The sequence below is a fragment of the Lemur catta genome, chromosome 8 (assembly GCF_020740605.2).
Source record: "Lemur catta isolate mLemCat1 chromosome 8, mLemCat1.pri, whole genome shotgun sequence".
NCBI lineage: Eukaryota > Metazoa > Chordata > Mammalia > Primates > Lemuridae > Lemur > Lemur catta.
In genome coordinates, this window is record NC_059135.1 from 50882318 (window position 1) to 51026496 (window position 144179).

General features: G+C 35.9%; 1 protein-coding gene across 4 annotated transcripts; it reads left to right on the forward strand.

Annotated features, from left to right (window-relative positions):
• Nucleotides 1-56426: 56426 nt before the first annotated feature.
• Nucleotides 56427-119827, forward strand: LNPK (lunapark, ER junction formation factor). 4 transcript variants are annotated; one of them, XM_045559016.1, is made up of 13 exons: nt 56427-56612; nt 62263-62351; nt 63861-63902; nt 64651-64838; nt 78422-78480; nt 87115-87155; nt 93342-93425; nt 93508-93559; nt 101643-101855; nt 108659-108764; nt 110435-110505; nt 111654-111824; nt 118032-119827. In XM_045559016.1, exons 2-13 carry the CDS (start codon nt 62325-62327, stop codon nt 118268-118270), a joined length of 1293 nt encoding a protein of 430 aa, XP_045414972.1. In that variant the 5' UTR covers nt 56427-56612; nt 62263-62324; the 3' UTR covers nt 118271-119827. The 4 variants fall into 4 exon arrangements, with proteins under 4 accessions (XP_045414972.1, XP_045414973.1, XP_045414974.1 ...); XM_045559017.1 differs by having other exon boundaries at nt 56492-56612; nt 108674-108764; XM_045559018.1 differs by lacking the exon at nt 63861-63902 and having other exon boundaries at nt 56492-56612.
• Nucleotides 119828-144179: the final 24352 nt, after the last annotated feature.

A 144179-nucleotide genomic window follows, 5' to 3' on the forward strand; every position in this document is an offset into this window, starting at 1 on the left:
TGCTGCTCACACTCCGCAGGGACGCTCATCTCCAGAGCCACCGCAGGAGGACGCGACACACAATGTCCCCCAACCCCCACCGCCCAGACGTGAGGACCAAGCAGCCGGAGAAGGCGCAGGGAGGCTGCTTGGCGCCGCTGAAGACAGCCTGGGATGCATGTTCCCTGAGGTTTCCAGAAGGGCTCCACGGAGGAAAGAAGCCGGGAGACGCGAATGAGAAAAAAAGCTTCAAGGAGGCAGTCTGCACAGAGACTGTTTGCACCTGGCCTTCGCCTGCGTGACACGCTCCCCACCCTCATACATTCCGCAAAAATTCTCACCCCCTCTGACTGTCCGTGTCACCTGGGGCGGGGTGATTTGTGTTTTTAAAAAGTTGAGTCCCGCCACTGAAATGCATGGGAATGGCAAGAGCCGGGCAATGTCTGTCCCTCTCCCGAGCTGGCCACCTCTGTGAGTCGGCTGACAGAGTTTTTGTGGTCAAATTGTAGGAGGCTACCCAGGGATGTGTGAGGTGACTAGCCCGAGGACAGAAGCCTGGGAAGGTTTTCGGCGGACTCCGACCCCCCGCGGCTGGCTTTCTGACTACCAGAGAGGCCATGTGGAAGCAGTGTCCAAAGGGCTATTCAGGAACGCCTCCATCGGCTTCTCTGGCCCCCAACTCCTATTTGTCTTTGTGGTCACCTCCTTAGGCAGCCTTCCTTGATTTCTTCTCCCCGCCTCTCAGAGACTCCCTTATTCTCCTCTCACCAGCTTGAACTTGAGTGGTCTGGGATGGCAAGTGGTGGGTTTTAGCTAGGGATCTCCAGAGCCCAGAACAGAGTAGAGACTCAATAAATGTTTGTTGACTGAACAAATAAATAAATGACTGCATGGAGAGGCCAAAGACTCCAGAAGAGTCCAGGGCTCTGTCAGGAAGGGCCGCTTGGGTGAGGCCAGCAAGCCTGTAGAGATTCCATTACCAGAAGAGGAAAGCGCCTGCCAGGAAACACCTGCCTCAACTTCCACCCTTAGTTGGTGGGCAAGGAATGGAGGGATAACCAATAGGCAGTGGCCCAAGTTCAGGGCCTGGTTGCACCCGGTCTTCAGTAGGGATGTGGTGCCAGGAAAGAGGGTGTCAAGAAACTGGGTCTGCCGGGTACTGAGTTCTCTCCTGGGCCAGGCTCTGTTCACATCAATCATCTGGAACCCAGAACTCTCTGCAGCTCTCCCTCTTTGATTAGCCAAGAAACAAAACCCCAAATAAATGCAAAAGAAATGCCCTGGAGATAGCGCTCCTCCTGTTTCTCCGCAGGGTCTTTGGAGGAGAGAAAAGGGGTGTGGCATGGTGTGGTGGTGGGTGGGGCACAGGTTTTCTGAAGCTGAGAAAAGAGCTCGAGGTGTGCAGAGTGAAGAGACCTGGGCCTAGAGAGTCCCCCGGGCAGTGACAGAATAGTACTGGTGAAAGATTGATGATGGGAGCAGCCCAGAGGTTAGCGGGGTGGACCAAGGCAGAGGAGGGATGGGGTTGGGGACAGCAAGACTGAAGACTCCTAGTGGTTTGTTACTAGCTCAAGGCCCAGGAACAAGGATTAGGCTGGGATGGAGCTGCAGCCTGAAGACGCAGCCTCCCAGACAGTGGCCCAGTGGGGAGCCTGGGAAGATCTTTCAGACTTAAGCTCTAACTGGCCCCCCTCCTCTCAGCTAAGGGTGCCTCTGCCCCTCCCACCTTAGCCACTCTCCCAATGCGAGAGGCTATATAGCTTCTTGGTTTAAATCCCTGTTCTACTGTTTATTTGTGGTATGAACACAATCAGATTGCTTTCTGACACAGTTTCTTCATAAAATAAGGATAGTAATAGTCCTACTGCAATGGCTTGCTGGGAAGATTGAGTTAATACAGCATGTTTAAAGTACACACTAGGGCCTGGCACTAGAGTAAATTGTACACGTTCCGATGATAGGAAGGAGAGGGGAGTGTAAGGGTCTGGTCCTTCTCTCTTCCTCACTTACTACCCTCACCTTCCCTTGCCTGCTGCTCTCTGAGTCCCAAAGGCTGAGACTGAGGCCAGTTCCCATCCCCCCCAATGCCTGTCTCAGAGACTTACTTGGTGCAGGGCTGGGGTTGGCGGAGAAGAGGCTGATTGCCTGCTCAGACCTGTGCCTGCGAGGAATCAGGCTATGGGCAGCCGTAGGGCAGAGTGGGAAATGCATGGTGCAGCCTGTGCTGCTTCTGAAGAAGCAGAAAGGAAAGAAAATACCTCACCTTGAGCATTCACTGTATTCGGGGCACTGTGCCAGGCATAGGGAAACCCAGGGGAAAGATGAGAAAAAAAATTCTCTTCATTTAATCCTCACAACACTCTTAAGAGTTGCCCGTTTGCCTTGTGCATTATTCCAGTTTTATAGCTGAGAAAACAAAGGCTGAGAGTGGTTACACAACTTAGCCAAAGTCACAGCTAAAACATCCAGAGCCAAGATTAGGATCCAGAGGAGATGAGTCTTCCATAGGCTCAGTGTCCTTAGTCCCATCCTGTCTTCTGCCCCCATCCTCTCCTTTCCCAGCAGGAACTCTGGAAGTCCTTGAGCCAGAGCTTGTTTGATGGGTGACCTTGGAGATGGGAGGGATCAGGGAGCCTAGTAGAGCAGCATTTTGCCTCCCTTACCAACACGTTCCCTCTCTCACCCTCCAAAATTAAAGCAGGGGGGAATGTTGGGCTCTTCTTGGCTGGGGCTCAGGTAATTGATCCATTAACCTCTCTGCACCTCGGTTTTCTCATATGTTAAATGGGTATAATAGAAACTGTTTCGTTGGGGTGCTATAAGGCTCACAGGAGACTATAAAACCTTTTGAGATTTGCTTGCCACGTAAATTGTGGCCATTGTTCCTGCATTCCTGGCACATGGCAGGCTGGAGAAAGCCGACTGGGTGGGAGGTAGGGCTTTGGGCAAGCTCGGATGTGTGAGCCTCTCACGTCTTCCCTGTCTGAGCCTCGGTCGCCGCTTTCGAAATTCAGGGGAAGTACTGGGGCTATACTTGGTGACAGCATAAGCAGGTTATCAGGTACCTCGACAGGGCCGGTTACAGGGCCTTTGGGCTGCCGGCGCCATCCCGGTCGCCAGCCACCCATTATGTGGAATGATGGTGCCCTTAAAGTCCCGTGGTCCGAGTTGCTGGGGGCGGGGTGGGCCCGGCTGGACGCATCCTGGGAAATGAACAAGCGACCCTTATGGGCCTGACCTTGGAAACGCCCAACGGGAGCAGTTCGTTGGGATGGGTGGGGCATGGGGAGGGTTACAGAAAAGGCAGAACGACTGACCAAAGGGCCTGGGGCCACCGATTGTGCCCAGCGAGTGCAGCTTGAAGCATCTAGACGCTTCTGTTGAAACCTTCGTTTCCCCGCATGGAAAAAAGACCATCTGTATCCACCCTCCTTAGGAGACTCTCGAAAGCCTCCCACACACTTGCTCTTGGCGGGCCTCACCCAAGTCTTACTTGCCCTAATGTATTCTTACTAGTTCTTTGGTGCTCAGCGTGGAGAGTGAACCCAGATGAACTCTGCATTGGAAAATTTCACACTTTGAACTGAAAAGTGGCGGTCGTCACTTGCGGTCCCGGAGTCCCGTCCGCCTGTGTGGTGTAACTGGGCGCACTCTGGACCTCTGTTCTCCTCTCGCCGCGCAAACCCCAGCCTTCCCCAGCGCGCAGGGGCCCGCTCGATTTCTGGGGGCTAGAGGGCAGTGGTGGCTGGCGAGTGGGGAAGGAACAGAGGCCCTAAGTGTCTAGGCCCCAAAAGTGGCTGGGTGCCCTGTCCAGAGCCCCCAGACGACCCTCCAATCCCCTACTGGTGTGCTCGGGGAGCCCCTCGGGAGCCCTCCGGGACGCGAGGCGAGCACAGTCCCGCAGGCGCCTGGCACGCGCCGAGCCCCGCCGGGGGCCTCTACCCTGCCTAGCGCGCCGCGCCCTGCTCGCTACTGCCTCGCAGCTGGAAGGGGGACGGAACCGCGGACCCAATCTCGGCGCCCCTGCAGGCTTCCAGACTTGAGACACCCGCGAAAATCACGGAGGGTTTCCGGGTCCTCGCACAACTCTGCCCTGCACGTCAGTGGCCTTGTAGGGCTAGAAGATTTTTATGTTTAAGAGAAAGGAAAGGAAAATAAACACTGGTTTTTGGCCCAATGGTCCCTCCTAGGCCCACAGCCCCTTTCAGTTCCGCCTCCCCTTTTCTTTGAAGAGACAAGCTAAAGAAGGTTACAGGCCGTCTCCTGTCTTGTAAGACAGGGGATGTCAAGGTGGGGTGCTCCAGCCAAGGGCTTGTTGGGAGCGGCCCTGGGCCCACAGACTTTGGCGCTGGATCTGGACTTTCCGCCTTTCGCGGCCACCCTGTCGGGTTAGTCGCTCAGCGAGGTCGGAGAAGCCGAGTCTCCCCCATAGGCGCCGAGGGGGACGAGGTCTGGGCAGCCGCCTAGAAGCGGCTGGAAAGGCCGCGAGCAGGGCGGGCTCCATGGCGAGCGAGGTCGGCCTGGCCCGAGGCGTTTTCCTTGCCGAGGACGTGCCGACCTCCAGCCCCGTAAATTCCGCGAATAGGGACCTGCGGCTAGAAAATCTTCCCTCAGGTGGAAATTTCCTAAAAAGGTGCGCAGCTTTGAAGTGTGGCTTCCCAGACGTTGCTCAGCGGAGATCAGGGCCCTGCCTTTTCAAAGAGCTGGGACCCTCGAGGGACTTTTCTACAGCGTGACTCCAGTGTTCATGGGAAACATGTCTCTTCGCAGCAGGCCCCAGGACCTCCATTGAGGCGGGCAGGCAGAAGCGCCCGCACACCCTCGCGACCGCGCGGCGAAGGTTTGGCAGAAGTTGGAAAGCTGGGGACACCTAGGTTTTCTGTCTAACTGTTTTTCTGAAATTCATCAGTAAATGGACTTAAGTATCAGAAACAAGCCCGGAGAGAGCCTGCCCCCAAGCACTCGCACCCGCAACCCTCCCCTCTCCCTCCCCAGCCTTCCGCCCCACAATTACTGGCTGCGTTGAGGGTTGAGGTCCTTGTATCAAGATCAAGCCAACACTAAGAAGAACTCGCCTGAGTGGTGAGTGCGGCCCCGGTACCCTTGACCAAGTCTGCAGTCCCCACCTCCACCCAAGTTATTTATTTGCTGTGAGACCTTGAGCAAGTTACTTAACTTTTCTGTACCTCAGCATCCTCCTCTAAATAATGGGTATAAATACTAGTCCAGCCTCAAAGATGGGTTGTAAGGATTTAATGAGTTGTCTCATGTCACACGGAAAGCTGTGCCTTGCTTATAGGAGATGCTCCGTAAATGTCATTTCTCTTTATGCACACACCAGGGAAAACTAAACTCCTCTTTTACATTCACACACACAGGTGAGTATGACACACACCGGACTCAGGATCTGTGTTATTAAGTGCTACAGAGAAATGGGTGGTCACAGGCCAAAGGACTTAAAAGTAGTAGAAAGGCCGAAATGATTTGAGAATTTCTTTCCATTTCTGTAACCCAAGGTCCCAGGTTTGCACCTATCTGCTCCCTGTTTGATGTGAACCCCCACTTTTTAAAAATAATTAAGGCAACATTAGCCACCTCTACCTTCCAGAAACCTATTTCAAAGGGCAGAGAAAAGCAATGTACAAATTTCTCTTTGCATATGGCCCAGTGAAAATAATGAGGGCTTAGAAGTGAGAGGCATGTGACTTGACTTCTGGTATCCAAAACTCTATAAGGACAAACCCACTAACTCTCTGATTCATTTTTTTTTTTTGAGACAGGGTCTTGCTGTATTGCCCAGGCTACAGTGCAGTGGTGTCATCATAGCTCACTACAACATCAGACTCCTGGCCTCCTCCTGCCTTTTGCCTCCCAAAGTGCTAGGATTACAGGCATGAGCCACCACGACTGGTTACATCTTTGATTCTTAATTTCCGCATCTGTAAAATGGGTATTATGATAATAATGCCTCCTTGAAGGGATCTTTGTGAAAGTTTAAGGAACTAATATATGTTGAAGCACTTGGCACAGGCAACACAGGAGGATAAGAGCCAACAATTTGGCTGGGTGCGGTGGTTTACGCCTGTAATCCTAGCACTCTGGGAGGCCGAGGTGGGAAGATCACTTGAGGTCAGGAGTTCGAGAGCAGCCTGAGCAAGACCAAGACCCCATCTTCACTAAAAATAGAAAAAATTAGTGGGCATGGTGGTACATGCCTATAGTCCCAGCTACTTGGGAGGCTGAGGCAAGAGGATCACTTGAGCCCAGGAGTTTGAGGTTGCTGTGAGCTAGGGTGATGCCATGGCACTCTATCCTGGGCAACAGAGTGAGACTCTGTCTCAAACAAACAAACACAAAAGAAACAAACAAAAAACAGCCAACAATTCACTAAAATCAATAACAATTCCAAGACAAAACCTAAGCAAAGAGGAGAAACCCCAAAGGACAGACATTTCCAGTGCAGATTAGGGCTTGTTTGAGATCAACAGAAGAAAAGGTTCAATCTAGACATGCAGCTTAAAATGGGTTTCAGGGAGGGGTTTAGGATGCTCTGTTACGAGAAGGGAAAACTGTGCCCAGTTTGTCACTTTAAAACTCAAGACATGTCTCCATCAAGCCTGGGGATGTTGTCCTGTAAATAGATTTTAGTATTTTCAATACCAAAGCAGAAAACTGTCATATATTCTCTGCAGAGAAAACATGGTCAAAGTATGATGTAACTGTAATTACTCCAAATAAGCTGAAGTGTGGTTTTAAAATGAAGAGAGAACCCAGAACCATTTTTTCTCATGCTATCACAACTATAGAAATCTATATTTGCTTCTCATTTTAATGTCTCTTTGCCCCACATGTATGTATATCTGTTTGCATATACATGCGTTAATTTCCATTTTGTTTTCCATTTTGTGTTAGAGGTTTTTAAGTTAAAGTACTGAACTCTCTTCAGAATTTCCATTCAAAATTGGAGATAAGATTTTTCTTTTTGTCTTCTTTAAATAAAAAACTCCTACTTGTTCAACAAAATAGAACTTATCACCTCTAGTTAATGTGTGAAATCCATTCAGTTATTCTTCGGGTTGTGCTTTCCATCTTCTTAAAAATATGAACCAATCAATTATATTAGCCATATGGCTTGATCATAACAGCTAATTTCCATTTCATAATGTAATTGTTGTTTAAACACTGACAATTTATTAGTCAAGGTGTTTAGGAAAGTTCTCTCTTGTTCTATGTCTTAAATGATGATTGAAATAACCATAAAAACTCAAAGTCATCAGACTATTAGTTTTCATGGTTTTAGACTCTGTGGCTTCCCAGCATTAAATATCTACAAGGAGAATCCTTTACTTGTTCTATGGTCCTGGAACTCACAACATGGACTATTCAGAGCAGCTTTGTTTTATTTGCCAAGCACAGGCTTTCAAAAGCAAGAATTTGATGTAATGGGAAGGAGCTCACAGGGCTACTCATGTTGGACATGAATGCTGGCTGCGAAGGCTGTGCAGTCACACATTACTGCAAACAAAACATGTCATCCTTCAGTGATCTTAATGCTTTGTCCATTAAATATACTCCCTTATGTAAATGGCAGTGTATTTAGCTGGTAAACAGATGTTCCCCACTGTCATCACAGAATTAAAAAGCTGTAGTTTATAGTTTGCATTAAGCTCTGGGTTTCTTATTTCCCTGAGTTTTTTTCATGATCATTTCTGTTTTCTCATCCCCTCATCCCACATCTGAGTTTTGGTTCTATTGTGACCTTACTCTCTTGGGTTAGGGATCAAATCCTCTTGACAATACACAAATATTCACATAAAAAAGATGTAGAACATAACATGTTATATTTAAGGTAATTTGGCCTTAATTCAGTCTGACTTTAATTGAAGGTATGGTCTTAATGAACTGCTCTGTTATATCCCTTAGTTTAAAATACAGGAGACCCACCATGTCAGGTTGTTTTCTAGAAGACGGTTTTTAAATAACAGATGAATAGGTAGCCTATCAATAGGCAAAAAGATTTGTCTGTCAGTTGAGGAAATGTGAAATCTTATAAGCTAGGCTGCTTTCAATTAACTAGAATTTAAGGCTTTTTATATTATCATACATTCCTTGTAATTTTTTATCACCTATTTTTATTGATTATATTTTCTGATAAAGACATCCCATTCAGGTATGCTACATTAAAAGTATTTGTTAAGAGTTTGAGTAGGTTTTGCAAATCTTGAGGTCCTCCCATCATCATTGTTTGTTTATTAACCCACGGATGGGAGGATTGACTATTGGCCCTTTCCTCTCAGAATGATGAACTTGCTGCTACTTTATCATGAGGACTAAGATTCTTTCCTTAAAGATCTTCCAAATTTGGTACAATAATAAGTAATCAAATAATTAAATTGACAGTATCTAACAGTGCCTTGTAATAGTAGGTGCTCAATCGTTATTTGTACATGGGTATATATCTTAGATCTTTCATTTTCCCATATTATTGTTATTTCTTTAATAAATATCATTGAAGTACAACATAATAAAGGAAAGTACACAAATTGTAAGTAGACAACCTGATGTGTTCTCACAAAATAAATACACCCTTTTAACCACCATCCAGATTGATATATAGAACACTACTACCATCCCACCATCCTATGATCTTCCTTTGTGCCTGCTGCCAGTTATTACCTCCCAAAGGAAATTGACATATAGACTTCTAACATGATAGAATCATTTGGCCTGTTTTTATACTTTACATAAATTGAACAATACAATGTATACTCTTTTTTTGTTGTTTTTGAGATAGGATGTTGCTTTGTGGCCAAGGCTGGAGTGCAGCGGTGCAATCACAGCTCACTGCAGCCTCAAATTCCTGGGTTCAAGTGATCCTCCTGCCTCAGCCTCCTGGGTAGCTAGGACAACAGGCATGTGCCAGCATGCCTGGCTAAATTTTTTTTATTTTTTGTAAAGATGAGACCTTGCTATGGTCCCCAGGCTGGTCTTGAACTCCTGGCCACAAGCGATCCTCCTGCCTCAGCCTTCTAAAGTGCTGGGATTAGAGGAGTGAGTAGCTGCACCCAGACTACAATGTGTACTCTTTTGTGACTGGCTTCTTTCCCTCAACATTATGTTTTTGATATTCTGCCATGTAGTTGCAAGTTGCAGTAGTTCATTCTTATTGCTGAATAGATTCCACTATATGGATATTACACAATTTATTTATCTGTTCTTCTGTGATTTGACATTTGGATGGTATCCAATATTGTGCTATTTTAAATAATGCTTGCATAAACATTCTTGTATATGTCTTTTGGTGTCCATATGTATGATTTTTTAGTGGGTATTATAATTAGGGTTGGAGTTGCTGAGGGTTACTACATATTATTTATTTTACTTTCTGATAAGGATTATACAATAATCCTCCAATGACATTCACTATAACTCTTTATTCTAAGTTAATGGCCTTACAATTACTTACAAAGACCTAAACCATTTGGTCCTGACACTATTCTCTTTCTGGATTCCTCCACTGCATCTCCCTGCTGTTCCTTGAACATACCAGGCATGCCTCTCCCTTAGGGCCTTTGCCCTTGCCACTTCTTTTTGCCTGGTAGCTCCTCTAGAAAATGTTTGCAAGACCTCTCTGCCTCACCTCCTTTACTTGACTCAAATGTTACCTTCTCAGGAAGGCCTTTCCTGACCAGTTATTGAAGCTGTAACTTTTCCCTATTACCATAGTATATGCCCTATTACCCTTCCTTGCATTATGTTTTTTCATAGCATTGATTGATATCTCGCATGCTATATGTTTTTGTTTGTGTGTTTTTCAGTCTCTTTCCACTAGAATGTAAACACAATGAAGGCAGGAAATTTTTTTGTTACTATTAATAGAGAGGGTCTCACTATGTTGCCCAAGCTGGACTTGAACACTGGGCTCAAATGATCCTCCTACCTCAGCCTCGTGGGTAGCCAGGACTATAGGCACATGCCACTACACCTGGCTGAGACAAGGATTTTTGTCTGTGTAGTTTTGTTTCCCCCACTGCTGAATCCACTGCTATATCAATAACTTGCTAGTCTTAGGACAGTTCCTGACACATAAATAGATGCTTAATCATTGTTGAATGAATAAATTGATGAATGATGAAAGGAGGCCACAATTTTGAAAGCAGAAAGTTGCTGAAGAGTCAGGACACCTGGGTGTTTGTCACTGCTGTGTCATTAATTGACTGTGTGACCTTAGGCAAGTCACTACCAGCTCCCTTACTTGTCAAATGGGGATAATAAAACATGTCCCTATTTAGGAATGTTAAATGGATCAAGTGCGATAATGTAGGTGAAAGTGCTCTTCAAAGTTTAAAGTCTACCAAAATAGATATTCTCACTTGGCATGAAAGAATTCTTCAGGAAAAATGAGTTAAGAATGATAAAACTAATAAGGAATGCACAATGAGAGCCACAACTATTTTGTCCCTCTTGTGTCTTATGAAGAAGGTTAGTGCATGTCATGGTTCAATTGCTTCTTACTCATATACCTAGTGTGTTTTTCTTCTTAGCAGAGAGGAGGTTAGGGGCTCCTGCATGCACCTGAGGTCTCAAACCTCTATTCACGGGTAGGGTTGGGAGTCATAAAGGAAATCCAGGATCAGCTTGAATGATGAGAGCAGTAATAACTGCTTGCATTCACTGAGTGCTCACCATATGCCAGGCAAATGGTGCTGTGCATCTATTAGCTAATTTATCATCATAGCATTCCTTTGAGGTACTGTTACTGCTTTTTTACAGGTGGGGAAAAACGCGGCAGAAAGAGGTAAAGTAACCTCACCAAGTTTGACTGGTAGGACCAGGATTTGAACATAAGTACTCAGGTTCAGAACTCAGGTAAATAACTACTCTGCCATGCTGCCCAAGTTCTGGAGCCTTCTATGTGCATTATAGAACAGCACAAACTAAGTCCATGGCCCCAGAAACTCTTTCCTGACTAGTTTACACAAGAGGTCAGAACAGAGTTGGTTTTCTCTGATGTTGCTGGGGACAGTGAATCCCTTGTAAATATATTGTCCCTTCTCAGCACTGCCTTATACTATGTAATTACTTGGATTTGACAGCCACATATGATATGGAAAATAAAACCCTTGAAAACATAGTAATGCTTTTCAAAGCTATTTGTCAGTGAATTAACGACTTTTTCTGATTGACAGAAAAAAATCATGAAAAAGTAACTGCAATGGATTGAAACACACCCAATATGTTTATATTAGTTTAACCTAATGATACCAAAAAAAAAAAAAAAAAAAAAAGCCCCAAACCAAGTGGTTACCATTGGAGAATATTAGAGAACTCATTATTTTAAAAATTGGTAACTAAAAGACCAGAATGAAGAACTTATTCTGCTTTTTAAAAACTTTATTGAAGTATCACTGACACACAAAGAACTACACATATTTACTGTGCACAATTTCATGAGTTTGAACATATGCAGATACCAGTGATATCACCATGTGAATGAACATTCTCTGAAAAGGAGTTTGGAGGAAAGAGACTTTATTCCAGTGAACATCTTGAAAATATAGCATTAGATATAAGAAAAGTGCATTGTAGAGAACAAAGAGGTTGGGGAGGTTATAGAAAAAGTTCCCGCCCATGTTCCCAATTAGGTCCACTTTTGCAAATAAAGAAAGGAACCTCCCCTAGTACTGATTGGTCAGCACAGCTGAGTTCTGATTGGTCGATATAGCTGAGCTCTGATTGGCCAGGGCAGGTGAGCTTTGAGTGGTTGGTTTCCAAACGCTCTTGCAGATGTGTCTTTCAGCTGGTGGCATACCGGAGCAGGGAGGAGGACAATTCGCTGCAGTATATCTTGGCACTGACAACAGGAACTGATTTGGCTTGACTGTAGAAAGGGAGGTCCTGCGACACTTTTACAACATCTGTCTGAGAACACGGAATACACGATCACTCCCTTACCCAGCCATGGCCACCTGGTTCTGTTTTATTGAGCACCTCAGTTAGCCATTTTGTCTGTCAGCTGGGGGAATACTTTAATGACCACAATCAAGATAATAGACATATCTAAAACCTCCCAAAGTTTCCTGGTGTCCCTACGTTTGTTTTGTGGTAAGAACACTTCATACGAGATTTACCTTCTAAACAAATTTTGAAGTACACATACCATATTGTTAACTACAGGCACTATGTTGTTCAGCAAATTTCTAGAACATATTCTCTATCAAACCTGAAACTTTAGTGTACCCATTGAACCACAATGTCTCATTTCCTCCACCCCAGCCTCTGACAACCAGTATTATGTTCTCTGCTTCTATGAGTTTGACTATTAAAGATACCTCATATAGGTGGAATCATGCAGTATGTATCCTTCTGTGATTGGCTTATTTCACTTAACCTAATGTCTTCCAGGTTCATCGGTGTTGTTGCAAGTGGCAGCATACCCTTCTTTTTAAAAGGCTGAATAGTATTCCACTGTATGTATACCACATTTTCTTCATCTGTTCTTTTTTCAATAGACATCTTGGCTATTGTGAATAATGCTTCAATGAACATGGGAATGTAGATATATCTTTGAAATTCTGATTTCCATTCTTTTGAATATATACCCAGAAGTGGGATTGCTGGATCATATAGTAATTATATTTTTATTTTTTTGAAAAATTTCCATAATGTTTTCCATAGCTATTGAACCATTTTATATTTCCACCAACAATGTACAAGGGTTCCAATTTCTTCACAACCTCATCAACACTTGAACACTTGTTATCTTTTTTTTTTTTTGTAATAACCATCCTAACAAGTGTGAAGGGTATCTCATCATAGTCTTGATTTGCATTTTTCTGATAATGAATGATGTTGAGCATCTTTTCCTATATTTATTGGTCATTTGTATATATTTTTTGGAGAAATATCTGTTCAAGTCCTTTGCTCATTTTTAGTTGGATTATTTGTGTGTGGGGTTTTTTGTTTGTTTGTTGTTTGTTTGTTTTGCTATTGAGTTGCAGGAATTCCATTTATATTTCAGAAATTAAACCACTCTCAGATATATGGTCTGCAAATATATTATCCCATTCTGTAGGTACCTTTTTCGTTTTGCTGATTATTTCCTTTGCTGACCTGACTTTCTTATATGAACTATCCCATGGAGTAATCAATTAGTAGATTAAGAAAGTTTCTCTACATAGAAGCATCCCAACACATAAATGAAGGCAGCATAGCATTGGAATGTCACCATTTTGCAACTCAAAATAAATTAATGATCTAGGCATTGAGCATTAACACTGAGAGACAGCAGACAATATGTGCCTCCTGTTGGAAGAAAACAATGCCAAGTATCAGGTAGTTTTGCCAAAAAATTTGAACTTGAATATGGTTAAGCTCGTAGATCCAAATAACAATTTACAGAAGATACAGAGGACAGAAGAATATGTTGAATAATGTAATAGCAAAATCCAATCCGTGGGAAACTTTAGAGAACAATTCAATTGATTTAACAAAAACATTGCAAAGAATAAAAGAAGGAGGAGGAACCTCTGAATTAAAAGATACTTATAAGACATATTACCGAATTGCAATATGTATACTAATTTTAATCCTGATTTGAGCAGAAAAACTGCAAAAAATTTATGACATATATTGACTGAAGATTTGATAGTATTAAGGCATCCCTGTTTTTTTATATAAGTGTAATAGCATCTAGGTATAGTAAGAGTCCTTATATTTTAGAGATACATAGTGAAATACTTTTAGATGAAATGATATGATGTGTGGGATTTCCTTCAAAATAATATGGGAGGAAGAGATAAATGGGAGTAGAAATAAAATCCAATTGGTCCTGAGTTGATAATTACTGAAGCTGGATGATTAGTACATCAAATGCTTTAGTAAATGTATGAAATGACCGAATGTTCAAATGTGTTATCAAGTACCAAAAAATGTATTATGTTTATTTCACTTGTCATGGGGCTAAAATGAAACATCTATATTGGTGACAATGTGAAGCAATTGGAAACCTTATACATTGCTGGTTGGCATCTAAAATCACACACCACTTTGGAAAACTGGCAGTTCTTTATAAAGTTGAGCATGTAGCTATCCTATGATCCAGCCATCTCACTTCTAGATATTTACCCAAGAGAAATGAAAACATATGTCCATAAATAGCTGTAAACAAGAATGTTTATAGCTCTTTTACTCACAATAGCTGGAAATTAGAAACAGCCTAAATATCCACCAATAGAAGAATGAATCAACAAATTGTGGTGTATTCAGACAATGAATACTACTCAGCAATATAAAGAAAAAAACTACTGATACAAGCAACAACATGGCCGAATGTTATAGACATGATGCTGGGTAAAGGCAGATAGACACAGAAGAGTCTGCCGTATAGTTTTCCTGTTACAAACTCTTAAACTGGCAAAACTGATCAATGGGGATAGGAAGGAGAAAAGCAGATGCCTCTGTGGGGGGGGGGGTTGACTGGGAAGTGCAGGAGGGATCTTTATTGGGGTGAAGGGTACATGGATATATATGTTTGTCAAAATGTATTGACCTATGTATTTAAGATTTGTACATTTCACTGTGTGAAAATTATACCTAGATTTAAAAATAACAAATAAAAAACAAAATCACTGAGAGGTTCAGGCAACTACTTCTCTGGTGTGAGGCACACAAGCAGAGCTGTCTGTTGTTCTAGCACAGCTGCTAAGGCAGCCTCAGCTTAGTAAGATCCCAAAGGCGAGGAGTCCTCTATGACTAGATCTTTCCATGTCTAGTTCAGGCTGAAAAGTTTTCTTTCCTGAACAAATTGGTCATGTGGGCCCTGAAAAAAACAGGCATTTAACAATGTAGTTAAGTTCTACCTGAAGGTCAAAGGCAAGTGCTTTTTTTTTTCTTTTAAAACAGCATCTTGTTTTGTCGCTGGGGCTAGTGTAGAGTGGCATCATAATAGCTCACTGCAACCTCACACTCATGGGTTCAAGTGATCTCCTGCCCAAGCTTCCTAAGTAGCTGGGACTACAGGCCCGCACCACCATGCCCAGCTAATTTTTCGGTTTGTTGTAGAGATGGGGTCTCATTCTTGCTCAGGCTGGTCTTGAATTCCTACCTCAAGTGATCCTCCTGCCTCGGCTTCCCAGAGTGCTAGGATTACAGGCACAGGCCACTGCGCCTGGCCAGCAAGTGCTTTTCAGCGAGCTCTCAGATCATCAGAAACAAGAGACATAAACACTAAACTAAAGCTGGGAATGGGAGGCTTGGTGCTCGGATCATCTGTGCTAGTGTCTATCTTGACATAGGCATGGCAGTTCACTTTTCTGAACCCCAATTTCTTTTTTCCCAAAATGAAGAAACTATATGGAATGGCTTCTGGGGCCTCTATTATATCTAACATCAGGAGACTCTGCACAGCTTTATCTTTCCCTGGAGTGCTAAAGAAAGGCCCAAACTGAACCCAGCATCATTTTCTCTAGACATGCTCCTTTTCCTGCATTCTTTCTCTCAGTTTCTCAGGTACCAGCATCATGCATGCATTCATTCTGTAGATTCTTACTGAGTGCGTAGGTTGCCAGGCCCTGCTGCAGGTATTGGTGATGCAGCAGTGAACAAAAGAGACAAAATCCCTGCCCTGAGGAGTCTCATATATTCCAAGGGAGGGAGATAGATGATAATGAAATCATACAAGAGAGTAGAGAAAGATGTAGAAGATAAGGGACAGGGGATGCGGGTGAGGATGATTTGCAGTTTTAGTAGGGTGAGTGAGGAAAGGTCTCACCGAGAAAGTGACACCCTATGTAGATACATGGAAACTGTCCCTTGTTATGGACTGAATATTTGTGTCGCACTTGAATTGATATGTAAAAATGCTAACCCCCAACGTGATATTTGGAGATGAGGTCTTTAGGAGGTGATTAGGGCTGGATGTGGTCATGAGGGTGGGGCCCTTATGATGGGATTGGTGCCCTTATAACAAGAGGAGGAGACATGAAATCTCTCTCTCTGCTCTCCACTGCATGAGGATATAATAAGAAGATGGCTGCAAACCAGTCTGCAAACCAGAAAGTGGGACATCACCAGACACCAGATCTGCCAGAGCCTTGATCTTAGACTTCCCAGCCTCCTGAATTGTGAAAAATAAATTGTTGTTTAAGCCACCCAGTCCTCTGGTGATTTGTTATAGCAGCCTGAATTGATGAAGACATCCCTGGTCCACCCCTTTTGATACCCCCCACTCCCAGACATCTGGGCATGGAGAGTATCAATTATACAGTATAATATTTCTCAGTTTTATTTCCTTCCCTAACTAGTAATGGCCAGGTTCAGGGTTTTATCATCTGGATTGGATTACTGCAACAGTCTCCTAACTACTCCTTCCTGTCACCTGTCTTGTCTCTCCAAATCAATTTTCTACAAGGCCATGTCAGAGACAGATATCTGAAAGGTATATCTGACCTTACTAGGTAAAGACTTCCTGTCAACTAGGTAAAGACCAGATGCCCTAACAAGGTGTTTAAACCTCTGTGGTCTGGCCCTTGATGACTGCTCCAGCCCCATCTCTCACCCAATCGGCCTTGACACCTCCGTTCCAAAGTAGAACTTCCCCCTCCATTTGCAACACCATCCAGAATGCTCATATTTCCCTGTTCATGCCAGTGTCAGTCCTATTTTTATTTTAAGAGCCATCTTAGCAATCACTTCCCTTGTGTAATTTTTCAAATCCTGCATTCTGTACCCAGTCCAGATAGGCTGGTGCCTCTCATCTATGGTTCTATGACACCGTGACACACCTTCTGTAATCACTGTTTGCCACATTGTTGTGAAATGATCCAGAATGGCTCCATTCTCTCACAGGACTATAAGCCTTCTGAGCATAGAATCACATCTTCTTCATTTTTGTGTCTTGGCTGCAACCAAATAATAAGTGACTTCATTTGTGTTCTGATCCTCCCATTCCTTCCTCCTCATGGATTTCAGTAGGCTAACCAGGATGATTTATAAGTTGTGACTGAAAGACAGATATGGGAAACAGTCCCATTTCAAGGCTGATTTCAATTCAAGTTAATTATCAGAGAGTCATAGAATCTTTGAGTTGGGAGAAGAATTACATGTAATCTCATTCAACTATCTACCTGACACTTGGAGGCCTTTCAACATTTCTACAAGTTGTAGGGTTATGGAATCCTTCAAGAATGGTGTAATGGTGGTAGAACATGGGAATATTTAGCTCACTGGAGGCTTCCCCTTTTCTCTTCTGTGGTTCAGGATGTTGTGTGTGAAAATGAAGAAGCTGGAAGTTATTTGTATTAGAACATATATGTGTTTATGCACAGAGGCACGTGCATGCACGCGTTCACACACACACACACACACACACACACACACACACACACACACACACACAGTATAAGTTTAAATCTGCAAGTTGTTTAAGATGAAGAACGGCAGGCTATTACCTAAAATGTTAAGTGTAAGTTGGGGACTGAGACAGTACCCAGAGAGAAAATTATTTGTAATTCGAAGTTAAAACCATCTGTCAAAGCAAGGGGCTCAGAGTAAAAAGCAAATGGGTTAGTAGACTCCACAGAGGGATGGCAGGAGACCAGATCTTACCCTGGCAAGGACTTGCCACCTGGAACCAGCAGTCTGGGCACCAGGCTGGCTCTATAACTGGAGGAGGGGACTGCAAACCTTGACTAAGCAATACTCCATTGGAGCAGCCTCAGATACCACACTGGTCTTAAGCTTTTGTGAGGAACACCATACTTACTTGTTGCTCACATCCCAATTGAACTCAATGTGCTCAAGCTGCTTCTGTTTGCATTTCACTTGTGGGGATCCTTCTTCTCCAAGTCAAGGCCTTCCCCCTCCCTATCTTCTTTTTCATTTGCCGCTCTTATGGGAAATAGAGGCATATCTTTGGGTGAAAAGAATAAAAAACTCTTAAAGAATCAGAATTTTTTAAATTCTGCCTTGGTCTCTAAGTTTGGGGTCAAATTTATTTTTTACGAAGTAAAGTGTTTAAGACGTTAAGAAGTAGGAAACTTACCTTGTCCAGAGGTAACTCAATCTATCGCCATATAGCCCGTTTTGAAGCTATTCCCTTAGTTTAGTTGAAATCTGCCTTTCTATGGCTCACTGACCCTAGTTCTAACGCAGGACTGCATAGAACAAATCCAAATCATCTGCCACATAATGATCCTTGAATATTTCAAGGCAGCTTGATTGTGTGATCAGAAATTACTGAACTAAATAGCATGGTGCTCACCCAGGGTGGTACCTCATAAACAGCGGTCCCCAACCTTTTTGGCACCAGGGACTGGTTTCATGGAAGACAATTATTCCAGGGATGGGAGTGGGGTGGGGGCGGAGCCCAGGTGGTGATGCCAGCATGGGGAGTGGCTGTAAATACAGATGAAGCTTTGCTCAGCTCACCGCCTTCCCACAACAGTTCACCTCCTGCTGTGCAGCGCCCCCCCCCCATAGCTCCCCCCATTTCTAAGTTTCATAGAAGACAATTTTTCCACGATGGGGGTAGGGGGCAGAAGAGCTCTGTAGTCCAGTTCCCTAACAGGCCATGGAAGGGTACTGGTCTGCAGCCCAAGGGTTGGGGACCACAGCAAAATGGTAACAGTTATTATTAGCTGTACTATCACACTGCCTTTGGCCATTTCTTTCTTCATACATCAAGCTGTTTTGGGAAAGTGGTTCACTGGTGTCACCAAAGTGGAGGTTCCCCTTGAATCACATCAAGAACTTTGTATGCAGATGTTAGATACCAGGGTACTGGACAACTGGTGATGTCCTTCCTCTACCTTCCACTACCTCTGACTTACCATTATTAAGTGCCAAGTCACCCTTGAAGACTCAGCTCATTTTAGCTCTTCTTTGAATCTTTTTCCCCTCCTCCAAGGAGATCTGACCACTCTATTTTTAACCTTGAATTGAGACTGAGTACTGTCTATGTTTCTATATGATCTATCTCACCCTTCCCATCTAGAATGCTGAGCTTCTCTTGGTATTTCTAGTGTCAAACAGAGTGCCTGGAACATGTGATGCTTTGTATTGTTGCAGGATCCCAGGCCCAAGAGATTTGTCTATTTCCCCCCCAGGACCAGATGGCTTTTGTTTCTACTCTTTCCCCAGAAGCAGTGGACCTTTGCCTGGGTCCCTGGTGTGGGAGGCTTTGCTACTGTTCCCCTGCTTTTCAGCTGTTTAAAGCTTTTGCTTTCTATGCGAGAAGGTTTTGCGGAGTGGGCTATGTTTCATGCCACTCCCCCAGTGGCAGCTGATTATTACTTGTGTGCCTGAGCCTCCAAAGAGGGCTTGCTCCTATCTCCTACTCTTTTCCCAATCAGTCCTGTGATCACCTGGTGGATAAGAGTTTGGGAAAAAGTGAAAAGTTCCTTGTTGAAGTTTGGGGTTCCCATTTATTCTAAACTGATACACTAGCCCACATCTGGTCTTTAAGAATTTGTTAAAAGTTTAGCTGTTTTCTTCTTACCTTCCTTAAATGGTGGTCACCCCTTCCTTCCATGCTGTGCCAAAGGTAAAAAATTATTTGTTCTTTTTTTCTCCTAGGGGTTTGTCACTCTTTGGAATTCAGTTCATTTAGTTGCCTTGTGTCTTCAGGGTCTCTAATGGGTTCAAGAAAAATTATGATTTTGTAGGTTATCTGGCTTTGGCTTATTGTTAGGATGGGAGTGATGTTGTCTTGAGGCATTCTAGATCTTAAGCAGAAGTGGAACTCTAGATGACATTTAAAAAAACCCTTTTAGGCCAGGCTGGTGGCTCATGCCTATAATCCCAACACATTGGGAGACTGAGATGGGAGGATTGCTTGAGGCCAGGAGTTTGAGATCAACCTGGGTAGCATAGCGAGATCCCACCTCTATACAAAATAAGAAAAATTAGCCAGGCATGGTGGTGCATGCCTATACTCCCAGCTACTCAGGAGGCTCAGGCAGGTAGATTGCTTGAGCTCAGGAGTTGGAGGCTGCAGTGTGGTATGATTGTGCCACTGCACTTCAACCAGAGTGACCCTGTCTCTAAAAAAATAAAATAAAATAAAAAATAAAAACAAAAACCCCTTTCTATTATGAAAATTTTCAAACATTCTAAAAGGCAGAGAGAAGAGTAAGTATTCACCACTCAGCTTTTGCAACAATTTATCCTTGACATTCCTTGATATCACCACATACAGATCCACTCCATTTTTTTTTAGCAGGGGTATGGTAATGTATAGTATCAAAATACTTTAGCTTTTATAACCTTTCCCATATTGGTAGCTATTTAGGTTGTCTTCCACCAATAATAATATTGCATCAAACATTTTTGTGCATATTTCCTTGTGCTCTAGTGTGAGCTTTTATTTTGGATGGGTTCCTAGAAGTGGAGTTAATAGCTCAAAGGTTATATATATCTTATATTTTGATAGATAGTGTAAAATTGTCCTTAAAAAGTCTTTACTGGTGGGTGGGGGCACAAAAAAAATGTCTTTGCTAATTATATTCCCACCAACATTGTATGAGTGGCACCCAAAATCTTAACTTAAAAAGCTGGGCCTGCATATTCTAAAGAAAAAGGATAAAGCAGTTAGGTTTCCAGTTTGATCCAGTGAAAGATATTCTCACTGTAAAAGTCTATTGTAAAAGAGCATTTCATAGAAGGAAGTAAACATTGGTGTAGGGTTCTTTTAGTCCAGTATTTATAGTTGAAGCTATTTGCTCTTTAAATACCATCTACCAAAATTTAGTGCTTAACCACATGAACAACATTTCTGGTTTCTATTAGCTCCATATCCTTGTATGTCAGTGACTTTAATAATAGCCGTGATGATTGGTGTCAGGAGCAAAGAATGTCTTAACTTTTGGCATTAAAGGAAAAGTGACTAACTGATAGTCTATATCTTCCAGGTTAAAAAAAAACAAAGCAGAAAAACGTCAAAACACATTTGCTTAAATCCTCATCCTTCTGATAATTTTAAATTTTAGCATCTCATATGTACATTTTTTCATTCAATAAATATTTATATTTAGTTCCTCCAATATGCATGTTTATGCTGCTATGTACTGAAGATTTAAAAAATTAGACATTAGTCCTTTTCCATAGAGTTTAAATATATACAGATTGAGTGTCCCTAATCCAAGAATCTGAAATCTGAAATGCCCCAAAATCTGAAATTTTTTGAGCACTGGTATGAAGCCACAAGTGGAAAATTCCACACCTGACCTCATGTAATGGGTCACAATCAAAATGCAGGCACACAACACACAGTTTATTCAGCGTCACTAAGGCAAAAATACAATTACCTTCAGGCTATGTGTATCAGGTATATATGAAACGTAAACGAATTTTGTGTTTATACTTGGGTCCCATCTCTAAGATATCTCATTGTGTGTATGCAAATATCCCCAAATCCAAAAAATCTGAAATACTTCTGGTCCCAAGCATTTCAGATAAGGGATACTCAACCTGTATATACATATCTATGTCTCTGTCTATGTATCTATCTATTGGAATCTATTCATCTATTTATACATCCATTTGACCATTTATTCATTCAATAAATATTTGTCTCTAATATCTACTTTATTGCAATAATGCTGTGGGAACTCAAGTTGAATAAAAGATGATTCCTGTCCTCAATAGAGGATAATCTAATGGAAGGGAGAGAAATGCTCACATCCTACAGGGGGATTAGAGAACACTTTCTGGGAGAGGTGGCATTACAGATCTTCCAAGGGTATGTAGGATATCAGTAGATGGCCTAAGAGAAAGTTCATTCTAGCCTGGGGAAATATGCTGGGCAAAGGCATGGGGGTGCAGAAGTGCATTGGGAAACAGGTATGGAGGAGATGTTGAGTAACACATCAGATGTTTAAATTGAAATTTGAAACATATTGGCTAGGGTCAGTAAGGAGAGGGGGGTGTCATTATGGGCAAGAGTAGTTAGGGAAGCGTTTGTAGGGAAGGAAGAAGTACTTAAATAGGACTTTGGAGGATGGGTAGGATTTGATAGGCAAATTGCAGGTGCAAAAAAATACCAGAGGCAGAGAGAATAGCACAAGCATAGCCTTGGAGTTGACTAAGAGCCCAGCGTTCTTAGGGGTTCAAAGGAGTGAACTTACGTGGGTAATAAGCAGTATCCAACATTGTGTGTCACATTCTTTCCTGCTGTGGGGTTTTCATATAGACTGTTTCCTCCACCTAGAATCCTCTTTGCCAGTTAGAATGCTTCGGTGGCCATTTACAGAAAATCAAAGCTGGAAAGACTAGGGAGTGTTTCAGGCTTCAATTCATAATGTCGTAAGGGCTTTGTTTCACTGTGATTATCCTGATTCTGCCTTCTCCTGTATGTTGGCTTTATTTTAAGCTGGATCTTCTTGTGGTACAGGGAGGGATGCTGCTAGCTCCCAGGCTGCACGTCCTTGTTCACATTCAAGACAGAAAAGTAGTTTTTGCCCGATCTTCAAACAGAAGTGCTGTGTTTCATTCTGACGAACGGAACTTGGGTCATGTGCCTATCCATGAACTCATTATTGTGACTTGTGGAGACTGTCATGTGTTGATTGGCCTAGGCCAGTCCATCTTTGAACCAATCGGCATGGTAAGGAGATTAAATTAGGCCAATCAGACCCAATCCTTGAGGTGAGGGCAGGTCTATATGAGCCCAAACCCAGGCATGTAACAGATGTCTGGGATGAGGAGTAGGAATGGAGGCAATGGCAAAATCCACTCTGTTGCTCCACTTAGGAGCCCAGTCAGTCTATGCTTTCCGTTCTTTCTTTAGTCCTCACTTTCGATGTCAGATCTGCTCAGAGGCTTGCTCTGATCCCTTAACTAACAGTCTTCCTGTTTTGGCTCACATTACCCTATAATTTCGCTTCACAATGCTTCTCTCTTTATTTTATTTTATTTTATTTTATTTCAGCTTATTATGGGGGTACAAAAGTTCAGGTTATGTATATTGCCCATGCCCCCCCATCCCCCGAGTCAGAGCTTCAAGCATGTCCATTCCCCTGACAGTGTGCATCGCACTAATCATGTAGGTATACACCCATCCCCTCCCCCACCCCCAACTCTGTCCGATACCCAATTGGTCTTATGTCCATGTGTACACTTAGGTGATGGTCAGGGAAACCAATTTGCTGGTAAGTACATGTGGTGCTTATTTTTCCATTCTTGGGATACTTCACTTAATAGAATGGGTTCCAAACACAATGCTTCTCTCTTGTAAACTACAGTAGTCTACCCTTAGCCACAAGGCATACATTCCAAGACCCCCAGTGGATGCCTGAAACCCTATGTATACTATGTTTTTTGCTATACATACATACCTATAATAAAGTTAAATTTATAAATTAGGTGCAGTAAAAGATTAACAACTAATAATAAAATGGAACCATCATAACAATATACTGTTATGAAAGTTATGTGAATCTGGTCTCTCTCTCTCTCTCAAAATATCTTATTGTACTGTACTCACCTATTTTCAGACCACAGTTGACCATGGGTAACTGCAACTGTGGAAAGTGAAAATTCAGCTAAGGAGGGATTACTGTATATGCTTATTTGTATGATTATTTGTTAAAAGTCTGGTTCCTCAACTAGACTCTAAGCTATATGAGAGCAGGGACCATGACTTTTTCTCCACATAATAGACACACTATAAAAATGTATGAAATAAATAATTGGATTCATCTCAACTTCTATTCAATAATGAAAAATTTTACTTCAATCAGCTTCAAAATTGGCATGGTACCAGGGGAGGGAGAGTATAAAAGTGAATACTAAGCTCAAAGCTGTGTTACAATGTGACCAAAAACTGGTAAGTACCATGCACAATAGAAAGATGCTCCAGGAATTACATGGATTAAAAAACTCAGTTATTGTAAATGACACTGTCAAATGCCAGTTCTGCATAAAAAATCTTGTCATTTGTAATAATATTCATTCCCACTGTCTTTTATTATCAAGGTTATATCTCATAGCAGAGTAAATTTTAAATGCACTTACACAGACCAGGACTGTCTTACTTTTCTTATAATAAATTATCTGTATCAGAGATGCACATTCATGGAACTGAGGCTATAAAGAGGTTTCAAAAGAGGCTAAAGAAATGATTATAAGCCAGTGGAACTGCTGTCATTCAAAATATGCATTTGGCTCCTGCTGTTTTAAATTTTATTTTCATATCAATTTTGGTAGTTTTCAAATAGAGGACTTTAGGAAAAATCAAGTTTCAACATTTTCAAACATTTATGTCATCGAAAGTAGATCTACTTTATCCCACCAAACCTCAGCATTCTAGTTAATGATGTTTGGAAATTCCACTTATAAAGCATCAATTAAATCTTGTCAAATTATTTGGACAGCCTTAATGTGATTACTTTCTGTTCTTTCAGTGGGAAAAAGTTTCATTGTTGGATTGGTTCTGAATAAACAATGAAGTGTTTTAATGACCACTATGTATTGATTTTGTTACTTTTTCATATATGCATATTTTTGTGCTGTTATTCAGAAACATCCAAAGTATTATATGGTTAGATTTCTATTAGAATATGTGAAGAAATTTATATTTACTTCTATTTCACCTTATAGTCTTTTATCTTGTCTTATATTGTTTTGTGTTTATAGAGGCTAAAATTTTCAATCAGTAGTAATGATATGGAAACTAAAGATCTCAGTGACATGTCTTCCGTAAGCAATCTATATTCACCATTTACTATGGTGGATGTGGGCTAATCTATTTAATATAATTACTTTGTTAGGCAATCTTTGGACATTACCACTAATTTGAGAAAATAAATAATCATCTAGATGAACCCTTTCTCCTCCTGCCCTTCACCCACTGTTTATCCTTAGTATTGATTAAAATTTATAAGAATTCCATTATATGAAGAAATAGAGACAATATGTACAATTAAAGAAACAAAAATTCCAGGTCCTTACTTGACAACAAAGTTTTTTTGTTTTGTTTTGTTTTTTTTTTAGATTTTGCAGGACATAGGTAAAGCAGTGAGGTGGATGTTTGTGTGGCTTAAGGATTTGTTGGCCTTTGTGTTGTGGATCACATTTACATCTCAATCTTACTTTGTTTTGCTCATGAAAACAAAGTAAGATATGTTTGAAATTATTACAACCTTCACAAAACCAAAGCAAGAAATTGACTTTTCTTTAAACTGTTTCATTTTTTGAGAAGCTCCTGGATGTTTTCTAAATGTAAGTTAGGTTTTTAATAACCCATTAAGAAAACCAGCTTAGCCTAGTGAGATAAAAATTGACATTAGGACATCAGTGTCCCAGTCCTATTTTAATAGTAACTTTGAATAACTGCCCACCATTTCTGTGGCTCAGTTTATCCACCCATAAAAGGCTTTGCAGTACGTGCTTGATGTTTGTTGAATGAATGAATGAATGAAATAATAACAACCAACACTTACTGAGTGCTAACCATGTACCACTGGGCACTTTACCGGCATTATCTCACTTAAGCCTATAAAGCCAATACTGTTATTAACCAACTTGCCCAAAGTCACCAACTAGCAATGTGTGAGATTTGAACCAGGCTTTCTAAATTCAGTGCCAGGGCTCTTAAACATGTTATGTATGAATCTTGCCCCTAGCTCCAGGAAGAGAAAGTCAGCTAAAGGCAACTAACACCCCAGCTATCCTTTGCTTGATGAACTTGTGTCTGTGCTTTGTCATGTCACACCATGTGAAAAAGCAACTCAGCAGGGCTGGAATCTCTCACTTTGTGGTGTCCATAATCTTGGATGCAGGAAAACTACTTTACCTTTTGTGTCTTGAAGAGTGCGTAACTAAGGTCCTTCTAAACCAAAGAGACAGAGTAATTGACCTTAAAATATGTACTGCCCTTTGACCTCTTTGGGGGTAAGTGAGGGGCATAGAGCTAAATATTACTGCCATCTCATTCAGAAATCTAAATATACACTCTCAAAGGGATATTTGACACCTGATGAAACAAATGGTCAATGGGTGCTTCATACTCATATGGCAGTGGTTGGAAGCTTGGAGGAGGAGGCCCCACTACAGTTTCTTGAAGCCACAGATGGTATCCTAATTAATATTTAGAAAGTGTATGCATGGACACTGAAGTTGAGTTTATATAACTCTGAAACCTTCATTTCATTTTGAAAACATTCAGTGCCACGTAGTGACCTGCCTATGTGGAGTTTGAGATGAGATTCTATGTATTTCCTTAAATTCCATATTTTGGAATCATATTGAAATCTTATTTATATAGTGAACAATTCTAGGGCATAACCTGAATATTGTATGAAGCTGAAGTTAAGTGAGAGTGACTCCAGTTACATCGTGGGTGTCAAGGGTATGCTGAGGCAGAGCTAAACCCATGCGTCTTAAACAAAATTGGAGATGCTGCTGCACGTGTCAAAGGCCAAGGGGAACTGCCAACCTATTAGGTCACGCATGAGAAGCAGATATCACAATTGCACAAGTTTTTATCTTCACCAATCTGTTTTTCAAGTAGCCTTTAAAAAAGGCAGAGTGTCTGGGAGGAAGAGAACAGATAAGCTACCCCAATAAACAAGGAGGATGGGATAGACATAGAGAAAAGAACTATAAACAGAAGAAATGTGATTTTTGAGTGTTTTCTTACCCCAAATCACATATCTAAAAGTGATTAATGCTTTATAAACTCTCAAAAGTACTTATGAAAACATAAGGCATTTTTAATTCCCCCCTACTCTTCAGAAAAACTATATTAAGACTGTGATACAAGCCAGTAGGCAGCAAAATACTCTGTTAATTTTGGAAGCCTACCATATGTCATCATAACACAACATAATGCTGCTTTAATGGCTCTCTTAGCATATCCTGTGGTGTTTGAGTATTGGATGACACAGTATCGTTCTGGTTTAATTGTGCATTTCCTTGCCTCCTTTGGTTTCTGTCTGTCAAAACAGAGATATTCTCATGTTGTTGCATATATATTAAAAAATTAATAGTTAATAATGGAACAATTTAATATGTTGAAATATTTTTAAAACTCAAAGCAAAGCATACTTAAAATGTTTTTCAAATTATCAATTAGAACCTCTAAAAACAGTTTTCTATGTAATAATTTACCTTCCAAATTAGATTTAGGGAGAGAGGTTTTAAGGTGGTTATTCAAACCATGTGCAATGCATCATTTATTAAAATTGATGTAAAAAATAGAACCAGCTCTGAAAAAATTAGTAATAATATGTAAAAAGTGGTGAATAGTATTAAATTTTTAACTCATAAAACTGAGTGCCATAAATGTTCAGTGTACATTTATGATATCTCAGCATAATTATTTGTATTTACTAAGGAGTATTTTACCTTGTACAAAATATCTAAATAACTGCACTTCAATCATTTGAAATATATTTATATGCATTTAAGATACTATGTTCATCATATGTATTAAGAATCAAAATCTATTAAGAAAGTATCTGAATATTTGTTTATATGTAATTTGTTTTTGGGAAAAACTGATAAAATTGCTTAGTATACTTTAAAACAATATTAATACTAATTCACTCAGGAATGAGGACAGACTTCCTCTTATAAAGCCCTATAAGCAAAGATTGTCTTTTCTTCTCTCCACAAGTCCTCTTATTTCCATATTAAATTTAAAGAAAACTCTCTTTAAAGAATTTGAAGATAATGAAATATTATGATTTCATTAAAATTCTGGATAACAAAATTCCTACACATATGAAATTTTTGGTTCTGTATCATAAATTTCAAGAAAACAGAATATAACAAGATGACTTTAATATTAGACTAAATCAAACAGTTGGACTGCTTTGTAGTTCGGGGGCACTTTCATCTCACAGAGTCTTAGGGCCATCCACAGGAACATAAATTATCCTTGTCTACGGCTACAAAGAATTCTGGTTATTTGAATCTAGTTAGATTAGGAACTTCTAGTATTTGCTTCAATTCTCTTTTTGACTTCATATGTATAGTACTGTCAGTGAAATGGTTTTCAGAGCTTCTCTTAATAGTCTATTTATAGTACAATAGACTCTTCTAGGGTTAGATATTTTACTCGAAACTAAAAATCACAAATTAAAAATCTTAGTAACTTATGTCCTATTTGTTAATGTACTTCTGATTTAATCTATTGTTTTACCTAATATTATAACATTAAATATAATATATAATAGTACTATAAATATTAAATCAGAAATAAAAGTTTCTATCTATCTAATCTATCTGTCTTGGCATCAGGTAAATCAATGTAAAATTACATTTATAATGTGTATGATGGAATAATGCCTCAAAGTTAAGAGACAAGTTTAATTGGTATACCCTTTAGAACTTTTCAACTTTTTTTTTTTTTTTTTTTTGAGACAGAGTCTCGCTGTGTTGCCCGGGCTAGAGTGAGTGCTGTGGCGTCAGCCTAGCTCACAGCAACCTCAAACTCCTGGGCTTAAGCGATCCTTCTGCCTCAGCCTCCCAAGTAGCTGGGACTACAGGCATGCGCCACCATGCCCGGCTAATTTTTTCTATACATATTTTTAGTTGTCCAGATAATTTATTTCTATTTTTAGTAGAGATGGGGTCTCGCTCAGGCTGGTCTCGAACTCCTGAGCTCGAGTGATCCACCCGCCTCTGCCTCCCAGAGGGCTAGGATTACAGGCGTGAGCCACCGCGCCCGGCCTCAACTTTTGATACTATGTACATGTATTAATATTGCTGCTTCAAAAAATGAAAACAAGACAATTAACATTTTGTTAGGCTAGAATGGCGCAATAATATTCTATTACCACATTCTACCTCACCCCAGGTGAGATGGCTTATTTTAAAAAATATCATTCAGAATCAGAATTATAAATCTACTCTATTCTCTCTCATTGCTTTTTTCTGGTAATGCTATTTCACTTTTAACTATTATAATTTATAATAAAAATCATCCATTTTATAAGAACATTATGACTAAGATTAGAGAATCCTGAAAACATCCTTTAATATTTTGGAAAAAACACATAACATCAGAAAAAACATTATTATGTGACATTTGGGAAAATGTACTTAAAGGCCAGTTTCACAGTGGTCTTCTTAAGGGAGTCGGCATTTTCCACATTGGAATATGTAGAAACAGGTGCATGGATGTAGAGGAGTTTATTTTCCCAGGTGACCTAATAAAACCATACATATCCACTTATGTTGTATTCATGGGAAGACATAGGACATATATATACATTATTGCTGATTTTAACTCAGCATAGTTTAGGGCAAAAGGTAGAACCAATAATCTGGTGTTTCAGTGAAATTATGAAGACAAAAAGATATTAAATACTTGATTTTTGCTCTAGAAGTTGAGATTTGGAAACTGGTAACATCTCCTTAATTTTTTGAATTGGCCACCAGGCAGCCCAAGAAATGGTAGTCACATAATAACTTATTTGGTTATTTCTACAAATTTATTAGTAGTTCTAAATAAAAATATTTTATTAACTTCACTAATGAGATGACTTTGTAAGATAACGTCCTTTATCCTCCTAGAGAGTTTTGCTTGCATCTGAATGTTTAGCTGAGTATATAGCTTAGCAATATTTATTTATATTGAATGTTAACCATGTATAAAACATTTTACATGAGTTATCCTCACAAAAGCCTTATAATATAGGCATCATTATTAATAATGATATTATTATTAATAAGGAAATTGAGACTAAGAGATGTAAAGATCCTACCCAAGGACCTGTTCATGAATGTCAGAAGTGGAATTGATTCAGATCTGTCTGATTCTAAAACATGAGCTCTTTCTACTAATCCATTATCAGACTCTAGACCTTAAATTCATAACTGATTAGACAATATTTTGTTAAAAATCCAAAATCTAGTAAAAATTAAACATCTCTAAATGCTTTGACACATTGTCCTTAATTACTTGCATTAACTAATGTACTATCTATTTCTTCTGAGGGTTAATGTTCCTGTTCAATATAAATTCAGGTTTATTATTTATAGTTCTTTTTATTTTTTACACTGTAATCTGTACAGTGATGTTTCAGATCTTTAAAAATTACTTACACAATAAAATATTTCTCCTTTGTAGTTTCTTGCAGATTTTTGTGGGAGTCGTTGTCTTTACATCATCACAGAAGACCCCGATTTCATTGTTATGCTTTTCCATAGAAAAAACAAATTCCAGGAAATGCTTCCATCTGTAAGACACCATTCATTTGAAAAGAATTAAAATCTGAGTTTGTTTTCACAATAAAATGATCAGTAATATGGTGAAACAGCTTCTGATGATGGAAGTAAATGAAGACAATAAAACACCAGCTACAGTTTATGACCATCATAATTTACCATATTCTATATGCCCTGGACACTTCTATATATAATTTCTGCTGCTTAATTTTCTACTTATTCATCTGTTACTTTGTCACTGTTGTATAGTTTCATACATTCCTCTTTTGTCATCTCAACTACTTCATAATTGCAACAGAGCAGGATCTGATTTTCAAGTTTTGTTTTTCTAGATATGATCCTGAAGATTTCAGTATTATGGGTAAATCAGCACTTCATAAATGCTGACTGAAGGAATATTGAAATAATCATTTCTGTGAGAAGGGAAGAACTGACACCACTAATTAAGAAATAGCCTTTATTTTCAAGTCAAAGTAACAAGATGGAATTAAATACTTTTTTGTAATCTGAAATCCCTATGTACTTTAAAATGTACAAGAACAAAAACAAAGGAATTAAAGCTATCAACAAACCTAGTTTTCCATGACAAAATCATGAGGAACAAAAACGTTTATTAAATTTTATGAAGGTGAAGCCTCACGCTGCAGGTGATAAGTATTTCATGGGCCTCAGATACAGAGTTTTTGAAGTGGAAATGGAATGAATACAAACATCTCATTGCCTTGTCTTGTGGCAAAGAATGGCATGCTGGCTTCCTGAGATGTTGTTAAAGCATTGGTTTGTGGGTATGTTACTGAGGCTGTTAGTCCTTCATTAACACTGGTTTTACTATGTAGTTTGTCTTTATGTATTAGATGTATTTGGGATTATTTACAAACTATTGTAGATTCAATATTTGGATCTGGAAAATCTGGACTAAACTTTTGTGCCTGAGAGGAAACTAAGTCATAGAAAGAATGAGTGACTTGCCCAGAGCTGTAGAATTGGGAGCAGAACTCCTTCAGGTACAAACTCATCCCTCTCTCGTTCTTTACATTATTTGTATGTATTACGCTTGTAAAACATCTAAGTAAAGTTCTTTCTAGTGATATTAGTTTATGGTGACTTAAAATTATCCAACTAGGAAGAAATTTAGCAATCGTACCATACAGAAGCAATTCAGAATAGAATTTCCACCTGGCAGATAGATTAAAAAATATCAACAACTGCAGGAAATTATTTTAAACAGTATGTAATTATTACTCAATATTTCCCAAGGTATTGATATAGCCTACTATGATTTTAAGAGTGATGCTTATAGAAGTAAGTGGTGACTACTTCCTCTATAGAAGCAAGAAGATTCTTAATAGGTTGGTATCCACTCTTTTCACCAAAGAAAGAAGTCAAAGTGAACTGGTTGTTGGAATTTCATTTGCTCACTGAAAATATATACATAATTACGACAGGAAGACCATCATTGACATCCTTGGTCTCTTTTTCACTGGAAGAGGAAATGACTCCTTTTCCTAGTTAATTTCTATAGAATTTTCAGTAGCCCTTTCTCTCTGCTTAAATCTGATCCTTTCTGTCCTTGAGCCTGGCTTTGGGGCATAAGATAAACACCAGGTGCAGCTAGCAATAAAATATACCTCTCAAGACCACAGAAAAGATGCATGGGTTCTACTGGTGGGTGTTTGATTTATAATTTAGACATAATTTTCTGTTTTGGGCAATGATTGAAGTAAGCTCTTCTGAAAAGGGCCCAGCATATTCCCAACTCTTATAGCTGCCTCCCACCCGACACCCCACCAAAGTACTTGCTGAATTTCCTGAAGCTGGGACAGCAATTAGGACCACAAAAATGAAGTTCATTAATGAAAACTAATTGAAAATTAATTCACCATGACTCCAGGGAAGAGCTTGCATTTAAAATGTTGTGTTGTTAGGGAGCAAGTCTCTAATCATCAGAGCATGGCAAAATACTTCAGAATGACACATAGGTTAATGAGGTGGTGAAGCATCAGAAGAACAAAGTCTTGTAATATTAAAATAGCCACCATGCTTAAAGCGGCTGCCCTGCCCCTCCCTTCTGGCTTCCCTTTCTGCCTCATTCTACCTTCTTATTTTATTATTGCTAGACAGAGCAGATGCCACCTTAGTTCCATTCCCCCAACAGATCTTTCCCAGAGAAAATTTCCACAATGATTCTCCAAGTTTTGATTACTAAATGCAAACTTTGCAAAATGTCAATTTATCTATTCTCCAAACATTAAGGAATCTGCTTTTTTAAAAAAAACTTTTTTACTATGGAAAATTTCAAACATATACAAAAGAGAAAATGCTATAATGAAACTCCCTTATCTGACTTCAACAGTTATCTACTAGGAACCTATTTTAAACCATATTTTAGTAAGCTTGAAACAGCAAATATTTAGACTTATGATATTTCCTTTCTCACAAGATAGATATTGTGTCATGACCAGCTTGCTTTTCCCCTTTTTTTCTCATTCATCTAAAAAATTTATTGTAGTTATTATTGTACGTGCAAGATGGAATGTAAGAGGGATGGGACATTTATTCTTTCAAAATTCCACCTATGTCTCTTCTGAGAAACCATCTAGGATCCTTTTGAAGTCTTTTTTATGCAAATAGTTTCTAATTTTATGTTTACATGAAGGGATTTTTAAAATTATATCAATAAAATTTTGGTCACTTTAAGTGTGATTGTTTTCCATGGAAATATCCATTTTCATTTTGCTCTTCACACAATTCATAGTTATGTCTGATATTAAAAATATTGGTAAGCTGGTATGTGAAAGAATCTGATAAATCACTACCTTTCCTTTCCATAGTGTTATTTTATATTTTTGAAAATGAGAAATTAAGGGAAGAATTTAGATGACAAATTCTTTTTCTCCATTTGGTTGCTACCAGAGTCAATTTGTATTTCCTTTATCATCAGTCCTTTTAGCAAATCTCATCTTTCAACTCTTCCAGAATTTATGATTTGAGAATTCTATCTTCAATTTCAATCCAAAGAAGAGAATAAATACATTCTCGTTTCTATTATCTTTCAGAAAGTTTTAAAAAGCTATTAAAAACTATTGAACTGTTCTGGAAATCTTTTTTACCTTGCTTTCAAGGTATACAGTTTAGACATACCTTTGCAGTAGAGCAAGTCTCTCTTAAAACCCCTCTTTCTTCATGTGCTCCTACACCTGAGAGTTTAATTCTCCACTTCTTGCAAATTATTTCAGAACAATTCTGCTTTTGTATCTGATGTCTTAAATTTCTATTCTTTAAAGGAGTTTCTCCCATATTAATATTATTCTGATTTTTTTCAACTAAATCATTGGGCAAATATATATTTAGTGTATTTCGGTAATGCTGTAATGTTTTGAAAGGAGACATTTTTAAATGAAAAAAAGAAAACCTGACAGAGTAAAAAGTTAAACAGCTGATGAAAACAGCTAGCAGTGTCCCAGGTGAGGAAGAGATTGGTGATTTTTTTTTTTTTAATTTAGTTGCTAAGGAAAGTTCTTGTGTTATTCAATTTTTAAAAGAATATTTGATATAGTACTAGCATCCATACTAGGGCTGGAGCCAATTTCAAAGGACACATAGAGACACACACACACACAAAAACCCACATGAATTATTTTAATTTTGAGTATGTCTATTAAATTTATCTGACATGTTTGGTCAGATATTTTCCTTCTCTGGCTGAATTTCTTTTGCATTTACAGCTATTGACTTTAAGAAATATTATGTAGTCTATTTTGTGTTCCTTTGTTGCCCTGCTCTGGGATGTACAAATATACCATACTTAGTAAAAAGCACAACATGATGAGTTAATAGGAATTGGAGAACAGGAAAGGAAGTAGACTGTTTAACTGAAGAGATCCATTATGAGAGAGGAGTCCAACATTGAATACAAGCAGCAGCACATAAAGTTGTCTTCTCTTTTACAGAAATATGAGCATATACGTAGCACGTGTGGCATCTGAGCATTACCAAATGGAATACATGTACACATTTCTTGAATTTCTGCATGAGTCTAAAAGTCATACCGATTTTCTGTACATCAAGGTCTTTGACAGTTGCCAGTACAAGAAATTTTAGGACATAAGTAGAGTATTTGAATGATAACATCAAAGAAAATATGGCTGTTTTCCTTTATTATTAACAACCATCAATGAAATATCTCCATTTTTCCTTAGATAACTTACAATGGAACTTATAGTTGAGATTTAATCTTGTAAAACTTTTTTTTTAACTATAAATAAATGAAAAAACGAATCCTTGGCTTAATTTGAGTTTGAGCATTTCAAAGCTGGTATTTGCAAACTCAGAAAAAAAGAGCTTTTCATTAAACCATGATTTTGGAAACAGTTACTCTAACCCACAACCACATACAAATACAAAAATCCTAATGGGACTATTTTCTTACTAAGCCTGTAACAGTTTACATTCACCTAATGGCCTCGGGTTATGAGCAAACTACTCAATTAGAGAATTTAGGCTGGTTGCCCACATATTTTAGAGCAAATTATCCCTTCACAAATGCAGAACCCCCTATATAAAACGCCTAACCAGTATTTCCTGTAAAAAAATACTATTCCCTAAATTCCCACCTTGAACCTACTAAGAATTTCTCTTTTTCTAGGGCAAAGATTTTATGGAAATATTTGTTTTTATATCACATACCTTAGTGTTGGTCTTCCTGCTGCCTTGTGTTTTTGACCTTAAAGCAGCTAAGAAATTATAATCAAAACACTTCTAAATAAGTTATTTCTTTTCTAAGTACTTTTGCTAAGTACTTAAGCTGAGAACCTTAAGTTGGAAGGTGTAGAATCCTGCCAATTCTTTGATAACAGATCTTCTGCTTGGGGGGTTAAATGAATTTCGTGGTTATCCTTAACACTTACTATTTCTTCTTAGGCCTCTTTCATTTAAAAGGGGGTCGGTGCTTCCAATCTATAAACACCCATTAAAAGTTCTCCACCCTTTTATACTTGGCTGCTGGTCTTAATTGTCTGCAGATGGGTGGATCACTGCATTTTTATTTCAAAGGTAGAGATTTGCAAAATGTAAACGAGCCTATTGAAAGTTCTAAATCAACACTCTCAACATCTATTAAAGAGATCCATGTGTAAACGGGAATAGAACTCAATTGGAAAGTGTATTTTTTGTAACAAACATTTTCACTCACAACTAAGAAAAAGTGTATATCATCAGCAATGCATTACAAATGTGTTCAACGCTAACAGTGCTTTGCTAGAGGGCTATTTAAATTTCCTGCAGAACTTTGAACCAGGAAAAATGTGTTTGCAAAATATTATTGTTTTTCTTTTATAATAGTTGCTAGATAAGAGATGCTGTGTAACTTATCCTACATCATAAATTGTCATCTGGCTGAAAAGAAGCAAAAGCAATTGTTTTATTTTACACAACAAAATAAAATTCAATACAGTATAGTCCTACACCACTAAGAAACATATTTTATTGTACTTAATATAAAATCTTAAAATATGACTATTTCTGGTTCACCTACTGAATTATTATTTTTTATTTTGGTACAATTTTTTTTAAAAAAAATGAACCAAAATTTACAGTATTGCTTGAGAACCAACTGAGAACCAAACTCATGCTAGCTGTTCTTGGCACTAGCTTATCTTGCCTAAGGGACTGACAGTTTACTTCAGATTCTGTAGTTTCTTCCATTCTTCTTTCACTAGCTTTTCCCCTTAGTCTTGCTTTTCATTAGCCCACCCTGATGGTTGACCACTTCTAATCCATAAATTAAACAGACAGAAAACACAAAAGCATGCTTCTTTTATCTGTGAAAATCAAACCTATCACAAACTTAATTTTTCTTGGGTGTAAAATAAAATATTCTAAGTAGCAAAAAATATTGCTAGATTCTCTCCCCTTAAAAACAAGTCTTATATATTCACCTTGCAATGGAGGATACAATGGAATTGCTTTGGACTATCTTATTCAGTTTGGCTTTGAGCCCCATAATCTGTGCCCAATAGTCAAATCAAAGTTTGAACATCAGACAACTGTACTTCCCTCATCCTTTCTCTAAATGCAACACATAATTTAATTTTAGGGAAATGTTTTTTCCCCCTAAACTCCAGTTTTAATACACAGATTATAGCAACAATATTTAAAAGATGTTTCAATCTTTGAGATTGCATTTTCTTTTATATTTTACTTAATTTTTCTGTGTGTGATGAAAAGGGAAGCCGAAGTTGGGTATCTACATAGAAACAAAAAAACAATTTAAGTTACTCTCCAGCTTGCAAAAATATATTTACAAGCTCTCAACAAAATTTTACTTTTAAAAGCCATTTTAATATTTGTTATCTTTTACTGAGTAAAATAAGCTGATGCTTTTACATGTGGATCTTATTATGTGAATAGCCGTCTAAGCCCGCTATTGAACATAATCATATGAATTACGAACTGTGACTTTATTTCTTTTATAATCTTTGTAGTTCTTGCCATTACTTTTACATGTCTATGTCTGGCATTATGTAGCTTTGAAACTATGCCAAAAATATTTATTGTCGTATATCTGGCATTCTCATACTTTGTGGCTGAGTTTGGTTTCCAAGCTGGGCAAAACTTATTAGCAGATACAGTTCTTGGCATTTGTTTGAAAAAAAAAAGTCTTAAGTAATTTTAGTACCCCCTGAAGTATAACCTTTTGGACTCCTTGAAACATGTATGGAGTTGAAATTTCAATGCTTGAGCTATCTCTTTTTCTAATTTTAAGTAATTCTCCTTCAGTTATAAAGTATGAAAAATGAAACAAAATGATGACAAAAGGAAACAAAATAAAAGAATGAATTTAACTGCAAACTGGAACATTTTGAAACATTTGCATGGATGGTCTGGATAAAATACTTCCCTGGTATGCAAATCCCAGAAAGCTGAGGCAGAGTACCACTGCTACAGTGCAGTGCTAGTACTTTGTGGTGGCATAAATTAATAATAATGATGAAAAGAAAAATATGTATGAACAATTCTTTTACTAACCTCTTTGCAGCTTGAATAGAGAAAATTATTTAAAGAAATGTGATGAAGATATTTACTTCCTGCTTTGGATTTATATACCAGCCTCCATCACCACATTGTGCAGGTATAGCACAGTATTCTTCCTGTAGTTCATTCTTCATATGCTTTTGTGTATGTAGATACAGTAACCTTTTAGCATTATTTAAGGTATTATGAAGGTATCATTAAGCTATTAAAGGTTATTTTATAAACAGATCAAATCATGACTGTCATACAAATATAAAATGAACCCATATCAAATATTTTATTTAATGCATAATTAATAAGGGAAACAGTAAGATGTTAGAACCAATTCAAAAAACAATTCAAAGAGCTACATATGTAAGGGCAATAAGGAGTGCTCAAAATAGATGCAAATACATTTACAAATAGATGTACAATTGATCTATCCATACAGCAATAACCAATTGCATTCTACTGGGTACAATCATTTGCATTTCTACAGACAAGAATCGTTTGTATTATCCATTTTCTATAATTTACAGAGTCCGTAAATAATAATACTTGCACCATGTATTTTAGATGGTAAAGACTATTATTTTGAGAATTAATATGATTTTTTCTGTATTTATATATTCAATAATGTTTTCCAGCCAAATGTTTTTTGAGAACCTACTGTGTGTCAGGTACCATATTTAGTGCTGGTGATCAAAAACAGCCCTCCTTCATAGGTCTACAGTTTAGTGAGGGATACAGACGTTAATCAAATGATTACAAAAATAAATGTACAATGGTAACTGTGATCAGAGCCACAAAATGTCTGCAGATCTCTGAGAGGGCCAAATTTGTATAAGGTAATCTTAAAATAAGTTAATTTTACTTTAAGAAGCATCTATATTTCCTGATTTTTATATTTTTCAAAAGTGATACTTTAAATTAAAAATCTATTTTTAAAAAATTCTCTTACTGAATCAATTACTCATATAAAACCTAGTAATTCTGTGGCACACAAATGAGTCTAATATTTACATACTTCAATCTTACCCTAAAAAATACTGTGTAATATAAACTTTTTAATTTTTTTATTTTTATAGATTCAGGGAGTACAAGTGCATTCTATATTGCTGTGTAGGGAAGCCTGGGCTTTTAGTGTACCTGTCACCCTAACAGTGTACCTTGTACCCAACAGATAATTTTTCATCCCTACTCTCCTCCTACCCTCCATAAATTTCTATATTATTAATAATTTATTTGTTAGGACCAGAGAAGGAAATCACTGTTGGTTAAAATTAGTAAAGTCAAAATTAAGTCAGCTAGTCTTTTGTCAATTGCTCCTTCTGGAGTCTTACCTGCCTACCCCCAACCCCGACTTCATTATGGTTCTGCAGCAAGTAACCTTGTGCAAAAAATTAAGTCTGATGTATTTGCACTCTTCAGTGTCTTAGTTGCTTCAGAATTCACGTTGTCCTGTGTTTTGCAACACTCTGTCTGTGTTGGGTGATGCAGTGCTGAGTATTGCTGAGCTGTCTTCTTGCCCACTCATTCCATTCATTTAACTGTATTCTCCCTGTAATCCTGGCACTCCGGGAGGCCGAGGCGGGAGGATCACTCGAGATCAGGCGTTCGAAACCAGCCTGAGCAAGAGCAAGACCCCGTCTCTACTAAAAATAGAAAAAAATGATCTGGACAGCTAAAAATATATATACAAAAAAATTAGCCGGGCATGGTGGCACATGCCTGTAGTCCCAGCTACTTGGGAGACTGAGGCAGAAGGATTATTTAAGCCCAGGAGTTTGAGGTTGCTGTGAGCTTGACACCACGCCACTCCAGCCCAGGCAACAGAGCGAGACTCTGTCTCAAAAAAACAAACAAAAAAAACCTGTATTCCCTTCATCATCAAAGATTCAGTTGGAAGATAATTGCTTTTATGAAGCCTAATTTGATAATGTAGAATATGAAACAGATGCATTCATTTTTTATTTCTAAAATCACAACAGTGTGGCGCATAAGTTTATCGTGTCTTCAAGACACTGCAATGACAATGCAGACTCCTCTCCCAGAGATGGGTCTTTCAGATGAGTTGCTCATTTGTCATTTTCTTGGGTAGCAGGATTCTTCCTCTTGGATTTCTCAAACTCCTGGCTCTCCCGTGTGTAGACAAGATAAAACACTACAAATGTTGGCACCATGTTAAGGAAGGACGCCTGAGTGTGGCTGAAGTAGCGCAGGAAGGTGTGCTGTTGGAAGGGCGAGGAGCCCTGGGTACCCCCATGCTACATCCATGTCATTGGAGTGGTGGCCCTTGCCCTCCACAGTAGAGGATCTACTGCATTCATGTTTGGAGCAGGATTAGATATACCCATTATAAAAGATGATTTGACCCTAGCAAAACAACAAAAATACACATTTTAGGGTTTTTTCTTATAGTAGTGGTGAACTAAGTCATCATCTTCTATCACACTTTCTCCTGTGTCTGATTAGGTTTCCTAGAAGCAGACCATCAGATGAGGATTCATGTGCGAGTGATTTGTTAAGAAAGTCCTCCTGGGGGAAACCAGTAAGAGAATGTGGAAAGCAGGACAGAAAAGAGAAGCCAGCCAAGCAAGGATGAATCTCAGGCTAACTTTTGTAGATGGTCACTTCATCCTGTGTCTGCAGAAGAATTCTGGAATGTAAGTTATGCCTCAAATTGTTCTGACCAGCTCCCTTGGGGATGAAGTGGAATGGGGGAAAGTAAATTCTCAGGCACTTTCCAGTATTGGCAAAGTGGAATCCAGTGTCTTCTCAAAAACAGTTAAGTGTTTTCTGTTGGAAGCAGAAACACAAAAAGACGGAAAAGGGGAACTGAGGATATTGGGGAGAAATATTGATAGTGTTTGCAAAACTCCACCTGGTCCCCCCAGATCCATTCTCTTCTTCCTGGTCACATGGTTAGACTGCATTTCTCAGCCTCCCTTGCCAAGTGTGGCCATGTAACTGTGTCCTTTCCAGCAGAGTGGAGTGGAAGTGATGTGTCACTTCGGAGCGTAGAATAGCCTTATCCATACTATTAATATCTTTCTCCTCCCTGCTGGCTGGGACTCAGGATGACTCAGCTTATGCTATAGAGATGATGAAAATGATCTTAGGAATGGTGACACAACATGATGGAAGTAGTAGGGTCTCTGAATGACTTCATGGAGCACTTTCTTGATGATGCAGGACATTCACTTTGGACTGTTAGGTAAGAGAAACACACCTCTTTTTCAAACCACTGAATTATTGTTGAGTTTCTTTATCACAGCAGCCTAGCCTTTTTCTAGTTAATACAAGATGTTTTATTCTTCTTATAACATTTTATGGTATTATAGATCCATTTTTATAGTTTATTGTTGATTTCTCTACTAGAATATATATTAATATATATGAGAGGAGATTTGCCTATCTTTTTCTTGTTGGTACAAATACTCAGTAAGTACTTATTTAGTGAATAAATATAAGTGTAGTTTTACCTTGGCCTATAATAATTAAAATAAAACACATTACAATTAAAAACTTACTATAATGGCAAGTTAGAAGTTATATATAACAAATAGGAAGAGTTTAATAAAAAGTAACCCAAATGATTAGTGAGGTAAAATACTGATGTATTAAAAATGGAGAGAAGATAAATTATATACTTGTGAAAAAACAAGGTTGAAGGGCATCTTGGTAACTGTCTTTGTGTATTGGAAAGGTGATTATAAAGAGGTTGCTGCCCAACTGTTTTCCATGTCTGCAGAGGAAAAACTAGCATGAAAGAGCTTAAACTGACCTGACAGTAATAGTGATTAAACATTAGAAAAGGCTCCAGAGTAATATTGTAGAATCTCTGTCCCTGGTGAATTTAAGGACAAACCATCTGTCTTAGACATTTCAGGCAGAGCCTTGCAGGAAGTGAGAGGTCTGGATTAAATGACTCCTTGAGCTAGCTCCCTTTCAATTCCAGGAGTCAGTGCCACCATTCAGGGTACACAGGGGATCTGGCAGTGACATCTTTCACTCCATTGACCAGTCTGGCAGATTACTTGGCATCTCTTATCTGTAACTTGGGAGAGTTATTTTTCTCAGGAATGCTAGTGGACTGGGGAGTAGGGTGTAGAAAGACTAACCCCCCAAAATAAGATATTAAAAAGAACATTTTGTAACTAGAACTCAAAGATATTAAGTAATTTCTACACAATCAATACAAACTAACTGGAAAAGTCCTAAGACTTTTTAGAACATTTCAAGTCCTTTGTTTTACTTAGTAAGATTAACTGATATACCAATGATGGAAAGATAATAGTGTAATGTTGACAGTGAAATTCCACAGAACGAAAAAAAGTATTATCATTGATGTCCATTTATGCTATTTATTTACACTGGTGTTGCAATACTAACAACAATGTAATAATGCTATTTATGGATACTGCATTAAAATGTGTACTATTTTTATATTACTCATAAATAATCATGTCAGAAGGTCCCTAAAGACAATCTTTCATTAGAAGACAGATTTAAGTCAGTTTACTTTTTTTTATTACTAAATAATATTACAGCTATTGTTTTAAAGGTAAATATTTTTTTGACTTGTAAAACAATTAAAATTGAGAATCTATATATTTTGGGGACTTCCAAATTTATTAATAAATGATTTTAGTGAAACTTTACATGTTTGTCACAAGTCCAAAGATAAGTTTTTATAATTCTTACAAAAAAGGTGGAAAGACCCTGCTTTTGTATTCTAGGATGGTGCAGTATTCTATTTATGTATTTGTTTTAATGGTATAATAGTAGATGCAATAAAGTTAAAACTTGGTGGAGGTTCTTTTTTTCATTGAGGGGGAAAATCTAGTCAGATTTAGAAGGAAATCATTTACTACTCCTCAAGCAATGAAGCCTGAAAGTAAATATTGCTCTAAAACACACAAAGTGATGATCTGCCTCACTCATGAGTAGAAAGGTAAAAATTAAAACTACAATGAGATGCCATTTTTTAAATCTATCATATTGTCAAAAATAAAAAAATTTGATCATATACTGTGTTGTCCAGGATGGGGAAAGACGTATCTTCCTGACAAAAATGTAATTTTGTACAACCTCTATGGAGGGCAATTTGGCAATATCTATTGAAATTATAATCGCATATAATCCTTTAACCCAGCAATTCTACTTCTAGAAATTTTTTGCTACAGATGTATATGGACGCACAAAGAGATGGCACGTGTACAAGGTTATATACTGCTGCATTGTTTAAAAGACCAGAAACAACCTAAATGTCCACCAATAGGAGACTAGTTAAAGAATGCTACATCCTTTCAATTGAATATAATACAGCCACAAAAATGAATGAGACTAATTCTTAAGAAATTAGTCTCTTTGTCTTAAAAAATAGAAAAATATATACACATATGCACAAAATATATCTGAAAAGCTACCCAAGAACTGGTAACACTGGTTGCCTTCAGGGAGAGGAACTCTGAATCCTGCGGATGAGTGGGAGAGAGACCTAATTCTCACTGTCCACTTTTTTGCAGCTTTTGAATTTTGTATCACATACATGTATCACTCATTCAGAAAATAAACCAAATAATTAAAAAAGAGAAAAATATTGTGAATTGGATAACAGCTCATTTATTCTTCATTTGAGGATTTATTTACATTTAATATAAAATTATCTTCAATTTCAAAGTGTAGAATTAAGACTATTCTAAATCTTTTAGACTCTGCTCACACTTTCTGTATGGGTTATGACTGATATTTAAAATATGAAAACATGTCCTCAAAACAGCATTAAAATATTGCCTTATGTAAAAATCACAAGTTATCATTCATTTCTCCTTTATCTTTAAAGTATGAGGTCCTCGAAGCTAAGAACTCTGTACCTTTTCACCTAGCAGGATAAAACAGGAAAAATGACTTCTTAAAAAATTGTTTTAATTATTAAAGTAATATGTGTTATGTTAGTTAAAATTTATAGTTATTTTCAAATTGACCTAAAGCAAGTATCAGTTTATACTTCCATCAACTGTACATGAGAGTACTCCTAACAGAGCATATCTTAAGTAGAATATGTGAAGTGTTTTACTTCATCATCTCAGAGAAATAGACAAAAATAAATTTTGGCTAAATAATTTAGAAGGAAAATAAGAACTTATTGATACATAGGTAGAACTCCTAAAGAAAGTACCTAGTGTCTGAAGTGCTATGAAATGAGCCATTTTGAAAAAGGTTGAGAGAGAAACTTAAATTGCTTCAGTGTAGATAAAAGTAGACTAGAAGATTCTAGAGTGAAGTTATTGCCAATAGAAATTGTTAAAATTGTTAAAAGATTTCCAAAGCAAGAAGCTACTTTTCAGTAGCACAAAAATTATTCTAAGATAAAATAAAGACAATTTTCTTATATTCATCTGTTGAAAAAGATTGAACTTCAGTGCTAGAAAAATTAATATTGGAGGTGTTAAAAGATGACATATATATAAAACAACTAAATATAAAGAGAATAATTGAAGTTTTCTATGAAATAATTATAAGGAGAAATCATATTCCAAATTCTTCCATGAAGTTTTGATTACCAGTACCAAGCAGAGCCTGAGGAAAAAGGAAAAATCAGTAGTACTGATCCTGCCTTTATTTAGAATTTTGATATTTTGTTCATCATGGATTTTTTGCACTGATTTTAAAAATATTGAATTAAAATATTATTTATATTGATTACTGAGTTTTTTGACGGCCTCTTATATTTTGTACCTGAGGCAAATGCCCCACTGGCTTAATCCTAGTTCCAATCCTATTGATCACTCAAAGAATAAAATTATGTTATAAGGAGATGGGCATGGTGGCACACATCTGTAGTCCCAGCTACTTGGGAAACTGAGGCAGGAAGATTACTTGAGCTCAGGAGTTCAAAACTACAGTGACTTCTGATGATGCCACGGCACTCTAGCCCAGGCAATAGAGCAAGACCCTGTCTAAAAAAAAAAAAAAAAATTATGTTAGAAGGAGAAAAAGAAATATTTTAAAGCCTCTCCCCTAAGCACAATTTTCTCAATATTTCAAATATTCTATTGAGAGATATTAAGACCAAAAAATAGAATTGATTAAATACTACATTTTAAAAAATTCTGACAACTCAGCAAGGTATATATTCTATCCATATTTTATAGGTGAAGAAATTGAGACTCAGAGAAGTTACTAATTTGCTTCTTACACACAAACCAAGGTTTTGCATGTCACACAACCAAGGTTGAAACCCAAATCTGTCTTTTATCAAAGCCCCAAAATACAAGAGGTCCCTTCTCAGGGAATTATTTACATTTGAATCAACCTCTGAAAGAAGAGTCCTGGATTTGCCACAAGGAGAAAAAGGGACAGGACATTCCATGCAGTGAGGGAAATTGTGAATAAAGCCTGAAAGTAATATCCAGAGGCAGATTTACCCCGAAGCAAAGGTGGTTGAAATGTTAGGGTCACTCAGTAGAAGTTCTTACAAAGCTTCTTGGCAGGGACTCTAATGATGTATTTATAAGGTCCCGCATTTTTGCAAAATTCACCCAAATAAGATATTTTAACTCCAATTAGTGACAACTGCTGTTTCTTTCCATTCTGGCTGTCCCTTCATCACATTTCCCCTTGCGTTGGGTGGCTTTGGAATTGCTCAGTTATTTTGGGGATCCAGCTAAGAGGTAGCTGATTTGGAGATATGCTATTCTGGGTTTAGTGGGATATATTTACATGGTTAACAGCCACTCTGTGGTCATTGCTAGCCTTTTTAGGGTAAGAATAACTTCTAGGGATATTCCAATTGCTCATTGTGCCAACTCACCTGGCATTGTGGTATGAAAGCACGAGGAGTATCCTTATATGAATGATACCTGGATAGTGGGAATAGGTTGGCAGTGGAGTGGAAACAAGGTTTGCAATGTACAAAGCCAGAAGCTAGTCTATGGAAAAATTTTTCAGTCATCAGATGAGTAAAATTGTAAGTTGTAGGTTGAGTTTTCATTAACATATAGTGAAATTAAAAATTCTCTCCTATCAAGAAGATACTAGATAATGTAGCCTATGCAACTATATATGCCTCACATATTTTTTTTTCATAGGAATTGTGCAAAATAGAGTTTATCAGAATTCTTGTGTTTGTGGGGCCCATACACTAAAATAATGAGTGTTCTGTGCAAGAAGATACATGTTTTATGCATCCTAATGTATTATAAGATATATCTTATCTTGAAAAAGTCTGGCAGTTCAGGGGACAAGGCAAACAAAATTACCACCAACACAGTGAAACAGCCAGAGGAGTGATCCAGTGACAAAATTCCTCCACGTATTCATCAATAAACCAATGTATATAATATGGGTGATCTGGTTACCCAGTTTTCTAGCTCATCACATCTTGTAGCAAATTTTAAAAATGAATTTGAATTGTTCCTTTGCATGTTTTAATTTCAGGCTCACTTTATACATCTTTTCAGAATTATTGGTTTATACTAAGATTCAAATTTACCTGAAACAAAGTACCCTTTTGGAAGCCAAAAATTTAAACTGAAATTAAAAAGATTCACAAAAGCTTCAAAATACTGAAAACTATCTGATTATATTGAAATGTACACTAAAACTCTGATTGTCAAAATTGCGAAGAAAAGAAAACATTCATGATAGCCAAGAAAACATAGATAATTAAAATGACAAGAGTAAAGATTAGAAGAATGAAGACACTCCCAAAGAAGAAATGAAAGAGCAGAAGAAATATAAAATCAATTGTAAAGCAAAACATAATCTGTATGCTCAAAAAAGATCAGCAGCAGCTCTGCACTGATGACTTCATTGACTTTTATAAGGAATATGGTCTTTCATTATGGCCTGTTACAAAAAGTAATAATATCACTTAACACTTCAGTTAACAATTTTTTTCTTCAAAATTATGATTCCAATTATATTTATATGGATTCAAACAATGTAAAATGGGCATATTAGTCTGCTAGGGCTGCCATAACAAAATACAACAGAATGGGTGACTTAACAGAAATTTATCTTCTCACAATTCTAGGGGTTGGAAGTGCTGGCAAGATCAAAGAACAAAGTTGGAGGACTCGAACTGCCTCATTTCAAGACTTACTGTGAAGGTATAATAGTCTACACAGTGTGGCAAATGGCAAAAATATGGAACATAGCTCAATGGAAAGAATAGTGAGCCCAGAAATAGACTCACGAATACACAGTCAACTGATTTTTGACAAAGGCAATTCAATAAAAAATGGCAAATGGCAAAAATATGGAACATAGTTCAATGGAAAGAATAGTGAGCCCAGAAATAGACTCACGAATACACAGTCAACTGATTTTTGACAAAGGCAATTCAATAAAAAATGGCAAATGGCAAAAATATGGAACATAGCTCAATGGAAAGAATAGTGAGCCCAGAAATAGACTCACGAATACACAGTCAATTGATTTTCGATAAAGGCAATTCAATAAAAAAAGGATAATCTTTTCAACAGATGGTGCTGAAACAGTTTGACATCCATATGCAAAAAACAAAAAACAAAAAAACAAAACCTTAACCCAAACCTCACACCTTATATAAAACTAATTCAAAATGAGCCATAAGACCTAAAAGCAAAATCTTAAGGTACAAAACAACTTGTATATGAAAACATAGGAGGAAATGTTTGTGATTTTGGGTTAGATAAATATTTCTAAGACATGACACCATATGCACAACCAATTAAGGAAAAAAATGTTAAATTCCTTTCACCAAAGCTAAGACCTTTTGCTATTTGAAAGACAATGTTAAGTGAACGAATAGACAAGCCACAGACTGAGAGAAATATTTGAAAATCGCATGTCTGAAAAAGAATTAATATTCAGACTATGTAAAGAATGTTCAAAACTCATTAAGACAAACAATCCAATTAAAATAGGCAAATTATTTGGACAGACAATTCCGAGTGTGACCCTACTTCAGGAATAAAGAGAAGTCTGATGCAGCTTCTGTGTCCACAGAGGTAAAGCCTGGAGATGACACAGACCCTGAATATATTGTACAGAAAGTTGGTTTTCATCTTGTAAGGAAATAGTGGGACTGATTTCAGCATTGCTACAGCATTGGGAATTTTCTATAGCATATGTATATATTTAAAAAAACTACTGCCTTTGAATATATCTTCTAAAGTGAAGTTCCTTTTACACTATAGCTGAAAAAGTTCTTAAACATTTAAAGTTCTTTACAATTTGGCTATATACAGATCTGTATGAAATTTTATCTATATTTGCTGTTATAGATGGATTATGGCTTGAACAAAAAATTTCGTATAAGTGTCTATTATTTGGGAAAACTACCTCTTAAATTTCGTAAGAAATGAGTTATATAATTTCCAGCTATCTAATTTTAGAAGTTTGTTAAATAAATCAATCCTACATTCTATAATTCATATATTGGTTTATGTCTCACAGCACCCCGAGTCTTTTTGTCCATTCTTTTGTTCGTTTTTCCTCCAATTTCTCCTCTTTCATCATTTCTTAGAACTTTGTTCTGTCATCTCTTTTTCATTCTTCCTTCAAGCTTTTGCAATAACATCTTTTTAAAAATCCCAGACATTTTCCTATTCTTTGTAAGGCATCTTTCGTGTATCCAGTCTTCCATTGGTGACCACTTTGTAAATCATGATGACTTAATATTTTTCCTGTTAGCTACTGCCTGCACATGTTTTACTAAGCTCCTCAGGGCAGGGAACCTGTCTTCTATATTTTATGCTTTGTGAAACACTATGCACTCTTATGACTCCTATTAACAATAAATCTCAGCATGAATTAGCTAAAGCTACATCTTCCTTGTTTTATGTGTAAGCATTACATGCACACTGGAGAAGACTCAAGTTTCACCAGATTTGTCATGTGTATCATTTATTTCATAGGAGGCATTAGAATGCCACCTTCTGAAGTTACTGGGCACCAACCCAAGAATGTATTTTTTTTAATCTGCCTAGCTTATATATATATTTTTCCAGAATGAGGAAGTTTCTTTTTTTTTTAATTGTAAGAAAGAAATGTTTCTCTCTTTCAATAACTACATTGAGCTTACATGGAGTTTTGAAACAGTTCTACATGCCAGGATACCTTGTGTTCTAATTTTAAATCATGCCTTTCAGACACAAATGGTCTCTGGAATTACGCACAATTCATGATAACAGAAATCTTTCACGTTAGACTTGATATATGTCAATATTAAGATACATTGGATATTTTCTGAGTTATTTCACGGAAGTCTAGACTTTATTTTGTCACTTTTTATTAGAACATGGGGAACCACATTTAGCACACATTTGATTCAGGAGAATGTGATAGACAAGCCCAAGTCTGAAGTGAGCAAACAGAGGCTAAAGAGCCACACTATTCATGCTCTTGGCTTTTGGTGCTATGCCTCTATTTGCTGTCCCTCTCCTTCCAAGTAGTGTCTTGTCTACCAAACCCACCTTCAGGAGGTAGCCGATAGCACCTTCAAGTGCCACCTCCCTTAGAAATACAGTATCTACATTTTTAGTGTGGACTCTAACACGTGAAAATCTTAGCCACAGGATTTGAGCAGTGTGACCTTTTTGGAATCATTCTGCTTAGAGTAAAGGCCTACCTGATGAACTCCCCAAAATATTTTTGCTTTCTAAGAAAGGTGGGTGTTAGTTTTCTTTTCCTGCTGTAACATACCACCATAAATTTCGTAGCTTAAAATGACACCCATTTATTATCTCACAGTTCTGTAGGTTAGAAATCCAGGCACAGAGTGGTTCAGCTAGTTCTCTGCTCTAGGTTTCATAAGGTTGCAGTCATATCAGCAAGCTGTGTTCCTTCCTGGAGACTCTAAGAGAGAATCTGTTTGCAGGCTCATTCAGGTTGTTCACAGAATTTAATTCCACGAGCTTGCAGGACTGACTTCTCCATTTGCTTGCTAGCTGCCAAACAGTAAGCATTCTCAGCTTTTAGGAGTTACCTGTGTTCCTGGGCTCAAGGCCCTTTTCTTCTACTTTCAAAGTCAGCAATGATGTGTCCAGTCTTTCTTATGATTTGAATTTCTCTGACCTCCCTTTCTGCCTCCTCTTTTCTCAGCTTCTCTCCTCTGCCACATCTCTCTGACTGACTCCAGCTGGAGAAATTTCTCTTCTTCCAAGGACTCAAGTGGTTAGATTGGGCCCACCCAGATTATCCAGGATAATCTTCCTATTTTAAGGTCCTTAACTTTAATTACATCTGTAAATTTCCTTCATAGCAGTGCCTGGATTAGTGTTTTACTGACTAAGGGTGGAAATTTTAGAGAGACTTCAGAATTCTGCCTACTATTAATATAAAGAGAAAGGAGACCTATATAACGAAAATGAGAAAAATTTTTGGAGAACATATGAAGACACTTGAACAAATGTTGACTCATACCATATTCCAGAAAGGAAAAGCACATATGGAAAGATATTATTTTCCCTGAAATTAATATTTACACAAAGAAATTTTAATAAAAATCCAAATGTTTTTTTGGGGGGTTCTTGATGACTTCACTCCAAAGACAAGAAGAACAAATGGTTTAAAGTAATAACAATTGTCTAGAAAAAAGAAAGTATATTCACCAACTCATTTTATGGGGCTAGCTAGCATAACTTTGGTACCAAATTCAGAGAAAGACATTACCAGAAAGACAAATTACAGGTCAGTCTCATTCGTGAGAGCCCTCTAAATCTTAAAGAAAATATTAGCATATTAAATCCATCAATATATTAAAAAAATAATAGGTCAATGGAAAAGAATACCGAGGTCACAAACAAATCCATGCATACACGACCATCTGGCTTATGACCAAGATGACCCTGCACCATTTTTTGAAAAAGGACTGTCTTTCAATAAATGGTGCTGGTTTAATTTTCTACATGGAGGGGGATAGGGAACTATAGATGCCTCCCTTTCTCCATATATAAAAAAATTAATTTCACTTTTTCCTTAAACAAAATTTGAAAAGCAAGGCAACAAAATTTTAGAAGACAATATAAAAATCTTAATGACTTCAGGGTAGGAAAAGATTTCTTAAAGAGGATATGGATACCACTAATTATAAGGGAAAAAGTGATAAATTTGACTCCATTAAGAACTTTTTTCATCAAAAGACATTATTGAGTAAAAAGATATGCCACAAAGTGGGAAAAATTTGTAGTACATATAATCAATAAAGACTTGTTTCCACATTATATAATGAATACAAATAAATAAGAAAAATACAAACAACCCAACAGAAAAATGGGAAAAGACCTGAACAATGAGACAATGCTCATATGAAAAGGTGCTATTATTCTTCATTGAAAATCAGGGAAATGCAAAACAAAGCCACAATAAATTGGCATTATACATCCCTTAGATTGACAAAAATTAAAATGTCTGACAATATCAAGTATTGGTGAGGACATGGTACAACAGAAACTTTATATATTGTTGTTGGTTATATAAATTGGTACAATCATTTTGAAAAATTTTGGCACAATCTTACAAATCTGGAGATATATATGTCCTATAAACCGGGAATCACATATCAAGATAAAGACTCCAAAGAAATATGTGTTTATGTGTTCTAAGATATATATATATATATAGTGTGTGTGTATGTACACAAACTTTCACAGAAGCATTGCTGATAATAGCCTAAAGCTATAATAGAAATAGCCTGTATGTCCATCCCTCAACAGTAGAGTAGATAAATTATGGTATATCCATGCAATATAGTAACCTACAGCAATAAAATGAATAAACTACAGCCATATCAACATGGATAAATCTTAAAGACATAGGTTGAACAAAAATATTCAAAATGTGTTAGCAAAACACTCTATGATTCCATTTACATAGAACTAAAAAGCAGGCATAATTAAACTATACTGTTTAAAGATGAGTAATTAGGCAGTAAAATTTAAAGAAAAGCAAGAAGTGAATGATAATAATCATGATAGTGGCCATCTCTAGGCACTTGAGGGCCATAAAGGAAGGAGCACATTGGGGCCTTTTGGGGTATTGGTAATGTTCTACTTCTGTGGTCCTCAGCCCCAGACTTGTGGACCTATACTGGTCTGTGGCCTATTAGGAACCAGCTGCACAGCAGGAGGTGAGCGGTGTGGGCAAGTGAGTGAAGCTTCATCTGTATTTACAGCCGCTCCTCATTGCTTTCATCACCACCTGAGCTCTGCCCCTCCCCATCCATGGAAAAATTGTCTTTCATGAAACCAGTCCCTGGTGCCAAAAAGGTTAGGGACTGCTGTTCTACTTGACCCAGATGGGGTCACATGAATGTTTGGTTATTAGTCTTAAGTAGTACACACTTCAGTTTTATAAACTTTTTAGTATGTTTGCCATCATAAAATTATTAAATATAATCTAATCTTCTCATTTTTATCCATACTTCCTGATTCTTCCCCTTTTCAGAAGCATCTACATGTCTCACAGAGACTTGGAGTTGTTACAGCAAGACTACAAAGAGAACTAAGAATTATAGGGGTCCAGAATAAGCCACCATGGCATAAAAATTATTTTAAACTGAAAGCATTTGAATTCTTGAAATACCTTACCTGCCCAAAAGCAAAGCTTCTCCAAAGAACTCAATTGTTACAAATCCTTCCAGGGGAGCAACTCTAATATTCTCTTCTGTAGAGAAGTGGCACCATACCCAGACATTGTTATAAAACTGTTGTATCTTCCAGCTATTCTCCTGAAGGCCCATGTATTTTTCCAAAATGGCATTTGTTTTTCCCTTAGTGCTTTTCCTTTCCCTCCCCTCCTTTGAAGAAGTCGTATGTTCTCCCAGAAGTGCCCCTCTGCCTCTTCATGCCCTATTAAGACGGGACGTAAGCTCCAAATCCTGATCACCTTGAGTCACATTTATTGGTGAATTTCCATGTGTGTACATATGTAATTAAATATGTTTTTTCTCCTGCTATCTGTCTTTGTCATTTTGATTTGCAGGCCCCCAAAGGGAGAATACAAGAGGGCAGTGGAAAAGTTTTTTCTTCCTGACACAGTGCAGTATTTAAAAGCACTTCCAAAGTAGGTTATCGAGAATAAAAAAGACTTGGCAGGGCATGGTGGCTCATGCCTATAATCCCAGTACTTTGGGAAGCTGATGTAGGAGGATTGCTTGAGGCCAGGAGTTTGAGACCAGCCTGGACAGCATAGCAAGGCTCTGTCATTACAAAAAATAAAAATATTAGTCAAGCATGATGGCACGTGCCTGTAGTCCCAGCTACTCAAAAGGGTGAGGCAGGAGGATTGCTTACGCCCAGCAGTTTGAGGTTGCAGTGAGCTATGATTGTGCCACTGCACTCTAGCCTAGGCAACAGAGTGAGATCTGGTCTCTTACAACAACAACAACAACAACAAAAGAATAGAAAAGCCTTGCCAAGAGTGAAACAGCATTTGACCCTATTTCCCTCTCATACTTGCCCCTGAAGATTTGCTCAAAAACATCTGAACTGGAGGCAGTAGAAGTACAGGGGTTTGGAGCCAAACACTGAAGAAGACTGGGTGGGGGGAAAGGGGGGGAAGGATGGGCCTTGATGGGCATGGTGGAGAAAGAGAGTATCTGAGTGGGCTGAATGCTATTTCACTGGACAGGGCAGGAGGCCTGGACTAAGAGCCAGGAAAGCTGTTATCACTGCAACCTGTGAGGGCTGCCTGCTGCCTGAATAATACCTCATCCAGCAAAGGATGCCTACTTTCCTCTGAGCTGCCCAGTGGAGAGCTTAGGACACCTCTGTCAAAGATGAAGGGTGAAGTCTTAGACCACCTAGTATGGTACCATTTTCCTTTTTTCCATTCCTCCCAACCCTTCTATCCCTAGAGATTTTAGTCTGCAGGGCCCAAGAGTCTACATTTTAATAAGCACCTCTCTCATGTGACTGTCATGTAGGTAGCCTCTGGTACTGCTGTGTCACTGCTCAGTGATAAGAAGAACCACCAGTGGTACTTGTTAAAAATCCAAATTTCTAGGCCCCATACCAGACAAGGGAAATCAGAATCTCTAGGGGAGAGGTCTGAGAATTTGGATTTTTAATAAGGGCTCCTGGTGATTCTCAGAGAAGTCTGGGAAACTGCTCTAGAGACTTTTACTTTTTAATTCTATTCTTCTCAATATATTTAAAAACATCTTACTAATAATAAATAAGGATATTTACATTTTGAAAAAATAAGTACCCTGCAGAAAAGAACAGATTACAAACTATAACATTTTTTTTTCCAGCTCAGACTTTTCAGTGCTGCAAATTCATAGATCCAACTGTTTCCACCTGCCCTCGGAGTCCCCAAAACATCTTAAATTCAACATGTTTAAATTGAAATCACCCTTTTCCCTCAAATCTGGCTCTTTCGGTATCCCCATATCTCAGTGATAGCATGACTAGCCACCCACTGGACCCACCAGAAATCCTAAATCATCTGACTTCTCCCTCTCCTTCATGAAGTCCCCATCCCACCCCACCATATCTGAATCCATCACCACGACCTCCCATTTTACTTCCTACATTGTTCCATTTACCCCACTTGTCTCCATCTCCTTGTTCCTACCCCAATTTACTTGAACTCCTACCAGCACTAACCACCACTCATAGATTTAATTGGTCCAATGCTGGCTCTGCTTGTATTCCCACACTGTACCTGGAATGATCTTTCCAAAACACAAATCTGATCATGTCAAATATTCTCTCTCCCTTTACTCTTAAGAAAATATTAAGGTTCTTAATATGGCCTATAAGACCCTGCTTAGTCTGGTCTCCAGCTTTATACTGCAGCATTCTGTAACATGTGCTCCAGCCACAATGGCCTCCTTTCAGGCCCTCAGGCTTGCAATGTTCCCCACTGACAAAAGCCCTTTACACATGATATTCCCTCTGTTTCCCTTTCTCCCTTCTTCAGTTTCTCATCCTTCAGATCTCTATTTGAGTGTGACTTCCTCAAGGATGCCTTCCCTAACCTCTCCGATCACATTAATGAATGCCCCTACTGTAAGTTCTCATAGCACCTAGATAAATTCAACTTGTTTAATTAGACCACTTAGAATTCCATTGGCTTGAGCAGTTTGTTTCCTCTCTCAAAGTATTCTCTGGTGTTCTTCTGATTTCAGTTCCTTAGATTCTATCCTAGAACAATTTTAGGATCAGTAGGGGATAACTCTTGACACTTGGACTCTGCTAAAGCAGCACCTTCATTGGCTTTCACACATCCCCTTTGACTGCTGTTGCCTTATCATTTTCTAATACCTTGAACATAGCCTCCATCACAGCACTTACGCTGTATTATATTTTTCTTTCCCTTTTTAAAAGATTTCTCCCACTAATATCAGCTGCTTTAGGACAGTTGTTTTTATCTCTGTATCCTCAGCACTTAACACAGGGCCTTGGCAATAAATATTTGGAATCACCCTGTAGTCCAGCCACATAGGACATAAGTTGATTTCTCTGCTTGTAATGTCTTTCCCTAACTTTATTTGCTTGACAGACTCTTACTTCTTGATATAGAGAGGCAGTGGTTTACAGTTCCTTCAACAATGTACATAATCTTTCCACTTTTCTCACTTGAAAAATGACACTAACCTTAAAAGGTTGTTGGGAAGATTAAAAGAGTTAATGATTAAATACTACTCTCCCTCCCCTTGCCGGGTCAAGTCTCTCCTCTTCCTAGAGCAATTCCCTAAGGAATTTTAACTCAAGATTAGGTTTTTGGAATCTCTTGCATCCAGGTAGTTCTGTCTCCCCTGTCTCCTGTTTTTCCTTTTCTTTACCATAGACGTTGATGGCTCAATTAAAACTACTGGACAATCATTAGCCAGTGGAAAATTATTCTTCCTGGTTCTCTTAGGAAAGGAGATCTTCCTGGGGTGAGATGTACTTACATAGTTACATAGGACTTTGATAGTTCGAAAGAGCAAAGGTTGAAAAACAAAATGGCTAAATGTTCACATCAAAACAGGTGAAATAATTCTGTACATTTTCTTCTACATTTGTAAAGTGCCCGATCCACAGTAACATACTAAACTTTAGTTCCCTTGCCTTCATCCTTTCAAGTTTACAGAGCTGTAACTAAAGATTTTAGCATTTAGGGCAAGGAACTCCAACAGTGAATTATTTGGTAGCTTCTAATACAAAAAATTATTCTTACCAACTAGATACTATGCTCAGTTTTTCTTACTTTACCTGTTTGTGTTGTCAAAATTTAAACACAGCATTTTAAAAATATTATGCTCTTTAAAAGTCATAGGAACTTTTTATTTTATAATGTATGTATGCAACTGAAGTAGGAAAAAACCATGAAAAATGTTTGCACACGGGATAAAACATGTCAAAGGTGTAAAACGTGATAAAAACCTTCGCTGAAATTTCCCTACCCTTATCCGCGTTACCATGTGCACATCTCTAGTAATTTTTCTCATTCAAGAATCGTTTGTTATTTAGTATTTATCTTTTCTTGTTGACTAGGAAACTTAACATCGTTTAGTCAATGTTTCAAATCTCAAATATAGCCTGGGTGGTTTTTCGTGGGCCCACGCATCAGGACCCCTGGAGAGTGTTCCTGATGTTCAAAGTTTTAACACCAAAAACTCAGCATACGTTCTTATCCACGGGTTTGAAATAAACATCATTTGGCGTCTGAAGCTTGTGAGGTAAGCGTCCAGTCAGCATAGGACCCTTTCTGACGTCCGTGAGTGACAAAAGCCTCCAGCACTCGCGGGGTCCAGGCTGAATTTTCTCCACCGGCTTGTTTGGGAATTGGCCTCCTGCAAGCTGTGCAGTCTTAACCAGCGCTGCAGCTCGCTGCCTGGCCGCTCTCCCGGGACTCTGCAGGAGGCGCTCCTTTCAGACGCACCCATCTCCACCCTCCTCAGCTCCCCAGCCTTTGTCCCGCCCCCCCCGCGCCCCTCTTTTCTCTGACGGCTTTCTGGGATCACCAGGACCAGTTTCGGGGGTTTCTTCCTCCAGCGAGACTTGGCAGAACAGGCATTAAAAGAAAAGGAGGCATGAAAGGCAATATATGTAACCTAAACGTTTGTACCCCCCGTAATATTCTGAAATAAAAGAAAAGGAGGCAAAGGAAGAGTAACAAATAACTGCATTGTAAAAGTCATGACAAATGGCACTACAGCCCTGAGAAGACGAGCAGGGTAAGGGGGTTGCGGGGCACACACCGACTGGCGTCCCTACGCCAACCGCCCGGCCTGCCCCGGCCCAACTGCCCGCCCCGCTCCCAGTCACGTGACGGGGAGCGGCGCGCGCCGGCCCCGGCGCCAATTGGCGGGCGGCGGGAGCGCGGGGTTTGATGGGAAAGAGCTGGCCGGGCCCAGCGTTCTGTCGGTGGCGACGGCTGCCTGCTCTGGAGGCAGGCTGCGCGGTGGCCGCCGAGGCTGGCAGGGGCGGACGCCAGGGCCGGGCTGTGCCCACTTCTCGCAGGTAGAGCGCTCAAGATGAGGGCGGTTGGGAGGGCTTTGCAGCGGGGAGGCGCGCTGAGCTTTCCCCGGGGGAAATAAGCCCCCGGTTCCCCTGCTTGCTTCTCCCGGGTGCCCCCGCCGCATGCCAAGTGGCCTAAGCTCTGCGGCGGCGGCCGAGCAGACTCCGGTTATGGAGCGCGCTGACCCGGTCCTGCCGCCTGGTCCCCTTGATTTCCTAGCACAGTGGCAGAGGTGGTTCTGGAGTGCTGGAGACCCGGTTCCGCCCCGCCAAGCGCTGGTAGTTTCCCCAGCTCTGTTCTCAGAGATTCTAGGTGGTGACTGGCTTGAGCCCCAGCTCTTTGGCCCACCTGTGTCGGGGAGAAGGATCAGAAGGTCTCAGACTATCAGATCCTACGCTAAACTGTCCGCTTTGAGTGTTCTGTCCATCTCTTCTTTTTCTGGGTTGTGCGGAAGCTCCAAGAACTGGAAAGATCAGAAGGGACTGAAAACTGTCAGTGTCATGCTGCTCGGCTCTGGCGTGTGGGCGTGGATTATGTGCTACTTGAAGAAGCAGCTCTACACCCTTTGTCCTTATTTGAAGAATGGTGGGCGGTGTGAAGGGTGGAGGGGAAGGGCGAAGATGCGCAGTGTCATGGGAGTGGCAGATGGAGAAAAGCAGGTCTAAACTACATCAATACGTAGTTTTAATTCTTTAATGTTGTATTTGCGGGTAGAGAGAGTGAGAATTGGTGAACTCAGTTTTGCTGATGTTACTGTCACAGTACCAAGCAGGACCTGTGAGTCACTCAGTTTTCCACGTTCTGCTTTTCCCACTTGGCCTATGGTTTGTGGTGCTTAGTGTCTACTGTTTTCTCCTCTCTCTGTGGCCTAGATGTCACATTGACAAAATCGACCCTATTCAACAGCGGTTTGGTGGGTGTGAGTAAACTTTGTTTCCGGAATATGTTCAAACTGGCAGGGAATGCCAATCCCTTGTCCTCAGCAGCCCCCATAGTTTGTTCTTAGGAAGACCAAGTTGACATTTTGAACACATTTTCTTAAACAAGAGTGGTGCATTTAAAATTAGAATTCTAAGGTTCTCTGTCAGATATTGAGATCAGCTCAGTAATGCTCTTAATAACTTTATGTAGTGTTTATATATTAACTTGAAAGAATATAAGAAAAGGGAGACTTATATGGCTATCAAAAAGGTAGGATTTCATAATAGAAATCTTTCTAATCAAATAGTCATTGTTTGGTAGTTCAGAATGAAAATTCACTTACCACAAAGGGGAGCACTTAATGATCATCTATTAAAAGTGCTGTTAGAAGTGTACTTCTTTTTATTAATATTTTTTGTTGGGGGCAATAAATGTGGTTTGGGATATTTCAGAATTATCTTTCATTTGGGAGAGTTCTAGAACAAATCACCTTTAATCTTAAGTTGTATAGTACAATGTGTTATGGAATTACTATTGATGGTGATTAAATAGTTTATACTTAAGTTTGGGACTTGATAAACACAAAGCTAAAACTTCCTTTGTTTTTTTCTCTCCAAATGCCTACAAGGTTTTTAAATGGAGGAGTGCAGAATATTTTTATTTTGCTTTATTTTTAATGCTAGAGAAAATGAGAGCAATACAATTTCAGTAAAAATATAAACTGTAATTTTATTTTCCATTTTTAAAATTATGAAATAGGTGTTTTCTTTATAGGAAGTTAGAAATGTGTTCCATATAAATACATCAGTTTTCTGGTAAAGTAAAAATAATGGCTCCAACTTATTAAGCACTTACTATGTGTAGGAGACTGTACCAAGTGATATATAATTTCATTTAATTCATACAAGTCTGTGAAGTGTAAATGTTTTTTACAATTTTATAAATGCAATAACAGAGAGAGTTTAAGTAATTTGCCCAAGATCACATAGCTAGTATGTGGTTGAACCATATTTTGGATCCAGGTCAATTTTAATTCATTATTTTAATGTGACTTCAAATGAGCTGAAATTTAAGAAAAACATTTGCCAAGATTTTAAATTCTGACCCCCAAACCTGAGTGTGAATAGCAATTAGTAGAATATTCAAATAATATGGTGAACATTACTGTTTATTGCAAAACATATTTAGATGGCACCCATCTCTTAAGGTCATGACAAGTCCCATTGTGATATCACAGTGGAAAAAGACTCTCTGTACATGTTCATGGAAGAGTTCTTGGAGACAAGCCACTTGGGGTTGAACCATCTGTCCAATCAAGGGCAAGCGAATTGATTTATGCTTCAGAAGGGAATTCTATGGTTATTTGGTTCCCATGTATTTGAAAGGAAGCAGAGATGGATTAGAAAACAGCAAGGACCACAGAAATAAAAACAGTTAAGTTGTACAGAGCAATTACTATGTGTCAGGCACTGTTGTAAACAGTGTAGAATACATTATGTCATTTAAGCCTTTCAACATTTAACAGGTTCCTTAACTACATATCCTTCTTTTGCAGTTGAGGAAATTGAGTAACAAACAAGTTAAATAACTTATTTGTCTAAGATTTCATAGTAAGTGATGGGCCACAGGAATTGGAATTTAGATGTTTGGGTGGAAAGGAGAGAACCAGTGGTTGAATATAGAAGCAGTATGAAATTAAAGTTATATTTAGATCAGTCTGATCCTAAGAAAAAAAAGAAATTACAGTTATAGAGAAATATGTGATTTAATTACTTAATTTTGTTATGTTTTCATGTCTGCTGGAGAGTACCATCCATTACATGTGCATTGTGGTATATCAGTTTCTTTCATACCAGGATTTGATGGGAAAAAAATGCTGAAACAATGAGGGTTGACTGTTTCTTTGATTATGAACCTGAAAGCATGGCTATGGCTATTTAATGACTATCACTCTAATGTTGTTTTAGAGGCCAAATTTAAAAGCACAATCCCTGCTTCAGGGATCTTAGAGCCTAAGCAGTAGATTGTTTCATTTATACAAAACAATTCTCTAAGCAGCACTCCAAGACGCCAATAATTAGTGTCAAAGTTAGTATTAATTGTGATACTATGCATATATTTCATATTATACTTATTTTAAAGTGATATGCAGTGAAAAAAGGCTGTGGTTGCAGACATCTAGTACTAGGTCTGCCCCTAGCTGGAGCTACATGATTTTGGCAAATCATTTAACTTCTCTTTAATGTAGATTCAAGCATTCAAATTTAATCAAATACAGGAATTGGGCTACATGATATGTTGTATTAATACTGTGTCTTGTGTTTATTACTTACTTTCCATTTCAGTAGTTATGTATATCAACTATTTGAGAACATCAGAGGTGCCTGCATATATTTTTTGTAAAAATATTCCAGTATAATCTATATAAAGCCAACTTTATTTCTGATTTTGTTTTATTGGGAATAACTGAGTGCTTTTAAAAAAAATCAAAACTAAAATGTTATGTCTGGCTCTGCTACTTAATGTCTTTGGGACCTACTTAGCAAATCTTTTCAATTCTCTAGCCTCAGGTTTCTCATTTGTAAAAGGGAGGGATAGCAGCAGCTAAATGATAAAATTCGTGTAAAGCATTTGTTTTAGGGCCTGCTAGAAATGAAGAACTTATCAAATGTTTATATTGTTGTTGCCATTAATTTCAAATATTAAAAACTCCGATCAGAGTCTCCGGGTGTGTTGGTTACAAACTTGACTTGAAGGGATATAATTCTGTTTCAAACCAAAATGTGTAGGTCAGTTGTGTACAAAATACTATGCTACATACCATAAACTAGTTCTAAAATAGTGGAATGATGTATATATACTTTGAGAATAACAAGTGGTTTATATGAATCTCTCCCCTCTACCCACCTTTCTTGATGATTATTTTTAGCATCTCAAGAAGGTTTTTAGATTTAACGTCCTGACTCAGATAGAAATTTAAACTTTTATTCATTAAAATGCCTAGATTTCCTGCAACCACATTTTAGAAATTCAAATACTGAGCTGATTCTAAATGATTAATAATATTTAGATTGCAACTTAAATGTGACTTGTAACATTCATTTTATTTATAAACTTCAGAATTTTTCAGGACATATTAAAGTTATTTCTGTCCTTAGAAATCACTTTGTAAGTGAAAGTATTTTATAGTTAGGCCCTTTGTTACCTTTTTAATTAAGTAACTCCAAGATAGGTATACTTTATGTTAAGTCCAATATATAAATTGTGTTGCAGAGTAAATGTTCTTATTTGATACTGGTATTTTGTGATTGCATTTATGGTTAAAAAATGTGAGGAGTGTGGCCTAGATAATTTTTTTTTTTTTTGGGTAGAAATGAAGTAGTTTCACATATTGGCAAGTATCTAACTATAACCTGGTAAAAATGTTAGTATGAAAGTATACTTTTGCCATTTCAACTTAAAGGAATAACAATTTATGTAATTATTGACTGATAATTGATTTAGAATATAATATTGCTGAGTCTATTATAAAACACTTGAGAGTCACAGAAAAACAACTAAAGGGAGGGACTATACAGCTAGCTGAAATGAAGGCCACCTATTTTGAGGGACTCAGACAAAATTTCAGAGAGAATTGTTTATTTGGGTTTTGAATAGTAGTGTTTAGTAATAGAGACCAGAAGTCTTGGAGATAAAGGGGCTTTAAGCCATGTTTCTTCTGAACTACTGGGAATCACTAAACCTTCTTTTCCCTTAGTTTTTTTATTTGTAAGATGATAATAATAAAGACTATCCTGTCAGGAAGTGGTGGTACTATTAACTCTAATGTACAGAAAAGAAAATTAAGGCTCAGAATCATTGAATGATTTGTCCAAGGTCACAGGTAGCCTTGTAATTCTTATTTTCTTTTTTTTTTTTTGAGACAGAGTCTCACTCTCTTGCCTGGGCTAGAGTGAGTGCCGTGGCGTCAGCCTAGCTCACAGCAACCTCAAACTCCTGGGCTCAAGTGATCCTCCTGCCTCAGCCTCCTGGGTAGCTGGGACTACAGGCACACACCACCATGCCCCGCTGATTTTTTTTTCTATTTTTAGTTGTTTGGCTAATTTCTTTCTATTTTTAGTAGAGACGGGGTCTTGCTCTTGCTCAGGCTGGTCTCGAGCTCCTGAGCTCAAGCAATCCTCCCGCCTTGGCCTCCCAGAGTGCTAGGATTACAGGCGTGAGCCACTGTGTCCAGCCAATTCTTATTTTCGTATTCAAAATCCAGTTGGCTTTCTGTTATTACTTGTAAGGTGATGTTATTCTGAACATTGTAAAAGATTCCTAATTTCAAATAAATAGTGTAGTTGGGAGACAACTGACTGACAGAAATGGTTTTATTTAAGTATGTAGAGTGAAAGTAGTATAGTAAAACTTTTGTTGCAAGAACAATATAGAGAACCTACTTTAAAGAACAAAAAATCACAAAGTGGTATGAATGTACACTTCTAAAATGCTTTGTCATTTAAAAAGTCTTTCCAGCTTTATTTTCACTCTTAAATATGTTCTGGCTTTGAAGAATGGATTTTAAAAAGGTGGACTCTATCTGAATGACTGTCTGAATTTGCATTTCATATAAGTAGAGTCCAAAGAAATTAATATTTCATAGTATTTTTAGTATTGCAATATTTAAATTTTATAGCAGGTATGTTGCATGTTTAACTTAAATTTTTAAAATACTTGCCTTATTTCTAGCTGTGAATTCCTTTGAACAATTGATGATATTTATCATTGTGCCCAGTTTCTACAAATAAAAGATGGGTGGATTATTTTCTCGGTGGAGGGTAAGTTACTTTTCTTTATAGTTGGTTCCTAAATCTAATGTAAAAGTGACATAAAGCTGTTTGTAAAAGTCTCCTTTGGTGGTATAGCCTTGAATAGTAGTTTGATATTACCCTTAACTCTATTTAAATTTCTTTCTTTCTTCTCTTCTGAATTACTTTTCTATTTGGAAAAGTTCTTGTTCTATAGGTGTCTGATAGCTCTGTTAAACCGAATTATTTCACTTTCACAGAATTATTATTTTTATATTTATGTATTTGTGTGCAAATGGTTATCTTTTTTTGTTTTCTTCTCATACTGCCTAAATATCAAACTTATTTGGAAGGTAGTTGAAAATAAGTATTCTATACCATACTTAGGTTTTTTATAGACTCTATCTTTTTACTTAAAACTTGTCACAAATATTGACTAAAATCACACTGCATATGCTTTTAGGAATTATAGGTTAAACAAAATAAGAAACGTAGTTTGATTTTATTGGATAAGTCCTTAGAGGACTAACTCAAATTTATAGCTAGAAAATATAAATTATATTGATAAATGCTCTTTTGTAATCTAAGAGGAGATAAAGTAGTCTAGGATAAATTTTTGACTCCTTATTACCATAATAATGGAGTCCAGCTATACTTGGTACATAATGTAGTTCTTGGACTCTTGCTGGAACAGCCTTGTTTTGGATTGGTGTTTTAATGACTCCCTTCTTATGACCTTATGATAGTCTGCCTGCAGTTCAAATTTATCTCTTCTTTGTCTTTCTTACTAGGTTGAACTGTATGAAATTGCTAATATTCAACTACTTTGACTTACAAAAATGGTAATTTCATATGGTTTAGCCCAATGTTAACAACTCTTACGGGAACTACAATGAATTGATATTTATTACCCTCTTGGATTGTTGAGGATGTAACTGGTAAATATTTTCTCAAGTGTTACATGAGCCATTTTGGCTGTTTTTTATTTTAGGTGTGTAAAAAATAAATTTGGCAAATAAGCTTTGCTATAATGAGGTATTCTAGATGCCATTTTAAAATCTGATCTTCAAAAAAGTACTTTAGGAATTCAGAATGAAGGGTAGCCTGTTGATTTTGACCTCCAGAGTCCTAAGGGAACTCTTAGCAATAGCAGATCAGACCATTTTTAGACTGCAAATTCTTTTGAATAATCTAAGAAAATTTTTCTTGGAGGAAAATTTGTTTCTCTCTATAAAATTATGTTCAATTGAGGTTAAGAATGGTAAAAGTTGAGGTAGAAATTAAAAGTCCTTCTAGGATTAAAAATAAAGTAAGTAGGAAAATGCTTATTTCTTTACGCTTATGTAGTTCTGTTTATAATTACAATTCTTATTTAAATAAATCTTAGTTATATATAAATAGAAATACATGTTGCTTGACAACATTTGAAAAGACTAAATTTTGAATTAAAGTGGTTTTTTATGATTATGGAAACCAAAATATTTCTAAGTTTGCAGTAATAGGTTTTAATGCCATCTCTTATTTCTATTTCCATAACAGACAAAACCTTCAACTGTAGAAGTTCTAGAAAGTATAGATAAGGTATGTTCTTTGGCTGTGAGGTATTTTAATTTATTTTAGGTATTAAGTAAATATTATTTTAGTAAATATTATTTTGGAGACCAGATCTGGTATGTTACATGATCTCAAAATAGTAGAAGTCTGTCAGTGACTTAAGAAGTCTGTATCAAGTAACAGAGCCTGTTAGAATGAAATTAGATCTATAGCATGGTGTAAATCAATGTTACCGATAGGATAAAATAGATTATAAGATAGTCTGCAATGATTTTTATTAGTCTCTAAAGTATCACAGCTTTTTATATTTTCTATCATTACCAAAAATGGTTATTCCCTGGAAATATTGATAGTAATGAATAGTGTGAAAGAATCTAGTACGGGTTACTGTTTTAATTTTTATCAATTCTGTTTTTTATTGCTAGATTTTTCTTTGTTTAGGCCTATATAGGGAGAGTTATTACTTGTTTGACTCAATAATTATTTACTGATGCCAATTTCATTCCTCTAATCTTTGCCAATTTGGTAGGTTAAAAATAGTATCAAATTTTGCATTGTAAAAAGTGATTTGTCAGGAATAGGCATTATACATTTTTAACTCCATTTTTTAGTTTTCATTTTCATGTTATGCTTTGTTTTAAACAGAGTTATATTTTATTGAGTTTTAAGGGTTCTTTCTTAAATATAACCTTTTGGTCATGTTAAAAATTTTTAACATTTTAATTTCTTTATGAAGTTTGAGCTTTAATAATATGGAATAATTTTCTTTTAACAGGAAATTCAAGCTTTGGAAGAATTTAGGGAAAAAAATCAGAGATTACAAAAATTATGGGTTGGAAGATTAATTCTGTATTCTTCAGTTCTCTATCTGTTTACATGCTTAATTGTATACTTGTGGTATCTTCCTGATGAATTTACAGCAAGACTTGCCATGACGCTCCCGTTTTTTGCTTTTCCACTGATGTAAGTAAATTTTTTTTTTTATTCATTTTTCCCTTTTCTGACAAGATAGTTTGAATATATATTTAACTTACATAATATATTCAGTCTCTTTTTATTATTAAATGGTAATGTCTCAGATTAAATAAATTTGGATTTTTTTTACAGTTTGAAATTTTTTTTTAAAACAGTAGAACAATTGTTTTAAGTTTTTATTTATAATTCAACATACCTGAGGAATCTCACTAAGTGATATTAGTAATTAGTAATGACTCTATATGGCAATGTTTTGTGATTTTCTGATAGATAGCCATGCATCCTAGGGGCATTGGACATGAAGTGAGTGAAACCAAAAGAATAACTGCTCAAATGCTTCTGAATATATTCCATTCATCCCAACTCTCTTCCCCTCTTTTTAATCACTGCTATAAAGCAATTGACCCTTATTATAGAAATATTTTATAATATAGCACTGTACGGGAAGTATATCATAATTAAACATTTTAAGAGTTGAATAAAAAATTTGTTCATTCAATCAACAAACATTTATGGTATATGGTACACAAAAATACAAAACCTCTACAGATCTTAGACTGCATACATTAAATAATAAGTATGATGAATGTTGTGAATGAGAAGTGCAAAATATTATGGGAGCATTTAATAGGGGCACTAACCTAGCCTGGGTGGGGGTCAAGGAAGAGCCTTTGTATTAGTTTTCCATTGCTGCCACAAATTTAGTACCTTAAAACAGCACCCATTTATTATATCAAAGTTCTGTATGTCAGAAGTTCAGGTGGCTTGACTGGGTTCTGTGCTTAGAGTCTCACAGGCCTAAATCAAGGTATCGGCTGGCTTGGAGTCTTATCTGGACTCTCTAGGAGGAGAATCTGCTTCCAGGATCAATCAGGTTGTTGTCTGAATTCTGCTGCATCTCTCTGACTTCCTGTTCTACCCTTAGTTGGGAGAAAGCTCTGCTTTTGAGAGCTTAAGTGAATATGTTAGACCCACCAGGATAATCCAGGATAATATCCTTATCTTAAAAATCAACTGAGTAATAACCTTAGTTACATCTGCTTGGTCCCTTCATAGCAGTATCTACATTACTATTTGATTGTGTAACCAGAGGATGGAAATCTTTGGAATAAGGGTAAGGATTTCTTTAGATTTCTGCGTACCAGAGACTACCCAAGGAAGTGATGTTTGAGTTTGAGACCTGAATGATGAGTATGTGTGTCTAGGGTGGTGTGATGTGGTGGATAGAGTGTTTAGGTGGAAGAAACAGCACACTTGAAGACCCTGAGGTGGGCTAGAGCAAAGTAGATTTAAAGAATTGAAAGAAGGAAAAGACTGGATTATAGAGAAAAGGCTGGGTAGTTAGGCAATAGATATTTCATGTGAGTCTTGTAGTCCATGATAAGGACTTTAGGCTTTATTCTAAGAATAGTGGGAAGCCATTGTAGCCACTGGGGGGCTACATTGGGGAGCAGTGAGAAGGTTAGTATAGTTGTCTAGGAGGGAAATGGTGGATGGTGATTTGCACTGGAGTGGTGGAGTTGAGAAGCAGATGGACTGAATGAAATAGACGGATTGAAGAGATTTAGGAGGTAGAGTTGAAGTAATATGGAGAGACTTTTGGTGGCTAATTGGATATGGGATGAGGGGGAAGAATCACATCAAGGATAAAACTCAAGTTAGGACGTTTGGTTGATGGTAGTGTCATTCATCTAAATATGGAGTTACATGAGGAGGGGCAGGTTTGGTGACCCACTGAGATTAAAATAACCGTGTACTTTCCAGATGGAGCTGCCAGGGGACAGTTAAGTATGAGTATGAAGCTTAGGAGAGAAATTTGAATGGGAGATATAAATTTAGGATTTGGAGGCTTATAAATGTTAATCAAAGCTATCATCTTGTCATTCATTAGATACCAGGCACCTGCAATATGTTAGGTATTAGGCTAGACCCTAGTGATAGAAAAAATAGTGCCCTGGGTGAAGACAATAAACAGGGTGATATGACAGAAATAGGCTACTTTGAGGATAGTCCTGGAAGGCCTCTTTTGAGGAATTGGTATTTGGGTTGAGAACCAAAGTACGAGCAAGAACCAGTGTGGAAAGAGCGGGAATTTATGGAAGATTATTTATCCATGTAATGTATAGGGCACATATAATCATAGATAATATGAAAGCATTATGCTCAAAATATTAATGGTAATTCTCTCTAGGTGGTGGAATTTCAAGTAGTTATTTTTTTCCATATGCTTTCTGGTATTGTTTGAATTTTTTATACTAACGTGTTCTTCAAATCCTAAAAACAAAAACCAAAGTCCAGGATTTGAGGGAGATCTTTCCAAGAAGAGAGAACAGAAAATGCAAAAGCTCTGTATTAGGAGCAAATATGACTTGAGGGCCAAAAAGATAGGTATATCTGGAATGTGTGATTGAGAGGTAGAGTGATCTGAGGTGAGCTTGCAGAATCAGGCAGGTTCCAGATCATGGAGGGTCTGGGTTAGGAGTTTGAATTTCATTTTGGGTGTAATGGGAAGCTTGTGAAGGTTTAGTGGAAGAATGACATAATGAGATTTAGGAGGATTATGCATTCCACCATGTGGAGATTAGGTAAGAGGAGGACAAGAGTAGAAAGAGGGGGCTGTTATAGAAATTTAATATAAAGATGAAGATGGATTAGACTGCCCAGTGACACTGGGGTGAATAGATGATCTGGAGATATTTTGGAAGTAAAACTGATACAATTTGATAGGAAGAAATTGGAAAAGAAGGAATCAAGGGTAATACTTTGGTTTTTGATTTGAAATTTAGTGGAGGCAGGATCTTTTTCTTTGGGACTACCATAAAAATTTTTGTTTACTATTTAGTGCAGGATATATTTTCAAATTGGAACTGTAGTTCATAAAAATTTAACTTTGTATGTAGATACAAGAGCTAGAATTGAGTGCATGCATAATATTGCAGAATATTAATAATTGTCTCTGCTAATTTGTTTTCCTTCTCTTTTGAAAACTTTTGGAATGCTTTTTATCCTAGATGTAGTAGTGAATTTTATAATGCTGAGCCCCTTTCCTGGTTTCCCTTATATTTTTTCATAAGAGAAGAGAAGAGAAAAGAAATTTAGAAAGGGAATAAATATGAGATGTTTAGTTGACTGAAGTATTTTTAAATGCTTAAAAAAACCCACTTTATATTTGTTTCCATATAGAGATTGCTTTTTCTGATTATAAAAGATTTGTATGTAGTTGCAAAAAAATGTCTGATAGGGAACTCTACTGCTCTAATTCTAATGGATATCACAAATTGTGATCTACTAGGTATACTATTATGACTCATAAGAAATTTTTCTGGCAAATAAATCATATACTAATTGTTCTTTAAAACTAGAAAAACTTTATTTCTTTAAAAATATAATTTCTTACAGTAAAAATGTGGTATAAATAATAAAAGAAAAATGTAATTTCTTCAGTTTGATCTTTCTACTATTTTGAGTACAAAGCTTTTATTATCCTTACTGTATCTGTCTGACTGTTCTGCATCACCTGCATCTCATATTTCTTGGCTTGGTAAGCTTCAGAGCCATTTTTCACTTTGTGTCATTCACATTTGTGACCTCGTCCTCAACTGTTGTAGTTTCTATTTCAGTGAGCTTTTCACTCTTGGAAGCATAGACTGCTTATCCAACAAAGAATAGAATTGTCCTTCTGATCTATGGCAATCAAAAAAGCATGAAATAAAACACAACAATGTGAAAATGGATGTTGAGGTAAATAGAAAGAAGACTTACTACATGATATTTTCTTTTGTGTGTAATGTGAGCTATGGCCCAAGCTTATCCCTGGACTTTTTTATTTTGGAACCAGTGTCTTAGTGCATTCAATGTTGCTATAAAGGAATACCTGAGGCTATAAAAGGTAATTTATAAAGAAAAGAAGTTTATTTGGCTCATCGTTCTGCAGGCTGTACAAGAAGCATGCCACCAGCATCTGCCTCTGGTGAGGACTTTAGGCTGCTTCTACTCATGGCGGAAGGAGAAGGGGAGCCAGCATGTGCAGAGATCACCTGATGAAAGAGAGGAAGCAAAAGTGGGAGGTGCCTGGCTTTTTGTTTCTTAAAACAACCAGCTCTCTTGGGAACTAATAGAGCCAGGACTCAATTACCTCCTCAAGGGAGGGCATTAATCTATTTATGAGGGATTCACCCCCATGACCCAAACATCTCTCATGAGGCCACATTTCCAACATTGGGGATCTAATTTCAGCATAAGGTTTGGAGGGGCAAATATCCAAATGAAAGCAAATAGTTTTGAGGGCTGGATTAGGATTTACTTAAACAATTGGAGGCAGAAGGAGCAGTGCTCATCACTGTTTATGTTGATTATATAGCTTAGAAATCTACCTGATATCTGCAAAAATTGACCGCTGTCACCACATTTCTCGTTTGCCAAATGCTTTTACCGGAGAGGTCATGGATCAGGACTGAGCATATGTTGTATAACTATTCCAAAATAATCCTTTATGGTAAAATATAATGTTCTATAATAAGAAGCTTTGAGATGTTATTATATTCACTTCAGGATATAATATGGAGGAACTTGGTATAATTCTATGCATTGTTTTTCTATCTTTCAGATTCTATAGTGTATTTATCTCTCTCTGATCTTCTCATCTATTACTGAAACAAATTATAATCTGAATGCCAAATTTATTTTGTAGGAGTCATTAAGGCTTCTGTAATGAGGGAAGGTTTGGGTTAGAGTTACAATGTGATGTTTCTGCATTATGCTGGTAGATCTACATTACCTTGGAATTGGTTCATTTTCTAAGTGAATAACCATTAAGTTTTGTTTCTACCATTAACTAACTCCATAAGCAATCTTATGTAGACTTTTACTTCTGGATACCTTATTTTTTACAAATTGTAACTTTCTAGACATTTTGTATCTTGCTCTTGGGTGAGAGGACTCAGTATTGTAATGAGATCAGTTCTCTCTAAATCTAAAAAAGTGTGATCACAATAAAAATACCAACAATATTTAAAAAATCTAGGCACACATATTCCATAGTTTTTAATGGAAAAATAACGTGTAGGAATAGCCATGGTAATTCTGAAAAAGGAGAGAAATGAAAAGCAGAGGTCTACCATGCATCAAATGCTTTATAATACTTCATTAATTGAAATTGTTTGGCACAATGTATAAAGAGGTACACAGACCATAGAAAGAGATATGAGAATTCAGAAATAAACTTAAAAGGAATGTTTAGATATGGTTTTTATTTATATATGGTAAATATGACATTTCAAGTCAGTGGGGGAAAATGTTGAGTTTTATGCCAAACAAACAAAAAACAAGAAAAATGTGATTCCTACCTTATTCCTTACACCAAAATAAATCATGATTAGTTTGCCTGAATGTGAAGGTAATTCTTGCTGATGCATTTGTCAGTTAAATAAACTGATAAAATAGTTAACATAGTTATAAATATTGAGACCTGTATATCAATTCATTTTTAACTTTATATATTACTAAATCTCATCTAAAAGCATTTTGGTAAATTGGATAGAACTTATGTGGTTGTTTGAAAGAGAACACTTAAGTTTGGCAGGAAGGGTAAAATATAGGTAAAAATATGTTTCAAATCTGAAGGTTGGTGAAAAACCGTCAGGTTTATCGAATATTAATTATTTAGCAAAAGTGAGGAAGATTTGATTATATTGATTGAATTTTAGATATTCTGCTATATTTCAACTTTTTAGCATTTTTAGTTTGAGTATAGTAAAACACTGAATATTAAAGTTTTAATGTTTACTGTATTCTTTGTGTGATTCTGTTATAATTGAGGTTCCAAGTATTTCCTGCTGGAACACATTTATATTTTTTTATTTCAAGTTACTAGATAATATTTAACAAAAATTCATGCTTTAATAATGTTGCAGATAGCATCAGTTTCATTCAGAAAAGGAATGCTTTGATGAATGTGAGTTGAGTTTTTTGTATCTTAGAACTGATTGTATATATGAATGTAGTGATTTTCTATACTAATTTTATATTCAACTATAATAATTGTCTTATTCAGTTTTCAAGTATATGCAATCATATCATCTATAAATAGCAATAATTTTGCCACCTCCTTTGGTTTTTTGATTTTTTTTTCCTCTTGGCTAACTGTGTTAGCTAATACCTTCAGAACAATTTAAATTACAGAGAAAATAGTGGACATCCTTGACATGTTTTTTGGGAGTGCTTCTAATGTTTTCCCATTGGGCATTATTCTGACTTTTGAGTTGAGACAGATATATTTGATCATGTTTAGGAATTTTCTATCTACTTTTATTTTAGGTTTTTTTTTAATCAAGAAAGGTTGTTGAATTTTGTTAAATGTAGTTTCATCATCTATGGAGATAGCCATATGATTTTTCATCTTACATCTCTTGATATGAGGGGATTATATTAAATATTGAATCATTCTTGAATTCCAGGAAAATTTCTATTTTCAATGTTGTGATCATTTTATAAAAACATTTAAAAGCTTTATTTTTTAATGCCCTGGAACAGTTGAAATAGTCTTGACATGATCTGTCCTTTACAGGCTTGGTATTAATAGAATTCCCTTAGAAACCTTTTGGGCTTGGTGTTTCTTATAGAAGGTAGCTTTTGACTACTTTTAAAATTAAATAGTAGTTAATCTTTTAGGTTTTTTGTTTCTTCCAAGGTTAGTTTTGTTAAAAATTATATATATAATATATATTCTATATATAAAATTACCCATTCTGTAGTTTTAAAGTGTATTTGCATAAGTATAATAGTAGTAGTCATCTTCTCATGATTTAAAAAATTTTCTTTCTATTTATGATTATTGCTTCCTTACTGTTTATTTTGTGTTTCTATATGTTTCTTTTTTCTTTGTTTTTATTAGCTGTTTACATATCCTTTTCCTCCAAAGAATCACCTTTAAAAAAATTGTTGCTTTTTATTCTCTTATTCTTTTCCTTAGGCTTGTTTTATTCTTGTAACTTAAATTGGATGTTTAATTCATTTATTTTTATTCTTATTTATTAACACAATATACTGTACATGTATTTGGAACTGACATTTTCTGATCACTGCTTTAATTTTATGCCACAGATCTTAATATGTGGTGATTTAATTTGTTTTTTTTCAAGATATGATATTTTTTTGAGGGGGTTGTAATATAGGAGTTATTTTCAGGTGCCAAGTGTATGTTTCTATGTTTTTGTCTTAGTTACTGTTTCTAGTTTGATTGCATTACTTTCAGAGAATGTTGTTAAATAATATGTCTACTTTGAATTTATTGAGTTTTTTTTTTTTGGATGGTATGCTATTTGGCCAGTGTTATAAGTGTTTAATGAACACTTGAAGATGTATTCTCTTTTTTCAGGTACACAGAGTTCAATGTTATCAATGAGAACTACCTTATTATACTATATAGATCTTCTGTATCCTAATGTATTTCTACTTTTCCCCATATTTCTTTTAGTTTTGCTCTTTGATGCATAGATATTTCTGTTATATTTTCATTGTAAATCTTATTTTTTGGTTTGTTTTTTTTTTTGAGACAGAGTCTTGCTCTGTTGCTCCAGCCAGAGTGCAGTGGCCTCATCATAGCTCACTGCAGCCTCAAACTCCTGGGCTCAAGTGATCCTCCTGCTTCAGCCTCCCCAGTAGCTGGGACTATAGGTGCATGCCACCATGCCTGGCTAATTTTTTCTATCTTTTTTTTGCTTTTTGTAGAGATAGGGTCTCGCTCTTGCTCAGGTTGCTCTTGAACTCCTAAGCTCAAGCGATCCTCCTGCCTTGGCCTCCCAGAGTGCTAGGATTACAGGTGTGAGCCACTGCACTCGGCTGTAAACACATCTTTTTAAAAGAACTTTTAATTTTGAAAACATTATAGATTCACAGGAAGTTACAAAAAAAAGGTATAAGCAGGTACTGTGTCGCCTCACTCAGCCTTCCCTAATGATAGCATGACTATACTGTAGTACCACCTTATCCACTGTTTTTCTTTTTGTGGTTTTGGTTGCCTGTGATCAACAGCAGTCTGAAAATATTAGTCTTTTGGTAAAGAGAGAAATTAGATTCATATAACTTTTAATATAGTATATTGTTATAATTGTTCTGTTTTATTGTTATTGTTAATCTCTTACAGTGCCTAACTTATAAATTAAATTTCTACCTATATATATAGGTGTGTATATATAAGAAAAAACATAGTATATGTAGTTCCAGTTCCAGGCATCCAATGGGGGTCTTGGAACCGACTGCCAGTGGATAAGGGAGGACTACTGTAGTAAATTACCACAACCAGGGACTTGACATTGGTTCAATCCACAGAGCCTATTCAGATTGCACCAGTTTTGTATACATTTATTTGTGTGTATGTTATGCAATTTTATCACATGTGTAGCTTTTTGTAACCACCCCACAATTAAAATCCAGAACTGTGCTATCACCATAAGGCTCTTTTTTGCTACCCCTTTATAGCAATACCCCTCTTCCTCCACTTGCCCTTGCCATCCACTAATCTGTTTTCCATCTCTATAATTTTTTCAAAGAATGTTATAAAATGGAATCACATAGTATATAGCCTTTTTAAATTGGCTTTTTTCACTCAGTATATTGTTGAGATCCATCCAAGTTGTTCAGTGTATCATTTGTTTCTTCCTTTTTCTTATTGAGTGGTAAGTGATATGAGTGATAAGTCATTTCTTATCATGATTTTAATAATGTGCCACAGTTTGTTCACTTGCTGAAAGGACATTTGGGTTGTTTCCAGTTTTTGGCTATTACAAATAAGGCTAAAATGAACATTTGTGTACAGGTTTTTATATGACATAAGTTTTTATTTTTCTGCGGTATATGCCCAAGAGTGGAAATGCCTGGGTATATGGTAAGTACATGTTTAGTTTTGTGAGAAATTGCTAAACTCTTTTTTAAAGTCTGTACCATTTTACGTTTCCACTAGATACATATGAGTGATTTGGTTTCTCTGCATCCTTGCCAGCATTTGGTGTTATCACTATTTTCTGTTTTGACTCCCTGATAGTGATACTTCATTGTGGTTTTAATTTGTATTTTCCTAATGGCTAGTGATGTTTCATGTGTTTATTTACCATTTATGTATCTTTTTCAGTGAAATATCTGTTAATGTCTTTTGTCCAATTTTATGGTTGGATTATTAGTTTTTTGCTGTTGAGCATGTGTGTGTGTGTGTGTGTGTGTGTGTGTGTGTATGTTTAAAAAAAAATTCACTTGCCCAGGCTGGACTTTAACTCCTAAGCTCAATTGATCATCCTGCCTCAGCCTCCCTGAGTAGCTGTGACTATAGGCATGTGCCAGTATACCTGGCTACCGCAGAGTTTTGAGAATTCTTTATATATTCTAGATATAAGTTCTTTGTTGGATATATGGTTTACAAATATTTTTTCCTGGTCTTTAGCTTGTCTTTTCATTCTCTTAATACAGGATTTTGCAGAGCAAAAGTTTTTAATTTTGATGAGGTCCAAGTTATCAATTTTTCCCTTTATCAATTATGTTTTTCTTGTCAAGTATGAAAACCCCTTACCTAGCTATAGGTCATGAAGGTTTTCTTTCATTTCTTCTTCCTATGCCTTTAAACAGAACATTTTACATTTAAGTTCATCATTCATTTTGTGTTAATTTTTGTATTTTCATATCAGGTGAGGTTGAGGTTAAGGTTTTAATTTTATTTTTTTGTTGTTTTGTTTTGCCTTGTTTTGCCTGTGGATGCCTAGTTGCTCCAGCAACATTTGTTGGAAAGGAATCACATCCTTTTTTAACTCTATAAAGTGACCTTTTTCTAGTTTAAAGCTTTTTTTTTTTTTAATTCAGCTTTTTAGGTATTAGGATCACAGCGCTTATTTTATCTGCATTTGATTGGTATACCTTTGCCCATTGTTTTGTTTTCAGTCTTAAAAAACACTTAGTTTTAGATGTATCAGTTTACATTATAGAGTTGGATTTTGTTTCATGATCCAATCTGAAAGTCTTTTTTCTTTTCCTCTAGTAAGTTTAGTTCATTTATATTTAGTAATATGAAAGAAATTGGTCCAAGTTTTGAAGCATAATTTTATATTTTGCTTTTTATAATTAATAAAAACCTTTTTCTATGTGGTATGTTAACTTTACTTTGGGCCAATGATTTGTAGATTTATGTGGGTATAAACGTATGTCTTCCTATGTTCCAGGCTAACTAGAGTTTTCCTTATGATTCAAGATTTCATGAATTTGTTTAGCTTTTATCTTTCTCTAGCCAGTGGAGTTAGGCAACTATATTTTTTCATAATACAAAACTTCTTTTCTCCCCCCCCTTGCCATAGAAACAGGATCCTCTTTATAAATAGGGTATTTCTGAATGATTTCTTTTTAATGTCTGCCTTCTCTTTCCTTATTGCAACCAAACTAAGGAATTTCTGCCTGTAGTTGTGCATCTTGTTCTTACTGTTAACAAACGTGGGTTTTAGGCTTTATACTTGGAACAGTTTACTTTGTTACCTCCTTGTGAGAAATACAGTTTTCTTTTTCTGCTTCCACTATATTGAGCTTTCCCCTCTGTGATCTCTGTTGATTTTGAGAGCCCTTGCACATATTTTGATGGTTGGATTTTAGCTATATCTCTGTTTTACCAGAGAAGAGTTTGCATTTTTGTTTTTGTTTTCTTTGTTGTTTGGATGATTTTTAAGAACAGAAGGGGGAAATAGAGATTATGCCACTTTTTAAACTAGAAGTTAGTAATAATATCTTTAATATCTTCACAAAACAGGTTGCTACATTTTAATAAATTATATTTAATTATTAGGATAGCAAAACCTTTGTTGGGATAACTAGCACATAAGTTTCCTGAAGTACTTTAGTTCTTTCTCTAAATTTTATTTTAAAAATATGAAAGAATTTAATTTAGCTCTAAAGAATAACAAATTCTGTATGTTCTACCTTTTCAATTCTTGAAGACTTAACACATGGAAATGTGTATTTATTGTTTGATAGCTCATTTTCCCCAGGAGTAGTTCTGATAAAAACCAATAGTTTATTGTCCACAAAGGGAGATCTAGTGAGTTTTATTTTGAAGAGAGTAAATTTCAATTGTAGTTTTTATACTTTGAAAATTATATATACTTTTTAAAAAGCATTGACTCAAGAAAATTTACTAATTTCCTATACTATCATTAGTGACTTTTTTCTAGAAAGAAAAGACTTTCAGACTGTATCATGAAATAAAACCCAACACTATAATGTAAACTAACATATTTAAAACTAAGTGTTTTTTAAGGTTGAAAATAAAACAATGGGCAAAGGCAAATAAAATAAGAGTTGTGATCTTAATACTCCAAAGACTGAATTAAAAAAAAAAAGCTTTAAAACTAGAAAAAGCTCACTATACTAATTTCCCACACTAGAATTCTAGCCAGTATCTCTGCAATACTTTCTCTCTTGTTCCCTATTTTCTTTCTTTGTAGTCTCTCACTAAAACTTCTCTCTCAGCTTGTTACTATTTCAGTGGGTTTGCAGTGGAAAAATATTATAGGCTTTTTCTACTATAGTAGGATCCTTAAAGGGTTATGGATACTATGCTTAACTTTCCTCTCTCCTTACCTCCCTACCCTTGTTAAGGACAATGCTCAGTGTCTTTTTTACTGTGAGGTAATTGTGCAAGTACCATGTAGGAATCTAGTGCTACTTATTTTGATGTTTTCATATCATAAAAATAAATTATCATGATATAAAAAATGTGTATTATCTATTGCTGTGTAACAAATTACCCCCAGAACTTAGTAGCTTAAAACAACAAATGTTTATTATGTCTCACAGCTCCTGAGGGGCAGGAATGCTGGGAGCAGCTTAGCTGGGTAGTTCTGGCTTAAGGTCTTTTGTTCTTATATAATTACAGTTAAGCTATTGGCTGGGGCTACAGTCATCTCAAGCCTTAACTAAATCCACACAATTACTGCAGATAAAATCATTGTAGAATCTTTACTCCTTCTGCTGTTACTCAATCTCCAGTTCATGGCTAGACACTTTATTTCTTTTTGCCACCATCAACAATGGCTTTTGCAACCCTCCTGACTTTCTTCATTGTGTTCTAATATTCCTTTTGCTGTTTCCTTGAGGTCTTTTTCTGTTCATGTAGGCTGTTTCTTGCAAGTCAGTATTTGGCTTCATTTTTTTTTTTGTATAATCTGAGGAACTGTAAATCATGCCAAAGCCAATTGTCTTGCCACCACCAAAATGGGTTCTGAATCCAAATACAAAGATGATATCTGGTGTGGTCTTGTATATTTTGGCTAATTTTTCCCTAACCTACTTCTAAGGTCACACATGCTAACTACTAATAGTAGTTAGCAGGCATCAGTTCTTTGTTGAGTGTTTGCCACATACCTCTGTTCCTCACCACATGGGCCTTTCCATAGATTTTCCTTACTGTTCTGATGTCATGACAGCTGGCTGCTTTCAGAGCAAGTAATCTGAGAGACAGAGAGAGAGAGAAAGGCAGCAAGTGAAAGAGGAGGCCCAAAATGGAAGCTGCAGTCTTTTATAACTTAATCTTGAAGTGACATACTATGACTTCTGCCATATGCTGTTGGTCACACAGACCAACACTGGTGAGAGGGGACTATACAGTGGTATGAATACCAGGAGACAGGGATCACTGGTGACTGCCTTGCAGATTGAGTCCCCAGAATGGTAATGCCATATTTTAGAGTGAAGAATTAATTTTCATACCTATATTCTGAACTTATATCCTGATATGTATTTCTTTTATAAAATGATTAATAATGTTTGTATACTTACTTCTGCCATGCTGTATGGAGAAAGAGATATTTTGCTATTTTTACATTGAATTTAAGAAATGACTTTGACAAGTTTGTGATTAGGGTCATTCTTTGAATTTCTTTTAATACTTTTCATACCATTTGATGTCTTAATGCAAGGCCTAAAGAATTATCCTTGTAAAATCTTTGGGAGGAGGTATGTAGCTAAGTTTACTTAGCAAGTATTTATTTAAAGGTAAGGTTTTTTGTCCCCCCCCCCATAATTTATTCTACTGAGTAGAGAAGATCTCTATAATATTAAATAATAGGGAAGGAGTAGCAACTTATGTTGGTTGGTATAATGCTCTAACATTTATAAAAGCAAACTATGCTTTTCCCTTAATGTATAAGAATAGAAAAGATAAATTTTTGGAGTTGATGCTTACTTAGTAAGAAGGGATTCTATAATATTGTTCTCAATCTTTTGGAGGATTCATAGACTCCCTTCAGATTGATGAAAGCAGTCTTTTCTCTAGAGGAATGAACTTTCGTACACAAAGACAATTTTACAATTTAAGGGGACGCTCAGAAGGTCATGGATTTGATGTTGAGAATTCCTCTTTTCAAAGCACAGGTAGACTTCTGATGTTTTCTGACAGAAGTATTTTTTGGTTTTCGATATATAAAAGGAAGCAATGTACCTAACTCTAATTGGAAAAACATAATATATTTGCTTTCATTTTATATGGCTTCTAATTCACTCATCCTAATGATGGTTTTTGTTTCTGAATTTTGCTTCCCCTTTAGCATCTGGAGCATAAGAACAGTACTTATTTTCTTCTTTTCCAAGAGAACAGAAAGAAATAGTAAGTTTAATTTCCAAGTTTTTATAAATATTAAAGAAAACTATCTTATAGTATGTTGGTTTATAAGGCAGGTTGTAAAATATATTGAAATGACAATGTGGTTAAATAGTGAAGAGTTGTTTATTGTAAAACATAAGAAAGGTTTTGAATGATCAAAATGGTTCTATTTTTAATTTGTGTTATTTCCATCTTTTTCAGTTAGAATTTTTCTTACACAAAACAAACATTTCTTTAAATCAAGAGAAATTATATTTGTTAAACTAATCCTTATAGAAAACTTGTTTTATTATAGAGTAGAATACAATTACACATCTTTTGATTTGTTCCATTAATTGCATCACTCTCTTTAACCTCACAGCCCATTGGCCCCTTGTTTTTATTGAAAATTTTGATAAAATCTCCTTCTGTATTTGTTTAATTTTTGTACAAGTTTTAAAGGTTTTCAGGTCTTAAAACTATGAATTATAACTAACCAGACATATACACATTTCATTTTAAATAAATTTTACGTATAACTTGTTTTTTCTTGTTTTAATTTTTTTATTATTGAAAATTTCAAATATATACAGAAGTAGACTAAATAGCCTAATGAACCTTCCTGTATCTCTTACCCAACCTAAACAATTACCAGCTCATGGTCAGTCTTGTTTCATTTTTACCACCTCCCACTTTTTCACCCCCTGTATTATTTTGAAATATATGCCAGATATATCTGTCTATAATATACATTTTCATACCTAGAAAAGAATTTTTAATATCATAAAGTAACAAATATAAAAATACTAAATTTTCAGTTATCTCATAAATATCATTTGTTTTAAAAAATAATTTGTTTGACTCAGGATCCAAATAAAGTTTGTATAAATATATGACTTTCAAATTGCCCTCCTTACTCACGATCACTCTTTTCTTCTGCTGAGTTTAGGCCCTATGCTCTAACCCAGTGACCATTTGCTTGACTCCTTTGCCCCTTCTTCCCATCCTACTTAATCTGGCAACGCCTACCCTGTTTAACACATTGACTGCCATGTGAGTTGTATTTAATTTAGGCTAGTTTTGAGCCTGGGGCCTCGTGAAGCAAAACCCTGCATTGGTTCATGAAAATCTTACTTGTTGATGTTCTTATTGTTACAATTAGTATTGACAATTTAATTCTAAAAATGTGGATTGCGTTACATATAACTCACAAACAGGCCGGGCGAGGTGGCTCATGCCTGTAATCCTACCACTCTGGGAGGCCAAGGCGGGAGGATCGCTCAAGGTCAGGAGTTCGAGACTAGCCTGAGCAAGAGGGAGACCCCGTCTCTGCTAAAAATAGAAAGAAATTATCTGGACAACTAAAATATACATATAGAAAAAATTAGCTGGGCATGTTGGCACATGCCTGTAGTCCCAGCTACTCGGAAGGCTGAGGCAGGAGGATCCCTTGAGCCCAGGAGTTTGAGGTTGCTGTGAGCTAGGCTGACACCATGGCACTCTAGCCTGGGCAACAGAGCGAGACTCTGTCTCAAAAAAAAAAAAAACTCACGAACAGAAAACAATAAAAAATAACAAATTAGAAAGGATCATTTTGTTTAATAAAACTCTGTGGCTCTAGGGCAAAAAATTTTTTTTCTAGTGTGGCAGTCAACGTGTTAAATACAATTATATGCTTGACCTGTGGCTGGCAAAACATTATTTTAGTTAAATACATTTATATGCTTAATTTTACCAGAACAACTAAATTTGTTAGAAGAAAATCCATAAAACATGCTGACCAGACTTATTTTAAATCTATGATTGCAGATATCAAATGAACATTCAGTACGGCTGTATGGTCCTATTATAGTTCCTTAGTAAATTTACTTTTTTTTTCTGTTTGAGAGCATTGTTTGATATTGTATTTCTCCTCATATCACTAATACCTACCTGCCCAACAAAAACCAAAAATCAAATCTTACCAAACCAACCAACAATTAAGTATTAATAAAAAAAAAAGCCACAAACAAGCAAAACTCCACAAAATCTGCCATCTACATGGCCACTCTTAACTGATAGTCTCACTTTATACATAAAATGGATGTAAACAGATGAGAGCTACCTCTACCACCAAATCCATCATCCCTCAGTATCTGCAGGGGACTGGTTCCAGGACCTCTAAGGATACCAAAATATGAAGATGCTCAAGTCCTGTATATAAAGTGGCATAGTATTTGCATCTAACCTATGCATATCCTGCAGTATATTTTAAATCATCTCTAGATTACTTATAATCCCTATTATAATATAAATGCTATGTAAATAGTGGCTATACTGTATTGTTTTAAAATTTGTATTATTTTTTATTGTTGTATTGTTATTCGTTTTTCTGAATATTTTTGATCCGTGGTTGGTTGAATCTGCAGATGTAGAACTCTCCCGTATGGAAGGGCTGGCTGTGTATCAATAAAGTATTGTACTCAGTATGTTCTCATCATTCATTGTATTCTGGAAGACTAGCCTTGATCTCATCTATGGCCATCCTTATTTATGCTCTGAATTCTAAATACTCTGGCTATCTCAAGAACTTTGTTCTTATGGCTATCTTTTGCAGTTATCTTCCCTTTTGCATCATCTGTTTCTATTGGATTATTCCTATTGGCATATAATCCTGCCTCAGTAAACCATCTGGGGGGGACCAATCCTGACCCCATCTTCCTTTTAAGTTACCACTCGTTTCTCTTTCCTCTTCAAAATAAAATTTCTTAAAAAACTGTCTATAGTTAGTATCTCTTTTTTCCCCCACCTATTCCTTATCAAACTACTTTGTTTGATTTTTGTTTCCACTACTTTTTACTGTAGTTGCTCATTTCAGGGTCACCAGTGATCAGTGTCTTGTCAAAGCCAGTAGTCAGTTCTCTTTTTTTATCCAGCTTGATTTCTTAATAGCCTTTGAATGAATTCAGTTATTTGCTCTTTTTCTTGAGACATTTTTATATTTAAGCTTCTTTGACAGCACTTCACTGGTCGTTTCTTTTTAGTTTTGTTTGCATATACTTCCTCTACTAGAAGTTTGTCCATGGCTTTCTCTTTTTGATAATTTGTTTAGGTCTATGCTGCATAATCAAATCTTCTGTGATGAAGAAAATAATCTGTATCTACTGTCCAATATGGTATTTGCTAGCCATTTGTGGCTACTGAGCACTTGAAATGTGACTAGTGCAACTGAAGAACTGGATTTTAACTTTTATTTAATATTAATTAGTTTAAATTTAAATAGCCCCATGTAGCCAGTGTCTACTGTATTGGACAGTATATCTCTAGGTGATTTTATCTATTCCCACAGATTTAAATATTGTGTATTTGTTAGTGTTTCCCAAATCTAAATCTCCAGCCAAGACTCTTCCCTTCAGCTACAGGCTTGTATACCTGTGTAATTGACATTTCCACTTGGGAGTTTAGTAGGCATCTCATACTTAACATGGCTAAAATAGAATTATTATTGCTTTTCCCCTTTACCCCTACTCCCTCATATCTGCTCCTCCCCGTGTCTTCCCCATTTCTATAAATAGTTAATCCTATACAACTAATTTTTAAGACTTGTATTAGGGTTCTCCAGAGAAACAGAAATAGGAGATATTATTATTATTTTTATTATTATTATTAGGAATTGGCCCATGTAGTTATGGAGGCTGAGAAGTCCCAAAACATACAGTCAGCAAGCTGGAGACCCAGGAGAGCTAATGGTTTAGTTCCAATCTGAATCTGAAGGCCTGAGAACAAGCAGAGCCAACAGTGTAAGTTCTAGTCTGAAATCTGACAGGTTCAAGACCCAGAAAGAGCCGATGTTTCAGTTTGAGTCTGAAGGCAGGAAGAGATGGATGTCCTAGCTCAAGGCAGGCAGGCATGGGGAGTTTCCTCTTACTTGAAGGGAGATTAACCTTCTTAACCAATCAACTGATTGAAGGCTACCTTACTAGGGAGAGCAATCTGCTTTACTTAGTCTACTGATTCAAATGTTAATCTCACACCAAAACACCTTCACAGAGTGTTTGACCCAGAATAATTTTTGATCAAGTATCTGGACACCCTGTGGCCCAGTCAAGTTAACACATAAAGTTAACCATCACAGACCAAAAACCTGGGAGCCATTTTTGATTTTCCTTTCATATTCATCCATTTTACGAGCAAGTCATATCATCTTTACTTCCAGAATTATCTTGAGTCTGACCAGTTCTCATCTTCTTTACTACTACCGTTCTAATTCAGGTCATTGTCATCTCTTGCTTTATAACTGCACTGGCATCCTAACCCATGTATTTTTAAGGCATAAATCAGATCTTATGTGTCTTTTGCTTGAAATTCTCTAATGGCTTCCCATTGCAGCCAGAATGAAATCTGAATTCTTACCCTGACTTCTGGCTTATGCTTATTTCTCTGACTTCATCTTCTTCCGCCCTCCTTTTTTTCACTTTTGCTCCAGCCACACCACTGGCCATATTTACATCCTGCAAACAAGTTCTTTAAACCTCAGTTTCCTAATTTATAAAATGGGAACAGAAATATTTGTTTTGGTAGGACTCTTACAGGTATTAAATGTAACTATGTGAAAACATATAAAAATTGCAAAGTGTTATACAAATGTGAGCTGATGGTACTGATTCTTGTTTTCCAATCCTTATTCTTTCATTTTGCTTGCTTAAATAAATTAGGACCCAGTACAATATTCACTAGAAGTGGGAATAGCAGATATCCTTGTCTAGTTCCTGATTTCAGTGGAAAAGCTTGCTGTGGTTTTTAAAAATATTAACACTTTATCAGATTAGGGAAATTAAGCCTATGGTATTGTTTTCAGTGATATTTACTAAGATGGCAGATGGTGGGAGGATAAGAAGTTTATGACAAATATGCTCTCTGATGTCAAGGAATAACAAAATAGTAGAAGATGTAAGAAGTCTTATTTCAGAGTCCTCTGGAACACTTCTTTAAGAAAATCAAATGTATGAATATTTCAATTTATAGGCAGATCTGGATGTGGTTATTATATAAAGGGATTTTTTGCTTTAAATTTGTTAGAGGTCCTTTTTATTTTTAAAATTTTACTAATTGATTTGAATAGGCATTGTATATACATTCAAAGTAGACTTTATAAAAGATTGTCTTTTAGTCTTATACTTTTTAAAGCATAAAAGTATTTTTTTAAAGCCTGAAGCTATTGGTGTTTTCCTTGCTTTTTATTCATTATTACTTTTAGCTCTTCTGTTTTGCAAGTTGGACCCAGTATAAATTAAAGCAGGGGTTGGTAAACTACAGCCTGTGAGCAAGTGTTGCCCACTGCTTTGCACAGCTCATGGTCTAAGAATGGCTTTTACATTTTTTAATTATTGAAATAATTAAAAAGAATAATATTTTGTGACATGTAAAATTTATATGAAATTTAAATTTGAATTTTTATTGAAACACAACCATGCCCGTATTTGTTGTCTTCAGCTGCTTTCATTCTACAGTGGCAGAATTGAGTAGTTGTGACAGACTGTATGTGATGCTCTTCTCAGTTCAGACTCTTGTTAGACAAATCACATCTCATCACTTCAGACTGTTGCACGACCAATCACAGTGATGCTGTTGTAACTTGACAGCATTTTAAGTGCCATGAGTATTGAACTGTGACAATTTTATTTTATTTTTTTATTCTCAGTACAGATCCATCATATGAAAACAACAAAAAAAGAGAAGAGTGAAGTTTGCATGTTGCAATTTTAGGGCACAATGGAGTGTGTACTGTTTTGTTATCAAAATGTAAATCATTATGTTTATTATGCAGTGACATTATACCTGTGCTAAAAGAGTACAATATATATTGACATTACCAAAGTAAGTTCTCATCATTATATTCCCAACTCACAGAAAAGCAATGGTCATAAAAATTAGAAAATTTAAAATGAAATATCTCATCATTGCAGAATTTCTTCATAAAAAGTGAAAATGGGGCTTTGGCCAAAGTAAGTTTCTGAGTGGCTTGTTTGTGAAGTTTAGGAAAGCCATTTACCAATGGTGAATTAATTAAATTGTGTGTGATTGCTGCAGCAGCAGAAAACATTCAGAGAAGTATACTTATTTAACACTAGTAGCCTTTCAGCAAGAACAGTTGCTTGAAGAATTGAGAAAATTGGGAGCAACGTGAATAGTCAATTAAAAAACAAGGCAAATGATTTGAAGTGATCTTCCTGTCTCTTAATGAGTTGACAGATGTTACTGATACCACTCAATTGTAGTTTATTTGAGGCGTCAACTCTGAGCTTGAAGTGACTGAAGAATTAGCCTCTGTAAAAAGTCTGTGTGGAACACCATCAGGTGAGAATATTTTCGAAGAAGTTGAGAAAACACCAATTTACTACAACCTGAAGTGGAACTGCAAAGACATATTATAACTATTGGTGGTAAGAAAGTATGTGTAGCAGAAAAAGGCTTAGTTGGACAAATTTACAAAGCTCATGAAACTGTAAGGTGTTAAATTCTATGGGTATTCATTGTACGATTCAACAGCATGTACTTTGCAGAGCATATTTGAGTTTGTCATTGTGTTTTTGAACTACTAGTATCAAGGGGAACTTAATTTACTCTCATGGACCTTAACCATTGTCAGTTACGTGAACTTTTATCAGAAATAGAAGTTGAATATCTTGACTAGCCCTACCACACAGCAGTTTGATGGCTTAGCAGTAGTAAAGTTTTATTGTATAATAATATTTAGAGCTCAAGAGCCCAGACTGAAATATTTCTGAATGAGAACCACCTCAACCTCTGTATTTGAATACCAACTGGCCTTGGAAATTGGCTTCTGCTACAGACTTGAAAATGGTTCTTAATGAATCCAACCTAAAATTGTAATACAAAGCAATGTGTATATCCAAAACCTATACTGTGATAAAGTCATATGGAAAACAACTAACATTGTAATGACAAAAAGTAACTTTAAAAAAGTGCTATGAAAAGTTAAAACAAGAAGCAAGATCACCATTCCCACCCAAATTTGCAGCAGATGTGTTATCTGAGCTCAAAATATAGTTTCAGCAGCATTTTTTAGACCTCAGTGCAAGTGCAAAGGAATTTTTCATATTTCTAAACCATTTACTTATATAATTGAGGAGCTTCAATCTTTGGAAGTGATTAATTTGCAATGTAATGACAATCTAAAAGGCAAATATCAAGAGAAGACTCTAATAGAGTTTTATAAATGTCTTCCAAATGATGAATCTGCTCAGTTAAAATCATTGCTCATGGATTGATACCAATATTTGGCAGTGTTTACCTGTGTAAAAAGACATTTTAAAAAAATCAAATGTATAAATTCTCATTACAGATCAGCATTAATGGATTATCATTTGCAGTCAATTTTGATGATGGAGAACCCTTAACTTTGACCCTCAATTAAGTGAAATGTTATCCATCCCCCAAAATATTCCATTCTTTTCACTGGTAGACCTAAATTACAAAAAATTGAACTTAAGTAGTATTATTAAACAGGTTGAGCATCCCAAATCTGAAAATCTGAAATGCTGCAAAATCTAAAACTTTTTGAGTGTTGACATTTTTAAATCAGGTTATAACTCTTTTTTATTTCTATATGAAATAGTATTCCTATTTGTATTAAATATTTTTAGATAAAACCCAGAAACCTAAATAAATTTGTAAAGCAGACATTGACATTCATAAATGGTATCCTCTGAAATGTGTTCCACTATGCCAACCTATAGCAGCAGACAAATCTTAGAAATGTTTGATTTTGAAAAGTTATTAGGGCCGGGCACGGTGGCTCATGCCTGTAATCCTAGCACTCTGGGAGGCTGAGGCGGGCAGATCATTTGAGCTCAGGAGTTTGAGACCAGCCTGAGCAAGAGCGAGACCTTGTCTCTACTAAAAATAAAAAGAAATTATCTGGACAACTAAAAATATATAGAAAAAATTAGCCGGGCATGGTGGCGCATGCCTGTAGTCCCAGCTACTCTGGAGGCTGAGGCAGAAGGATTGCTTGAGCCCAGGAGTTTGAGGTTGCTGTGAGCTAGGCTGACGCCATAGCACTGTAGCCTGGGCAACAGAGTGAGACTCTGTCTCAAAAATAAATAAATAAATAAATAAATAAATAAATAAATAGAAAGTTATTAGTATTACTTTCCAAGCCCTGCCTCAGGTACAATAATATAGATTTTCAAAAGGTTTTCTTTATTAAGTGCTCAATATCTTGAGGGTTAACTAACTCAACAAAGTATGTATTTCTTTCCTTATAAACAGAGAACATTTTACTACCAATGTATAAAATATAAAAATAGATTTGGTATTAATTTTGTAAATTAATGTGGGTAGGGTATTGAAAGAGAAGTAATAGAAGGTAATGTTCCTGGAAACATTTAAAAATATATTTTTAAATTTGGAAAAGTGTGTTATTCTATATGGTCTATTTATTTTTTCCTAAATGGTTTGTAATATATAATACAGGCAAAAATATGCCCTGTATGTGGCTAAAGGTTGAGATAATTTTTGTCTTTACACATTAGTTAAATTTAGAGAAATCCTAAAATGAGAAAGTCTTCTTGTGTTTGCTTAATGTATAGCATTTGGCATGATTTTTTCTTATATCTAAGAATCTTAATATTTGATTTAAATCTTGTTTTCTAGATGAAGCATTGGATGATTTAAAATCCCAGAAGAAAAAAATAGTAAGTTAACTTTTATTTAAAGTTAATTTATATAAAACGAATAAGTTAAGAACTGAATAATTAATGTTTATATGTTGTAAGTTAATGACTGTCCAAGGAACAAGTATGCTTTTAGATAGCATTTTAATGATGAAACTAAATTATGAATATTTTTGCTAGTTAATAATGATTGACAGGAAAAAGTAGTTTATTTGGACTTTTGAGATTCTGAGGCTCTGTGTCAGTTGGAAGCTGAGAAGTAAGTAAATGAATCATATTGGAGGACTAAATGAGGCAGAGAGGGTAAAAGGGTGGGTACCCAGATTGTTTATTAGAGCCAAAAAAAGGACCAAATATCTATATATGTCAGTTCTCAGGTTTTCTTGATACCATAAGGCCAAGAGAGAGGGAATCAGGAAATTGATTGTAAGAGACAAATTCAACATGAAAAGATTGAACAAAGGAGGAGAGAAAATTTTTTTCTTCAGTGTCTTCCACTTTCTATCAGCAGCTCTGATCACATGGATGTCTACTGTGGGGCTAGTTAAATGCATCCTTCAGATGCCTTGGAAAGAGGGCCAACAGTAAGAGAGGAAGGGCCCAAGCTGGGTGCGGTGGTTCTCCTAGCCACTTAGGAGATTGAGGTGGGAGGATCCTTGAACTCAGAAATTCAAGGCCAACCTGGGCAACATAGCAAAACCCAGTCTCTTAAAAAAAAAAAAAAAGAGAGAGACAGAGAGAAAGGGCTGTAGATGTTTAGAGGTTGATGTATAATAGTTTATAATAAGTGAATTGGTCTTAGAATTACTTATGTTTTTGATATGATTATTTTTGAAATGTGAAAATGATAATTGCTGAGAGTATTATATGGAAACTTATTTAATGAAAATCAGATGCAAGTGATCAATTCAATATATTTTAGTCTAGTATGTAACAAGTAATTATGTATGAAAGTAATAAAAATTATGACAGTTAAGACTAATGTTAAAAATTGTACTGCAAATTGGTGATAAAAGACACTGGTCTTGAAGGTTTTAAGTACCTGAAAAGTAAAGGAACTTTAATTCTGGAGGGATTCCTTAGCTTTGTTTGATCCTTCTTTGGTATTCTGTGAGGTATTTGTCAAAACTATATTGGCAATTTTGATAGTCCTAAATTCAAACATAGAAACATTGTGTTTCTGTCATTCTACACATTACGGAACAGCCATAAATTCAAATTGAGGGGATACTGATGGTCTTGGTGATATAGAAGTTGTGATGATTGGTTTGGGTTGCTGATGAGACATTAATGAAAAAAAGATCTTGTAGTGGTGACCAGAGCCAAGCCCTGGTTGTATCAAAATAGAAAAATATTGGTTAAAGTAGAAAAGACAAAGAGGAAGACAAAAGAAAAACAGAAAAAAAAAAAAAAAAAAAGAAAAGAATTTAAGTGATGAGAAGCAGCCCCATGTTAGTGACATCACATGACCAGAAAACAGAATGTGGAAAAACATGATTGGGGAAAATCTCTTAGTAGAGTAACGGAGAAGACTTGGAATATTCTGTGAAAGGGCAGCCCAAGCTATTTACTGCTTTTTAATAGCCCTTGAAGGAATCACAACATAAAAGATGCTCCATCTAAGTCTGACAACTGTTGGGAAATTCAGTTCAAGGTTCAGTAGCTCTGTATATCTAAATGATTCATGAGGCGTCAGTTTATAGGATAATTCAGTATAGCATTTCTCTTGCAGTATAACTAAAGAAAAATGTATTGGCTCTAATTCACTTTATTAATTAGAGAACACAATTTGCATTGACTTGATTGTTGTTGGTTATAATACTGTTGCTATTGGAACTAGTCCCTGGTCTTTACTACTCAGTCCCTTAACAGAGCTGCTTTGTTTGAGTAGCTTTACACTTTGGGAAAAATAGGCGTTGAGGATAAATTAGTAAGGAGCACAGTGCTAACTAATGATCATGCTAGTAGTGAGAAGCAAAAGAAGAGACATTACTTTTGAGGAACAGCCAAACATAACCAAAACTGATCTTGTTCATTGATGTTTAGGTTTAAATGCTACAGTTGTAGTTTTAAAATACTTTCATTATTGAAATGACTGCAAGAAAAATAATTCTTAACAGTCTAAAATTATCTAAGTCCCAACCTTTGTCTTTCACTAACAAAATTAATACAATTAATACTACTACTATTTTGTTATATGTGGTTTCCTTAGGCATGCATCTCTTTGATTTGAGTAGATTTGTAAAATAATTTGAAATTTGTAAAATTATAATTTATAATGATGAATATGAATTAATCAATTGTTTAAAAAATTGAATTAGGAAAATGAGTAGCATCTTAACAATGTTGTAAATTTTAAGAGCTTACTATAAGTATATACTTATTAAAATAAAGTTAGGAATGAATTTTCAGTTATCTAAGAAATTTCCAAGATTGAATGTATAGATTTTACCACTCACATATTTTATGGTCCTTTAAAAAAAATCATTGAGTAATCTGTGCAATAGATAATCCCTCTGCATCCATGAGCATTCCTTTAAAACAGTTTAAAATCAAGCTCCTTCCAAATGCACAAGTCAAAATTACCTCTTTAAGTGCTTTCATGAAAATTCTGTGCTTTATCCAGAGTAGTATTTCTATGTGATAATTCCTTTCTGGCATTTCTCAGGAAATTTATATTTTTGTGAATCCTGAGAAAAATCAATTGAGAATCTGGGAATATGGAGAAAAGTGTTGTAATTCTCTGAGAATTAAAGCTTAACAATCAACTACAGATGTTACTGGTTCAAAGGAAGCCACTCATGTCAGTTGAAAGCAAGAGTACGAATGCCGAAGTCCTGAGCTACAGGTTAATGTTGACATTTCTGGGAACCTGACAGAAGCATGTAGAAGGGAAGTGGTAAAATCTAATCAGTTAGTCTTGCTTTTGTGGCCATGTTACAAATGTGTTTTTATGGCTCTCTCTCTTATTAATGGTGAGTCATTCATGCAAATAAATGTTAGTACGTTTATACACATACTATAATTTATATAAATTTATAAAGTATACTTTATACAAATCCTATGAATGATATTCCATGAAATAAGTTTTAGAATCAAAAGAAGTTTTTAAATTGGCAATTTTAGCATGTGATTCTTTGTAGGGCTGTTAACCTTACTAGTAGTTTCAAATATTATACTTTTATAACAAGCCAGTAATAGTTGCTGGCTTTTTCTGGTGTTTGAATATGGTGATATAGGCTATAGAGTAACAGAAGAAATGCAAAGAGGAAAGATGTGACTATTATTGAGGAATACTCCTATATGAAATCAGAAAATGATATAAAATCTGAATTAGTAAAAACATTATCAATTTCAACAACAAAACCAAAATCAGGGTAAGCAGAAAATATTTCAGCATGATAAAAGGATGAGTTTATATGATATAACATGTTCCCTAATACTCTGAATTGAAGATGCTTTTGGATGCACTCTTAATAATTTGATGAATGTCAATGCAAAATGAAAGAAAGTCTTCTATATCTGGAATATTTGTCACGAATAAATGTTGGATGTTGGATAGGACAATTAATGTTTTGTGTGTTTTAAAATTTTATTTGAAGAATGATAATTTCAATATCAAATATTCATAGACTTATTAAAAATTTAAAAGATTTTTTGAAATTTATTTTGTGTTAGTGTTCCTTTCTTTTAATATTTTCTTTGATAAAACGGCTATTTTCAAGTAGAAATAATTTTTTACATGTTGTTGAAATATATAATCTCATCACAATAATGCTGATTTATAATACTCAGCCATTTATTTATTATTCTATCTTTTTAAATAAAAGGGCCCTGAAACTTTTAGTATAATCATACTACAGAAAAACAATTCACTTTGTGTAAAAATAATTCACTCATTATGTTTAAAATACAATATTATAAAAAATACAGAATGACTCATGACTTAGGGAATTCCTGAGAATTCTAATTTCTCATTCCTGAATCTTGTGATTAATATATTGAGTATTAAGAAATACTATTTGTTTCAGACCCACTCTGAATAATTGAGATGTCATTGAAAATTAGGTTAGTGTTTTAGCAGCTGTTGTGGACTCTTTCTCATATACTATTTTATTTAAATTGCCCAATAGTGCTATGAAGAAAATATTAATATATCTGTCTTACAAAAGGAGAAACTGAGACTAACAAATGTGCCCACGATCTTTCTGAGAATGGAAATGTGCTTTGAGCCTAGATCTTTTCTGACTTAGAAATTTCAAGTTCATGTTCTTTCCCTTAATCAGAGTGTCTGTTTAACATATGTTATTAACTTAAAATTTTGTATAGATAAATGTGTTAATTAAGCTGTTATGTGAAAACATTTTGTTATAAGTAAATGCAAAAGAAAAGGGGAATAGATTTGCATCTCTTAGTGCTTTTAGAAATTTGATTTAAGATAAATAAATAAAACATAGACACATGAATACTCGCTGAATAATCTACCAGAAATTGCAATCATTTGATGAGGTAGCATTTTGGTTTTGAGTTTTGGGTTGTTTTAAAGATCACAGTTGTGTCTAATCTTCTTTTAAAACCTAGTGGTAGTCTTAGTCTAGAGCTTTGCTTTCCAAATCAGTGGCCACTAGCCCCACATAGTTGTTTAAATTTACCTTATTTAAAATGAAATAAAACTACAAATTCAGTTCCTCAGTTTCACAAGCAACATTTTAAGTGCTCATTTATCGCATGTAGCCCAGTGGCTACTGTTATGCTGACATAGACCATTTCCATCATTATGTAAAGTTTTATTGCACAACACTGGTCTAAAACATCAAACATCTAATTTGTAGAGATCAGGGATTTGGTATTTTGATATTTCATGTAGATTGTGGTGATTTGGGGATATATTCTATCATGCCCTCTCTCTACCTCCATTCCTAGTTTTTTTTTTTTCTTTTTTTTTTCTTTTTACCAGCTGTAAAGTGATACTGTAAACATTTTCTTTACATCAGAAAAGTCAACTTACTTATTTGGAGAATTTATCATAATTTTGAAATAATTAGGAAAATATTGTAGTTTCACTAAACTAAGGTTAAAAAATGATTCATCTAAGCACCTAGCATCTTGTATGTTGAATTGACTGTTTAATGAGGAAACTGTTAACTGCTATTGTGGCAGCATATTAATATTTTAAACTATATTTTTAACTCAGTAAATGTATTCTGGGATACATTTTAAAATAAAAGTCCTTTGGGATGAATATGACATTTAATGAATCTAAGTGACTATCAGTGGTCACTGAGAAGGAAAAGGTTCTGTTCCAGTTTTTGTAAAAGCACTTTGTCTACATGTTAGGTAATTTGTCATAACTATGACTGTCTTGTACTACAGTTCAACTTTTTTTGATGTTAGGCCATAACTGCTAAAATGATACTTTACTAGTGATTATATTTTAAGTTAAACCCATGTATTAAGCTATAAAGTGATTTGATTACATTGTAAATAAAATGCTGTAATAATAAAGTGTTTTAATTACAGTCCTTAGTATGAGTGTAAAACTCAGTAAAATTTTTACTTAAATACTGCCTTCAGTTTTTTCCTCTAAATTTGCTTGAATCTAAGTAAAAAAAGCGGGGGGGGGGGGTTATCTTTTGAAGTCATTTGAGCAAATTCCATGGCTGTTCTCCCAGTTAGTGAGTTTTCATTGCATTTACAGCAAGCTAATTGCTTATGCTAATAAATAATCTAAAATCGATGCTGACAGCAGTTAATTGGCACAGAGATTTTATTTTGTAAAGCTCTTGGCTAACGACCTTCTTTAAATTAATAGCATTAAGTGCTATGAGGAAATAAATCTGAGGAATTGCCTGTCATTTGCTTGTCATGTCTAATAACTTCCAATAATGATGGCTGATAGATTTTTGCACATTCCATTATTGAAGTTGGTGCATGTAATTATTCTCCTCATTATATGTAAACAATTAGCAATATTTGGTATTTCCTTGCAGTAAAGCTGTTAAATACAAGTAACATATTAGAGGTTAGAAACCATTTTAAAATCTGGATTTTAATTATTTGAATACAGGAAATCTTTCATTCTATCTGGATATATTATGTGTTACTTATTTTAAGCCTTATACTTGAATGCTTTTTGAATAGGACTTATAAAAATAAGTAGTATGTGTGTTTTAAAATGTGACAATTTGTGGAAATTTTTGTTCATAGCTTGAAGAAGTCATGGAAAAAGAAACTTATAAGACGGCTAAATTAATTCTTGAAAGGTTTGATCCAGACTCAAAGAAAGCAAAGGTAAGGCTGTGATATCACTACTATTTTATTATAAATTGCATATTGTAATAGGTCACTGTAATAACATGATTGTAATTGACAGGAGTTTGAGCCGCCATCTGCTGGAGCAGCTGTAACTGCAAGACCTGGACAAGGTAAATAACTTTGTAGAAACTCCTGCTGCTGTTGGAAAGATCCATATTTACCCAAGTGAGTTCAAAAGTGTGTTGGAGGTGTGTAAAAACTTACATAGAATGGTTTTATGTTAGCTTATATTTGGTAATTTGGGATTGACTTGGGGTAGATGGCAATAATTTTTTTCTCATTTTGATTTGGGAATATGTTATGGAATTTGGGAATATGTAGGAATATGTTGATAAGCTAGGATATCAAATATCTGTTGATTGGTTTTATATGTATAATTGGCTTCAATCTTTTGAAATTTAAGGAATTTCACTAATATTTTAGAAGTTTGTTTTGCCTTTCAAATAATAATCTCTTGGAATATCTGTCATCACAAAAATCCTTACATTTTTGTGTTTTGTTTTTGAGAAATGTAATGAAGATTTCTGTTAAATTTGAAGTTTCTTCTAAATGACATTTGTTTAGGAAAAGAATAAAATAATTTAGAAATAAGAAAAAAGAAAATTGAATTATTGCTATATAATAATGTTAATGCTTTCTTTTTGAGGTTGCATTACCATTATTAATAAAGCCATCACTATTACATCATTAAATATTATGTAAAAATTTAAAAGCCATTATTTTAAGTGGTTACATAAAATATTCCCAAGATTGGTATATGAAAAGATATTTTTGAGTTTGCAAGGCTTTTGTCTTTGTTCTTTTCTCTATCTAATAATATAGTTTGTAAGGCTTTTATTGCTATGTAGAATATATTGCTTTTAAAAATTTAATGTCAATTTTTTCAATTCATCAGAATTATAGCCTGTTTGTAAAGTTAGGATGACATTTAAACTTTCAAAAAGAAATCCTTGGCCAAGTGTGTTGGCTCATGCCTGTAATCCTAGAACTTTGGCACACCAAGGCTGGAGGATCACTTGAAGCCAGGAGTTCCAGACCAGCCTGGGCAACATAGTAAGACCTCATCTCTAAAAAACACTTGAAAATTAGCTGGGCATGGTGGCACACCCCTATAGTCCCATCTATTCAGGAGGCTGAGGTGGGAGGATCACTTGAGCCCAGGAATTTGAGGTTACAGTGAGCTATGATTAGGCCACTCCACTCCACTACAAAATTCTTTTATCCTTTTATAAAGATCCTCTACAAAGACCATGGATGTTAAATTATAACGGTTTTAGGTTTTCTCATTTGCAGGGCTATGTGTGATGAACCTCCCCAGTTCCACATCCTCCATAAACAGAATTTTTGTTTATAGAAATACAGAAATATTAACCTGTGCTTTTTTGTTTTTTAGCCTGCTCTTTTGATGATTACACATGATTAAAATATTATGCTCACATATGGTTAAGTTAGGCATGTATACTTGCAATGAAACGCCTACTTTCATAACAAGTTTAAATTTTTCTACAATTTATGCTTCCTTCTAAAAATAATAAAAAATAATTTTTTTTTTTGCCTAAAGACCAGGTTTCTGTAATTTATAAAGCATTTTGTATAACTGGTACTAATTTTTCAAAAATATTTTTAGCTGAACTCATAGAAGTGGAGATGGCTGTTTCTAGGAGTGTTGGGGTAGGGATGGAGGAAATGAAGTTTTGTCAAAGGGTACAAAGTTTCAGTTATGTAGGTGAATAACTTATAAAGATCTAAGGTACAGCATGGTGAAAACAGTAATGCTGTATCGTATACTTGAAATCTGCTGAGAGAGTAGATCTTAAGTGTTCACACCACACACACACAGGTAACTGTGAGTTGATACACATGTTAATTACTTGACTAGTAATCATTTCACAATGTATAAAATACTTGTAAATTAACTTTAGTGAACTTATATTTAAAACGCGATGTTTTAAAGTAACAGCTGTTACTTTTTAAAAAAATACATTCTGTCTTATTAAAAAAGAAAAGACCTCTTTTACTAATATTCTTAAGTATTTATTAATATTTAGGCAACATAAGTTATTTTAAGAATCTAAACTTATCTTTTCTTAGTAACTTTTGAAACCCAAATAAATTTTTTCCGTCTGATGTCATGTTGAAATTATAGTAAAACGATTCCTGGTTTCTGCTTTGGATTACTGTGGGACTGCTTTTGAATATTCTTTTAGGGAGAATTAACATTTAGCTATATGATAAATGAATAGTTCATTTAAAAAATTTTATTGAGTATCAGTTACGTGCAGATACCATGGGGAATAAAGAGATGAATGTAACATAGTTTTTGACCTTAAGAAGCTTATGACTTACATTTTTTTCTTTTAAAAAATATTTCTTCTATGGTACAGTATTCTAGTATTTCTTGCTTTTCCAAATGTGTAAGTAATTAATTGCTTCTTGACATTTTCTTTTTAAAAATTCTAGATTATATCCCAGCTTTATTCTACTTCTTGAGAATTATACTTCTGTTGTTTTATTTAATCTTGTTTAGTTTCCTATCATTTTTATAGGTGACTTAGTCATTAATTTTATTTGTTCTGTGTTTCTGTGAGTTTAAAGTCTTTATTTCATTTCTGAACCACTGTATGTTTATTTGTTCTTTCTTTCTTTCTCTCTCTTTCTAATTTTGTTTTTTGAATTTAGTCTGTTTCTGAACTTAAACAATAGAAACTGGGGAAAAAGTACTTAAAGGTATAGGTATATACCTGTATACCTGTATCTGCCCTCCAAAATGAATCTAATTGTGATGTCCTTATTTTACAAGCATGTATTTTGAAGGTAGAAACCAAAAGATTTCTTGATGGAGTTAGAGAAGGAGGAATCAGGATGACCTCAAAGATTTTGGCCTGAGTAACTGGAAAAAGGGAGTTGCCATTTACTGAGATGATGGAAATTGCAAGGGAAACACTTTTTGGAGGGGGCCTTAGATAGGGTGGTGAAGAACAGGGCTTGATTTGGGACATGTTATGTTTGAGATGCCTATTAGCCAGACATCCACTAGAGATTTCAAGAAAGTATTTGAACATGAGTTTGGCAAACAGGAATTATCTGGGCTGGAGATACAAGTTTGGGTGTCATTAGTATGTGAATGGTATTAAAACCATGAGACTGGATTAGGTTACCAAGGAAGTAACTATAGAGGAAGAAGATAAGAGGACCAAGGGGCCTGCTCTCTAACATTAAGATGTTAGAGTAATGAAGAGGAATCAGAAAAATAAACTGAGAAGAAATAGTCAGTGAGATAGGAAACGCAGGAGAGTATGGAGCCTGGGATGCTAAGTAAAGAGAGTGTTTCAAGGTAGTGATCATCTGTGACAAATACTGCTGCCAAGTAAGTTGAGGGTTGAGTATTGATCACTGATTGTAGCAAGTAGAGGTCCTTGGTGACACTGAAAAGAACAATTTGGGCCGGGCACGGTGGCTCACGCCTGTAATCCTAGCACTCTGGGAGGCCGAGGCGGGTGGATCGTTTGAGCTCAGGAGTTCGAGACCAGTCTGAGCAAGAGCGAGATGCCGTCTCTACTAAAAATAGAAATTATATAGACAACTAAAAACATATATATAAAAAATTAGCCGGGGATGGTGGCACATGCTTGTAGTCCCAGGTACTCGGGAGGCTGAGGCAGGAGTTGCTTGAGCCCAGGAGTTTGAGGTTGCTGTGAGCTAGGGTGATGCCATGGCACTCTAGCCTGGGCAACAGAGTGAGACTCTGTCTCAAAAAAAAAAAAAAAAAGCACAGTTTTGGTGGAGGGATGGGTGCAAAATCCTGATTAGAAAGGATGTGGGTAAAAAAGAGACAATGAGAAGAGACTACTCTTTTGAGTAAAAAGGAGTAGAAATAGGTGGCTGGAGAAGGAAACATTTTGTGTGTGTGGGCAAGCATACTGTATGAAAGAAATAATAGCATGTTTGTATGGTACTGGGAATGGCCCAGAAGACATGGAATAATTGATGATATAGGAGACATCAATAGGAGACAGCAGGGACAATTGATTTGGAACTATCCCTGAGTAGGCAAGAGGGGATGCAATCTAGTGTACAAATGGAGAAGCTGGCTTTTGATAGGAGTGTGGCAGTTCATCTCTATAACAAGGTAAGTCTGAGAACGTGGGCAGAGATAGGTAAATGGTGGGAATTGTCTTCTGATTGTATCTGTTTTGTTAGGGTGAGGTTGAGGGGAGATGGTGTTGGGAGCTTGAAGGAAAGATACGAAATGACTCTCTTGGAAAGTGAGAGACTAAATGAATTAGGGAAATATAGGAATTCCAGAGGACCCTAAAGCCCACTTAAAATTAATAGTCATGAGTTTAAAGCATGATTCTTTGTGGTTTTCCAGTTATGTTCACCTGCATGGGTGCAGGCATGGAGTAGGCAGATAGTTGGTTTTAACCACGGTTGGGTTTTGCCTTATGAATTAGATAAGGTGATAAAGGGGCCAAGAGGTAAGGTTGTTGCAAGGGAGTGATTGTAACAATGGATTATGGAATTTAGGATGATCATGAAGGAAATAAGGGTATGAAAGGTGGCAGATAGTTAAAAGGTGTTGGTAATATTAATATAGAAATCTGCAAATGTAGGCCAAGACTTGTTTTTTATGGCTTTTTAGCTTAGAATGGCTTTACATTTTCAAAGCATTCTAAAAAATAGCAAAGAAGAATAAGAACACGTAACAGAGACTTGTGTGGTCTGCAAAGCCTAAAATGTTTACTTCTGGCTCTTCACAAATAAAGTTTACTGATACCTTAATAATTAATGGATCATAGATTCCCCTTGGAGTTGGAAGAAGTAAGCCAGAGAGGTAAGTGTGGTTTGAGAGCTGTATCAATTCATAAGGCAAAGTATCCTTAAAGTTGAGAGGGATCAGTTATTGTTAATGCAGCGTTCTAGGATAGGTTATGACTGCAGGAGTGAATGATTGAAGTAGGAAGAATGATCAGATTATTAGAGGTTGCCATCTGATAGCTAAAAATGAATCCTTAACAGACCCTCCTATATTTTTTTAAAAAGGAAATCACCTATACATTTTCTTTTGCCTTTGTATACAACCTAGAAACTTTATTAATGAAATTATGAAAGAAAAATTGTGTCCTACCCATAGCTAAATTTGAAATCAGTTATTTTTGCAGAAAAATTTAATGATTTTAGCAAAAGGGTTACAACTTCCTATTTAAGTAGGCTTTAGGGTTCACTCACTTGTGTTCCATGGCATATATGGAAAACTAAAGACTTATGGAAATCATAAATCTTTTTTTGATCTTCATACCAAGTAGAATGATACTTCATATTTTGGTTTTTTGGGGGGGGGGTGTATGTGTGTTTAAGAGAATCTGGAAAATGCCTTATAAAATAATAAATTTACTTTTTTGGGTGACCTTTACTTAAGTATCAAATCTGTACTGTTGCAATTATCTATTGCATAACAAACTATTCTAAAACTTAGGGGCTTAAAATAACATTCATCTATTTTGTTGATGAATTTGCAGTTTGGCCAGGGACAAAGACAGCTCATCTCTGTCTCACAATATTAGTTGGAGCTACTTTATTGGAGCTGTAGGGTTCTATCAAGATGGCTTACATGGCTGGCAAGTTGGTGCTGGCTGTCAGTTCCTCTCCACATGGACTTCTCTATGGGGCCATCTGGGCCTCCTCCTCACATGGTTGCTAGGTTCCCAGACCAAGCAACCTGGGAGACAGGGAGGAGTCCTGAAAACTGGCACAGCTGTGTTTTCTTGGTCAAACAGTCACAGAGTACAGATTCAAGGTGAGGGTATATAGACACTCTCCACTTGAATTTTTTGGGAGGAGAATCAAAGAATTTTGGAGTCTTATTTTAAAACTCCCACAGGTACCTTAATGTAGATAACAAAGGCATTTCTATCTCCATCAGTTTTCAATGTTTATCTCAAATGCCACCATCACCATGAACCCTTTTCCATCTAGATGACTAACTCTTTGGTCCCTGCTTCTGGGGCCCTCTGTAATACTTCACTGGCTCCCTTTTTATGGCACTTAGCTTGCATTAGAATATTTAGTGAGTTTGTCTTGTCTTTGCTTGCCACTTTTATATGCAACTCTGAATCCCCTTCAGTGATGCTTATCTTAGTGTTTTACTCAGAGTGGTTGCTTAATAAATGTGTTGAGTTGAAGGAAAAAAAGGAAATATTTATTTTATAGCAGAATTCCTGTATTTGTTTAAATGTTATAAAATAGTAATTTACCAAATGGGACTGTGGTGATCTGCATGGTGCAGGTTGTTTAATGTTGAGAGAGCTAGAAAACAGTCCAGACCAGAAATAAATCATCAAGGTGATGAAAAAAAGTAAATGTTAAGATAAAGTACTAAAAAGCAAAGTGTATTCTTAATTTGAAAAATAGAACAACAAAATAGCAAACTTAACTAAAGGCTGACAAATGGTATATATTATTAGAAAATTTTCTGTTTGAAGATAGCTTTTTTGTATGGTTTCCTGAAGTAAGGCTGAGATTCTTAATGCAGCAGGCTGATTGTAACGGAACATGTTTACAGGTTCTGGGGATGAGGATGTGGACATATTTGGGAGGCCATTAATCTGCTTATCACACCATATAAGTTGAGTAAAAGGCAATAGGTAATAGTTGGAAATTTCATATTGAAATGTAAGAGGAAAGTAGATTCATTTCCTAGACCTTTATTAAGCTCATACTCTGCCAGTTACCTTGCCACATCCTGAGGCTATCAAGATGCAGTTCCTGCCTATTATTAGCTCCTGGTTAAAAGGGGTATACGCATGTAAATAAACAATCTTAGTATACTAAGGACTACACAAAGCTAGGCATTCCTAGAAGAATAGAGGGGTTTGATAAAGAATAGCTATGATAATAACAGTAGTGGTGATATTGTAAGTTTATTGGTGATCAAAGCAGTGGTACTTTCAGTGGGTAATACTGTGATAGCTAAAAAGGAAGACAAAATCCAGAGTGAGTTGGGTTGAGAAGTGAAATATGGAGGAATTTTTTTTTCCTTTTTAAAAACTTTGACTCTATGGAAAGGAAGAGGTTACAGAGTCATTTTTGTTAATAAAAAGCCATTGACCTATTGAGAGAAAAATTTTAGTAGAGAAACAGGGTAGAAGCCGAATTTGAAAGAGCTTAGTATGAGTAGGATGTGAAGAGATGAGCCGGTGAATATAGACTAGTTTGAACAACATGGGGAGACCCTGTCTCCAAAAAAAAAAAAAAAAAGTTATAAGGGCTTCTTTATTTGAGATTTTACCACTGACATTCAAGTAAGATATTGGTGGGAATAGAGATTGATAGAATTTAATTTTACATTCTCAAGTATGAGTCATGAAACTTTTTCAGTAAAAGGCCAAGTAGTAAGTATAGTAAGTGGCTTTGAGGGTCATATGATCTCAACTCTTTGAAAGCAGCCATAGACAATATGTAAACAAAAGAGCGGAACTGTGTTCCAATAAAACTACAAAAACAGGCAGCACCCTGGAGTTGGCACATTTTGCCAACCCCTGTTATTGAGAATCTTGTAATTTCTCCAACTATAAACTTAAATTTATTTATGAAGAAACATTGTTTATGTAGAGTGGAAGTTTTCCTTTATTGGGTGTTTGGGTAAAAAAAAAATTGCCAAAAAAGTAGCAATATCATAAAGGAGAATGGGACTGGTACCTAATAGTAAAGAATACCTTTTTGGCATTTTTATGACTACTTAGATTAATTACTTTATAAATCATTTGATAATTCCAGAATATACCTATTCACTTATTTCTTAAACTTATCAATTTTTTGAATTTTGAAAAACAAATTTACAATTTGGAGTTTTCACTAATTCTGATAATTTTTTTCCTTTATCATAATTAGGAAAGTTTACTGTAAAAAGACATGACACATAATTGGTGATGATTTTATTTTATTAAATTTATTTAAAAAAATGATACCAGTAGATAGATAAAAGCTTGTATAAATATGTGTAATTGAATTGTAAGTTAAGAAATGTAGCACTCTATTTTCAGTGTTACATTTTATAGATTTCTTATTACAAGCAGTTTTGACTCTGGAATGCCTTTTGGTGCCACAAAATTTTAATAAATGTAAGTCATTTGTGGTATTGGTTAATATGGTATATTGGATATTAAATCTAGTGTATATACTTATTCTTCGCAGAGATTCGTCAGCGAACTGCGGCTCAAAGAAACCTTTCTCCAACACCAGCAAGCCCTAACCAGGGCCCTCCTCCACAAGTTCCAGTATCTCCTCGACCACAAAAGGACACTTCAGCCCCTGGTGGACCCCCAGAAAGGACTGTTACTCCAGCTCTACCGTCAAATCTGTTACCAAGACATCTTGGATCCCCTGCTACTTCAGTGCCTGGAATGGGTAAACAGAGCACTTAATGTTATTTACAGTTTATATTGTTTTCTCTGGTTACCAATAAAACAGGCCATTTTCAGACAGTATGGAAATGGCATTTCATTTGGAAATAGCAGAGCAGTTATCTGATTAAGCAGGAGTTCCATATTCAATTAGCCATAACTCTTTACAGCTGGCACCTTGTGATACTGAAACCTATTTCTTGAGCTCATTTAACTGTTATGGCTTCTTTGTTTAAGTGGCAATAAAACTTTGTAGTATTGTGTAGTCAACAATATAGCATATCTTTTTATATTCAACTTTAGAATGACTCCAGATTTATATAAAATGGGGAGAGAACACTTTTGGAATGTATTCATGTTTTTTGCTAAACCCTGCACATATATTTCAGGAAGAATATTCCTGCCATTGTAGTGTACAGTATTACTTTTGTTAATATGGGCTGGTAGATTTTTTTTCTTTTTTTTTTTTTTTTTTAAGGCATAGAACCTTAGTATTTCTGATAGATACTTTATAAAGTTCTATAAAATGAACATATTCCCTTAACTATTTTATTCCTTGGATTCTATTTTTTCACTGTGGTAGCTCTTTAGGGAAAGATCCCATTCTGGAGTGTAACAGACTATATTATCCTGTGGTTTCTTTTGGAGTGTGATTGGGGCATAGAAGTCCACTGCTTTAGCAGTTCACATTATTTTGCATAGATTTCTATGTTGGATTATTGCATATGATAGTAAATTATTTATTTTGTTTTAGGTTATTTGATTATAATTTAGAATAATTTATTATTTCATGACTAATTACTAACATAAATTATAATGATTTTGAGGCTAGGCTAGTTGATGTCAGGTAATCAGAGCATTTATGTAATAAAATCATTAAGAAATTTAAATATTACTTACTATGGTAGATTTTTTTCTTGTTTTCCTTTAAAAATGCAGCATAAGTTTTTAGAAGACTAGAAAACTTAATTTATAAACAAATTAAGAAAGCTGATTACAAAAGAAATGTATACAAATCTTATTAACTTTTAAAGTAGCTATTTTAAAAAATACTTTTAAATTTGACATATAATGATAACACTGTAAGGTAGGCATGTATTTTATGAAATTGAGAAAAGTTAAATTGAAAATGACTCATCTTTCAGTTGCTATCTGGTTGATTTGAGATACTCATGATTGTAAATTTAAATTCCTGCTTGTTTAGTGAAAGAACTTTTTTTGGAGAAAATGCATGAATTTCATGCATTTGTGTATGTAAATGATTTTAAAGAAATAAAAGTTTAGCAACTTATAATAGTAATAAAAACTGTATTGCACATGTAAGGATAAGGCTATAGAAGGAACAATGGCCTAAATTTCATGATCATGTAAATATAACTTGTTTTACTGAAGTTTTTAATTATTAAATAGTTTCTGTATGAAAGATTGTTTAAATTGTACATTGCCAAAAATATGAATAAGTGATTTATTATTGATTTTTTCATTATACCATATTTGTGGAAGAGAATCAATTTAATGTGTATTACCACAGAGCTCCCATATGTCTGAAAATTAATAACCAGCAGGTACTTGATAATTTGCCAAGCTGTGTAAAAATGACCAGTATTCCTACAATGCTTGCTTTTGATGATTGTATTAATTACTGTTGTCCATAACAGCATGAGTATGAAGATGCATTATTTTGAAAGTTATTAATGTGCACGAAGTTTAAGATATTTTTATGGAATCTGTTGTTTTATGTATCCAGATTCTTTTATGGGCATGTTTACTTTAAATATGTAGAAGTAAAATACTCCAGCAAAAAGTTAAGTTGGCTTAAATCGTTTCAAAATCTAATGTGGCTTGCTTATTCAAGTTGAAAATTTGATAATGAGGTATGACAATGTTTGGATTCAACTTTATTTTTTAATTATAATAATTGAATCTTTTTACCACAAGTAAAGCAATAACTTACCTGATGAAATCTTAAAAATATGCTTTATTTGTAATATGAAGAACTCGTTCCAGAATCTAACTTTTGTTTACTAATAGCTATAATTTTAATATCAGTTGACCTTTTAGGTTTATGATTATTTACAAAGCAAATCTCTTTTTTAAATCATTAATACTTTAAAATAATATAGTATTGCTGTCCTTAAGTAAACTTGAAGGCTTTAAAGTTTTTGTCACATATTCCAACAGAGTTCCATTTTGTTTCAGTTTTCTGTGAGGTCTCCATGTAAACCTCCGTTGCTGCCCACTTTATTATGTTCATTCTGTCTTGTTTTACAAAGGCAAGCATCGTATTTTATTTATTTTCTTACTTTCTTCTCAGTGCCTTCTTCTTCTGCAAACAGTTCTCTTTTGGTTTTTAGAGGTCAGAGAGTTACAATTCATGAAGTTTGAATGTGTAACTCTTTATTTTTGTTATTGTTTTTATATGATAATTGTTTTAGAATTAACTAAATTCTATGTTCTTTTTCCAATCCCCATTAGTCTTTTCTGATGTTGCCTAATTTATATTAGATGTACTGTATAACTCTCCATTTATTTAGGTCATTAATTTCTCTCAGCAATGTTTTGTGGTGTTCACTTTATAGGTTTTGCATATTTTGGGGTTAAATTTACATCTAATTATTTCATATTTTTGATGCTATTATAAGTTATTAACTATTTCTAACTGTTCATTGCTAGTGTATATAGAAATACAATTGATTTTTGTATATTGGTCTTATATCCTCTAACCTTGCTAAATTCATTTATTGGTTCTGGTAACTTTTTTATAGATTACATAATATTTTCTATATAGATAATCACATTATCTGTGAATAAAAAAAATTCTGCTTCTCCCTTTCCAATCTAGTTTCCTTTTATTTCTTTTTCTTACCGTATTACACTAGCTAGAACCTTCAGTACAATGTTGAATAGAAGTGATAGAAGTAGACTTCCTTGCCTATTTGTTGATCTTTTTGGAAAGCTATTATTCTTTCATCATTTAGCATGATGTTAGCTCTAGGGTTTTTGGTTTTTAGTTTTAATAAATACCCTTTATCAGGTTGAAGTGCCTGCCTATTCTTAGTTGGCTGAAGATTTTTATCAGTAATAGATGATGGATTTTGTCAGATGCTTTTCTGAATCTATTGAGATGTTCATATTGGGTTTTGTTTGTTTCTTTGTTTTAACATCTATTTATATAGTGAATTACATTGATTTTTAAATGTTAAACCAACTTGCTTTCCTGGAATAAATGTCACTTGATCATGATGTATTGTTTTATATGTATATTGTTGGATTCAATTTGCTAATACTTTGTTAAATTTACATTGATGTTTATTATGGATATTGGTCTGTAGAATTTTTTTTTTTTTTTGTCATATCTTTGTCTGGTTTTGGTATCAGAGTTATGTTGGTTTCATGTTATGAGTAAGTATTCTGTCTTTGATTTTTCTGGACAAGTTTGTGTATAATTGGTATTATTTCTTCCTTAATTTAAATGTTTGGTAGAATTTACTGTTTGAAATGTCTGGGCCTGGTATTTTCTTTGCTGGAAAGGTTTGTTTGCTGTTTTAACTAAAGATTCAATTTCTTTCATTAAAGAAAAACTATAGACAAATATGATACATAGATATAAAAATTCTTAACAAAATTTTAGTAAATCAAATAGTTATCTTTTTGAGTGATCTTTAGTAGTTTGGTAGTCTTTCAAGGAATTTGTCCATTTCATCTAACTTGTAGAATTTATTGACATAAAGTTGTTCATAATCTTCCCTATTATCCTTTTAATACCTTTATAATCTGGAGTTATGCTGTCTTTCTGATTTCTGATATTAGTATTTTGTATCTTCTTTCTTTTTTCCTGATTAGTCTGAGGTTTATCAGTCTAGAGTTTTATCATTTTATTAATCTTCTCAGAGAACCAGCTTTTCACTATTATTTTTGTATTTTCTACTTTATTACTTTCCTCTTTGATCTTTATTATGTCTATTTTTGTTTTTGCTTATTTAGGATTTATTTTTAGTTTTTTAAAGTAGAAGCTGAAGTTTATGGATTTTAGGCCTATCTTCTTTCGTAATATAGGTGTTTAGTGTTATATATTTTCTTCTAAGTACTGCTTTACTGCATATCATAAATTTTGATATGCTTTTTTTGTTTTCATTCAATTCAAAATATTTTCTAATTTCCCGTTTGATTTTTCGTCGAATCCTGGGTTATTTAGATGTACGTGATTTAGTCTCTAAATATTTGGAGATTTTTCAGATTTTTTTCTATTGCTGAGTTCTAGTTTAATTCTACTGTGGTTAGAAAACATACTTCTTCTTATGTGAATCTTTCTAAATATAGCGAGACTTGTTTTATGACCCAGAATGCCATGTCTTGGTAAATGTTTTCTAGTCACTTAAAAAGAACATTTATTCGTGGGGGATTGGGATTGGTTCTAGGACCACCCAAGCAGATACCAATATCCACAGATTCTCAAGTCCCTTATTACTTGCATATAAACCATGTACATCATCCTATGTACTTTTTTTTTTTTGAGACAGAGTCTCGCTCTGTTGCCCAGACTAGAGTGCTGTGGTGTCACCATAGCTCACTGCAACCTCAAATTCCTGGGATTAAGCAATTTTCCTGCTTCAGCCTCCTGAGTAGCTGGGACTTCTTGTGTGTGGCACCATACCTGACTAATTTTTCTACTTTTGTAGAGACAGGATCTCGCTCTTGCTCAGGTCTAGAACTCCTGGCCTCAAGCTATCTTACCACCTTGGCCTCCCAGAGTGTTAGCATTACAAGCGTGAGCCACTGCACCTGCCCCGCTCCTGTGTACTTCAAATTATCTGCAGAGTACTTATAATACGTAATACAATGCAGTCAATTATCTTTTAAGGTGATTTAAAGAATTAAAAAAAGTCATATATTTACTCACATAGCAACTATTTCAAATTCTCTGTTCCTTTGTGTAGATCCTGCTTCCTGTCTACAGTTACTTTTCTTTTGCCTGAAGGACTTCTTTTAACATTTCTTTTAGTGCATGCAGTTCTGCTAGTGATGAATTCTTTCAGTTTTATATATCTGAACAAGTCTTCATTTTGCCTTTATTTGACAAAGATGTTTACACTGGATACAGAATTCTTATTTGACAGTTTTTTCCTTTCATAACTTTAAACATACTGTTTCACTGTCTTCTGGCTTACATACTTTCCGATGAGAAGTCTGCTGTTATTCTTTTCTCTGTTGCTCTGTACATAATGTATCTTTTTCTGGCTGCTTTTAAGATTTTATCAGTGGTTTTAAGCAACTTGATGATGCTCTGTTGTGTGGCAAAATTATGTTTTTTATGCTTGGGATTTGTTGATATTCTTGGATCTGTAGTTTTATGACTTTCATCAAATTTGGAAAATTTTTGTATATGTATCTCCTAATATTTTTTTCTTTTCATTTCTTTCCTTTTCTTTATGGACCCCAATTGCATGTATATGAAGCTGCCTGAGGTTGTTCTATAGCTTGCTGATGATTTTTTCAATTAAAAAAATTTTAAATCTTTTCTGTGTTTCATTTGTTTGGTTTCTATTGATATATCTTCAAGTTCACCAATATGTTTTTTTCTGCAATGTCTAAACTGCTGTTCGAATCATTTGTGGATTTTTCATCTTAGACATTATAGTTTTTATGTGTAGAAGTTCAATTTGGGTGTTTTAAATTTTTCCCATGTCTCTACTTAAAATACTGAATCTTTCCTCTAGATTCTCAAAACATATGAAATCTAGTTATTAACATAATAAATGTCTTAACATCTTTGTCTACTAATTCAATCATCACTATCATTTCTAGGTCAATTTCAACTGATTTATCTTATTGTAGGTAGTATTGTCGTATATTAGCATGTCTAGTAATTTTTTATCTAATGCCAGACATTATGAATTTCACCTTATTGAATGCTGGATTTTTTAAACCCTTATATGATATTCTTCTGAATAGTCGACTCAATGACATATGTGTTAAGAAGTTTTCCACTCTGGCTGGTTGAAACAAGCAATATTTTTGCCCTTGTGTGAACAGTTTCCTTTAATCTTTTTGAGTGGTTCTGTTTTGATCCTCAGATAGTTTCATCACATCCATGCGCCAATCAGTATTCTGCTTATTACTATGGGAGACTGTTTGCAGATCTATGGTGTTCTTTCTCTGTGCCTTTTCTCTTCTTTGGTACTCTTTCCTGTGAACTTGAGCTACCTTGGCCTCCCCAGAGTTCCAGCTCTGTCTCCGCTACTCTGAGAGACTGCCACACTTCACCTGTATTTACCATTCTTGTGCAGATGCCTGCAAACACTCTCTAGGCAATAAGCTGGGGGCAGTCGTAGGGCATGCTTTGTGTTTAGTCTCTCAGGGAACATTAACCTACATTGCCTGATATCCACTGTCTTTAAAACTGTTACTTCATATGTTCTGCACAGTTTTTTAGTTGCTTTCTGTGGGAAGGTAAATCTGACCCCTGTTACTTTATTATGGCCCAAAATGGAAGTCCCCTAATGTATTACATAAGCTTTTAAAAGTTGGGCATTTTTAAAAATTTGTTTTTACAGAACCCAATGTAGTTTCATTTTCTAATAGATTATATTGGTGGTTCTGATATAGCACATATTTAAATATATTTTTGTAGGGCAGTATTTTTAATGAAAATATGAATGTTCTACAGAGATTTATAAGAATTAATGTTTTACTGTTAGAATTTTTGAGAGTTCTAACAAGCACAGGTAGTTCTTGGTAGCTGAATTAAATTATATATATATATATATTTTATACATGTAAATTTGTATGTATTTGTGTATTTAATAGGTCTTCATCCTCCAGGTCCACCTTTAGCAAGACCCATTCTCCCCCGAGAACGAGGTGCTCTGGATAGAATTGTTGAATATTTAGTTGGTGATGGTCCACAGAACAGGTAATGATTACTACGGTGGTAGATAAATGAAAATGAAAAGATTTATTGGTCACGGTGCATGTATGTACTATATGTTCCACAGTTCTGTGGCTTCTATTTCCCGATTTTAGAATATAATAGAGTATTTTATAGCTGTGCAAAAGAGTACATATTCAATTGTTTTATGGTAGGAATTTTGACAAAATAGTCTAGATAAAATCCATGTGGAAAAAATAGTAACTCTGCTATAAGATTATTTTTAGAGAAATTGAATTTTTTAAATGAAACTTTTAAACTTGAAGGCACAAAAATAGTAAAGACCCGGTGAGTTGTAAGAAATGGAGTTTTATAGGTATCAGTACTGGACTTGGTGATGGTAATACTTTTAATAATGTTAAGAACAATTTGCATGTATTTAGCACTTAACAGTTCTCAAAATGCTTTTCCAATTATTACCTTATTTGATCCTTTCAATAACTCTTGGAAGATAGGTATGATATGTACAGAGCAATTGACAAAAGTATAGACTTTTAAAAAGTTCATAGGATAGTAGATATTTGACAACTTTACCAGTTGATATTATAATTTTAATAAAGAGACTATAATTTAATGTTAATATAATAAATTACGTTATTCAAAAACAGCATGATGTTTGATAGAGCCAAATATTTGTTGAATACATACACACAGAACAGAGAAAGTATATAAATAGAAAATGAGGAAGATGTTCAAGTATAACTGGGAAAGGTATAGGAATCATCATGTATAGAAATTAACCTTTGGACCAGACTAAACAAAATTAAATGTATTTTTTTTTTTTTTTACTGCAGGACTTCTCAGAGTCAGGTTTAATAATATTTATTGTGAATCTCCAAAAAGGTTCCATCTTTTCCAGTCTTATCTAACCACAGATTTGGGGGATTTCATCCCCGGGAATATATATTGGGAAACACCAAAATTAAAGTGTTCTGTTATCAAATATGTTTCTCCTAACTTAGTAAGGATATATTCATTTTAAATGATTTTAGGCCGGGCGCAGTGGCTCACACCTGTAATCCTGGCACTCTGGGAGGCCGAGGCGGGCAGATTGTTTGAGCTCAGGAGTTCGAGACCAGCCTGAGCAAGAGCGAGACCTCATCTCTACTAAAAATAGAAAAGAAATTACTATACGGACAGCTAAAAACATATATATATATGCACACACACACACACACATATATGTGTATATATATTACACACACATATATAGGTATATATATACATACATATATATATATTTTTCTATATATATAGAAAAATTAGCCAGGCATGGTGGTACATGCCTGTAGTCCCAGCTACTCGGGAGGCTGAGGCAGGAGGATTGCTCGAGCCCAGGAGTTTGAGGTTGCTGTGAGCTACGCTGACGCCACGGCACTCTAGCCTGGGCAACAGAGTGAGACTCTGTCTCAAAAAAAAAAAAAAAAATGAAAAAAAAATGATTTTAAATTTGATTTATAAATTATATTTTAAAATGGTTGAAATGTTGCTTTTATTTAAAGAGTATTATTTATGTTTTACTAAGTAACATCTGATCTGTTATGGCATATTTAACTATGTTAAAATATAAATTAGCCATGATGGCTAAATTACTTTCATGAGTTTTGCATTTGTAACTGGTGTGTTCTTCTTTTTTTTTTTTCCCTATGCCTTAGGTATGCCCTTATATGTCAGCAGTGTTTTTCTCATAATGGCATGGCTTTGAAGGAAGAATTTGAATATATTGGTAAGAATTATTAGGTAGTTAGATTTAAATATTTTACTCTTAAATATCTTATTCTATGCCACTTTCCATGTAATGTCATCTTATTTTAGATACTGTCTCTCTATGTATTGCTTAGGCATATTGTCCTTATTTTAGTATACAGAGCAAAGCGATTATAATTATAAGAGATTATAATGTATAATCTCTAGGCCAAATCTCATTGTGCATCACAATCACCTGAAGAGCTTAAAAAAATTATGATACCCAGGACCCACCTAGAAAGAGTCTGCTTTAATTGATCTGGGGTGGGATCCAGGCATTAACTTTTTTTTTAAAGCTCAATGGATGATCTCATGTGTAGCCACTATTAAAAACAGCTGTGGTAAATTATTTATGGTTCTGAAATATGACATACTACATTTTCTTGGGCAAATGAGCAAGGTTCTGAATTTTAAAATAACCCAATGATTCTGGTGATTATGAATTCATTAATTAGTAATACTAATATTAAATTAATATTGTTTTGCTGTCAACCTGCTATGTAACCTGTTACATAGTTAACCTACCATGTATTTTATTCTGCCTTTCTGCTTTAAAATTTAAATTGTAATTCTAAGGCCGGGCGCGGTGGCTCACGCCTGTAATCCTAGCACTCTGGGAGGCCGAGGCGGGTGGATTGCTCGAGGTCAGGAGTTCGAGACCAGCCTGAGCAAGAGTGAGACCCCGTCTCTACTAAAATAGAAAGAAATTATCTGGCCAACTAAAAATATATATAGAAAAAATTAGCCAAGCATGGTGGCGCATGCCTGTAGTCCCAGCTTCTCGGGAGGCTGAGGCAGGAGGATCGCTTAAGCCCAGGAGTTTGAGGTTGCTGTGAGCTAGGCTGACGCCATGGCACTCACTCTAGCCTGGGCAACAGAGCGAGACTCTGTCTCAAAAAAAAAAAAAAAATTGTAATTCTAGTAATAATTAGGAAGCATGCTTTAAAATTAGCTTTGGTTAGAGTACCTACCATAATATTATTAAAATAACATGTGAGTTTCACAAGGGGTAAGTAACTTTTGAAGTGTTCTTTGAACATCTGCAAAAGTAATAATGTGAGTTATCTGGTTAGTCCTTGAACTTTCTTTGGTTTGTGGTTTTGCTTATTTTAAAAAAATTCTTTGCAGCTTTTCGATGTGCCTACTGTTTTTTCTTGAATCCTGCAAGAAAAACCAGACCCCAGGCTCCAAGACTTCCAGAGTTCAGTTTCGAGAAGAGGCAGGCTTTGGAAGGTTCAAGTTCAGCTGGTCCCTTGCCATCAGGAAGTGTGCTTTCATCAGAGAACCAATTTAATGAAGGTATGAATATTTAAACAGTTTTGACTCTTACTGTGTGATATTTAACAATAAAGCCTAATGCTTTTAGATAAGAGTGGATTAATTTATCAGATTTTGCAGCATGTATGCGTCAGCTATTGTTCTGATACTGTAGCCTCCTGTGTGATTGCTATGTGTTTCACTTTTAACATACAGGTTATATTGTGATAAACAGCATCTAGCACCAGCTCGGTAAACACTGTTTAAGGAATGATCTCTTCTAAAAACTGTTGGGAGATTTGATTAGCAGTATTTTCATGGGATCATTTTTTTCAATTCATCTAGGTAAAGCAGATTATTGGAATTATGAAACAGCTATTCAGAGTATAAAATACTTATAAGATTTTTGATTAACGTTGATAAAGTAGGTTTATGTCTTCTACTTGAATTGGTAGAAATTACCAGAAAGCAGGAAACTTTGGAATTGTAAAGTCATCATTGCCTTTTTTGGATGACTATATAAATAGAACTTGTATTCCACTGAAACAATTTATAGAGGTCCACAAGATTAACATTGCCTTTGATGTAATGAGTTTAGAGAAACTGAATACATTAGAATTTACTGGGTTTTAGAATTCATCTTACAATTCTGGTTTAGGAATTTTAGGGGAAGTTTCATGAAAAAAAATGGAAAAGATAAGATGGAAGATTTGACTATTAATTGCCAACTGTTTCTTGCTACAATATTAATATTTGGTCAGGAACTCTTTGTTAAGCAGCTGTGAATTATGGAGATTGCTAAAATTATGACACAGCCATGATATTTCAGGGTTATGTCTGGTACCGAAAAAAAGGCCTATTGGAAGTTTAGTTTGCACAATTTATTTTCCAGTCAGTATTCATTATTTTAATTTTTAGGAATTATTTACATATATTTGCTTCTTCATAAAAACATTGAATATTGCAAAAATTGCTTTAACTGAGGATATTATATGAGGCAGTAAACTTTCAGATATCAGAAATTTAGCATAAGATTTGAGTATCTTTTTATTTAAACTTGGAAGAATGAACCTAAAATATGTGTGTTGAATTGGGCTTGGCTTTTGGCTTACTAACAAATATGAAAATGAATTTGAATACAGATAGCTATGACAGAGGCCTGTAATACTTCCAACACTGAATCAGTACATTTATCTTCTCCAAGTCTGCAATATCAACTCCAAACACAGTCAAGTTTTTTTCTTTTGCTTAAGTCATGCTCTGAGCCACATGCTGTGTCGCATGCAAACTGCCTGCCTTGCCATTGCAGCCTCTTGGAATTGAAAATTAAAGGATTTCATCTGAAGATGCCTAAAGGAAAAAATTGAAGTCCTTTCCATGAGTAACCTTGCTTATGAAAGCTAAAGTGAATATTTGAAAGCCAATAGTTGGGACGAAAAGAAAAGAAAAGAAAAAATGGCCAACAAAATAAAAATCTTGATAATGAGCCCCATGCTTTGTATCTTCTGCTAAGGTCAAGATGGATAGTTAGCAAACAACACCAAGCTATACTTTTCCTTCTCATCTAATCTAGGAGGAGCAATACCCCAGATGTCTCATTTTCTGTCTGAAATCTCCGGAATGAAGTCTAACTGTGTCAAACTCAGTCCCAATAAGGTAATGTTAATAGGTGAAGACAAAACTTGAGGCAGGGTCTGATAACTCCATAGTGCTAAAAACTGAAGCAACCATTCCATTTGTTTAAGATAGTTTCTAGAGTAGTAACTTTCATACTTCTCTTTGGATTCACCAAAGCGGCCATGAGCTTCTTTTTCTTCTTTGGCTTTCCAGAAGACTGAAATTTTTCTCAAGACTCCTATCTCAACACTGTGACACAGAGTTATGGATTTCAAGCTGGATTCCTTTAGTAAATTGCTAGAAATATTTCTGATGAACAGAGGAAGCTGCATTTGTTTTAAACGCTGGTGGCATACTCTTTTGATTAAAATGAACTTTTAAGTAAGACTGTATCATCTCAACCATCTACTCTGTGCTAACAGCCAACGTAACTGGGATTTTAGATTCCTGATTTCTAAATTATTAGATGATGCAGAAACTTAAGATCTGAAAACAACCTTTCCTGCTTTAATCTATATATTATTAAAAACATTGAAATAGCTCCTTGATAGCAACAGGAACTGTAGAGATTAGGTTATTGAATTTACAGATGGAACCAAAAGGTAACTTTCTTCCATCTGAACTTTTCTTTCCACAAACATCAGTAACCATTTATATGAATAATCTAGAATTAATGGAAGAAGTGTTTTTTTCAATCTATGATGTAAGACTGGAAATTAAGTTTTGTTTGGATTCTGATACTGAAAGATTTTGCATTTAGGATGAGGCACAAGGCTTTTATAATTTCTGGACCACTCTTCATAAAAACATATGGAATCTTAGAAAGTTTTTATCAAAGATGAAGACCTAGAAGAAATTTTTCCCATTAATTGCTCATTTGAATTCCTTTTCTGTCTGAAATCTCCAGAATGAAGTCTAACTGGCTCAAACTCAACCCCAATAAGGTAATGTTAATAGGTAAAGACAAAACTTGAGGGAGGGTCTGATAACTCCATAGTGCTAACAACTGAAGCAATCATTTTTTCTAGAACTTTGTATCCAGAAGCTTTGGTAATAGATTATTAGCAAAACACAAGAAATTAAGGATATGGATTGTTTTTTTCTCTGAGAGCATATGGTATGCCAAGAAATGAACTGCTTTTGGATTCCTCAGTTTCTTTTATGATTAAATTAAAGTACAGTAATACCTGGATCTCCACTAAGTTACATTAAAGTGGCTTATTAGTTTTGCCTTTTTTAAACCAACATGTGCTTTCTGAAATACCTGGTATATAGCATTCTTTTTGTCATATGTGGTAATCATTAAAGTACTAGATTTCTATATTGTTCATATACTAGTACAGTGATTTTGGCTTTTATGTTTAAAAAATGTCAGTATCATGTTTTCATTGGTTGATTGTGTTTGTCTAGATCTTATATAATTATTTTAGTATAAAATAAGTTTATAATCCAACTGGAAATAACTCACTAATAATAAAACTCATGACATCTAATCAATACCATCAAAATAGCAAGTAAAATTTATATTAGGTGAAATTTATCTTGTTAATCTGTTTTCTGTCCTTCCTTTCTTTTACACACAATACCATTAAGTTGTGTAGAACCAGGGAAAATTCTATTTTTAGTATTTTCATTATGATGCTCTAGGAAATTGAACTATTTGATAATGTAAATTTTGTTGAATTCTCTGTATATACCAGATCCAAAAAGCTTATACCTTTGTTTATATTTACTCAAGATGTAAACTTGCTTGTAGTATGTTTTTGCATGTTTGTTTTAGATAGAGATCTTTTGGCTTTCTGACTCCGTTTTCTAAAACACCTTCACCTAATAGTTTAGTTTTAGATCATTGCCTAATAAAGAAACTCTTAACTTGCCTAATTGATTTGTTCACCAATGGTAAATAATTAAATGGTATTCTTTGTGTTGAATACTACCTATTTTCTCATGGGTAGTTATCATTTAATTGAATTTTATTCACGGAGTCATTGGGTTGAATTGGGATGAAATTCATGCCTTTGTTTCTTAATAAGTTTATAAACCTTAATAACCTTATAAAGCTCTCAGCTTTAGTTATGAAATTGTTATATAATTCTCTGTTAATCTTTTACACCTAGTTGTTTAGAATTTGTTTGATGACTTCTCACAAAATGGCATTGGCATCCAAACATCAAGTACCTATCTTATTTAGACTAGCTAATATCTGCATTATAGTCATCATGTCACATACATTACTGCTATTAAAATTGCTTTACTGCAAATTAACCCACAGGAAGAAAAGTAGTCATTAATAGGCTCTTTGATTATTTTCAAGCTCCACCCACCATTTCACCAATTTTTTTAGTCTTCCACATATTCTCTGAAATACAGTACAATATTGAACAGAAAACTTTGTATATCCTGTTGTTTTCTAATTATGACAGCACATTGAATTCTTATATTACAGGCATTTAAAAATTCCACTGTTATAGTTCTCTTCTTTGTACTAACTGCTTCTTTAGACCCCATAATTTTTAAATTAAATTGACTTTGAGTAGTAAAGGGTATATTTTGGCAAATAGTAACATCACAAAACTTTAATATGATATAAGCCTTGAATTTTGATACATCTCCTGTTTCAGTACAGTATTGAGGCAATCTGTTAGAATATGACGAACTATGTGGGCCTTTGTTCAGTTAAAGATGTTTATTGGTGAGTTGAGTTATGGATTCTGAGCTTTTTGCTTTTCTATTTCTTGTGGCTTTATTGGTTTGTTTCAGAAGGCTTACTAAACTATAACAAATTGTTAAGTCCTTGCCAAGTAAATATTGCTCTATGGCCAGAGAGTTGTGGAAAACCATGACTCTTAAATTCTACCCTGGATAAATTCTGTGAGGGTAGAATTACAAATGGTTGGTGACTCCTGAAGTTTTCCATGGAAGAACTTGCTTGCTCTTGTAGCAGAAATGATTTGTACATGTCCATAGTTTTATTTGCCCTTTCTGCTTTTCCTTTGTGTCCTGGAACATGGAAATAACAAAACTTGAGTGACTTACTGCTTTTCTACCTTGGATTTTTTTAAGATTCCAAGTTGTGCAGCAATGCCATTTTAAGTTCCTTATTAAGATACAAGCAGGGTTTTTATGAAATTTGGCACAAATATGATTATAAACATTCCTCACTACTCTGTGATTATATGAAGTTTTTATACAGTAAAACCTCATTAAGCTGGATGTCCCTAATTGTAGACTTTGGGCCTTTATTCTACACATAAGAAGGAAGAAAGAAGGTGGTTATAATTAATTCTGCCAACCAGAATCCAGGGTATCTGCTTAAGGAAGTAATTCTCTTTAAATATTTTTAAAGTCTTGGCATAGAATGTGTGGGTTGTAGATAATTTGTATTTATTAAAATTGGTATGATAAAACCATGAATTTCTAAGACTTCCATGTTAACATGTGTGCATATAACCATAATTTCTTTGTAAAGCTATTAATTAATTTTATTTATTTAGCAAACTCTTGCCTGTACTATATAAGGAACTTAACTAGAACTTTTTACTAAGTAGGCTGGCCTTCCCTCCAGATTTTTTGAATCAGTAACATTTGTAATATATCATAAGGGATCTTGTATGAGGGTAGGAAAATCTGCTTTTTTGCTTAGCTGACATGGTTTAGCCATATTTCTCTTAGCAAGGATATTAATTGCTATTTATTACAAAAACAAAACAAATACCTCAAAGCTAGATTTTTATCTTTGACTTGGAAATTGGGTGACCCAAAGTTTGTCTGCTCTTGTCATTCCCTTCCCCATCCTGTTCTTTAAATTTCAAAGAATTAAAGGCAGTATAATTAATAAAATTCTTATTATTAAATTATTATTAAGAGATTTTAATTTAATAAAACTCAAAAAGAGAGTGTAAAGTGAGTAAATTTTCAGATAGGGACCAAGACCCTTACTTAGCTTCTTCTATGGAGATGGGGGAAAATGACCCTTCCTTTTCCTTCCCTAGGATGCTAGGTATGTAGCATATTCTGACCCAGTGGTTGAACACAGAGGACTTGTCTTACAAAGGGACGAGGGGAGACTTGTCATGCCTTTAGGAAAGGTGGAATCTGACTTTCCAAGTCCTTGGGTAATAGAGATGTACATCCGTGGGAGAAAGCACTGCCCCCCTTCCCCCCCCACACACAAAAGTGTACATTTACACATTGCTCATGGGGTGGTCAGGACACAAGGGAAACAGTTCCTTTGGAAAATATAATCTGGGAGTTAATACATTTGCTTCGTATGCTGGACTGTTGTCTTACAGTAAATATTAATAATTCTGTTGGGACTTTGATTTTCAAACATTCGACTTTTAAACGTGTCTTTAGGAATTTATTTTGTATAAAAGTATGGGAAATTAGATAAAAGTATATTTATGGGTTTATTTCCTCCAAATTTTTTTTCTTCAATCATACTAACTCATAAATGGTATGCTATATAGGAAGTTAGGTACTCATTTTTAAAGATTTTAAGGATAATATTAGACAATGCTGTTTCTTAGTCCACGTGTGTGTATGTATGTGTGTGTATTTATCTTTTGCTTGCCTTGTTTAGCAGCTTTAATATTTAGGTATTCCTAAAGTTTTGAATCTTTATCTTTTCAGAATCTGTAGAAGAACAAGATGTTCCTGATAATAGTACAGAGCAGACAGATGACAAAATATCAGCCACAGAGCAGACAAACCAAGTGATTGAAAAAGCATCTGGCTCAGAGGAACCAGAGGAGAAACAAGAAGAGACCGAGAATGAGGAAACCTCAATGAATGAAGCCAAATCAACGGTTTCCAGAGATGACTCTATTCCTAATTCTGAACCAAGTGAAGACTCTTTGATGGCAAAGTAGTAAATGCTTCTATGTGCCTTCAACTGGATATTTATAGTCTTGTTGATGTCCGTTATTGCTTTTTAAGTGGTACTCTTTCTTTTTTCTGCCCCTCTAAGAATATGCTTGCTATCATTTGAATTCAGGTTGCCTAGCTAATTTGAACATGTCAAAATTATATCTACTGGGTATTAAGATTAAAAGCAAGTGATACCAGTGAACAAGATCCTCTTCAATGTACAGAGACCCACACTATTTAGACAACTTTTAGATTTTTTTTGTCCATTCTAAAAGTAAACAAACATAATAACAGTTTTGTTTTCTATATGTATAACCTGTAAATATCCATTTTGACATAGGAAGAACTTTGATTAGGAATAAGTTCTCTAATAGTGTTTGTTTTAAGAAATGAAACCCAATTAAGATTTTGAATACTTCATTATTAAAAATGGATAGAATTTTAACTCTTAAGATATTTGCTAGCAAGGGGAGATGTCTATTTTAGTTGTTTACATTAAGCTAAGTGGTATGAAAGTTCTAACTGTAACTACAAAGACATTGGTATGAATTCTTAATAAGAATGCAATTGTACAGTCAAGTGCAATATTTCTTTTTGATATCTTTCATTTTGCAGCTGGGCCAGAGGCACATGATGTATATAATTAGTTTGTGTTTACATAGTAACATAGGAAATATCTCTGCACTTGACTGTACTTGAATTCTGAACATTATTTATACTTGTAAAATGATGATATATAAGTGAATTTTGTGCTCTTGTGTGTATTTTGTTAAGGAAAATAAAGATAATCTGGGAGCAGTTTCTTTTTGTTAAATATCTAGACTTCTTCAAACAGTACCTTGGTGGATGACTTGGCTACTTGACAAACCTTAGTAGAAAGAGCTCACAATACAATAAACCTGTAGATTTTGCTTAGAGCAAATTCTGATGCTTTTATTCAGACTCATTGCCTTCCAAATTCAGAGAAATAGTAACATTTAGAGTTTCTAATCAGAGGTTAGGTTTTTCTGATTCAGGAGCATCTTAGGCCAATTTGTAATTTTTAACTTTCACAAGCAAGTTTTGTGAGAACAGGCAGTTTTTGGCAGTTCATTGGATTTAATATTTGTACTAAGGAATAACTGGGGAAAAATTTGCACCCAGAATGGTAATTCTTGGACATTAAATACAGTATGATTATCTTTTATAGCATCCTTTTATCTTTATTTTCCAATATTGAAAAAATTGAAATCAAGTTATTATGCCAAAGGGAGGACTGTATTATACCTATGTAAGATGGTATGTCTGACTAATGTTTCAACGTTGTACATAGTTTATCAAAAATCAAATAAAATATTTTTTAGCATTTAATAACTTATTTTTATGATTTAGTATCTTGTATATGATAGATATTTTTAAGGAACCCAGTCTATTAATAGTCTCAGGCATCTTGGTATAGTGACCAGAGTTTCTGAGTGTGCAGAATTGGGCTTAAATTCTAGGTCTGCAGACTTGGGCAGGTCACCTAAACTGTCTGAGATGGTTTCCTCATCTGTAAAATGAGAAGCAGAATACCTATTTTTCAGGGATAATTCATGTAATGTGCCTAGCTCACTGCTTGATAACTAATAGATGCTAAGTAAATGGCAGCATTTGGTATTATAGACATCTTTGTGAAATATGGGTCATAAATTCTTCCTCTTGCAGATCAGGTAATTAAAAAAATAAGATGAACATGTAATTCAGCTGTTCAGAATCAAGCCCAAGTTTTTCTCATCAGCTTTTCTTTATTATATGTATGTATATAAATATACGTTAAGGAAACAGGAAGCTGAAACTATGAAATATAATCTTTTAAAAAAAAAGAATTTAATCAGCTTTTTTTGGTTATGTTATTGGCCCATAGACATCTTAGTTAACACCTTGTAGAGTTTTGTTATAAAACATTCAAAATCGGATGTACATTGCTGGAAAATGAGAACCTCAGATATAATTTAATGACAGAATCAAGCAGATTTGAGAAATATCTATGGAAGAAGTTTAAAGGGGGATTAGTAAAATTATTACAACAGGTGACATGCTTATAATCATGTAGTATCCTTTAAATAGAATTTTTTTGATATTATTATAATGAGCAGTTAATTGTTAAAAGAGTAGTAAAATTGCCTATTTCTGATTATTAAGACTAGTATAAATGAGGAATGCCAAACTATTAAGTACTATTAGAGTGCTCTGAACTTCCTTATTTTCAGATGTTTACAGGTCATCATCTAAACTGTTCTCACTGTACCCTAAGCATAATCTACAAACATGATCTAGCTTCTCTCTCTCCATCCCTCCTCCATTGTTGTGCTATAACCACATGGGCCTCTTTCAATTCTCTGACCGGTTCTCTAAGCCCTTTCTTGCCTTGGTTTCAGCTTAAATTTTCTTTCCTCAGAGAGCTGCTCTCCCAAACTGCCTGTCCAAAGCTGGCCTCTGCCTTGTACTATCATGCCTCTCTGTCTCTGCTCACAGTCCTTCTCACAATTTGCAGGTATTTTATGTGTTGTCTATCTTCACAACATAAAGTCTGTGTGTGCAAGTGTCTTATTTTTCTTATCACATCTGTATTTCATGGGCCTAGCACAATGTTTGGTACCTATTTATTATGTGAATAAATAACTTTGTTGCTAAATCCAGTGAAAACTCCATTCTTGTTTCACTGCTTGGCAGTATTGATGATGTTGAGTACTTCCTCTTCTTTGAAACACTTTTTTTCTTTTGGCTTTTGACATTTCACACTATTGTTCTCTTACTTTTCTGGCCTCTTGCTCTCAGTGTCCTTTGTAGGTTTCTCTTCCTCTGCCCATACTTTAAATGTTGGTGTTCCTTAGGTTCTACCTAGTGTCATTTCTTCACTCTGCATATTCTTTAGGGACTCTCACCAATACCTATGAACTTAATTACCATCTGTCTCCCAGCCTTGATCTGTTTCCTTAACTTTAGAGCTATATATTCACCCATCTACTGGCATATCTCACAGTCAGTATATTCAAGAATGAACACTATTTTTTCCTTAAAACCTGCTGCAGAACCTTGAAACCTTCTATGTTTCTCATCTCATCCAAGTGAGAAATTAGAGTGTGTAAATTCATCCTTTTCCTTATATCCAAACTGTCAATTTCTGTCTCCTAAACACCTTCCAGTTATATATTATCATTTCTCCATCCCATTCACATTGCACTAATAATAATAAACATTTGCATTCTTACTCTGTATCAGGCAACTGCTATGTATTTAATATTTTATTCTTTGGCAAGAATCCTGTGAAGATTTTTATCTGGATCATAGAGAAAACTGAGATGAAGAGAAGTAAGTGTCTTAATTCATTTATGCTGGTTTAACAGAATACCACAGACTGGATAATTTATAATGAACAGAAATTTATTTGGCTCACAGTTCTGGAGGCTGGGAAGTCCAAGAGCATAGTGCTGGCATCTGGCGAGGGCCTTTGTGCTGCCTCATCTGGTTGCAGAAGGCAGAAGGGCAAGAGGGGAAGAGCAAGCAAGAGATTGAATTTACAGCCTCAGGCCCTTTTATAATTGACATTAGTCCAGCCCTCATGATCTAAACTTCTCCCATTAGGCCCCCACCTCCCAACTCTGTTGCACTGGGGATTAAGTTTCCAACATGCTTTTTGTGGGGGGACACATTCAAAATATAGCAGTAAGCAACTTGCTCAAAGTTGTACATCTGATAAGTGGAAAATCTGGGATTTTGAATGCAGGCAAATGCAGAGACCTTACCCTAAATTGCTGTTGTACTGCTTTCTAATTTGGGCCTCCATCATTTCAGCTTAACAAAGCTGTCTCATCTGGTTTCCCTGTCTCCAGTCTTGCATACTTGCTGTCTATTCTATGCATTGCAGCCTGAGTAAGTTTTCAAAAATGGAAAACAAATTATGCCACATCATTGCTTAGACCCTTAATGACTCCTCACTGTTCTTGAGATGAAGGTCAAACTTAGTATTATCGCCTAGAAAACCCTGCATTATTTTGTTCCTCTGGCATCTTCTCACCACAACTACTGCTACTGCCACTGCCACCTCCCCCTTGATGCATTTTTAATGTAGCACATTTTTTAATGTAGCTATACTAATCTATACTAATGATTTTTGTGCTTCACATATGCAAAGTCTTTTCTAATCTAGCCTTCTTGAGCTCTTCACCTGCCTGAGATAATCCTCCCACTCACAAAAATATTTTAACTCAATAAAAATAGTTGTTGAATTGAATTGGAATAGTTCCAGTTAGAATCCAAGTTTGGAAATTTTGCTATTTGTTTAACTATACCTTTTATTCTTGAAATTGTATCAGGATAGTTATAGTTTTGTGTTGGGGAGAGGCGTGTGTGTGGGAGAGAGAAAGCTGGGTTTTTTTTGTTTTTGTTTTTTGAGACAGGGTCTTGATCTGTCATCTGGGCTAGAGTGCAGTTGTGTCATCATAGCTCACAGCAATTTCAAACTCCTAGGCCCAAGTTATCCCTCCCGCCTCCCGCCTCAGCCTCCCAAGTAGCTGGGACTACAGGCGCATATCACCATGCACAGCTAATTTTTCTATTTTTTTGTAGAGATGAAGTCTCACTATGTTGCTCACACTGGTCTCAAACTCCTAGCCTCAAGCAGTCCTCCCACCTTGGCCTCCCAAAGTGCTAGGATTACAAGTGTGAGCTACCACGCCCAGCCAAGTGATTCTAAATATATTATGTACATTAAATATTATATGCTGAGTTTTAGAAAAGCTAAATGACTTATACATAGTCATAGGGGTAGCAGACACCTGAGCCAAGCCGGAACTCAGATCTCAACTCTTTAATGCAGCATACTTTATATTGAACCACTAATTTTATACTGCCTCTCACTGCTGGTTTAGAGTTTAAGATTACTTCAAAAATACAAATTTACTTCTATTTCCAGATGACAGCAACTACTTTTTTAAAACTTTTTTCTTGCAGTATTACTTCACAATATTATACTACTTTACAGTGTTACTTGTATTTGTGTGCAAATCAGCTAGTTGAAGAGTCAGAAATGATAATTTATGAATTATGGATAGCTGTTTTGAAATGATCATGGAGAACAGAGCTGCTTTAGAAAATTGGGAGAAAATAATGTAGTGAGGTACTATTTAGTATAACTTCAATTCATTATAAATCTACATATAGTTAATGAACTCCTAAAGGGCCACTAAAAATAATTCAAGTACTTATGTAAAAATGAACCAAGGTAATGATGGTTGTGAGTTGATGATCTGCTAAATCTTATAGCTTTGTAATTTGACTTGTTCTGAATTATTAAAGTTCTAAATATATTCTACTGGTCAATAAGTACATATATTCAGTCTCTGAATTTAGACAGATAAATATATAAATAAAGTATATTTGTTAGAATACAAACATAAGAATAAAAATTAAAATGAGAATGGAATTAAAGCTGTGTTATATCAATCCATAAACTATTAATTTTTCTCAGCCTAATTTTTTCCTCCTCAGAAACTAATGCACATTTCTACTTTAATACTATTTTAAAATGACTTTTTAAAAATTGCTTTATTTATTAGATAGTAAGTATCCCCCAATTACCGTTTTTATCAGTTTGCATTTGTGTAAAACTTAGATTCCATTTAATTTTCTATTCTTTCTCTTCCAGCGCTCCTGTTATATGTGGTTTAATTTATGCTACTCATGGACATTAGCAGAAGAAAACACTGCCCAGTTACACAGTTCTATATTATTTGATGCTTTTTAAAACCTATATTTTTTGCTTTTTCTCTAGTTTTTTTTTAAGTATTTATATCTTCCTTTTTCTTTGGCAGCAATATTGACAGAAGTTGGAAGTACACTGGGAAGATTAAAAAGTGTTCTTAAAAAATCTCCCTCGTAAATTAGATTTTTAAGTTCTTAGTCCAGGATTCTGTGAGAATAGGCCAAATTTTCAGCTGCCAAAAATTTTTACCAGATCCCTGGCACTTCATTTAGGAAAACTGGGAAAAATCATTTACTTTCATGAAAAGAAATATTTCTATCTTAGTCTGATTTTGAAGGGTGAAGAAAGAGGGAAATTAAATGAACATTTTTTGAATACCTTCTCTTGATCAGGCACTGTGCTCTAGGTACTTTCACACAGTTGTCACAACTGTCTGAGAAGACAGAATCCTATCAAAGAGATTAAATTCATTCCCCAAGACTATTTAGTTAATGAATGTTTCATTTATGGATGTTGTGAATGGAATCTGAAGCTAGGATCTTTAAGTCCCTGTTCTTTTCACTACCTACGATCCCTCTCCTTTGGTAGCTAAAAAAACATAGATTAATGATTTCTTGGGCTTCTCATGTTTTTTGTGATAACTCAAATGTTACTTCTTCAGTGCAGTTTTCCCTAAACCTAAGACTTGCCAGACTCTCCGCCCACACACCCTGCCCTTGAAATTCCCTCATAATGTTGCCTCCCGCACCAAACTGTGAACTTATTGAAGGCAGGACTGTATCTGCTTTTGCTCATCATTTTATTCCCAGTGTCCAGCATAAAGAAGACACTTAATGTCTGTTGAATGGGTAGTATGCATGCACACAGACCACAAAGAATGGTAAATATTGATATGTACTTAGTGCAGATATTATAGTGTGGGGAATTTTGCAAATCTCAAAATTTTTGAACTATTGAGTAGGGAAAGCCAGGTAACTTGTTCCTCCCAGTTTAAGCAAAGTCCAATTGGTTCCTCTGTCTCTTTGTAATCCATTTTCCACATTGCTCTTGGAGCTTTCTAAAACATAAATCTTTAAAAATATTCTAAGGCTCATTTGTGTGTTGCAGACTCCTTAAGCAGCTTGCAAAGAAGCCCTTCAGAATCAAAAATCCACCTTTCCGTCCTGTTTCCCAGTACTCTCTTTTGTGCTTTGGCCACAGATGGGTATTTCATACTTGCCAGAGATGTCATGCACTGCCCTTATGTGATGCTATTCTTGTTAAATTCTCATTTAAGACACAGCTTTATCTGTAGTCTTCTGACATCTTCCTTAACTTTCCTAAGCAGTTACTTGCTTTCTTTGTTCCCATGGTACTTTACACACTTTTTGTGTAACTTGTGGTCTCCTGACCTCTTGTGATTTGTTCTGTCTATCCCCCATTTGACTGTGAACACTGAAGATAGGCCATCTTTCTCAATTTTTATTTTCCAACTCTTGCTCTCCTCAAACAAAACATGAAATAAAACAACAAAAAAACCTGGCATGGTGCCTGCTACATGTATGTTTAGAGAGTGGATTCATATGAATAAGTTTTAGATCTGATTTTGTCAAAACCAGTGGTTGGTGTGCTACTTCTACCTGAAACACCTACAAAAAAAGAAATTGGTGCTAGAAAGTGAGAAGGACTAGCTAAAGGTGTAACAATATGACAACTGTGAGCAGGTGGGAGGATTCATTCGTTTTGTACTCAGTGCCTGACATAGGAGAAGCTCAGTAACCATGGATGAACTGAACTGGAAATGACCTCAGAGCACATGTGCTCAGGTGGGATTATAGTGCAGGAGCTCTTCCCTAATTCTCACAAATCCACAATTTGGGTAAAGTTTCTAAATTGTACATAAAACAATTTGGGTTTGTTTAACAAACTCCCATTCTTGAAGCTCGCAATAGCCCACACTCCCTGCTCCCATAGATACCTATGGAATGAGATATTTAAAAATATGTATTTGTATTGATTTTTATTCATTGTCTGATTTCTGATCCATGCAGTGTTATAATTGACATTAAGTTAGAAATCATCTGGATAAAGTTGTTGCTTTTCTTGACATCTGTGGGGCCTAGACACAAACACACATGCACACACATATATATGCAAACAGTATAATTTAAGAATATTTTCTCTTTCAGTATATAGGCCATAGGAATTCAGACCTTAAAGTTGAATACTTGCCTCAAAAAATCATTCAAGGTAATGTGTACTGTACATGGCAAGTATAATATAATTAGAACTTGCACTAGTGTGGTATATTTTATGAATTATAGTCAATCAAGTTGTTGTATTTCTAAAAATGAAACTTGCTATTGGTGCCTTACTGTCCATAGCAAGAATTTTAAAGTCTTTGCCTACCTGTCAAGAGTTGACATATTTTATTAAATTACAGTGGTTTGCTTTTTAAAAAATCTTTTCTAGCAACAAAAAGGAATCAAATATATTTGAGATGAACTTGTATTCTCAATATGAGTATTCACATCGCCAAAGAATACATGGATTTTTGAGATAAGATGCTGTCATTTTTATAAACTGAGTACAGACAAATAAAATTGATATGCTAGAGATACGTTTTGGATGGATGTTGTGGATTCCTCCTGGTCCTTTTCAGCACAATTTTTTCTTTTGATTTTTGAAGACCTGGATTCTTTTTCCATGTCTGTATGATCTTCTCTTCAATAAGACAATCTCCTGTAGTTGGACTTGATGAAATTAAATTATATTTTGTTTATTTCAAAACAACCACAATCACTACTGAAAAAAGGGGGAAGGGGGATGTTTTCCTTTCTGCTGTCTCCCGCATATCCTGACCACCAAAGGAGAGAACAGCAGTTCTTCATGTTTTAGCAGATTCTGATAAGAACAATTTATCTATCCAGAAAACAATTGTAAGCAATACTTTGAAGCCAGCGCGTATATGTCCAATTCTCATTTAAGGTCAGGATGGCACAAGACTACTAAATTGTGTGTTGGCATGGTAGTGCTCTGTATTTGGAGTTGGAAGAGGAGAATGGGAAGCAGATGCTTTGCCTCCCAATAAAGAAGCTGAATTTGGGGCTGCTTCGTTCCATGAGTAACAAGAGATCTGGTGGCCGACCCTTCTGTTTTTAACAGTGCCTTCAATAAACATGTAAACAATTCAGTTTGTACATTATAGGTTTTATTGTCTTTAAAGAGTGATTTATGTCCTTATTTCTGCATTATTGTCCACCAGGTACTGCCCTCTGTCAGAGGGCCTGCACTATCTAATTTTTTAGACCTTTGTCTTCATTAGTACAGCAATTTTAGCTTGTGATCATTGTACTAGAACTCATTGATAAGCTAAGACAGTATAAGATTCATAGTGCTGACATCTAACCTTGCCAATGGCTTCTTGACCCTTCTGCTTCCGAAACATGGGTTCATTTTTTTTTTTCAACCCAAGGTAGAACTCCATCTATTTTTCAAACACATTGTGGGCAGTTTAAAGGTTGGTGAGAATCAAATATTGTGCTTTCAAATTTGATAATGTATGAGTACAGAAGGATGACCTTTGATGCATAGTCATACATCAACATGACATGAGCAGTAAATGCAGCAATTACCTTTACTACGTTGAAATGGTGCTTTAGTTTTCATCTTTAGAACAATTATTGCAAAAACAAAAAAGTGCATTTAAGTTCTAGCTATGAAATTTGTAAAATTATGTATCTTTAGGAATAGTCCTACTTTATATATTTGTTTTCAACATAAGTTTGGTTTTCATAAGATACAATACTTCACTAACAAAGGATTGTTCTGATAATATCAAGCAGATTGATGCAAAGCTACTTTGTGTTTTATGACTAGATTATTTTTCAAGAGGAGTAAAAACACTGTTCTAGTATGAAAGAATTTTAACATTTGTGTTTTAAAATATATTAATGTCTGTGCTTAGTGGTTATCTAAAGGAATATTTACTGATGACAAGGAACTTTATGTTGTGGCAACACACAGCTGCATATAGCTTCTGCCACTGTCTATGGGATTGTTGCCCCAGTGTGTTCATTTATTCATTTGTTCTATAATGAATGTCTTCTATGTGCCAGGCATTAAAGATATAAAATGACTGAGACATGGACCCTACTCTCAGGGAGTTCACACTACATGGTTTAGTCTAACAGTTCAGTTCAATCTTGAGAAGTCCCAAGAGGAAAACGCAGTAAGTTCACTTAGTAAGTGCTAAGTGAAGTGTGCATTGGACTCAAAGTCAGGAGACCAGGTTCACATTTTGGCTCTGCCACGTTCCAGCAATATGACCTTGTGGAGAAGTTATATAATCTCTCTGAACCTTAGTTTCCTTGACTGTAAAAAAAATAATGTAGCGTACAGAGCCGCTGTGAAAAGAAAGTGAGAGGGAACGTCTAGGCCATGTCTGGTCCAGGATGGGAAACTTCCTTTTCTACTTCCCATCCTTCCATTATCTCTCTGCACCTCTCAGTCTGACAGTTTACTATTTCTCCGTAAATTGCTCTTTTTCTGGTATAAAGATTGTTAACAGGGATTCTGGGAGTCCAAGGGCCTCTGGAAATTGTCTGCAGAATTTGGTATGTGTACATGCACATTTCTTCAGGAAGAGAAAATACAACTCTCATCTAATTTTCAGAGGGGACCATAAGTGGAGGAGGAATGTTGTAGCTCTATTCTAGGAGAATAGCTAACTATCAAAGGTATTACTTATCATTATTCTAATATTTGGACTGATGATGTAAAAAAAATCGAATGAACCTCAAATACCCTTTCTTCAGGCATGAAAGAATCCTTCAAAGTATTCTCATGGCCAGAAGCCATACTGTCAGGTACAGAAGGAGCAATGCTACACTAGCAAAATTAATATAAACGTGCATTTAGTGCATGAGTATTGAGTGTTTTTAGACTTCTAATAGCTTTATCAGTGATAACTTTCAAACATGAGACTAGCATAAAACTTTTCAGGTTACTAAAGATAAATTTTGGAAACAAGATGGGAGTATTGTAAGGAATCATATGTATCATGCTGGATTTGATATTATCAATATTATATTTCTGCCCCCCAGTTTATTCTTTGTCTCCCAGTTTCTCCCTCCCAGGAAGATCCTGCTTATGTAATGGTGTCATAAAATTAGGTTTTTTTCACCTATGTCTGCCGATTTTTCTCTCTCTTGGTTTTTAATATTAGAAATCTAAAGCACAATGATAAAAGTGTTGACAAGCTATTTTACTGCATTCTATCATTGTAACACATTGTTTTCCCTTCCTTAGGTTTCCTTTGAGTCTTTAGTCCTTTTAGCCTACATGCTTTATAAATTGATATGTACACAATTGTATTCTTAAGCCAAAACTGTGTCTGAGTGAGGCACTCTGTGTGTGGGATCACCTGTAGCTCCTCTCACATGAATTGCCGTTAGCAAACTCACGAGTCATTACTGACTACTTGGTGTCATCTGAAGCCATGTGAACATCTGGTCATCGGGAAGAGATTGGATCCCTTTAACTTACTTTTTATAGACCACAGAGCAGCTGTCAAATGGTAATGAGTTTTTTTACCCTCAAACTCAGTCAGGCTGAGGACTTAGATGCCTAGTCTTGCTCCTTTCTCTAATATTTCCTCATTAATTTCTTCCTCAGAATGGATTTTGAGTTTGAGTTTGCATGTTTTCATGGTCAAAACCTTTTGCATAGTAAAATGAGGTTCATCACAGTGTTACTAATGATAGTGAAAAAAATAGGTGACCAAAATGTTCAGGAATGTGGGAGGGTGTTTAAATAATGCATTTAAAATATTTTTGAAGTTTTGAAAAATAAGTGAAAATGCTCACGATTTAATATTAGGAGAAAAGTGGATGTAATATTACACAGTATATACAATCTGGTCTTATATGTGACCATAATGCACACATGTATTTAATATATATGTATCTATACATATACATAAAGAACTAGAAACATGGCAATGTTTTAACTGATTATATTTTAGTTGTAGGATATGGGTTACTTTTTTCCCTGTACTTTCTAAATTGAATATCAAAGATGTGTATTATTTTCAGAAATTCTAATTTTTAGAGTAAAAAAGTCAAAAATCTAGAATAATAATTTACAACAAATCACTATGTTACAGAAGGATTTCTAATTCAAGTTAATAGTTCAGTTATTTCCAAATTCAGAACATTTCCATATGTGCAAAGTCTTTTGGAACAGAGTTGACTGAAATTTAGCTTTAAAAGGGAGAATCAAAGCCTGAGAAGAAAAAGAAGAAAAAAGTTTTTCTGAGCAGTCAAAATATAGGGACCTCTGTTGCCTTGGAAATAGAGAAAAAGAATGAATGCTTTATGAATGATATGGGCTTAAAAATTAGGGAGGAATCTGAGAAGCTCAGATAATTTTTTTTCTTCCAGCAGTTTAAATAAAGCTCTCTCAGCTTGTAAAGGAGTATGAAAACTCCCTGCACACATTTACATATTTTCTCTACCTCCCTTTATATGCACATATATAGACATACACAGATCATTAATTCCTTTAATTAAGAGAAATGAATCAAGGCTTTTGTCTTCTAAAAAGTACTTGCTTTGTTATACTCAATATGGCACCATAATCTTTGATCTTCCCTTAATATATTTCTTTGGAAATCTCACAACTAAGTTCATGTTGAGACTGTTTCTTATGGATGTTCAAATAATTTCCTAAACCAAGGTTTTGAAACACATTTAAAAATGATCACAATACAGCGTGCAGTAATGCATGTTAATGCAGTTTGGTCTAGAATTGTCTTGTGACAGCAATTATACCAAGATCTGCTTCAAGCTTCACAAATCGAGAATTTGTGATAATTTGTAATAGAGGTGAGAATGAATTTCACTATTAGAAGATTAGAATTCAGATAAATTTATAGTATATGTATGGTTTTACAGAAATATTCACTTAAATGGTAGTTATTTTAAATGTCTAATTACAGCAGCGTAAGTGGAGGCACTCTGATGTGCTGGTTTCCTATGGGAGAAACCATAATTGACCAAATGCTTAATGTATACCAGCCTGCTATAAGACAGTTTATATAAATAGTGTCATCTGACCCATAGAAGGAATCTTTGAAATAGATGATTTTCATCCCGATATTGTAGATAAGGAAGCTTAAGTTCAAAGTCCGGTAACTCATCCAAGGTCACTAAGCTAGTAAATGGCAAAGGCAGGATTTGAACCTAGTTTGATCTGATTGTCAAGCCCATAAACATTTCACTGTATCACACAACCTACATTCTTATCCATTTGTTAAAGTGGGGTTTTTACCAGCAACATTTGTCTTATGTACTTTACCATATGTATTTTTAGAGTGATTAAAATATCCTGTAAAAATGTCCCATAGTAATATTTGTTCAATATTTTGATTTCCTGCCCCCTTCCCAGCCCTCAGGATGACTATTCTGAAAAATGCCTTTAGTAAGACAACCATCCCTTAGGTTGGCCTGATTTTATGAAGCACTATTGGAGATTTTACTGTTATTTAAGAACCTGAAAAAGAATATCACACTTCCTACTGGCTTCTCCTCCACTTAGTAAGGAGCACTGTGCATTTTTTTCTGCTTTCACCATTGACTATGATTCTTCTGTGATACCATGCAGAGTAGAGTTGATTTGTAACAACAGCAGAAAAGATGTGCTAGAATAGAATAGAATTTCATTTCTATTCTTGGCACTAAGTGAATTTTTAAAATCAACGGCTAATTTCTTTGATTTTGTCTCATTTAAAAAATTGTCTCTCCAATGAGATTGTCATTGAAAACATTGAAAAAATTCTAATATTTTTTGTTCATCAAAATGTTTGTTCAAAGTACACATCAAATGCTGGTTTGAGTTACACAAGAGATGCAGACTTCTTCCTTGACTGGATGTTCACCAAGGTACCGTCTCAGGTGCTGAGTAGAAAAACAGACTGTTTTTCCTATGCTCTCACACCACGGCAATCAATACAGAAGCTTCTGTGACCAAATATGTGAGGGGTTTTCCCCCTATACCAAGCAAGCACTCAACGATACAACAGACATCACCGGGGTGTTCTCTAATTCAATTCAGGCGCTATCTACCTGAAGATCCCACAGGGTGAGGGCTTAGTCCCCAAAACTGACCCCTCAAGACACCAGACATCAGCCTGGTTCTCCAGACTTGTCAGAACTTCTGACTGACTGGCTTCAAGTTGGAGTTTCCCCTCTTTGGGTTTGATTAATTTTCTAGAGCGGCTCACAGAACTTAAGGAAACTTATGTTTATTGGTTTATTATAAAGAATATTACAAGGGATACAGATGAAGAGATGCAGAGAGTGGGGTATGGTGGAAGATGTGGGAGCTTCCACGTCCTCTCTGGGTGCTACTTTATAGAAATCTCTGTATGTTTGGCTAGCTGGAAGCTCTCCATACCCAGTCCTTTTGGGCCTTTATAGAGACTTCATTGGATAAGCATGACTGAAGCATGGGCAATCATGTAGAATTGTGACTAGACAAAAAGCGTATGACCTAATACTAATAGACTGAGTGCAGAACCAGGAAGACCTAACTGTTCAGATTCTTCTTGGCCTCTCTCTGTAGCATTCCTTCCTCATAGGTAAGGGGCAGGACCCCTTGTGAAATGAGGGTCTTATGACCTACAATCAGACCAGGTAGGTCAGAGAATTTCTTTATGGCCATCTTCAAGACAGAAAGGCAGAGGAAGTTTATATTTTTAGTTTCTATGGTCTGCTTTGGGAAGAAATAACGAGGGGCTATGGGAGTTTAATCCAGGAACAGGGACAAAACCCAGTTTACACATACACACACACACACACACACACACACACACACACATACACACAAATACACACACACAGGTACCTTCAGCTCTCCACTTAGAACTGTGTTTGGCAAACAGAAGTTCCTTCATGCGTGTTTGTTGAATTAAAGTTTTTCTTAGCAGGACATTGATAAGTGTCCTGATATCAGATTCTCATCTTCTCTGAAATTTGGGGCACATGACCCAGAAGAAATCTTGATTTTGGATGTTTTTGTGCCTCTAGGTTTTCTACTGTAGCATAGTAGAAGCCAGGGAGAGAAGGGTGTGTGGACTCTGCTCTCTGCGGCTCCCTATCCCCTGAGGCACAGGCATTGACCACCAGCTGACTGTTTTCACTAATCTTTGGTTAGAGGCACTGGATCCACCCTTAAAAGTCAGCTGCCTTGTCTGGCTCTTTACCCTGTCCTTTCCTGTGCATCCTTCCTCTGTGACCATCCTGTGCTCACCTGATACCTTCATCTCCCATACTTTGCGTGTCTTTTCATTGCATTTGGGCTCAGTATCAACATTTTTATTAGTTCTTTATGCCTTTTCCATGTGGTTTTCATGACTCTTCTCTGTTATATGTAACTCCTGCATTGTGATGGTTCTATTCACAAAAAATATACATTCTACAAACTTCTACAAACACATTTTCCTGTCCAACGTCTTTACAGGTATTTGATAAGGTAGATAAAGAAGGAGTTCCAGGCTGTGAGACTCAGGCCTGCAAGGAAGGTCAAGAGGAGAGTGATGGGGCCAGAGCAATTGGGCCAGAGAAAGAAAGAAAGGGCATCTGAATTGCAAAGGAAGACACACTGAAGCCCCTTTCTAAATGTTTTTTAGTTATATAAGAATTCTGGATTTTCAGGTGAGATTTGATTTCCTGCCCCTTTCTCAGCCCTCACCCAGCACTCAAGACTCTTGTTCTGTCCTCTGACACTTCTGTTCATAGCTAATTGGGCAAAGCAGTTACACAGATGTGTTTTGTTCCCTGCCATATTCCAAATACCTGGAAGATAGAAGGTCATCAATAAATATTTGAATTCCCTAGAAATAATCTGTGAGCACCTAAGCATTAGTAAATAGGCTAGATTTTCCTGGGACTTTTGCAGGGGCGATGGACAAGGTAGTTTAGGTCCAGCAGGAGATTCTCCTTTCAGCTACTCTTTTGCTGAGAATTGAGACCAAACTATTTTAAGAGAGCTACTCTTCCAGTGCCTTGGATACTACCATAAACAGATCCTTTTCATGTCAGCAGACATGAAACATTTAACCAAGCAGACTAGGTGAGAATTTTCGTGAGAATCTGAGGGTAAGGTGTACACAGATATGATCTCATGGGTGCTATTTTAATTCGATGAGTACATATTGAACACTTACTACATGTAGAGAACTCAGCTAATGAGATACTATGTTAACTGTTCCAAATCACAAATTGGTGTATGACCAGAGACCTCCTAGAAGCAATGCCTTAACCCAAGACAGCAGTGAGAATGGAATAGGGTGTCCCTTAAATCCCTCAAGGGACTAAACCTGATATTTTGCTGGATAACCTTTTGCAATGGTGTCTGCAAACAAGCTGGAAACTGAAAGAGGAAGGGTGGGAGACTGATGGGCATCTACACCTCAGAAGCTACCTTATTTTGTAACTTGTCTCATCCATGGTATTTGTTTAATGACATGTGTGTTGTGTGTGTGTGTGTGCTCAATTACTCCACAAAAGACAATGAAAGCTTAAGTGATCTCAACAACTAAATTTCTCTATGTCACAAAGCCACAAAGCCAGCCTGGAATAGTGAAATTCCCATGAAATTGAATTGATCCTCGAATTATTGCTTAAATGATAGTACAGTAGAAACTTAAGAGCATATTAATGCTAATGGGAGTAGCTCAGCTAATGCTGTGCAAGACCAGTTGAGAAGTGCACCAGGCATGCTACAAAAAGGCCATTATGCTCATCTTTTCATAGATGCATGATTTGTTTTATTCTTAAAACATCTGAGGTTGAAAGTTTTTATACCATGCTTTATAAATAGAAGTGTAATGAGGTTGAAAACCAAAATAGTGCTCACCACTGTGCAGAGAAATAGAAAAAAGAAGCTTTGGCCCAATGGTGCCCATTTGTATTCTTTTTTCTAAAAATCCAATTTAATTTTTTATCCCTTGTCTCATTAACCCCAAGATTGAATGCTACCTGAGTCAAATAAGAGTGACAATGCAAAACATTTTCAAAGGGGTTAGTTTCAGTATTGATCATCTCTTAAACATGTTAAAATTAAAATAGTCTTACATTATAAAACTACTTTGCAAGATGTATGTGATTTATCCCTAAGTTTCAATCCACCTGTCTTACATGTATACTGAGCTTTTATTTATGCTTTGAAAATATATCAGATAAAAAGCATAAGTGTTTCTGATATTATGTTTTGTCATCTTCAGCTAAGAAGATTGAAATCCTAAGAAACAATTTTCTGAAGAAATGAAATCGTATGCCCTCCTGAACCCTTTGGGGAAAATCTCTGTTTGCTCAGAATATGAAATAGTAAAACAGTACAAGTAAAACAGCCAGCCCTGCCACGCATCTCATGGTGCTATTTGTAGCGTTCGAAATGACGTTTAAAAAGATTTTCTGGGCGGTTATTTATTTATTTAAGGAAATAACTGGTACAAATAATATTTGCACAATCTTGCTGATGTAAGATTTTTCGAATCAGATGTATTTATTTTCTGGAAAACTTGGCAGATTGCTTTGAAATGCTTGTGTTGTATAATTTCATAGAGAATCTGTAAAAAGGTGATTTCAGAAGTGCTCTCTATGGTGGTAGCATTTCTGAAAATATTAAGAGTGTCCTCCAATGTCCTTGTCTCCTGGGCACTTAGAGTGTCTTCAGTAGACTCATTGGCCTCATAGGGTGGGCAAAAGAATGCCTTGCAGAGAAAGAAAATTTCTTAAAAGGCAAAGCAAACAAACAAAATCCCAAAACCTCATTGTTTATATTTTAACTGCTGTATTTTTCAAAAACAAAATCATCCCATTTAAAGAATTTTTGCATATTGTCATTTCTTGTCCCTTGGGTAATAAGTGTTCCTCCCCTTGGCCTAGAGGATGGTCCAGATAAATCAGTGTTGTCCAGGCTGGAAGTGAAGATTTTGTAATATCAAACCTGATGTTTTTTACCAGTTGGCATAATATAGCAAACAATTTTGATAGCATATCTTTTGCTCTGATTGTTAGATCTTGGATTTAGGGAGAAGAGGTTTTCCTTTTCATTTATGAATCTAATTAGATAAATCATATAAACAAGATGTTTAACTTTTACTCTGTAGGTAAACTATACTGTATTATAAAATTATAACAGTACATAACTGAACAAAACCACCTGTTAGAGACAGTTTGTAAATGACGACAGAAAAATCTATTTCCATATTCATATTCAAATATTATGTTTGACATCAAATGGTTTTCTAAGCTTGATTATTTACTTTTATCTACAACCTTGGCTCCAAATATTTTGGCTTATTTCAAAAGTCTACACTTTTATCTTCAATGATAAAGAATTGGTACCATTGAGAAGATTCTGAGGAATAGGTGGTAAGCTGTGAAGGCCATCCCCAAAATGGAGTTCCAGTGTTGCCTTGAGCAATGGCAGCCTCTTAGGGCTAAGTGTACAGTCCTAGACTGATGGCTTTGAGGGGAAAAGCACATACTTGGGGTTTAGACTCTACCATATTTATTGAAAAATCAATTGCTTTATTGTGGAGTCATATCTTGTGTACCATTTTGACCTAGAATACATCTCTTTCAGATGCTTTAAGAGCTCAGGAAACTGTTGGGGAATGGCCATGGTTTAAGGCATATAGGATCACCTAGACCTAAAATTTCTGGGGTCAGAGAAGAGGGATGTTCTTAAGAACTATGAATGAAACTGAAGCACTTGGCGATGTTAATTGAGTTGTCAGTTGCCATTCACTACCTTCAGGGAAGTGTTCCCTGATCAAACTGTCTACATATTTATATAATATTTAAAATAGTGATATAGCAGCTCTTGTTCATATGTTATTTTATAAATGTTTTTTGAGTATTTTTATATGTATGAATCTTTTATGCTTGTGTTTATCAAGACCCCTTTTGACTCCAAGTGGTAGAACTCCAACTAGCTTAAGAAAGAAAAAATATTTTGGAAGGCTACAGGTTTATCTCACGTTACCTAAATTTAGGCAGGGGAGGCATGGGGCTAGACCTTAGGGACAACAGGATTTAGGCATTCATATGCTCTTAGAACTGCTGTCTTCAACTTTCAACTGTGTTTCTCTCTGCCATTTGGATTTACCCCATATAGCTGTAGTGCAATGTACTCGACATGGTGGAGAGAACACAGCCAATAATGCCAAGCCTGATAATTATAGCTCCTGCCAGTAGATTCACCAAATTGTCATCTCCCAGTTCTAGTTCAATGCAGCTCAACCAGGCACACCTCTGGACCCATCAATTGTGGCCAAGGAGGGCATGCACGAATATGGCAGTTCCCACTGGGATCACATGGTTGAAGAAGAAGGGTATTGGCAAGAGAAGTTCTCAAGAGAAGGGAGTTTGGGGCAGAAAACATGAAGCAGTCAACCACAATTTCCAACCAGAAATGCAAATGCCCCAGGAATAGAGGTGGTAGTGTCTCAAGTACAGTGTTTGGAATGCTCAATGCATGTTTGACACTGCCTGCCTTCCACATAACTTTCAGGGCTTGAAAAATACAACTATTCTCCAAACTATAAAATTAGTAGGAGAAAATATCCTACATGTCCTTAACCTCAGCTCATAAATTATCTGTGATGAAATTGAAAGTAAAGGTATGGGCTCTGGAGCCAGCCTTCCTGAGTTGCAATCTATACTTTGGGTCGAGTGACCTTGGGCGAGTTGCTTAAGCCCTTGTGCCTCAGTTTTCTCATCTGTTAAATAAAGATAGTACCTACTTCAGAGGAATATATGAGGATTCCATATTCATACCTGACGAAAAGTTAAGACCTTAATAAATGTTAGCTATTGTTATTATTATTACTCTGATAGTTATATAATTAGAAAAAGATACTCTATAGGAAAAGTTCTCATGTGTCTGCATATGGAGCTCCTTCTGCTGGGATGGCCCTTCTCCTACTCTGTCAACATGCAAAGCCCCAGATAGTCCACAGGTCCAGCTTTGCTCCTTTGGTTGCTCAAAGCATCCTAAAGGAAGAAACACTAACACGTGCTGGGTTGTTGATGCCACTCTCCTTGTGTACTGTGAGAACTATGAGAGTATTGACGTGTCTGGTTCATTTCCATATTTTCAGAGTTTAGTAGCTAAGAGGAGATCAAGTTTTTGCTGAGATAACTAAAAATGTACATTTCAATTTTGTCTTATTGGCATTGCATCTGCTACTCTACCTAGAATTTCTTCCTTCAATCTTTGGCTTACTGAAGTCCTAACAACCTTTCAAAGCCCAGTTCAAATGCTATATTTTTGGTAAGGTATCCTCTTGGATCCCTTACCAAAGGATTCCCTCCACCCATCCAGGTCTCCACACTCTCAGCACACTTTCCTCCCCAGTCATGTGGCACTTTCGTGCATTGTAGATATTGGCTTTCCCAAAAATAAATGGGATGTAGAGGTTTGTCTTTATAGTTGTAGAAAGAAACTTCATGTAGTCAAACCTCTTTGCTTGTAAGTAGAGTATATGTAACCAAGCCTGCCTTAAAAATATCAGCTTAATGCATTTTTTTTTTTTTTTTTGAGACAGAGTCTCACCCTGTTGCCTGGGCTAGAGTGCCATGGCATCAGTCTAGCTCACAGCAACCTCAGACTCCTGGGCTCAAGCAATCCTGCTGCCTCAGCCTCCCAAGTAGCTGGGACTGCAGGCAAGTGCCACCATGCCTGGCTAATTTTTTCTATATATTTCTAGTTTTCCAGTTAATTTCTTTCTATTTGTTTATTAGAGATGGGGTCTTGTTCTTGCTCAGGCTGGTCTCGAACTCCTGAGCTCAAACAATCCACCTGCCTCAGCCTCCCAGAGTGCTAGGATTATAGGCATGAGCCACTGCGCCAGGCGCAGCTTAATATACTTTTAAACATAGCTCTATACCTTACAGGCAGCAGAGAGTCCTCTTATTTCTTAAATTCTTATACTTGATTTTAGAACTTGCTGTATTCTTGGTAACAAAAATCTTGGGCCTATTAAAAGATTTATCCCATTACAAGATAAATTGGAAATTCTCATTCCTGACTCTATTAGATTTTAATTTAATTCAAATTGTTATGCATAGAGAAGCCAAATAATCTTAAGAAGCCAAAAGAAAATTTGCCAAAAAGAATAAATTATGATTTGTGCTATCTCCTTGTAGGTGTTGGGGATCAGATTAAAACATAGTGAGCAATCTGTAGAAAAAGCGCAGCTGCCAATTTTGGAAATGAGAATTACAGCTGAGGATAGCCAATGTCCTAGGTGCCCTTAGTTATGGAGGAATTATGGATGGAAGTTGTAAAGTGCAGGTGGTCATTTTTCCCAATAGGAGGCATCATATTTGATGGTGATGGGAAGAACTTGGAACTGGCTCTAGTTCCAGTCCCAGAGTCCTCTCTACAGAGTCCAGTTCCTCTCCATAAATAAAGAGGAAATACTGTCTGTCTGGTGCAGATTGGAAGGTATGGGATCTGGGAGTGTGTGCCTGGGAGCCACAGCTTCCTTCACAAGCACCCAATTTTCTGTTTAATTGTTGGCAAGCTTTTATTTTCCCATCCCACAAGTAGTAAGCATTGATTAATGGGATGTTATGTCTAAGTATTTTAAAACAATGTGCTTTTAATACTTCAATGTCTACATCAAAACCATTAAACTTTTTTTAAAAAGGATGGAGGAAGATCTCCCCTAAGCACTGCTGAATTTTTCCACGATGATTTACTAAAGACAAAGCAAAACAAAACAAAAAACCCAAAAATATTTTATTTTATTTTATTTTATTTTATTTTATTTTTTTTTATTTCAACTCATCATGGGGGTACATAAGTTTAGGTTATATACATTTTCCATGTCCCACCCATCCCCCCGAGTCAGAGTCCCAAGCACGTCCGTTCTCATTCTCCAGATAGTGCGCCTGGCACTCATCATGTAGTCATACCTCCATCCCCTCCCCCCCCCCACCTCCTCGGGTCTGCACCTTCAAGCATGACCATTCCCCAGAGGGTGTGCAACGCACTCATCATGTAGGCATACACTCACCCCCTCCCCCCACCCCCCATCCCAGTCTGATATCCAATTGGTATCCTTCCCTGATGTACATTTAGGTGATGATCAGGGAAACCAGTTTTCTGGTGAGTACATGTGATGCTTGTTTTTCCATTCTTTGGATACTTCACTTAGTATAATGGGTTCCAGCTCTCTCCAGGAGAACCAAAGAGATGTCGTATCATCGTTATTTCTTATAGCTGAGTAGTACTCCATGGTATACATATACCACAGTTTACTAATCCATTCGTGGATCAATGGGCACTTGGGTTGTTTCCACATCTTTGCGATTGTAAATTGTGCTGCTATAAACATTCGGGTACAGGTGTCTTTGTTAAAGAATGACTTTTGTTCTTCTGGGTATATGCCCAATAATGGGATTGCTGGATCAAATGGTAGGTCTACTTGAATCTGTTGAAGGTATCTCCATATTGCTTTCCATAGGGGTTGCACTAGTTTGCATTCCCACCAGCAGTGTATGAGTGTTCCTGTCTCTCCGCATCCACGCCAACATGTGTTGTTTTGGGATTTTTTGATAAAGGCCATTCTCACCGGAGTTAAGTGGTATCTCATTGTGGTTTTGATTTGCATTTCCCTGATGATTAGGGATGTTGAGCATTTTTTGATACGTTTTTTGGCCATTCTTATGTCTTCTTTTGAAAAATTTCTATTCATGTCCTTTGCCCATTTTTTGATAGGATTGTTTGATTTTTTCTTGCTGATTTTCCTGAGTTCTAAATAGATTCTTGTTATCAGTCTTTTATCTGATGTGTAGTATGCGAAAATTTTTTCCCATTCTGTAGGCTGTCTGTTTATTTTCGTGACTGTTTCTTTGGCTGTGCAGAAGCTTTTTAATTTAATCAGGTCCCAGTCGTTTATTTTTGTTGTTGCTGCGATTGCCTTAGGGGTTTTCTTCATAAATTCTTTGTCTAGACCAATGTCTGTAAGAGTCTTTCCTACATTTTCTTCTAGAATTCTAATTGTTTCCCATTTAAGGTTTAAATCTGTTATCCACTGTGATTTGATTTTTGTGAGAGGTGAAATCTGTGGGTCCTGTTTCAGTCTTCTACATGTGGCTATCCAGTTTTCCCAGCACCATTTATTGAATAGGGACTCTTGTCCCCAGAGTATGTTTTTGTCTATTTTGTCAAAGATTAGATGGTTATATGGGGATGGTTTTATATTTGGGTTTTCTGTTCTGTTCCACTGGTCTGTGTCCCTGCCCTTGTGCCAATACCAAGCAGTTTTAAGAACCACAGCTTTGTAGTATAGTTTGAAGTCTGGCAAATCAATACCTCCCATTTTGTTTTTATTGCTTAAGATTGCTTTTGCTATACGGGGTCTTCTCTGATTCCATACAAAGTGTATAATTATTTTTTCTAAATCTGTGAAAAATGATGTTGGTATTTTAATAGGAATTGCATTGAATCTATAGATTACTTTGGGTAGTATAGACATTTTAACGATGTTAATTCTTCCAATCCATGAGCATGGTATGGATTTCCACTTATTTACGTGTTCTGCAATTTCCTTCCTTAGCGTTTCGTAGTTCTCTTTATAGAGGTCCTTTACCTCTTTAGTTAAATATATTCCTAGATATTTTATTTTCTTTGTTGCTATTTTGAAAGGTATTGAGTCCTTAATTTGGTTCTCCGATTGAATGGTATTGGCATATATGAATGCCTCTGATTTGTGTGTATTGACTTTGTAACCTGAGACATTACTGAATTCGTTAATTAATTCCAGGAGTCTCTTGGTTGAGTCCTTGGGGTAAAAAACCCCAAAATATTTTAAACCATGATTTCTTCCTTTTGGCTGGCTTCTAAATAGGTCACCATGGCTGGGTCTTCAAAAGTTTAGCAGAACAGGCTGAAACATTTCAAAAATTCTGGCATGCCATGTTTCTTTTTGGTATTCTCAGTGACAAATAATTTGGTAGCCTGGTCTTTTTTCCCAGGGACCTGATGCTTTCTAGAATGGATCTTTTCATTTGATTGCATCTCCTAGCTCTACTCCCAAGACCTTGTTTCATCTGTTTTTCTCTTCCCAATGCCTTCTCCACTCTCTTCTCCCTTCCACTTTCTCCTCTTCACTAGTACTTTCCCATCAGCCTAGAGACTCAAAACTTTCAACATCCCCAAAGAATTTTTCCTCTACCTTGCCTCTCTTACCCCTACCTGGTTCCCGCTTCTTACTAGTTAAGTCGCTGAAAAAGAAAACATCTCTTCCTGCTTTCTCCACTTTAAGTCCAGAGTCCGGCTTCTGCCTTTACTGTTTACTGCAATCACACTTGCAAAAGTCACCGATGTCCATCTAATGCCTGGTCAAAGGCCTTTCTCTACTGCCCTACTCCGCTAGGCACTGTTGGCACCTCCTGTTCCATACGGTCCATCTGCAACTTCATGTTCTTTGTTCAAGATCATTTCTAGTCCTGGCATCTTTTCTCAGTCTTATTCAATGTCTCACCTTCCTCTGGCCACCTAACCATTAGTGGTTGACATTGCTTTTCATCTTGTTCTTGCCTCTTTTACTGGTGAACTCACCCACTGCCATGGGTTTAATTATAATGTGCACACCCCCATGCTCATAACTTCAAATTTGGTATTTCCAGAAGCTAGATGGTCACAAATAACCTCTGATCCCATAACTTTGTACTTCTAGCTCTCCATTCCCTATATCTCCAAAACTTATTTTTTTAAAATATGATTCTAATTATGTAAGTTTCTTGCTTAAAATTGCCCAGTGGCCCCTCACCATGTATAGAATAAAGGCCAGGCCCCTAAACATGGCAAGAGTATGTAAAGGCTTCCCCATCCCTATTTAAACTTCAGTTGTGCCAAATGCCAGGCTGTCCTTGAACCTGAGATGTCTTGCATGACTCTAGGCCTCTGCTCTAGCTGAGCCCTCCTTGGCTTTGATGCTTGAGGAACTACTTATTCCTAAGGTCCAGTTCAAATTTCCACGCCTCTATGAAACTTTTTATGATTCTCCCTTCCCCCAAGCCCATGATGGAACTAACCCACCCTCTATTGTGCTTTTTATCAAGCTTGGTTTGTACTTTGTTAGAGGCACTATGTTGTAACTATTAGTGTCTGTCTCCTGCTAGGATATGGGGACCCTGAGGGAAGGTATCATGTCTCATGCATCTATCCATCTTGTATCCTTAGTTCTTAACATAGTCCAGGCTATGTAAATGCTCAATAAATGTGTATTAATTGACATATGTAAAATGACTAAAGCAATTGGTGATTTTGGTGAAACAGCTTTGACTATAATTATGTTATATCATATTGAGGAATCCAAATAAGAAGATAATTTTTAAATATATTAAAACCACCCTATTTTCCCAATATATAGTTTCAATATTTTGGGGGTTGTATCAGCAATGCTGCACCTATTGTTAAAATTTATGATTATTCTTTTTGTAAATTTCAGGGCCTTCTCTAATTTTCATCAAGAATTCTTAGCATCATCCCTTCCTTTTTTGCCCCCACCAAGTATAGCTTTTAGGTACTTCTGGCCACATGGCTTTGCCTGTTCCCACTGACAGCTTTGTCTATGAGAACAGGTCCCACAACTGATACTGTAACTGAATCATTTGGGAAATCAATAACTAGAAACTGCTGAGCCACTAGGAGCAGAGCTGAAGAGGTGGCATGTGACCTGGAGAGTACTGGGCTGTTGGCGTGGCTCTGGTTTGCCTGGCTAAAGCCACTGCACAGTCAGGGAAATTGCCTTGTTTCTAAAACCCTCCAGGAAGGAGACATCACCTCTTCTATCCAAGCCATTTATTTCTGTATTGGTCTATCAGTTAATCAACCAAGCTATCTTGACACCCTGTTCCACGAAAGATTTAAAGTATCTTATTTGGTACGTAAATATATCAAGATAACAAACATTAGAAGTAATTTTTAAAAAGTCAGCAAGAGAGAGTAGGGAAATAAAATGGAGCCAGGAATGAAGCTAATTCCAAAGTGCATATAACAGAGACCTAAGTACTTACTAGAGTCAATTTTGATATGACTCTGAGCTTTCCTGCAGTCAGTGAGAAGAGGGAAAATCTGATAAGCTATGTAATTCATGATATCTATGAATATAAGCAAAA

Coding starts and splice junctions, on each gene's coding strand:
- LNPK (XM_045559016.1), top strand. CDS start 62,325: ATGGGTGGATTATTTTCTCGGTGGAGG. Junction 93,426..93,507: donor CAGACTCAAAGAAAGCAAAG/GTAAGGCTGTGA, acceptor TGTAATTGACAG/GAGTTTGAGCCGCCATCTGC. Junction 101,856..108,658: donor TACTTCAGTGCCTGGAATGG/GTAAACAGAGCA, acceptor TGTATTTAATAG/GTCTTCATCCTCCAGGTCCA.